The sequence below is a fragment of the Xylocopa sonorina genome, chromosome 11, assembly GCF_050948175.1.
Source record: "Xylocopa sonorina isolate GNS202 chromosome 11, iyXylSono1_principal, whole genome shotgun sequence".
NCBI lineage: Eukaryota > Metazoa > Arthropoda > Insecta > Hymenoptera > Apidae > Xylocopa > Xylocopa sonorina.
This window is the reverse complement of record NC_135203.1, coordinates 7,949,266-8,089,776: the sequence shown is the minus strand read 5'-3', so window position 1 is coordinate 8,089,776 and position 140,511 is coordinate 7,949,266. Positions and strand designations below refer to the sequence as shown.

Sequence of the window (140,511 nt, the reverse complement as noted above, 5' to 3'; positions counted from 1 at the left end):
GGCTGTTATCATTGATCACAGATCTGTTGGCTCTGATACAGAGCACCAGTCAAACGTTGCTCATTAAAGTAAGACCGTGATTATCTCGTCGAGGAGAAATTATCCCGTTGAACGTTCCGTCTTAAATGATTATTTCTAGATCGCCTGGGGTAGACGTTGCTCTAGGAACGATAAACCCGGCAAAGAGTTAATCACGTTCCTGATAGTGGTCAACATCGCCCTATGGACGGTGAACACTCTGGAGAAATCCCGCGCAGGTGTTCGACCCGACCACTTACGATTCTTTGGGGTATGGGCATGGACGATCATCACGCACGTGTCCATGCCATTGGCCATATTCTACCGGTTCCACTCTGCCATCTGTTTGTTCGAGATATGGAAGACGTGTTACAAGAGCAGATCCAACAGTGCCGTACAAACCCCCTACTGACTCGTCCTTTTTGCCGCAGCGATTTTCATACGATGATTATAAGAAAACTGTTATACTAAATAAAAAAAAAAATAAAAAAAAAGGCGAAAATAAAACACAAAGTCGCCAGGGTTACCCTCCGACCTATCTTTAATTACCATTTAACTTGAGCAAACAAAGAGAAGGATGGCAAAGAAAGAATGGAAAGAAAGCAAGCGATCCTTTGCAAATAACTACGTTACAAGGCAAAGAAGGCAAAGTTGTCCACAGCATCTGCTGGGCTGCACGGTAACTTCTAACCTGGCTGCGGAGACAAAGGGTGGAAAAGGGCCGTTTCAAAGCTCCTTCGTGGCCCGACGGCGGCCAGGACGAGGACGCGATCCCACCATGGCTGACGCGAATCGATAGAGGTGCGTACTTTTATCGATGTACCCCACAGAAAAGATAGACCGTAACGGCGGCGACGGCGGCGACGGCGGCGGCGATGGTGGACGGCCGACAGTTTGATACGGTTTACGGTAAACACATTTCGGTAGCAATCACATCACGAGGCAACCAAGCCTCGCTGCAGTGAGAAGTAGGTGATGCTTCGGTGGTTGGAGAAAGCGAGCGAGTGGACGGTGAAGAGCTCTTAGCCAACCCTTTGTTGCCCCTGCCACCGCTATTGCAAACCACCCTCCTCCTATCTCCGCCACCCTACCCAAGCACCCCGTCTAACTCCTACCCTAAACGGAGTGGAGGCGGTACTCTTGACCAAAGGCCTCTGATTTACTTAGCCTATCGAGTGCTCTCGGACTCGTCCACCAAGAATACCTTGTACGCGGACCCGTCGTGTCCCGAAATTTCGAACTTAATGCTCCACTTACTGTCCGTCCGCCTTCCGCGTCGAGATTTCGGAGCCCTGATTGCGACTCGTCCTGCAAATAACTTTCCCGTCAGGGAAATTGGAACACGATGAAACACGGCTACCATCAAAGTGGTTCGCGCCTCTATCTTATTTGTCGTCGTCGCCGTCGTCGTCGTTGTTATTATCGAAGAGGGTAAACAGTTGACGCAACGATAATTGTCCCGACGAATTTTGTAAAAAGCGCATGAATCTTCGACGATGGGAGGAAGAACGTAGGGTGTTAGGAACAGCCGTCACCACCGTCCTGCGACGCTCGCCCGTAGGTTGTGTTTTATTTGCGGATTTAACGAGGATTTACCGTCTCTACGACTGTCTGCCTAGGCAACCCACCGACCCCGAGGGTCGAATGCAATCTGCAAAACTCGCGTGGCGAACGCTCGACATTGAAATGGACGAAAAATCTTAGACTCGCTGGTTTGCATATCAATGAGGCACGCGAGGTGTCGTCTCTGGCTATAGATTTCAAGAATTTATTCGAAACGATTGCTACGGGAGACACCCGTACGAACGAGACTCACGTATCAATCCATTGCCGTCGCTCGCATTCCATTTACTTAATTTAATTTGCCGTCGAATTTAAAGCTGCCCCGTAAGCTGCGACCGTAATGATCATATAACGAGTTATCTATTAACGGTAATAGTTATTATCGGGCTGAATCGGCCACGCAACAAGAATATCGATTATTATTAACGACGAGATTATTTATAGAGGGGACACCTTGAAAGCGTGGTAATCAAGGACTGCGTGAATTTCTGTTTAACGTTCCATCGAATACGGAACGTTTCGCGCGAGTTCACGCGAGCTCTCGCGTGGAATACGCGAGGACTCGGCGACGCTTCTTCGCCGACTGGTCACGGAGAAATCTTGCAATTTATCGGGTTTACCGATCCGCCCTCGTAACCCCCGTCGATTCGAAACTCCGCGTTGTTAGGTGAAACGGAACGAGAGAAAGGGAGAAGCCGAGAAAGGAGGGAAACGCGTCGCGACAGCGACGGGATGAGGAAACGTTGATATATCCGCCAAACACAAGGCGCTAGAACACCTTGGCGGATTTATCGAAGCCACGGATAATGGATGGTCTTCCAGGTCGGGAAACTTTTTTAAATAATATAACGTACAACTAGCTACAACGCCTCGATTCCACGGAGATTCGAAATACGCTTTCCACCGAGGAAACTCTTTCGTCTCTCTCTCTGCCCTTCTTTTTTCTTTTCCTTTTTTTCTACTGGAAGTACCACGGGTGAAATAATCGTTTCGTCGAAAGAAGCGGCGATAGTTGGTTTCTTCTGGTCGGCTACGACCGCAACGAAAACGTATCGATACGTGAAATCGCCGACCGTTCGAAACAAAATTATCTCGGCGAGAGCGGAGCGTAAAGGAGCCACGGCGGAGGGTCAGCGGCGGTTCTCTTTCTCGACCCAATTACACGGAGCTTTAATGAATTTTCGATATGCTCGCTGCACGCTACGCGGTGGCGTGCTGATAAAAAGAAGCGGTAAAAACAGGTAAATTATGCGATGGCTGGCCGTTCGCGGCCGCGAAACGGGGGTTGAAGAAAGGCAGGGGTGCTGGCGAAAAGAAATGACAGTGGTGTTGGGAGTACGGCCGTCAGACAAAAACCACCGTCGGAGGTCGTCGATTGGACGATCCTCGGGAATGTATTTAATTCGATTGGACTCTGCCGCCATCTGAACGAGACAAGGAGCGAGCGAAGGGAGGAGAGGGTGACTCGCAGCAAGGGTGAGGGAACCTCTGTTTCCGGCGGAAATGAGGCCTTCGCGACTCGTACTCCCATCCTCTGGCCTACCCCTTTTGCCTCCTCCCTAACGCCCTCTCGAGCCTCCTCGACTCGCCTGTGGTCGTCCCCCTAACCGAACCTTCCATCGCCCTCTATCTCGAGGGCCACCACGCAAATCGTATTTATATTTCATTTTCCGCGGACAAGTAAATATTTTAAGGTGGCCACCGCGTTTGCCAATGTATCGCGCGAAACTTGTTTCCTGGAAATCATCGATATCCACTTGTCGGATTATACGTGTTTCCTCTACACCTACCGCTCCATCCCCATCCCGTTTTTTCCCCGTTTCTCTTTATCTCCTGCCGGCTCAAATATTTGAATTATAAATATTTACTGATGTCCCGAAACTCTGGCTCTGGTTGAACGCACGATTGAAAATAACCGTGGAAATTCGGCAATGATGTATTATCCGTCATCGTCGTTCGTTCGTTTATTGCGATTTATTGAAACGCATGCCCCCGTGCCGGGAAATTAAAGTTTAAACGAATATCCCATTTCTACAGTGCCGGATCCCCTGTTGTGGGGAAGACTACGCGAGGTGGAAGCGGTAAGCTTGGTAGGAAGAAAAAAAGAAGTTCGAAGAAGGGAAAGAAGAAGAAAAAGGAAAGCGAGAGAAGGAAAAATCAGGAGCGGAAAGGCTTACTAATGCTCCCTGGCAGCTCTGGTGAATGTCGCTTGGTCTCCGAGGATGTAATTTTCGCTGTATGCCCGGATTAGAAGCCAGCTCGTCGGCGCTCCACGTTCTACCGCCTGGTAAGTATTGCCCCATACCTCTTGAATACACTAGAACTGGAAAAGGGATTCGAGATGATCTCGAAGCGATCGATTGGCCTCGACGTGACGTCATGGGTCACGGCAATAGGCGGCTGTTGTGTCTCGTTAAGAATCCGTGTACCGTAATAGCACGGATTAATGATAAGAGCGTAAGGGTAGGACAGCCGTGCAGCCTGTTGGAACATAAAAGCTATTATTACAAACCTGTCGTTGCTACTTCAACGAGATTGATTTTACTTAACACCTTGGGGAAAAAAAAACTTCATCGGCCTTCCCGAAGACCCAGATCTTAAGAAACCAAATCAAGGCACGCGCACGATTATATGTAATTAACTCAAATGCAATTAACGTACATGTATGCGAGTTAGGATAATGTATTTAATTTAAAAACATTGAAAACAACGTTACTTAATATTTTATTACGTGTCTCAAGGAAATCGATATCTATTTGAAGTACAAAAACTGCTGATCAAAAGGGTGGATTACTGGAGTTCACCGTTCTTGCGAACGGGAAGGACAAAACTTTTACTAGACGGAATTTCTTAAAATCGGGTAAGCGGATCATTGGAAGATTCGGTAAAAAAAAATCTAGCAGAGAAATGCACCGACGTAGTATACTATTTCCCTATCCTTGCTTTTAACCCTGAGTTAAATCTTAAAAATAAACACTAATATTCTTAACAGATACATTAAAAGCTACTGTAAAAATATATACTTTAATATATACTTATTATTCAGTAGAAAATTATGTCATTTTACTTATCTCATATTTCTTTATTTGAATCCCTAAGATTAAGTTACATTGCCATATAATGAGTAACCGACAGAATAAGAAAATTTCAATACCTTATAGCTTTAGTATCTGCTCTTCCAACTCAATACATGTAGCATTAAGAACTTGATAATGCTGGTGCAATAACATACTAATCTCGTTGTGTTTTTTTAGTTTATTTTCCATGTCAGAAGACCTGCCACGATGCTCGTAGATATGTCGCTGCATTTTTTTTTTTTGTAATGATACAACCACAGATTATTTACTTTGTCTTTTATTCACACATGTAATTAAACTTGCGCCGGCTTTGGCTTTCTTGAGGGTTCCGATATTTGCGGTAGTTGAACGCATTCAGTTAATGACCGTATCTAAAACAAAGATAGCAAAACCGTTGCATGTGAAAGCTGTTGTACATGTGAAAGAAATTATATGAGACACGTGAAAAATCACTTGTACTGTTCCTATAGACACAGAAAAAATTCCCGAAAGCTTTAAAAAGCCAAGTTGTGTATTGTTGTATGTTGTATATTGTACTCACTTCTGGAACTCCCACTCTCGATTGTCAAGTGGGCAAACTTGTCGAGTCTTCAACCAACGTGAGATGCAATGGAAATGGAATGCATGCTATGCAAAAAATAAAAATGTATCCAAAAATTAAAAGAAAAAGTCAAAGTATTTTAACTTTTGCAATCGATACCAAATGTGTTTCGTAACAAAAATGCTATCGTAATAGAATGCGTACATTGCATACACCCCAGGCTACGGTACATTCTTCGCTAGTGGCCGATGCTTGATTCGCTTGACATTCGATACATAAATCCATTATATGATTACGGCAGATCGCGCAGTTATCTACTACGATATCTGTAAAACACAATGCAATTGTATAATTAACAACGAATATTACGAGCGAAAAGTGTTCGAGTAGATGTATCAAACTTGATTGAAAATCCTAAATCGAATCAAGTTTCCGAATACGTACCCCATGCCCAAAGAGCAACAGCATTCCACTGCAATAGAAAATTTCAGTTTGGTCAAATACTGCGTGCAAATGTAATAAAAATGACAACGCACAAATAAGGTTAGAAATCGTGAATTAACATGTTATAAATAAAAAAACCGTGTATACGTTTCACAGAATTCCCCTTTTACATCCTTGCCTCACCTTTTTCACTTCGAACCGTTTCTTCTCCCCTTTACTGCTACTCGAGGTTGGTAAATCACTCTCTTCATCATCAATTTCCATTGCCGACGCCATATTTAAATTTTGATGTCTGAAGCCAACTGACACCTTGTGCAAAAGGTCGGAAGTATCGCGAGCGATCTACGTATAAAACGTTAAGTTTCCTACATTATTAAACAAATCGTGCGTGCCATGAACTGTTCTATCGTATCAGAATTAACAACTTGATATCGAGTCGTGATCACCTCCGGAAATCATAATACGCGGTAGTAAAAGAATACGGTATTACGTTTGATGTACGGATGTTAGGTTATATCATCAGAATCGAAACCGATAAACGACGAAACATGAGAGTTACATCAATCATTTGAAAGCATCTCGCGTCTGAATTTTGTGTCGCTGCTCTTGATCGTACGTTTTTTAATTTGCGATACACGTTGCGGAACACGCCGCGCGATGAGACGTAAGGCAGGCGTCGGTGCGATCCACAAACAAAAATTGGAACAAGAAAAGTACAGGGACAAAGGTACCGAGATCCAAGAAAACCAGTTCGAACAGATGACGAAGCAGATGGAGACGTTCCGCATGAATCTCGAGGAATTCGCTACGAAGCATAAAAGCGAGATCAAGAAGAATGCACGTTTCCGACGACAATTCACCGAGATGTGTGCATCGATAGGTGTAGATCCGTTAGCTTCTGGGAAAGGATTCTGGTCGGTCCTTGGCATAGGAGACTTTTATTACGAGCTGGCTGTTCAAATCGTTGAAGTTTGCATGGCTACGAATTATAAGAACGGTGGTTTGATATCATTGGATGAACTGAGAACAAGATTGGTTCAAGCCAGAGGTCGTAGAAAAGAGCATCAAGAGATCACAAACGAAGACTTACTAGCCGCTGCCAAGAAGCTAAAGATCTTTGGAAGCGGATTTTCCATTGTTCCCATCGGCAGAGGAAAACATTTAGTACAATCTGTTCCTGGTGAATTAAGCATGGACCATAGTGCTGTATTACAACAAGCTAGCTTGTCCGGAAATGCATTCGTTTCAAAGTCTCTGCTATGCAAAGAGTTAAAATGGGAACCTGACCGAGCGCAGAAAGCTCTAAATCACATGGTAAAAGAAGGATTGGCATGGTTAGACGAACAGGGTGAAGAGGAACCGTTGTATTGGTTTCCAAGCTTATTTACAGCCTGCATTGTATCCAAAGAGTAAGCACGGTATTAACTTTACTGCAATAAATAGAAATAGATTTCATTTAAAAACAAAAAAAAAGAAAACATATATCTGTAGTATATAAAATGTATTTCTAATGTGAATAAATTTACATACTCTTGTAATATTTACACAATTAGATATCCGTTGGAAAGCTCTCTTGTGCTTAAAAAGTATTGTCACCTGAATTCACTTGGTTCATTAAATCTAAAATGAAATGTTTCCCATCAGTTTAAAGTGTATTATTATTGCAGAGATGTAATAGACACACACCTTTGTATATCTTGCATCGCATCTTGTGCTAATTGTTGCTTGCAAATTAACAATTCTTTATTTAATTCATTATTCTCTTTTTGCAATGAATTTATTTTGCCTCTTAGCTCCTTAGATTTCCCTTGAAATTTAACTGTCAAAGATTTTGCTTCATCTCTCCATCTGAAGTATAAAGCCAATTATAAAGTAATCAATGATTTCTTAGTCGCACATATATAAAAAGTTTTCATACTTTTTACTTAATTTTTGATGAACTTGAACATGATTGATCAACTCTTTCGTTTTCCTGTCAAATTTCTCTTGTAATTTATTCATATGATCTGATAATACCGATTGACAGCAATGACATTTATTTTGCACCCTGTAATGGAACTCCATTATGTATAATATAATATTAAATAACACATGAATTACATTTACTTACGTTATATCAAAACTAGGCTTATTTTTAACATCATATGGATTTACTTCATTAGTAACACCATCCCTTAATTTATTTTCCCTTACACATGTTGCCTTGTGAAGATTGATTTCTAGTTCTTGAATTTTATTTTCAAGAGACTTCCTTTCATTGTCCCTCTTTTGTATCTCATATTCGAAATCACTTTTCATTGATTTTAATTGTAAAACAAGATTCTCTTTATCACCTAACGTTTTAGCTAATTGATTTTCTATATCAGAATATTGTTTCATTATATCTCTATTCTCGCGTTCAGATCTTTTAGCCTGATCTTGCATATTACTGGCTTGTTGTTGTTCTAGCTTTTGTAATATATCATTCGATGTACCCAGTTTACTTTCAAGAAGCACAATTTTTTCTTTCAATTGCTTAATTTCCACATCATATTTATTCTTAGCTATTGTCTCATCATACATTTGTAACTGAAGTTCCATTCGCTTATTTTTCTGTTCACACTCTAATAATTTGACATCAGAATCCCTACGCATTCTGCCTAATTCTTCTTCGGTAAATTTCAGTTCTCTTTGAACTTTCTCTGCCACAATTGTTTTCTCTTTCAGCTCTGCCTTAAGCTCATTGATCTCTGTCAGATATTTTTTCATATTTAATTCAATTTCATCTCTAGTTTTCTTATTCAATTCTTGTATCTTTGTGTCATATTCATTAGCTATTACATTTAATCTATGCTCTAATCTGACTTTCTCTTCCAACACAAGAGCTTCACGATGAAGTACTATATCTTTTTCTCTAACCGCAGATTCTATCAATTCAATAGCTTCTGCCATTTTACTCTTTGTTTCTCTATCTCTTTCTAGTACAGTCTCAGTATACGCTTTGACTTCCGTCAATTTCTTCTCCAATTCCAACTTTGCTTGTACTATTTTATTGGTCTCTGCCTTAGCATAAGCTAATTCTCTTTTCAGTGTTTCTATTGTCACCTGATTATTCCTGTCTTTTAAAACATAAAAATTATATCCCTACTCGTTATAGTAGATTGTAAGTATGTGATACTGACCTTTATCTTGAGCATCCACCTGAAGACTTCTGTACTTTTCTGAAAGTTCATTTTTCTCCTTAGTCAAAGCATCAACTTTCTCTTTAGTAGATTGATACAGAGCTTGATGCTTTAGGAAATTCTCCTTAGCCTGTGCAAGCTTCTCCTCCAGCATTTTGATAGCTTCTGAATAGCTCTCCTTAATAACATTTGCTTGTTCCTGATAAAACTTTGTTCCTCTTCCATCCGTGCGAAATCTTTTTAACTCCTCCTCCAAAGCGCTTATAGTATTCAGGGAGATATGCCATAATTGCAAAGCTGAATCTTTCTCCCTTTCCAGTAGCAAAATACGCTCTTGTAAATTCGCTATCTCTTTCTTATGTACACCTTGATCCTCGTATTCCTCGCCATGAATACGATTAAAGGATTCTTTAATATCATTAATCTTTCCATTCTCATTTCTAAGAGCTTCCAATTCAGCTCGTATATTACGTTGTTCTACCTATAAATGATAAGATTATTAAGTGCACTAAACGATACGCGATCAATTTGAAAAAATACCTTGCAAACATGCAAATCTTGTTTGAGATTCTCCACAATTTCTTGTTGTTCTTCAAGAATCTTATCTCCTTCGTTGCTGCTGGTAAATAAAGTTTATCAGACGCGTTCAGTGTAAGTAAAACAAAAATTACGTATAACCTCAGGACTAACCTTTCATTGCGAGCATTATTATGTTCTACATCGAGCATTTTATCGCTACGGTAATTTATGGTTTGCAATGTTATGTGATAATAAACATTATGATAACCATATCGTAATTTAATTTATACTTGCAATATTTATCGGTACGTCTCACGCCGTTCAAATACGCTCTGCAAACATAAACAATTTAATTGCAAAACTTCATTTCTCGCACGTGGCGCTATCTCTTCGAAAAGTGCTCAAACTGGTCGCACATCGTTATCGATGGCGAAGTGAACTACTTAAGAACTACTAGTGCCATCTCTGGGGAAAGTACTGAAACTAATGACCGGCTAGTCTCAACGCTTCTCCAAGAGATGGCGTTAGTAGTTTTTAGTAGTTCACTTCGCCATCGATAACGCTGTGCGACCAGTTTGAGCACTTTTCGCAGAGATGGCGCCACGAGTAATAAAATTAATATTTATAATAAAAAACGATTTATTTATTACTAAAACGAGATAATATAACTTGAAACAGAGGCTAATTAACAAATTAACGTCTGGGGAGTCTAAGTTACATCGAATTCGAAGATAAAACAAGGACGTAACTCAGCGTCGGTAACACTGTGATCGAGCATAGAGCTAAGTAAACCGCGCAAGTTCTCGCAAACATAATTACCGTTTTCGCTGATTACCCCTGCACTCGCTAATGCTTTCGTGATAGTCCAAAGAATTTAATCAACCACCAGCAGGCGAGTTTAGTTAAAATCGATATTTAATTACGCGTGAGAGAAAAAAAAGTACGACGTAACGGCTATAAATAAATTGCCCGTATATACGTACGTTAGTAAAGTACTTTATTCGCATCAGTGTACGTGAAAAGGCTTGCATTTCAACGAGCATCCCTGTTAAATTGTTCGAAGAACTCCGCGGTCGGTTTGTTCTTGTAAATCACCCGATTGAGGTACTCCTGCTCGGACTTGTGCCGTTGCGCGAGCTCCAAGTTCTCCCCCGCGATCTTCCTCAACGCCTCCCTGCAACGCATCGATCGATTCGATCCTGATTTAAAAGCGCTCGACCGCAAAATTCTTACGCTCTCTTTCGGTCGATCTCACGCTGATACGAGCTCGCCAGCACCGCCTGGGTGTTCATCAAACGGTCCCACTCCTCGTCCCTTCGTCTCTCCTCTAATTTCATTCCCTAGAAAAGGAAAGGTTCCTGGGTGAGGCGAGCCAAACTGTTCGCCGCTCTGGCAACCGTTTGGCACCGTTTCAACGTAGAACGCGTTCGATGCGCGACAGGCTTTTACCTCGATCTCTTTCAGCTGGCGTGCCTGCGCCTCCCTGAAGGCCCTCAGCTCGTCCGCGGTCATCCCCTTGTAACGCGAGGCCAACGGTTTCCGCGGGCCACGAGTGCTCTCCGCCTGTTCCTTAGCTTCCGTCAGGAAGTCCCCGGTCACGTGATTGTAGATGTCCGCTCTCTTGTCCTCCTCCTCTTGAACGGCTTCGCAACGGCGACGATACTCCTGCTCCTCCGCCTGTAAACGATGAACGGACCCGTTGAATTCGAGGATGAAACGAGCACGGAGAGCGGCGTGCTCGCGGCTTCTCCGTGGGGAAGGGAAAAAGAGAAAGAGTCAAGGACGGGGAACGATTCTCGTGTACTATACGGTGGTGACGTCATTGGATTCGCTCATCGACCATAGCGATCCCGTCGTCAGCTGTGACGCGGGCCTCACCTTCGACGAAGGCTTAGGTTAACCGCGCGGCCCTTGCAGGCGGTCGACGATGATTCGCGCGCTTCAATCGGATGACACAGGGGGTATTTATAAACGGGCGGGAGGCTAGCTCTCGTTGAATTATAGTCGTTCAACTTTGACATTTCGCGGTTCAAGTTTGCGGCTCGTTTACGATCGGGACAGGGGCTCGGAATTAATTAATACGATCACGAGCCATCGCGACGGTTAATTATCTGAAAATTCTCAGTTTCTGTCCCCGCGCGAGCGGTACGCTCGAGAGGATCGTCGAATAACGAGATCGTTATCCGTTTCTTTGCACGGTGGGTTTCGTTTTGCTCGCGCACGGCTCGTCGAAGGACCCGTGGAACAGGGGCGAGAGGGCTTACCAGCGCCCGATTGAACCGCGCGGTCGCCTCGTTCAACCTTCGACGGCAATCCCGTTCCATCTGGTCCAACGCCCGTGCACGCTTGTCCCTGGAGATGACGGCTGCTTGGTACGCTCTCTCCGCTTCCTGGCGTTCCCTCTCCGCCTGCAATCGCTCGCCTCTCTGCTTCTCGATGCACCATCGCAGCTCCTCCTTTCGCGCCTTCGCGCGCTCCTTCGAGTTATCATCCTCCGCTGGGAATCTGCATAGTTGGACGATCAAATATTTACGCAGCCACGCCATCAGCTTTTTCGCAGCCTGGACCATCGTGTGGCAACCATATTGACTGCGACGATACTTACATCTGGCCAAAGTGGAGATCGTCCTCGGTGCTCCTCGAACCACCACGCGAGTCGCGATGCTCGGCTCGTTGGTACTGCTGTCTGAAACGCTCGATCTCTTTGCTGATCTGTCGCCTCGTCTGGAAGATCGATAAAGGACAGGTGTAATACCAGTTCCGTTTTAACAGCATCGCAGAGGGGACGCAAGAACGAGGGGAACCAAAGAACGGGAGCGAATCGAGAGGAATTCGAAGCGATCGCACCGCGAGAGAGGCGATTAATCATCAGGCAGCACGTTTTCTTTCACGATCCAAGGGTAATTGACAGTTTACCTCTTCTTGTCGTTTCTCCAGCAACAGCGCGAGCTCGCTGCCGCGAATCAAATTCTCGTCGAGCTCTGATTCCCGGGCCTGTTCCAACTCGCGTTGCTGCTTCTTCTCCGCGACCTGTTTGTCCAGGAATTCCTTGTCTATCTGCGGTGGTGGTCACGGTTCAAAAATCGTTATTATCAGTCGTACGATCGCAGGTTAAAGGGTTCGATTCTAAAATGACGCGCGCTCACCCCTATTTTTCTGTACCGCGGATTGAAGATCCGCAGCTTCCTCTCCGCGTCCGTTTGACGGCGTCGTTGGATGGACGCGGCCAATTTCAGCTCCTCCTTGGTCGCGGTTTGAAACTTCAGCATCGTGACGACGATACAATTCGATCGACGCGTGTGAACGAACGACGATGGGTGTCCGTGAGCTTAGCAGCGAAAGCCACAGGGTTCGCCATTGGAATTCGTTGCCATGGAGCGTTTGGACGATAAACGCGACCCGGTTGCGTTACCCGGCCAATTATTAGACGCTATCTCTCGCGTCGTACGCGCACACGTACGTAAATATACGTGTTCTTGCTCTGGGAATCCCCAGTGTTATCTGTCGAAAAGAAAATTTGGTGAGTCGACGCGTTCCACGTACATAGAAATAGTTGGGTAACTACGATCCGTATAGTTTGCCATGAGATCGCAATGTTTCGACGAAATCGGTTCGTGCACTGGTTCGAACGATGACAGAATCGTATTCCAGGAACTATTTACTCGTTCAAGCTCTCGTAGGTGGTAATCGAGAGTCTTTCGTGCGAACGGTTATGTTTTTCGGTAATGGTAAACGAAGTTTGGCGAAAAGTTAATTGGCGAAACGGATAAGGATATTTGCATGAAAGCGCCACGTGAAGAACAACTGTTCGGAGCGGTAAACATGTGTCGACGCTATCTGTTGATTTGGCGAAAGTCATTACCGTACGACTCGTGACTTCGAGTTCACGTATTATCAACGCCTCCATGAACGTCTGTATCGATCGCGTACGGTTCGTGAGCTTTGCCAGCGATGGCGTGTGGTTCTGGTTAACCGGTCGCTGGGTTACAGACGAGAACGAAGAACGAATGTAGCTGTCTGCCTCGATTCCTTCGCGCGGACGTTCATCTCGCGTGTGACATCGTTGGCTCACGAACGGACGCTTCCTTTTCCCCTCGTTTCGTCCTCTTTTCCTGTGTCTAGGAACCGTGATAGCCACGATGAGTCGCTTGTTGGTTGACATATTCAAAGCTGCAATTTTACACAAATCGCGAGACGTTCGAACGAGTCGTCGTGAAAGCCTCTTTACGACTTCCAACTGGACGCGATGAAAAGAATATCATTGATTTTGAGGAAGCATTCGCCACGCTTCCTCGTCTATCGATCCCATCGGGGAAACTCACCTCGCTTACTTTGCTAAACGCCACTGCTACAGTGGTCGTTAATACTCGTAGAAAGTGTAAAAAGAAAGGTGATAAACCAGAGAGATTTCACTGATCCTTAATTACAAGGGGACGTAGCTGGGAACGGCGAAGCGTTTATCGCCGTTTGATAGTCTCGTTTCCTGTTAATCATTTCTTAACAACGACGATTACCTCGTAGAGAGGTTTCAATGATTCGCGTGTCGGGAGAGCCGCGTTCAACTCTCGAACGATTAGTACGTATTCCTTCGTGCGTCATCGGGTGACGCTGAATATCCAGCGGCAGTTTTCAAAGGATGCGAGCAAATCTTGCTATCATCTCGACTCTTCTCTTTTTTGCATCTATCGGTCGACGTGGCTCGATACAATCGATGCGCTAAACTCGCGGTTACCGAACGATTCTGACTGTTCTCCAATTAATATGAAGACGCACGTGCCTATGGGTGACCTATATTCATCGTATCTGGCCATATGCTCGACGATTACCAGCACGGATCACCAAAAAAGCGGATACACGAACAACCGTTCGCTTTTGATGCGGAGAAAAACCGCGGAGATAAAACCGAGCAAACTAATCGTGGAGTTCGTGTTTGTATTTACAATACGAGGCGCAGATACTCGATTAAATCGATACGGCTCGAAACATCTGGGGGAGGCTTGGGCAATTACTTTTGCGTAATTGCCACTGAATCGCTGGGAGAAAATAGATTTTTACTTGTGCCCCCTTCGAGTACGTAGAACTCTAAAATTGACGTATCGCTATTCGCATGCTTCACGTAGAGGCGAGGCGAGCATAAATTGGCAATGCTTCATAAATAAGTCGCTTCTCCGAAGCACGAGATATCTATTTAAATCTTTCTCCACTTAGCGAGTCAAAAGTTTAACGCGCCGCTCTTTTTTCCGCGCAGCTACGGTCCGATGGATTTGCAAACAGTTTCTCGGAGAGAATCGTTGCGCGTAGCTTCGAGCGAACCTCGGCTTTATCTTTGAAAAACCGCTTCGCCTTGTCCGTGGTACTCTGTTCGATGAAGGAAAAGGAAAAAGGTATCGCGAAAAAATTCGAGACACGCTTAGAACGCGTCCGTCGTTGCCTCGAGCTCGTAATCAATTTTCCAACGAATCGCACGAGACGTGGTGCGTTCGCGAGTACCGCGTACCGCGCGCGTCGCAGAAAGGAGCAGGAGGATAGGCGATTGCGAAATTTTGCGCGCGATTTAAGAGGAATCCGCGAAGGGAAAAAAGAAGAGGGACGCGCGTTCTAGGTTTTCGCTGTAACAATAAGTATATACGCGTATCCCGCGCGGCCGACCCAGAGAAGAGAAGATGCCCCGAGGCGAAGCGAGACTCAACGGCGCCTGCGTGGCCATGTGACGTCATTGGCGAACCGGGCAACTCGTCCGCTAGACACTCAGTCTCGCCTCAGCATCGAACGAGGTTGTACGTGTTTGCGGTGCGCACGTCGTTCGATAAAGTATCACGGAAGTAATCGCAAGCCCGAGTCGATCCGACGCACGTCGCGCTTAACCCGTTCGCGCGACTGTATAAACAAAACAAGAGGAACGGAGAACGAAGAGGAGGAGGAGGAGACACCGCAAGACAGAAGAAGCTGAGCGTAAGACAGACCCGTTCCCGCTTGTCTCCCGCTTGTCTACCATTGGAAGATCGATCCAAGGGTCCTCGTCGAAAGCACGAAAGGTGTGCACGTATCGCGTCCAAATAAACAGCGATCTAAAAGAGAGAAGACGATCCGCGGAACTCGTTTCCTCGGCCCGTAGGCCGACATCTCTTTCTCTCTCTCTCTCTCTCTCTCTCTCTCTCGTTTCTTCGATCGTTTCCACGTCCGCGGAATCGTCGGAGGACGACGGAGAATCCTCGCGGTACCCTCCTTGTACCGTTCCAATTAACGCAGCAGTGATAAACACGTGTCGTCGGGAGTGCAACGCGGGGCGACACGAGCAGAAAATCAGAGGGGCAAAAGGGAGAGGCGAATTTGTCCGTTCACGTCCAGACGATGCTACCGTCGTCCGGCAAGTGACGAGCACCGACCTACCAAGGGAAGCCTTAACGCGTCTCACGAGTAAGACGGTGTAATTCGCGCGTTGGTGTCAGGTGCGCGGTTCGTCCCCGTCCGTGTCGCGCGTCTCGCAGAGTACATGCGAGGTACGGGTGCGTTGCAGCGTGCGTCGACCCGTGGTTACCCTTACTATGCACACTGAGCGGTACCCGACTAATATGAGAGAATGAGCTGCTCCGTGAAGATCTCGTGTGGCAAGAGTTGGAGCGGATCGCAGCGGAGGATCAACTCCCTCGCGGAGGAAACGACGTGCCCCCCGGCTGTTACTGGTAGCTGCGCCGGCCAGCAGGCCGCCGCGGCCACCGCGACGACGTCGACGACGTCCACACCGATCGTAGCCACCGGCAACGCGGTCAACCCGAGCACGGTGACCACCACCGGCAGCCAAAGGCCGGCCCCGCCGCGTCCTGTCAAGTCGATCACCGCTAAAAAAGGGGAGGATACCACGAAACTGTTCAAGTACATCGACGATAACGTCATCGGCAAGAACGGCACGTTCTTCGGACCATTCGGCCGCAGGAAAGGTCAGTGATCAATATAGTCTTTACCCCTACCGCCACCTCACGGCCCTGCCGCCCCTGCCGCCCCCTTATCCCCTACCACCCTCATCGTCACATCGAAACCCTCTCTCTCTCTCTCTCTTTCTCTTTCTCTCGTTCCGTTCCCCCTTTGACACGACTGTTCTCTCTTTCGCTCTCTATTCCGCACCGTCTGCCTCCCATGGCCGACGCAGCGGCACGCATCGCTCGCGACACAAAGGAACGCGTCTAGCTCGGTCCACGAGCCCTCGTCGAGTTAAGGTCGTCAACATCGTTCGATCAACGCGGCCCGTTACGAATTATATATATATTTGCGTCCTATCAATAAAATCGAAGCCTCTCGAAGCTTCGACTCTTCTGGTCCGCTCCGGATAGGTGTCGCTGTGCTTCTCGGCGCCGAATGAGGAGCTAAAGTTCATCCCTTTCTGCCCCTCTGTGTCTCGTTCGCTCCCTTTCTCTCTCTCTCTCTCTCTCTCTCTCTCTCTCTCTCTCTCTCTCTTTCCTCTACATCTCATCAACCCTAGACCGTCCCACCTAAACGCGCGTATACACGTATACACGCGTATAGGTCACGTACGGACGGACCAGTTTTTCTGGAGCCGGTGTCGAGACCCGCGGTTTCAGACGCTTCTGCTCGAACTCTGTTTCGCTATGCGCCGAAGACTGCCCCGGGCATGCCTTACAAGTGCGCTCGTCGTATACCTTTCGTAACGCGATACTTTGGGGTGCACCGCGTGGAAACCTCTCGCGTCACCGTCGCGAGCATCTTCCAATTAGGAGCGCAGGGAACGATGGCTCGCCGTTCGCGACCATGGTCGATCGATATCGCTCGGCGGGATCCGCGTATTGTTATTGTTAACACGGTCGCGCGCGTGACTTACGAGAGGATCCTGTCGATGGAGACGACGCCGCCACGAAGAGAGCGATGGGCGCTTCCATTGGTCGCTACGTTCCTCGCGGATCAACCAACGAGCGAACCGGGCTCGCTCGCGTACGACGCTTGCATAATTAATCCGCTGGGAGTATTTTGCTTTCGCGCCGCGGGCCCAGGCGGGATCGCGAGCCACGGCTCGCGATACAAGCGTTCCCTCGTCAACGTAAACACCGGTGAGGTACCGCGACGGGAACTCGTATGTCAACTCTGCTAAATATTCAGCGGCACGAGTGTGTTTGCGCCTCGTATTATTTCGGTGTCGTTGGCCTGCGGCTCCGTCGAAGGTCGCCCATTTTTCTGGCCTCCGCCAAAACGAGCTACCATCGAGATTAATCCTGCGGAGCCGCGGCTCGATTTCGCTGTGATTTACGGAAACGCCGCAGGAACTCTCGAGGGGCAAGCCAGTCCAGTCTGGACGGAAGTCGACCACTGATTCTTCCGGGCGTGTACGTAACAAGCATGGCGACCGAGCTGCTAGTATCTATGCTCGCGCTTCGCTCGATGTTGAAAGTCGACGGATATCGCTTCGATCATTTTTATCCGATTCTCAACCCTTGCGCGGATACGCGACATTTTTTTTAAGCTATCCATCTATATCTCTGGCGTTCTTGAATAAATGCAACAGATATTCCGTTATCGGTCTTGCTGTCGCTCTATGTATTATTTTTATTATTGCTTCGATAACACACGCCCGACCTCTACTCTAACCTTCCAAGTGAGCGATATCGTTTGTTTTTAATGTATTATTTGGAACGTGTCGCGGAGAAAAATAAATACACGCGCGCGACTAAGTAAATAATGGGTGTAATTACGCGTCGGGTTGATTTTAGCGGAAAGTTCGCGCTTGTATTATCGATATCGATAACGCGGGATCGTGGGAGGTAATTTGGGTGTGACCGTCGTCGAGGATGCTCCTGGATCTCGTGTGCACGCGCACACTTCCTGACCGGCGGCCACGGAGGGTGGCGGGGCCACGTGCGATGCAAATAAATTGCCACCGCCGTCCATTTTAAACGGCTCGCCATTAGAGTGTGCCTCGCGTTCCGGTTACGCGCCGGTTGTGCCCGATCTAATTTCCCCTCGCGAAGCATCCAGAGGCGAGGCCTCTCTATAATAACCGTTCCTCAGGTGCCTGCCGACCGATTTGTGTAAATAGCAGATAAACGACGGTGTCGCAATTGCGTAGGAAATTGCCCGACGCGTTCGAGATTTTTCTTCTCGAACGGCCAGCCTCGTTAACCGCGTCCTTTTTCCACCCATCCCCCTCTCCCCCCCCCCCCCCCCCCCCGCCCTCTCGTTGAATAATGGATACGTTCCAAGGGAGGGATCCGTTGTTGTTGAGTAATTATGAAGTTTCATCCGGTTTTCATGTAAATAAGTAGCGTGGAAGAATGCCGTTTCTCGTTCGCCACTGTGCGCGAGGTCTCGAAACGATCCTTTTAAACGTCGCTAATTGTCACAGCCGTCCTCGTAGTTGTAACAGCGGTGGACGTAAAAAGCTGCGATATTAAGAACTTTGTTAGCTCCATCTGGTTTTTTCCTTCCTTTTTTTTTCCTCCGCGTCCATTTGTCATTTCGATCACGAATGGAAGTCTGGAAGAGCCTCGCGGGACACGTGTACGAACGACTCGTTGTTCTTGTTTGAAAACCAAATTAGGAACTCGCGAAACCCAAGAAAATCCACGGTTACGCTCGTGCCCCTCCGCCGACGCATGCGAAATTGCTATTCTCGTGATCAGGTACGGAAATACATCGTCCACTAATAGATCGCGTAATCTGGCAAGCAATTATCGTCGTCACCCACACGTTCGCGTGCGTCGTATCTCGCGTGACTTGTACGCGGATATCGCTCCGAATCGATACGTACGCCGAGTTTGAACCCGTTCGACGGCACCACCGAGGACGCTATTAGCGCTAATAACCCGGAGCGTGAACGAGACGCGTGATTCATTGAGCGGACGAAAAAACACGTCGGACCAACGGTCGAAAAACAAGTTTCTCGACGGACGGGCCAGATGTGTGCCGGTCGTTCGATCCGGCGATGCGCCGACATCCGTTCGAGGAACGTCGATGCGCAAGGTCGCCGATGCACCGGCTCCTCGTTCCGCGATCGGATCGGAACCGCTCGCGAAGCCGTTGCCGGCGTGCAACGCGCAGCGAAATATAAACGGTGAAACTGTACGCGGAAGGAAGCGTGGAAACGGTGCACTTTGCAGCGGACGAGGATGCCACGGGAGCCGCGATGGCGAACCCTCGTAATGACTCACCTTGTACGAGCCGCGAACGATAGCCACGAGTGCAAGAACGCGATAACAGTCAGCGGGTTTCTACTACGCGAGCACGCGTTATCGAGGCGGGCACAGTCAAGGACACGGGCGCGACCATCGCCACGAAAAAGAAGACGAAAACGAAAGTCCCTCCTTAGCTTGTTGGGGCCGCGTCGACATCATCGGTGTCGTCATCGCCGCAGATATAGCCACGTGGATAGTTTCGTCAAGTGCAAGGTCAACCGGCGAGACGTATCTCGAACATCTTCTGTGCCGATGCCATATTTCCCGAGCCGAGTGATTTACGAGCGAGGGAAGGGTTGGAGGAGCGAGACGACGAGAGGGATACGTTTCGAACAGCATTCGCGATAGTCCCTGGCATTTTCTAACTATTTAACGGTATCCGCTTAAGATTTCAAGAACACATTGGCAACATCGAAAAGCAGACGCGATATCGATTCGCGATATCGCGATGGCGGCTCGCATGCACGGGTATTGCGAATGTCTGTTTATATTTTCTTATACTGGCGGCCGCGATAAGATTATCGTCCCGAGCAAATTCCGATTCTGCTCGCTTTCGCGAGTCCACGCCTAAAATTCTCGCCGATCTCTTATCGGACGCGCGAGGCGTTCGATTATACCGCGTACATCGTACTCTCTCGAGTAAAACGGTACACGAACGGAATCCGATCGATCGTCCGGCTCGTGGAAGCACCCATAAACGCGTGACCCAGTTCGTTGCGCGTACCGACACCTCGTTGACCTAATTCTAGCTGCTCGGACGGTGTAATAGCGGAGCAACGCCCACGAGCTGCCCGCCTCGAGTCCCCCGTGCAACTTTCCACGGGATCGTCGTTGGCATACGTCGGCTTTTCCCCCGGTTTCGTACGGAACGACTGTTCGAAACGCCGGAACGATCGTAAACGCCGCATGATTTGCGGCGCAGCCCCGCGCGGACGCAATAAAACCCGGCGACATAACGACGAGCATTGTGCGAGGAAACAACGAGTCCTGTTCAACGTAATTTAGCTTGCGAGCGGATTCGCGTTCCCTCCGCTTCCTCTCTCTCTCTCTCTCTCTCTCTCTAGTTTCCCGTGCTCTTTCCATTCACGTGGCAGCGCTTGAAATTCCGGCTAGATCGCCGATAGTAGCCTTCGATGAATAACAATCCTGTTGAGTGATTCCGCGGCGATTGCTCGAGCAGCTTGACGATGGACAAATTCGCGTGTCCGTCTGCTTTCGTCACGGTGTTTCGTTCGTTACGGTGAAAGCACGCGGTTCAAATCTGATAAAGGAAGGAAAGAAAGGAAGGAAGGGAAAAAAGGAAGCCATCGTTCAGATGGTATCGCGGTGGCCGGGCCAAAATGGTCGCGGCCTCCCTGTCTGGCCGTGTCGTTAATCGCCACGGGCTTATTCTACTGCGGGACGCGGGCCACGGTCTCACAGGCGCGCCGCGACGACACGTCACACACCGACGCGATGACTGGCTACTATCCGCGGAGTTAATCACGCGGAGCTGAAAGTCCAACACGTCGATGTCGTTGAAAAGTCATCGGATCCGTGGTAGTGGTATCTCGTTCACGTGTCGTCGCGATGCCCGTGTACACGTCCCGAATTCGACCGCGGCTCTCGGACGTACGAGCGGAGAAATCGCGCGATCCCAGATATCGCTCGATGCTGTCACCGCCGCCTTTTTTTCTTTATTCACGAAATCGCGGGAACGCCTCGCGTTTTCCCCGCGGCCCCCCTGCCTTCCCCTCTCGTCGTCCCGTTCCGCTCGCGAGCTCTCTCGACTCCTCGAAAGTCGACGCGACCTCGATCCGAGAAATCGAATTTCGGATAACGCGCCGCGGGCGCGGAATTCTAAGGAGCCGCGAATCGAATTTCGCCAAGCCGCGTTCCCGCGGGTCGCGCGTCGTCCCCGAACGAACCGGAGGTGAAAGAGATTCGCGTTACATCAGAGTTTGCGAGCCTCGCGAAACGAAGCCGAGCCGATGCTATCGTCCCGCGCATATTCCGCGCGAGTCGTCTTCTCACGGTCTCTTGAATGGCACCTTGACGGTCCACGTATCTCCCGCGTCGACTACTGTTACGAGCCGTGCCCCGCTTACGTTGTCGAAGCAAAAAGCGAATGGAAAAAAGGAGCTCGCGCTGGCTAATTGTCCGGTGACGCACCAGTCGGATACGTACGCGTATCTAATTGTCCACGCGCGCAATAGTCGATACGATAAGTAATATAACAGCAGCGATGGAAACCCGTGGATGTGGCGGACGCCTCGATAATTATCGTCGCGGCTCGTCTTCTTCGTAGTCGTACTCGAATAAGACACACGAGATAACAATAATGTTTATGTACACCGAATAGCCGAGCAATGCAATCTCAGGTTCCATTACAGCGGATGTCCGATATTAGATATCTGGCGCTACTGAAAATAGATATGATGTCACCCGGCGGATGGTAGGACGCCGGGTACAATCCTGACTCGCGCATGGCGAGGATTCGTCTCGAAATTCGGCGGACAGGTAGAGAGAGGTCCCTTCTCGGAAACGGACCCTTTCGAGTCGACCTGCGTCCTCGTAAAAAGCCGGACGATCGATCAAACGTACGTACGTCTCCCTAGAAATCGCGTTCGCCACACCCATTCGCCTGGCTTGGCGATAATAATTCGTTCGCCGCGGGAAAGTGACCGCGCGACGCATTGTCGCCGCTGTTTGCGCGTAACGTCCTTTCTCGCGGAGGTGCGCGGGAGCGTGTCCGCGAGTCCTCCTCGCGGCGCGCAAGGACGGAATTATGCTCGCCCGACCCGTCGAGAAAGAGAGATCTACTTTCACAAAAAAGGTAAATCGCGAGCAACAGAGGCACGGTTGCCTGAATTTACGCGTTTGCACGCGTCCTCGAGTTTCACCGGTTTTCGCGGCGATAGCTTCATCTGCTAGCCGGACACGGCCAGCCCATCCGGTTTCGACGCTCCTCGAGGGTCGGGACAGCAGCCGATAGTCACGCTTCGCGGACGGACGGCCGCGATAATCGACATTTTTCGGCTGCCGCGCGCGGTACCTTGATCGAGGCTGACGGAATTAATTCGGTACCAGGCTGCGGTGCAATCGGGTCGCGGCGCATGCCGCGAAACGGTTCAACGAGCACGAAGATGGGGAACAGGAACGGAAAACGATCGCGATCTATGCGCGTTGCGCGCGTATGTAGGTGATGGATGCGGCGTGTCGCTTCGCGGTTGCCTCCGTGTCCGGTAACGGGATAAGATGAAATCCGCCGGGTCAGTCGTCGCGTCGTCCTACGACGTCCCGATTTCCTCATAAGGATCGCGTCGAAGGAACTCGTGCTCTTTGCCCAGAGGAACGCGCTTATATTCGCGGCCGTGACTCAACCGTGCAGGAAATAATAGCTTTCCGATCGTGTACGTCCCGCGAGAGGAGTAAGGTAATCGTCCGGTTTAATTACCTACGAAGACTGGTATTCGCGTGCAACAGGCATCGCGAGATGGACAATGGGTAGTTTGTCAGGATACCAACGTCATCTCGCCGAGCGGGTCCGATCATCTCGTGAAAGCATTCCACCGAGGCAGGGTGATGGAGTGCGTTTGGAATCGCGATTATACGTGCCGGCTCGCGGGTGAAAACTTTTTACCGATCGAAAGTACGCGTCGGGAAAAAGGTTTCTAGTAAATGTATGCGACGGATCCGGTTTTAGAAACGTTTCGCGTTTGCCGTGATACGTAACTGTTGTTTTTAACGTCATCCGGGCGTTATGTAATATTATTTAATACGCGTCACGATTCTGACTGTTCATTGTTCTTGTCGCGATCGCTTTGGATGTTTGCCTGTGATGCCATTTCGCGTATTATTGTGCCGAAGTCCTGTTTCAGGATGTCGGAGCTGAACGATGCGCGGACGGGCAGGATGCGCGTACGCACAAAGCGATGGGGCGAAAGAAGTAAGAGTCGTTGAATTTGAAACGAGCGTGGACGCGAGTGTATCTGCGCAACGATTACGCGCTATCTACTTTTTGCCCGTAGATACGGAGGAACATTTTTTACTTTCTACAACACGTATTAACCAGTCCGCGTCTGCGGTGCTCGTTCGCAATTTATTACATTAGAGCATTTTATACGGCACAGCTGGTCGGCGTGTAGAGTCGGTGCTTATCGGGACAACGTACGAGAATTATACGGGCGCTGATCCTCCTGACCCGTCGATTATTCAGAAAATTGCGCAAATACTTTTTCGACGGAATAATTAAACGTCGTTTACCCGGTTAATCAACGCTGCCCCGTTCGATTAACCGTGTATCGTTAATGTCGCGCGACCAGCAGAAACTTTCTGCGGATTAATTTCGCCCGATAAAAGCGCAAACCCAACGGTCATCGTCTAATTTTAGAACACACTTTAGTAAACCTCGCGAGGGAGAGAAAGACAGGCGGAGAAAGAGGGCGCGAGAGAAAGAGAGAGGGAGAGATTGGGGTTGGCGAAGAAAATGAACAAAAACCAACGGCAATCTAGATCCCCGACCAAGATGGATCGAACGATACGTCATACGCTTCCAACAGATGCCAGTTCGCGTTCAAGACTTAAATGTTCCCGGCGCACGTAAGCCCGTATATGTCGAGGACGCGTACACGTATCACGGTAGCAAACGGTAGTCCACGTGCGAGTAATCCTCGCGACTCGAGCCTAGCACGTTTCTTTCGAGGCTGGCTCGCGTGACCGTTCGATCGCGGTGATTCTTACGCGATCGGACGGTGGTAGCTGGCTCGTTAAAATGTGTAATTGTATTTGACGAGCCTCGAAACAATCCCGACCTTTGGCCAGCAACGTCCGTCTCGGTCGACGGACGGGCGCGCGGCCTCGCGGAGGAAGCAGGAAAAGAAAGGAAGGCGGCATGGCGGAACGGGCGGCAAGAAACGTAGCTCGCGTGAAATGCGGTTTTCTTTAAAGGCCGCGCAGCCGACGAAAGAAACGGCAGTGGATAGGTCGGAACACCGGCTCGTAAGAAGAACCTGACGAACGTACGTGCACGCTACCGTGGAAACGGAACGGTAGAGTTGCACCGCGAATACGTAACGTTATATTGTCACGCTCGCGGGGCAAAATTCGTTCGACGCGTCGAAGAATGAAAAGAGCCGATCGTACGTGCGCGTCCGCGGAAAATGGGACGAAGTTCTTGGACTGCGTCGCGAATACGTGACGCGATATCGGGGTAATATTCCGTGGCGGAGCGTTCCGCGCGTTCCCCAGCGCTCGTTTCGCGATCGAGGACGCGGAGGGTTTGGCGCGTGGTTTCGAACGCGACGGCACTCGCGTGGGCGTGTGTTGATAAATAAAAAGACGCGCGAATGGGAAATAAAACTGAAAAAGATCGGAGCGTTACGTAAAGCTAGAAGGGGAGTCGGAACGGGATGTAGATACGGGATGTAGGGTAATGTTTAAAAAGAGGAAAGGAAAGAAAAAGAGGAGGAAAAAGCCGATAGCCGCGGATCAGCAATGGCGCGGACGAGATGGCAAATCGGTCGATTCGTGGCATTCGAGCAAAACCGAACGCCTACGAGCGTTGCCGAACGTTCACCCGCGCGGCGACCGTGCGTAGATCCGATAGATCGTTACGCTCTGCTCGGTCTGCTTCTCGTGCGTTACGTAACGCCTTTACGCACCACGTAAGAGCGGTGCAACCGGAAGAGAAGCGTCGTTATCGAAATTCCGCGGCCACCGCAAGGGGAAGTGAATGATATCGCGACGCGACACTGCGATACCGATCGCCTCGCATGCGGCTGGCTCGAAAAGAAAGTTTCACTTCTGGTTGTTTTCACCGCCTTTTGTTGGCCTCCGAATTGAAATACTTGGCTGTCGGAGTAGTTAAGATGGCGGGCCGCGATCTCTTTCTCTCTTCGCCAATTATATCGATGATTCATTGCGGTTCGTTTATGTAAACTCGTTCGCGTCTGGTTAGGTTAGCCTCGCGATAGAACAGTTCCCCGGTTCAGTTTCGAACCGAGATTTCTCTGTCGCCTTTCGATCCTGCTGTCACTTTTTATGAATACCGAAATTAATCGGTAAATTAATTAATGGCGCGTGCACGAAGTATCCGTATCGCGGACGAAACTCAAATCTTGTCTGTACGTGGAATGCTTTTCGAAACTGGGACAATCACGATTCCTCCTCGGTTAGACAGGAGGAGCGGATTGATTGGATTTACCGTAGACTGTTCTTCTGTAACGTGATTATTCCTCACGTGAAACGGTGCGAGTCATCGCTTAGTAATAAAGCCGTCGTTCACGAGAGGTGTTATATCGTAAGAAAAATAATCTTTCCTGAGATGTTTACCATTTTTGCTCGATCAGCGTGTTCCTACGTCTTCTAGAAACAAGCTTCAATCACTCGTGCACATTTTCATATTATTATTACACCTTCGATACTCGTAACTTATGCTAATGGTTGATCGTCGTTGCGGAGCGTTCGGTTCGCACTTGCACACGTTTACCCGATTCGAGGCTGTGTTCGAAAACATTCCAGCTGCGTCGCGGGAAGGTTTGCACCGAGGTACGAAAAAGCAGCTCGGTTTCGAGCCGATACGTACGAACCGTGAACGAGCAGACACTCGCGATGCCACACAATAGCGTGCACCGGATGTACGCTGAAGTTTCCCCGTTTCGATGAGAACTCGAGGTTATGCACATCGGACGTTGGTGGATGCTCTCGCCCATTGTTAACGAAAAATCATAAAGGGGAAATGTGAAGAGAGAGAGAGAGAGAGCAAAAGGCAGCCATCCATTTCGAGTAGAAATTGGGCTTGGCATGATTTTTATTGCTTTTTTTTGTCCTGCTGAAACAAGAGTAACAAAGGGTCAGACTCTCGACCAATCCTTCGGGGACTGGGATAGGTGTAAAAATACATCCGGACGGAGAGGGAGATGGTTCGAAGCGTGTTCGACACCGCTCCCGGATGAATAGTCGCGGATCGATGCGATCTGAGATCACGAGGCTACGGGCGCACCAGGGAAAATTGCCGGGCCGCCACGGATGACACGCCTTTCTCTGGTGCTCGTTTCCCGGATTCCGTCGCTGACGTCACCGTGTATCCAAAATGGCCGTGCGATCGGTGGAAGCGTGTATTATCGCGGGCGTGGGTATATACGCAAATAGCAGCTGTGTCGACTAAAAGAAAAATATATATACGCACACAGATACATCCGTATATATATATTTGTCGATCGTACCATAAAAGTACGGTCTCGGAACGAAAATTCGCAGCCACGGCATCGTACGATCATTCGTCCGCCTTTTGTTTCCTCCTTCGCGACGACTCTCTCTCTCTCCTTTTTACTCTTTCTGCTTCTGAGCCGCTCGCCCAAAACGTTCTCGACCCAGAGAATTCGCGTGTACGTCCGCGTGGCTCGTCCTCTCTTCCCAACGGTAATTCTCCTTTATGAAAACCGGAGGTTGCTCGGGCGTACCGAGGCGGCGACGAGTCTCAAGGTCGGTGCTATCGATCCGCCACCCCTTGCTGGTCCCTTGCCACTCTCTCGTCCTCTCTCTCTCTCTCTCTCTCTCTCTCTCTCTCTCCCTCTCTCTGTTCGAGTCACTTTGCTCCCGTTGCATATCTTCTCGACCGACCGATGCTAGCGCGACTCTTTTTTTCTCTCCCTTTTGTCCAGCCACAGCAACCCTTCCTCCCCTCCCTTGTAACGTGTCGCGTCGCGCGGGCACGGACGCCATGGAACGGGACGAAACTGGTTCCGTTGTGGGCGACATTTACGGGTTAAGATCGTCCGTTGACTTCACGGTTGGGAGAGAGCGGGCAGGTATATGGAGGAACGGACCTGGTTTGATGCATAGTTCCCAGGGAAGGCCGTTCGCCGGTAATCAGATCGGATTGCCTCGCGTTACGCCCTCGATAAGAGGCAGCGATTCGCCGTTCGCGCGCACGCGCTACCGCCCTCGTTCATCCTTCGTACCCGTTTCATCGTCCGATGGCCCCCTCTCGATAGAACCGAAAGACGGCGCTGGGGATATTCGGCGAGCAATGGCAGAACCGTAGACCGTGGTCGTAAAATGTTTTATTTTTACGTTGGAGATCGCGAGGTCTATCCAGATTGCACGCGCGAGGAGGAGACTAACTGGGTTCGGTGTATCTAAAAATTTAGAGACCGCTTGCGAAGAAACGTCGCGAGATATAAACGCTGTTGACGTGGAATCTGTATTTTTACGAGCGTCGAGCGCAGGATGCAACGAAAGTAATCTCGTCGGCGTGCTGCACCGTCGCCGCGGGAACTTTCCATCGTCTCGCTGCCGATCGAACACTTATCTAGTTATCTGTGACAAAACTAACACCTATCTTTCGATTCGCGCGATTTCTACCTACTGTGTGTACCCAGGCTCAACGATGCACGCGTGTTATCGTTGCTTCTCGGAAGATTCGCGACGCCTGGCCGTGTGCTCGATCTCGTCTACGAAAACCTGGGCGAAACGTGCACGTCGCGCGGCAACCGACGGGATCGTTCCGCGAATTACCCGCTCCGGTTAATCGGGACGCCCGCGAATTATATGGTACGGAGGCAAGGTAACCCGTGCACCGGCGGCTCCGTTTCGCGGCAGGGGTAAAAAACTCTCTTGGAACGCGGTTCGAGTTTAACGTCTGGTTTCTAAATTATTACGTTACATGCAAGATCCAGAAGAGTTGGATCTGACGCGGGTCCGGGTGAAAGTGCTCCACGAATCAACGTGCCGCATGACCGAGCATGGTTCCCTCGTCTATTCGCAATATCGATCGGCCGATTTCCCTGTTCCTACGACCAATGGGAGCTCGAGAGGGCGATAAAAAAATATTAATCGAAGCCAGTTGGCGACGAATTTTCTAGTCGAGCCTCGCGAAGGTGGCTGGCTGGACGAAAAAGGCTCGACGAGCTGCCCATTTCGCGACGGGCACCGGCACCGCTGATCTCATCTGCCGCTCGTTTCTTTCAGTCACTTTCCCTTCCTCTATACAAATATTACGAAAGCCCGCGAGCTGCCAAACCGGTGATACGTCCGGAAGAGACGAAGTTCTGCATGCGAATAGCCAGGCCATCGTTGCGCGAGAGCTTAATGTATGCTCGTGTACGTACGTTCGAATTGTACCTGCAATTTCGCACAATACGCGATGAAGAGAGAGACAGAGAGAGAGAGAGAGAAAGAGAGAGAGTCAAGGAGTTTCTATGGAAATATGTGCAAATGATGTAGCGACACTGGATAGCACGAGTGCCTCTCTCGACTCTCGATAGCGAGTTAATTTTACTTCTTAAATTGCTACAGCTGATCCCTGATTTGCATGCCTAAGCTCTCTTGGCCTCGTCGACGTGGACAGGGAAGAGATGAAAAAAAAAAATATTACCATCTCGAGTGTCTTTGAAGTCACGGAACTGATTGTAAGAAAATTCCTCTCCAACTTTCGATTCGGTTATTACATATGTACAGCACATTCGATTATTTGAAGTAACGTTTGAGGCAATAATTTCCACCGGACCAGCCACAGCGCGTACATAGGAGATGCGACCAGAAATAAGCCCGTGAAACACGATTTACATACCTCGCGATGAAGTGGATCGGAATGCGAGCGCAAAATGGTGCACTCGTAGGACGTTGCGATTCGTCACCTGCGACGGTGAAAAGTCGCCAGATTAATATTACACTGTAATTCGCTTTAATTTTACTTTGCTCCCGGCACTGGCAGCGCGCGCTAGCACTCGCTGGCTCATCAATCAGACGCGTATTTTTAAAAGCGAGCGTAGGCTCGCGAAGCCAGGATACTCGGGAAAACAAAAGGATCGATACTCGCGTTTTGTTTTGGAGAACGTTTCCTGCTTGGTTTATCAACGATAACGATACCCCGTAGCCGCTGCGCGCCGAGATGGCGTTCAGATTTCCACGTGCAAACATTTCAACGTGTACAAGACTATCGATAAATCCATTATCCTCACCTATTTCTAAAACGCGTAAATAAATGAAGCGCAGCTTATAGCACGGACCCTGTTCCTCGAGTCGAACAGTTCCTCGAGAAAGCATAGTTTCGCAAGAAAAAAACTACCGCGTTCCGCATCCTATTCTTAGCGTTCGATTATCCCCCGAGGGCAGGTGAAGGTAACGGTTGTTTTCCAAAAAAACTTTTACGGCCGCTGTCGACACGGCCTCCGCATTGACGTTTAAAAGAGGCGTCCCTGGAGTGAATCGATCGCGTGTTCCGCGAAAGAATCACGCGGAGCAGTCGACCGATGAGACACCGCGAGGGTGGCTCGGGTGGTAAACATTTGCCCAGTCATCGAGCGGCGATCGTTGGCGACGAAAACAGCCCCGTTGCGGGAGGCGCTGTGGCCCTCCGCGCGCACCTTGCTCCGATTACGCTTTCTATTTCGATCGGGCGTCGCGTCGCGCGATCGCAGCCACTTCGCGGTGGCTGTTCGCGTGCGTCAGTTCGCAAATATTTCTGGACGAGGCGAGGAACGAAGCGGGACCCAGGATGGCGCGCGAGCCAAGAGAGGCCTCTCCGCGTACCGGTACGGTCACTCGTTTTCTCGAAGAAACGAGGCGGCGAGCGTGTCCGCCGATTGGCCGCCGGTTGCCCGGCCGGTAGCTAACGGTAACGCACGCTCGCGCGAACACGCGACCGGTTCGGCGAACGCACCGAAAATATTCCCGCGTTACGTACGCCCGTGACCCAAAACCGTCCGTCAATTCCCGATCCTGGGGATCAGGCCTCTCTGACTAACGAGCTGCCGGTGACGCGAGCGCTCTCGCGACGCCGCCCGGCGTGTCGATTAAATTAGACGAGAAGCCAATTAGAATCTGCTACCACTTAAGCCTCTCGACGAGGCTGGATCGCGATCCAGCCTCTGCCGATGCGTTCAGCGTTGCGCGCGATTCGCTTACGCGGCTCACAATTAGATACGTATGCACGTAATCGGTTATATCGCGAGCGAGCTAGGGGTCAGATGGATTTCGTTCCGTCTGTCGCCGGTGAAATATTCGCGATTTCGCCTCACCGTGGTACTCGCGATACGAAGTTGCGGTTCAAACGGGGTCAGCTAAGAGCGAGCGGAAACGACGATTAGAATTACAAAGCAGACACCGTTAGTCGGCGTGTCATCGCGTTTGGCGCCCCCTGACGAAGGGCGCCATCCGCGCTGCGCTTTTCATTACTCCATTTCCTTTCAATTGGAACTCGTTAAAAAGATCAGCCGTCTCGGTGACAGTCGTCGGTCCCCGCGTCTTCTTCCCTGACGTCAAACGACCACGCCGAGCCGCGTGCCCCGCGGCGGAAATGGCGGCTGTGAAACCGCGGAGATCGTCGTTTGACAAATTGTGGTTACCTCGGATGATTCTACAGTGGATGGGGCGAGACGTATAGATCGAGAGAAGAACGTTTCCTAATGGCAACGTTCGCGATAGAGGAGGCCTTGAGTAACGCGATTCTCTATTTATGCGCTCCCACGAGCGAGGTCCGAAAAGTAGGACGGTGCAGCGGCTACGAGTTCGTTAGGATGATCCGTCGGGGCTGTAACTTATGCACACAACCCGATCGAAACGATCCGTGAACCGCGAACGCAAACAGAGAACGTCGTCGCTCGATTCGAAACGCCCACGGACGTTACACGCGAGGACAACTTCCAATCCTCGCAGCCGGCGTCCCAGTTTTCGCGTAACTGCCTTTCAACGACTCCTTTGTTTTTCCATTTCCATCCGCTCCGACGTCCAATTACTTTCGAAAAACAGGAGGGATTCGAGAGGCTCGTTCGAACTCGGTAATTAGGCGCGGCGGGGGACAACCTTTCGAGTCGTCCGATCAATTCTCAGGCTCCTCCACTGTCGGCCGTTTGAGCAACGCCGCGCGCGTCGCGCCGCGCATTCCGATCCCTCCGATGAAATTGGTGAACGGCCGCGCGAGTGATTTCGCAGTCGCGTGAAAACCTCGCGCGGCGTGCAACAGCCGCGAACGAGTACACCGCGTAACATAATCCGCGTGGCCGATTTTGCAATCGGGAACGAAAGTACGCGAGCCACCGGATTGACTCGTTATCGGGCTGGTAATGGTGAAATTGATTGGACCGCGTCATACGTTACTGCGTGTCCGCGGGAACCGGAGTCTCGTAAACTACGCCAATATTCATAAAATACATTACTGCCCGCGCCTAATTGCCAGCTCACTCGGACTTGTTTGCGTACACGATGCTCGCCCGCTTCGTAATTCCTCGAGTCCACCTATCGTGTCGCCGTTCCGTTTATGGAACTTTTATCGCTCGAATTAGCGCGGGGCTCGCGTGAAAGCGTGTCTTCGTTGTTGCCTTATCGGATTAACCTTTTACGCGTCCTTTTATTCCCTCGTAAAGGATGAAATTTCTAGTTCCGTGCTGATCGCGCGATTAATTACGGTGCCGCGGTAAAACTGTTCGCCGGCAGTTTAACCAAACAACCCGCTGCAATCGGAACGTTCATCTCGCCTATTTTCTCTCTCGTTCCCCGTGGTAGATATTCGTCGATTACTATCATTCCGCCATCCCTTTCCCCCAGCCGATCGCGGAAGTAAAAATGATTGACAAACTGCCGACCGGTTGTAACCTCTTAGCAGCTCGTTAAACCGTAATTTCGGCCGATCCGAGCGGATGTACTCGAACGCTGCTTCTACGAATATCAATGTCCGCTGAGAATGTCGAAACGAGAAATAATTGGTACAGACAGTTGCAGGAGGGACAATGAACCTTTATTATCTGCAACACAAGCCCTCTTGTCCCCTAAACGGTCCGATAACCGACGCGGCGTCGGCTTCGCGACCGCATGCGCACGCCGCGCAGTGGAATAAGCCACGCACCGCCATTACGCTCAGACAACGAGCGGCTATGTACTTTCACGTAGCGCCAGGCTCGCGCAGGGTGGACGCTCGTTACGTTTCAGCCAGCGAAGCGGATGCCTGGCACGATGCCTGTGAATCAAAATTGCGAATCTCGTGTTTAGCTTTCACGGCGTCGCGGGAGTCGAATACGTTTCCCCCCCTCCCTTCCCGACCAGTGGTACTCTTCTTTTCGGGGTTGTCGAACCGTCCTCGCGACTCGGCTCGTGGAAGATTTTCCTCGACCGACGAACTTTTCCACTGACGTTGCTTCTGCTCGCGAAACGCTGGTACACCGATGACACGCGTCGTTACGAAGGGAGAAACGGATGATAAAGATTTGCAGTCGCGACAGTTTTTTTTCGCAGCTGGATCGTCGACAGTTACCCACGGGTTGACCGAGGTCGCGGGTACCAGACGATAGCACGCCGTCGACGACGGTCGTCTCACGTGCGTCGAAACGCGACGGTTCGCGCGCGTTGCGTAACCATCCTGACGGACGAAAAATCCTCTCCGTGGCGAACGACCCGCGAGCTCGGCCTCCGCGTTGCGTTCTCGCAATAAACCGCCGCCGGTTGCATCGACCGGGTGTGTTGCGCTCGTGTCTATCGTTATTCCCTTTGAGTCACCGAGAAGTCCGGCACGGGAGCAGCCGTGCACCGATTCCGTTTATATTTATACCACGATCTAAAAGCGACCAAGAAAAAACTATCTCCCTCTCGTCCGAGCGTTGACCCATCGCTCGTTCCTGATCCGTTCCAGGTCGTCGCATTCATAGGCCGTGCTGTTTTCCTTTCTTGCACGGGCCGCGAGCCTCTTCATCCGGGGCACGGGAGACCACCCTTCCCACCCGGTGTGTCGCATCAGCCCTCGGGGTTACTCGTCATCGTAAAAAGACAATGCCCTGGAGATGAGCCAAGCCGAGCCTATAGACCGCTCGCCAGTTCGAGCACGGCTACCTATCGCGTACCAGACACCTATCCCTCCGCCTTCGACGTCCCCGGTTCCTCCAACACACGCGTCTCTTCTTCTTCTTCTTCTTCTTCTTCTTCTTCTTCTTCTTCTTCCTCTTCTTCTACTTCTTTTTCTTCTTCTTCTGCCGCCTTTCTTTCCTTTTTGCTAGCCGTCGAGCGGCTCGAGTGGAGTAGCCGCGATTCTATCGAGTTCGTGACGGTCGACGATCCGTCGTACTTACAAAAGCCTCAGACCATCCACTGGTGAGACGCACGTGTGCCAAGTCGAGCGTATCACGGCGAAGCTGTCCACTGCTTTCCCTCGCCTCGCTTCGATCAAAAAGCGACGTCCTCCTCGATGTCGTCCGGCATCGCCATTTCCTCTTAATCTCATTTTCTGCCCTTCCACGACGCGACACGAGCCGATTTTCCTTCCCTCTTCCTCTCATACTCGAGCTCCGTCGTCCACGAACATCTTCTCCCTTTCGTTATCGTCTCCTGTTAAGGTCTCGCGACGAGAGCCGGAAACGCTTCATCACTTTCTACGCGCGACGTCCTCTACTGAGTCTTTTTCGTGTCCACTGATTCTGACGATCGAAAACTGGGTTGCGCGAGGGACAGTCGATAGGTGAGATCGTTGAAGTCATTATCGAGGAAAGTGCGGAGGCGTGCGAAGAAAAAAGACTATAGCGCAGGATGGAGTAGATAAAATCGAGCATTTTTGTTCGCCGTCGATTTTTCATAGCGTTCGAGAGACGCGTTTGACCGTGAACACGGGCACTCGCTTTCATTGATTTGATGCGCGCACGCTGAGACAGCGGACTTTCTATCGACGGTAATGCTCGCGTTATTTTCATCGCCTGCTCTCTCGATCGATCGAGGTAGCCGAGGGTGTTCTGGAAACCTGGAACCCGATTCTCATCCGCACTTGCCAGCGCATCCTGTTTTTTGTTTATCCGGTTGTTTGCCCAACGGCAAAACAGCTCGCTATTGGATTAAAACGTTGCTGCACGCGGCACGAGAACTGGGTCAAGGGTGCTCCTATTCGATCCCGCGGGAGACGCTGCGGGAAAGAAACTTCCTGGGACGGTTCTTTCCCTTCCGGGGTGGAAGCGGGCGCCGTACCGTTTCGCCTTGTCGAGCGCGAGGGAGAAGATATTAACACGGTTATCTTCTCCTCGGGCTCGTTCGAGTTGATGAAATTTCGCTACGAGTTTCGTTTACGAGCCTCCTCCGCGACAACTTTGCGCGAGGCTCGATAATCGACTTCGCATCGGGAGAGAGAGAGTAATATCCGAGTAGAAATTGCCGGAAGAGTTAGATGTAAATTGGATAAGTGCACCAATCGTACACGCTCGTTTAGAACTGTTATTATTAAATTAGAACTTGGGAACATCGATATAATTAAGATGAAAAGAACGATACGTTTGTCTATTAAAGTCTTTTTATATTCCATGCTTAATAAAGAGAGAGGGCGAGGAAAAGAGAGGGAGAGAGAACATGCGATGTAAAAAACAGAACATGTTATCGGCACGTGAAGGCGAGATACAGCCTCAGGCTGTTATGACTTAACTCGTATACATATATTAAATTGCAATATACAAAACGTCCGCTTCTTCAGCTTGAAATAACCGCACTTTCGTTTCTGTAATAATTAATATATCTGCGTGATCGTCCGCGAAATTATCCGGCTCTTCGAATCGAGACATTTTTACCAGCGATTTCGTTATTCCGATATAAAGATACGCGAATCGCTTGTAAAACATTATACGTGTAGGCTTGCGATATGTTTTTAAGCAGATACAATAAATGCAGCGTTCAGGCGGCCGTTTCATATTTTACGATCCAATAAAACCGGCGATGGGAGAAGGAAAACAAAACGCGTATCGTTCACCTTACGTCTGTTGTGCCGATTATACGTAAACTCTCGATTAATGCGACGTGGAAACACTGGAAAGGAAGTGAGCGGGTGAAATTCCGCAGCGGCATTATCCAATTTCGCTGACAATCGTCAGCGACGGCGTTAAATGGCCGCGTTTCTAATAGCGCTGCGACCGATTTCCTGCCGCCACGGCACGTCCCCGTCGCCGCCGCGCTCCTCTCCGTTTCCTCGATCGTCACGCATATATCATTTTCCAACGCGGAAGCCTGCACTCCGCCGTTTCTTTCGCGTTAAATTGCGCATTGTCCACTGGACGACCTCCGTCGCGTTTTCCGCTGGCTTAACCCAGCCATCCGGCAAACCTGAACGATCGTTGCCACTTCACCTTTGACGAGTGGCAGGCAATCCGCGTGCTCATTGTTTTCGTCCACGGGAATTCTAATCGCGTGGGAGACAAAAGAAAAAGGAGGAAGGAGTAGAAGGGGCGAGAAAGCTGTTAAAAACGGCACGGCTATGCCTCCGCTGTATGCAAATAACGATCCTCCTTGAGCGAAAACGTCGACAGCCCTGAATTACCGCTTTTATTGCGCTAACCACGCTCCCAGTGGCCGCCTTTATCGATTCGTCGACCATCAAAATTTCCAGCCCGAGCTTTATGCGCCGTTCCGAAGCGAAACTTCACCGGGGCTACTTCGAATCGCGCGTCTCGTCGTCGGTTTTATATCGTTTCTGGAATAAATCCTTCGCGTCGTTCCATCGCGTCGATCTCACGTACTCGCGCACACATCGAGCCGGGGAACGTTTAAAGGACGCTCGTAGCCAGGCTCGCCGAGCCTTGCAATCTATTTCGCCTTGCCTCCGCGCTGTATCGTTCGCGGGTAATGAGATTTCATTTGTAATCACGAAGGAATGTAATGGAGCGGACGGCCGCTCTATTCAATGTTACAACAAGCCAAGTAGGACGTCTGGTCCCTTTCTTGTTGACATTTCGGTGGACAGACCGCCATAAATAATCTAGAATCCTCCCCCTGTCAAAATTAATTGGCCGCTCGTACCGACCTCTTCATCGGCTATGAATGGCATGCTAAATTACTTCTTTCGCAATTCAGATAGGTGCTGCTAGTCGACCGCCGCTTGCGATGCATACTAGGTAACGTATGCTTCTCGCTCAAAGTCATAAATATATGATCTTCGCTAGGAGAGATACGCGAGAGTGGGATCGGGGGAAGAACAAGGTCGCAACGACCTCGAGCGATCGACTAGCTCCAAATTCAAAGTATCGACTGGCGGCGACAAAGCAGCGAAGTCGCGAGGCAGCGAGGAATCGCGGACGTCGAAAGTCGAGAACGGCTGCCAGACGGCGAATTCCCGAGCCGGGTATCCTTGATCCTGGCGCGGGCATGGAACGCGATCAGAAACGCGCGGCAGGGAACGAGGCCAGCGAAAGGATCGTACAGACGAGCCCGTGGTGTACGAACGTGCCACGTTTTCTCATTGGTCGCTGGCCATCGGCCGACTCTGGCAGACCCGGTGTCGCCCGCGGTTTACGTTACCCGATTACATCATCGGAACGCTCCGTTCCCCCCTCTCGTCTAGTGATAAAGTGTACGAGAAATCGCGTTCACCAGCGGAACCGTTCACGGTTACGCGTTCGATTCGGACCGCGCGAGATCGCCACAGGCCTGCACACAATGCCACCTCTGTGTACCAGCGAAAATACGTTTCCTCCAACCGGGCGGACCTTGAACACTGACTAGCTCCGCGTATCGCGTCGATCGAAGCGTTGCCCCGTTTTCTCGCGAGGCTTGTTTCACGTTTCACGCCTTCTCCAAGTGATTCGAATCGCGGTAGGGTAATTGCTTCGGTCGGTTCTTTCGTTGAAATTCCATAACTCGATACGATAAGTGGTTTGGTAGCTCACACTTGACACGTGACCGTTTTATCAGAATTTGTTCGTCTTGTAATTTTGCGTACGATTTTCGATCCGATCGATACAGTTTGCATCGAAAGTGGATCGTTACCGCGTTATTACCAACCGTTGCGTGCCTTATCGGAATACCTCGAAAGTAACTCGAAACACGTGAAATAATTAACAGCGTTAATTGCAGGTGGAACGGAAGACAGGATTTTCGAAATGTCACGCATACTTTGGCGTGTACGCAATGGGAAAAGTGGAGAACGCGAGGAACCTTCGCGAGGTGACTCGCAGTAGATCATACCCGTCAGTGTCAGACGTCGACTATGGCGAGACTCTCGCTCGACGTCCGAGAAAAAGAGCGCGAACGACTCTTACATCGTTTCTACGGCTTGTCACTTTCCATCTTATCCGAGCGAGCTGATCAGCAGCCTATTTAGAACGCGGCTACGTAAACCGGAACACGTCGGCTATTATTTTCGAAGGTGATAACGGCGCCACGCTTCGATGACGCGATCCGCGTATCACTCGCGCTTTCCTGCCTCGATCCACGGAAATTCACGGCTCTTATCTCACGGTATACGTAAGAAACTCAGCGAGACATTCGAATGGCGCGTCGAAGCCTGGGTGACGTTCGTGCATTATTCATTCACGCGCATACAAATCGACTGATTTCCCTGGAAACAGTCTCATTTCGACGAGGGAACAAACACGGTCCGTCCGCAGGGGCTTTTATTAGGTCAAACGAAATCACCGGATTCGCCTTTTGCCGTGGTCTTTTTTTACAAGTGACAATCGGTCCAGTCTCCAAACGCGACCGGTCTGCGGTCGTCCTAGAAATAAAAAGGCTCGGTCTCGAATTCGGGCCCCGCGAACCCGATCCGTTGATTCTTTTGCTCTCGCGAAGCGCGTTGCGACACGCGAAACGAAATCACGCTCGATAGGAGAGGGCCGTGGTGTGGTAACAGCCTTTGGAATGACCACGCGGATTCTGCCTCGCTTCTAAATAAGGGAGCCTTGTTTCGGCGAACGCCATGAGTTTTGCAACGCTAACACTCCGCACGAATATCTTTTTTGTCCGCGCTTAAAATGAGAACTTTGATAGAAAGCCAACTATAGTCACTCGTTAAATCATATTTCAGTCGACGCGGAGAATTTGCAACGCACGAACATTCGTCCAGTTTCTAAACGCAATTTCCACGCTCTGACCCCTTTCTCATCGGTGGACTCCAATGTATTCGACCCGAGAGTCCGAAGGTTAGCTCTATTTCGCAACTGTTCGGATCGAACAACTGCGAACTGTTGTCCGATCGAGGGCCTCATTGTCGCTCGAGATCGATGAGACGCTCTCGTCGATGCGGGACTCGACGCTGCAAAGTTCGAGGGCCACTGGGCGGAACGAAGGGTTGAACGGACGACACCTCCTTCGTTTCCCGTCGCGATTTAACGCGTTCCTCGGTTCACACGTCCCAACATCCGTTCGCTGTTTACCTTGCGACGACGCGTTCTATTTGCGTCCCGTTCGTGATATAGACGGTGGTAAAAGCGGAGCATCGGTTTTTACACCGCCGGAGGGGCGGTGTACTTAGCCTTTTTGCGCTCGGTGTCGCGTCGTGCTTCAGCGAGCGGATTGCAACGGGGTGTGAAAGCAAAAGCAGCAGGCGAGTCGCAAAACAGCCGCCGCGTTGTTTTTGAATCCGCGCGGTCCATGCGCGGGATTAAGGAACGAGGGCAATCGGTAAAAGTTTCACGGATCTTGGCAAAAATCCTGCAACTCTTTTTTCTTCTCTCTTTTCTTTCTCTGTTCGCCTAGCGAACACGTAATTGGATCGGTTTCCCAGCCGCGACGCGAGATTCTCCGTGGCTCGCGGCCGTTTTCGCGCTGCGAGTGAAATCGCGAAGAATTATCCGGGACCGATTTATCGGTCGGCCTTGCGCCAACTGGACCGAGGTATCAACACGCCAGTGAAAATCACGTCGCGACGCCGCATCGACGGCACGTTCCCGCTATCGTCCGTCCTATGGAAATGTAGAAATAGCTGTTTAAGAAATCAAGCCACCTCGTAACTCGTTCCGGCTGTTTGTGTACGCGAATCGAAGCGAAGGCTCTATCCGCGGAGCGTATTGACGCGAATTTTTGGCACCGGACACCGGACAAACACCGCGTTCAGGTATTTCTCGAATTTCTCTGGCTCGATTGCGACACGCTCTGGACACGCGTTCAACCGCCTATATTCGACGCAACGTTTCGCGCAGCGTTCCAAGTGAATCATTTATCAAGTAGATTTCCATTCAGCAAACGAACCTCGGCTCCGAATTCGCGAAACTCCGTTATGACATTGCCAGGGAATCGAACGAGCATCGATACGCGTCCGCGGTTTCGTATCGCGATCAAATTTGCAAAGGCGAGCACACGGGTCGTTATCGCGGTGCGGTTGATAACGTTTCTATGCTGGTTCCGTGCATACTGCCGATTCACAGCCACGGTTGCCCGACGTGTCACGCCATGAGCGCGAGGCGAACGTTAGCGTGGCATTGGCGAACGACACGATCGACCACTGCGACTATCGTTTTCGACGAAATCGCGGTCCGATCGGCGTAATTAGCGGTAATGGCCGCGCATCCGCCGGCTCGTTTGTTTCTCGCTGACCGTTACGTCATCGGTGCACTTGGCGTCGGGCTCGCAGCGGGCATTTTCCTCGCTCGTCTAGAAAATGGCCTCGGGAATCAAGCGGCCAGTCATGCACAGGAGTTTCCACGTACACGGGACCGTATTGTTCCACACGCGTGGAGACGTCTCTTACGTAACGCCTCTTGCGTTCCGTTGGAAATAGTCTCTGTTTTTGTCGCGATCACCAACGGAATCCTCCAATTTTTCCTCTTTTGCGAATCCGAGTATCTCGAGATATTCTTTTACCCGATCAGCAAAGATAAAATATTTTAAAAGTTCGTTCAAACAGTTAATTACTTTCCAAATGGTTTTATTAGTTTATAGCGTTGCTATTAAGCTCAAGGTAGATACGGATGATCCGAAGAAATTGACAGTCGCGATCATGGGTTTAAAAAGAAATCGACGGGTGAACAGCTTGCTCTGTCTTCGATATCTACGATTAGACGGCGCTGCGATGTAGCTTAGAAGCTAAAGCGGCGTTAGAAATTTCCGATACTGTTGTTATCAGAGCTCGGGGAAATGATACGTAAAGTGTTGTGACTCTGTTTACAAATAGCCAGGGAGAACGTGCAGAAGATAGCGTTCATGGCAAATGTTTGCACAGAGTCGGTTACGTTAACTCCACGCTCTACGAGGCCAGAATCTTTGGATCGCTAAAAACAGAAACAAGGTCGGGCCAACGCGATCCTATCCATGCGGACTCCGTTATTGTTCCATCGTCCATGGAGTTCGCTCTCGAATCGATCGCGTCGTTTCGGCTGAAACGCAAATTCCCTGTTTCCGGTAAATAATCTCCGGCTGACGATGCAATCGGCATAATATTCCATCGTCGACGCGGTCGAAACAGGTTCGCGTCGTTTCGCGACATAAAATGTCGACGAGCAGTCGGAAGTGACCGCGAGCGCGAGATACCAGCAATGATCGGTTTAATTGAGGCTGCTCCGTTGGACGTGCAATCTGTTCGATACGCAGGACGAGTTCCCGCGATAAAGGACACGCCACGTAACTCGCGATTCACGCTGAAACCGAGAGTGACTTGCAAACGACGAGCCGTTCATCCCGCGTGACATGCACGAGCAGCATCGAAATCGTACGAGGATCGCGTAATCTCCGGTGATTCGAGGCGTTTCTAAAAATAGAGCTCATCGCGCGATGGCCAGAAAACCGTGGCTACGGCTTATCGTGACCGCTGATTAATCCTAGATTTATCGACGACCTTAATCTGTCGGCGTTAAGCATGCCCGCGGAACGTGTCGGCCTGGTATCCGATGTTTCCTTCGCGATCGGTTCCACTCGTTGCGAGACGATTTTACTTTACGTAACCGTAAGCATGCGACGGCTGGATGCAACTGCGTGCATGCGCGACTCGTAATTCGAGATCGCGAAGCTTATCGCTTTATTAGCCGTTCTTTATTGCGAGGACGACCCCGATGGCCGCCTCCGGAGGCGATGACAGTCCGTGGAGAGTCTGCCCGCGAATTTCTCTCTCGAAACCGATCTCTCGACACTTTCGCGGGTTTTACCGTGTATAATAATATTCTGCTAGATTCTGCGAAAAATTTCGTAATTAAAGGTATTAGTAATCTCGGTTTCGACCAACGCCAAGGAACGTTAGGTTATAAGCTGTTACTCATCCTGGAGTTAGATTAGTTTGGGAGATGATTAAGAGCCCGGAAGAACCGTGAAAGATTGGTTTGTTGGCTACTATTTATTACATCGCGAGCGCGCATAGTAACAGCAGGAAAAGCGATGCCAAATCGCGAATGCCTTCGTAATTGGATATTCATAAGCGCTACAAGTGCGCGAGGCATTTGAATCTTTCAATACGCTCGATGAGAGACCGTGGCGAAGTAGCCGAAGTGGAGTGCGGTCGTGGGGCATTTATAGAATTAAGAAGTGGACTCTCGCCACGTTCGAAATAAACGATACGCAGTCCGTGTAATGGTTGGACGATTTATTTGCGATCGCGAATAGATTTTCAGCGATTGACAAACCGTGTTAACTAAAGGAGCACGGCTCCCCCTTCGGGGTAGACTAGGCTTCGCTCGCACCTATCACGTTCTTCGCGTAGTTTATTGCGTCACCGTGCTCGATTATAGAGGCCAGGCGGGTAGATAGGGCTAAGGATAGCTCAATTGGCCGATGCGATCGTCTAACAAGCGAAAGATCCGGTTCTACTTCCAGTTTAATCCGATCTATCGGTTTTTTTTTATCCCGCCAGCCGATATGTAACGTGCAATTAAGTCCGCGCTGGCTGGAAAAATGTCGAGGATAACCGATGGGAACTCGAGCGAAATTAATTAACATTCCAGTCGTCCGCCTGTAAACGATCGTCGAACGGTTTGAAAAAATCAGTTTGCCGTCGGAGATAAAAGAGCTTGCAAATATAAGAACCGATGAGAAGACTCATCGTGGCAACAGTCAGGGATACCATTTCGGGTTAAACGGGTCGCGCGACTATGCGCGTTCTTTTATTGTCTTTAAGTGGCGAATCCGTCTCTGAAGTGGGTTTCTCCCAGTAGAGAAGCACTATATGCGAGCCGCCGCGTCAATACGAGACGCTTCTGCGAATCTATACGCAAGCCTGAGAGGTAATTCTACTAAGTAGAGCACGCTATGGCTCGTTTCCAAATAAGTATAGCGACTTTCCGCGTCGAAATTATTACGGCACACGCGGTACCAGCGAATCCCCGTTCCCTGCCACGTTGATTCATTACAAGAATAAAGGTGACGGACGAACGACACGTATTCAGCGTTGCGAGACCGCCATTAGTGGAAGAGATGGACGATCCTCGTGCGGCGACGCGACGGTGTTATTCGTGACAGCCTTGGGTGGTAGTTAGTCCGCATAGGGAACGAGAAGGCGATCGAAAAAGCTGCGATTCGTCACGGAAACGGAATCGATAGGCGTCTCGCGAATTCGAGGAACGGTCGCGGGCACGTGTCGGTTTGGGAGCGGAAATTGCCAGCCGCGAGGATTCTTCGACGGAACGGTGAAATCAGCATCGAACGCGGCCAATGTCCGGCGCGACGCGTGATTCCGCGGTGTTTTGACGGATCGTGGGTGACGAGGTGTGTCGTTCCGGTTCCGAAATAGCTTCCTGGTCGAATGGTTACCGCGACGTCGAAAATACATCCGGGGCCACGAGAATAGACACCGTCGAAGATCCCGCGCGATTTATTTATACGATTAGCGGGCGGCACTCGACTTTCGCGCGCGATACGCTCGAGGAAATATACCAGGGGCGTAAACAGCAGCTATAGCGAGCGGCTTCTGACGATAATTGGTCGGACGATCGACGACACCGCTGGCCAGATATCGAAGATTCCTCGCGCGAACACGAACACTCCTCGCGGTCGTGTGGCTACATACGAATCGCTCGAAAATTTGCAACGTCGCGGTCGAATGGTAATCGCGGCTCGACCTGTTTTCCCTGTCGCGAATTTATAATTTTCCGCACGCAACGCCGCGGCGAACAACAACAGGCCGGACGTTTTGCGGCGTAATTGCTCACACGATGAATAACACAGCCGGCGAAACAGATGTATTGCCCCAGCGGAGCGTTAATTGTTAGATAACGGTGGCACGAGCAGACGCCGCGGCACCGAGACGAAAAAAACAAAATTCTTATCGCGGCTGCCTTCTGCTCTGGAACGCGCTTATCGTCCGCGAAAATCTTTCGAACATTTTATCAGCCGAGCTTGGAACGGAATTAATTGTCCAAGTTCGGTGACAACAGCTTCGGATCGAGCTTACTTTTCGAGTCGTGTTCGTTGTGCCGCGTGCCGCATAAATTTCCAAACGCGCTTTAACGTTGATAACGCGGTCCGGTTACCTTGTCGCGGCATTGCTCGTTAACGAGCTCGTTGGCTTATGTAATTCTTCACGTTTCCTCTCTCTTTTTTTTTTTTTCTTTTTTCATTGTTTTCTTTCCTGTCTTCGACGGTTGTTAACGGTCTCCGTGGCGGAAAAGCAAATAAGATTACGCCGCGGGACGAGCGACTATGATCGAGGTAAAGCAGCTCGCGAGCCGAGCACTCGTCGCGTTGATTGCGCGGAAACGAGGAGGACACGCGTCGGTTCGATTAAAATGAAACACCGCACGAGCGCGATGAAAGAAGCCAGGCCACGATTAACTCACGTGAGACAGCTGTGAATCGGCTGATATTACATCAACGGTCAGATACAATGCCGCGCCTCTATACACGCGATCCACGAGTATTGACACATCGACGACGGGTACACGCTTAGACGCGCGTCCATCGAACAGGAAGTCGTCGTTTTTTGTCTGCGAGACGAGACGCGGAGATTAAATACAAATCGATTCGAGGATCGCGGTGAATCGAGGAGGAGCGGCTACGAACGGCCTACATTTTTTCCGAGAATTCCTCGAACAGCAGTTCGAATGCTTTTCTCCTCTTTATCTCGATCCGTGCGAGGTAATACTTCCATCATCGTTGAATCTTTCATTAGGTTCCCGCGTTCTTTCCACTTGGCGCGAACCAACGGTGTGCTTGAGCGAAACCTTTCTACTGTAAGTAGAATAGGAACGCGGAGCGCTGTCCGATCAGCCGCTCGGCTCGCGGCAGTGGTTTCGCCTGGAATATTCAGGGCCTGAATCGTACGGGCGATCGCCGGTGCTCGATGCCTAGGCCTATCCGAGAAAGGAAGACGGCCACGATCAAAGGTCAAAGGTGCACGCAAGCCGTACGTTTGCGGGTTTGACGTAAACAATTAGGAATGTTTTCCAGGGTACGGAGAACGGTTTTCTGACGCGGCCGGCTTGGCGTAACAAATAATCTCGGTTGGACAGTAGTCGAGCTTCCCCATTCACGCGCTTCCGCGAAGAGGAACGGGTCGAAAGTGGAGCAGCGCGCTTCAGGGTACGCGTGTACGCGTCGTCACCGGGAATAACGAATCGATTCGCAACGGCCGCGACCAGTAGACCCATCGCGAGCATCTTCGAAGCCAAACAAAAAGCGTGCCGTTCTATCGGAAAGCTCTGTCGTTGCCAAATATCTTTTTGCGCAAGATCCGGGGTCTTTCGGGATTTGGCGAAGGTCTAAGAAGCCGCGCGTCATCGTGTTTTCGACCGAGAACGGGGCTGCGCTCCGCCCACGCTGTGGAAACCGCGTTATCACGCGTAACCATCAGCTTCCATCGTGCGGAGTAGCACCGCAAAGGGGGATGAGAGTACGGGTCGAGGGTCAGAGCGACGCTGGGAGCCGCGCGGAAACACGTTGCAAACTGTGGCCTTGACATTGCCCTCGGTTACCTCGCGCTTACGTAATCGAATGCAGCCAACGGACCAACCACGTGTTAATGCAGCACACGTCTAATGTGGTTACCTCGCGTGGCCAGTCGCTATCTAAGCGGTTGGTTCGGTGTGCGTGCGTGTCGTCTACGTGCTCGTGCCTTACCGCACGCGTGCACGAGGACGCGTCGCGCTAACCACCCCAACGCATTCGCCCTCTTCGATCGCGTGGAACGCGCGACCAATCGGAGCCGGTGAACCGTCCGCGAGGAGAGGAGTCTCGGAAGACTTATCGAACGAGGCTCGATTGATTGGACGTTGGACTATTCGAACGAAAGGTTTCTGCTTCGCTTCACCCCGAACGGAAACCTTTGATTTGACTCGTCTCGAAATCCTGACGCGAAACTGTTTAAACACCGGGCTCGTTAAGAACGCAGTTAGGCGATGTTCGATGCTCGGTTATCACGGAACGAATATCGCGGCGCATCGCAACGGCACGAGGGAATTATCGGTATGGATGCACGGCCGGAGGCGGAGCGCATCGCTCGATCACTTCCGTTCGCTCGTCGGGATTACAGAGAGGGCCCGGGTGTCTGTGCATAAAATAAACCGCGCCCAGCGTGGCGAGAGCGAGGTTTAATCGAGTTCGCCGCGGTAATTGCGCTTGGCCAGGGAGTGCGCTCTGCCACTCGTGCCTCGATCGGCTGTTTACGCGGATACATTGCCGCGCGATTACCACCGCTATTACCGACGCCATTACTTTCCCTATCGAGGTGCCTTCCATCCCTGATTTCGGATCGTGACACCTCCGCCTCTGTTCCTCTGGTCCGTCGAAATCGGAGCGCGGTAGGCGGTCGCGTGAGGATTTTGGCTAACGCGGAGTTAACCGGTCCGTGCGATAAAATCTGACGCGTTTCGGGAAAGACGTTTACGAGCGAGCGTGTAGGCGGTCGGTGCCAGTTGGAAATGAAATAACAATAACAGAATCGGATCATACATAAAACATGATATACCGACAGCTCTTATGACACTCCACCGCGCTGGATAGAACGTAATCGATGCGCCTGCCCACTATTCCCGCATCTGTTACGATCACGGTTTGTTGAATCAGTGGTTAGTTAATGTTCATTGCATAACCGCCGCGTTAAATGCCACGTATCCGACTATCGGTTCATTCAAATAGATTGCCTTTTCCAGTCTAATTGTGAACCACTCCAAGCTACGCGCGGGGCTATTAGATCATCTCGCAACGATAAGATCCAGCGAGAGATCCAGGAAGGAACGGGGCACGTGTGCCCGTACGTGCTCTCGCGGTATTACGCCTGTTCCCTCTCGAAACTGTTACTCTACCGTAACAAATTAGTAATTAGCGATGAGAACGATGCCAATTAAAATCGTATTCAAATCAACCTCTTTCGCTCGCCCTCGCTTACGTAAACGAACGATAACGCGGTCCGTATCGAAAGGAAATTTATTATCCGTCGACCACGGTCGTCCGCAGTTATCGAAATGGCAACAGCTGACGCATCAGAGTCGTTTCGCTTCGATATTTCTCGTCTCTTTTTCCTTTTTTTCTCTTTTTTCTTTCGCGACGATTCCATCATCGACGAGAGAGGAGCGTAGCTGGCGAAAACAACAAGCCGTGTTACATCGGAACGGAACTGAACGATCCCAGTGTCCAGCGCGTTTAACCGGTTTCGCCGTCCGTCCGTAAATCATAATCCGTGTCCCCAAGTTCAGCATCGGGGACCGGGTCGTCTTCATTCATGCGTCATTGCTCCAGGGTTAAACGGTCCAAGGAAGTGTGGCGCGGTGATTTAATCACTTTCGGTTTTTATAACTCCCCGCCACCTTGCCAGCCGCGCAACGGTAGTTAGATCCAGTTACGATCCACGCGGACTCGTCGCGTTCCACGTGGCCTTGCCTCGAGTCGCCATAGATCGTCGTTCGCCGCCCTAACGGTGATCAATCGCGGCCTCTGTGCAGCGGATCCAGCGATCGCCAGACCACTTATTCAGACCAGATAAAACGGATAAAAGTTAGCCGCCATTATCTCAACGACGGAGGCGCGCAAGGTGACCTACTATTCGCGATAATGGCCCGCTCCGTTTCTCTCTCTCTCTCTCTCTCTCTCTCTCTCTTGGTTCACGCCGCAAAAAATCGATTAACGAGGAACGACTGCGAAGAATTGTTCCATTTCCATTTCCACCCCCGACCGCGGAAAGTGGTTGCCACCACTCTCGAATCGAACGGGAAACAAGGAAGCGTGTCGTTTCCACGGCCAAACTAACCGACTCCTCCTCGCCCTCCATCGCCCACCCTTCCGTTGAATCGATCGCGGGACCACACGCGGGGCGACCTATTCTTCGCGTTCGACGAGCGAGCACCCGAGGAACTCGCGAATCACGTATCTCTCGAGCAGCGACTGTTACAAAGCGAAAGTGACTATTTCGGTCCGTTCCATGGAAGCGACCCCGCCAGGACGGGGGCGAACACGCTCATTCCCTCCGTGGTCCCTTCGTATTTAGGTCGCAAGCACACGACGCTCACGCGGACGCCCTCCGCCGAACCGTGCGACGTTGGATATGAGCCTTGTTCCAAATTTAGTGCCGGGCACCGTCTCGAAAGGCTTCCACCCTCTCTTCGCCGTGTCCCCTCGCGGCCCGGTTCCGCGGCTCTGCCCGCGCGACTGCGAAGGTTTTTGGCGCTCGTAAAAGATTCCAAGAACGTTCGCCGCGCTGTGTGCAGCCGCGAAACGCGTACGTGACACCGGCAGACAGCTCGTCAACCACGCTTCCTCTGACGCATGGTCCACGGAAAGAGTTGCCGTAACACACCTACGACCGAGGGACGCTATTTATAGCGTTAATTGTCACGCGATAGGGATGATCTTGGCCCAAGGTGTTGCTAACCGGACGATCTTTCGTTAACAGGACGCGTTCGCGTCAGTTCCGGGTGCGCAGGCTGGTGGTTAGGTCGGTGTAATTACTCGACGCTCGCTGTTCTTCGCCGCCACCTTGGATGCTGACCTTAATCTTGGCGACCGTAATAAACACTCGAACGTGGAAACGTGGTACCGCCGCTCGCACGGATTAACACCGTTTGAAAAAAAGAGTCGCGGATCACGGATGACGTCACGCGTGATAAAGAAATCGATTCGCCGCAGCTGCGCCGTCTCTTATCAGATACCATTTCTTTCAGCCATTCACAATCCTGCTGAGAGCTACCAAAGTTTATCAGCCGTGCGTCCCACGACACAGTACCTGGCATTGAAGAAGAATCGCTCGCGCGAAAGATTACGCGAATCTGGCGGATACGGTGAACGCCTAGCAGATCGGGCGTCCCGGTTGACTAATCCGAAATTTATTGTTCCCTCGAAGGTCGAGCGTGTGGGAACGAAAGTGGGCAGTACGACTGCGACACCCACGCGACGGCCCACGCTGCTGGTCTCGCTCTGGGGACCGCGCGATTGGAATCGCGGCGAAGGGCATCGATGTATCGAAGCATTCCGCTCCAAATTACTCGCGAGTCTTAGCTAGCTTTAAAGAGAACGAGCGCCCGTTATCTGAGCGTGGATCTGCCTATTGCAACCAGCTCGATCGATTCGCTTATCTTTGCGATTAACCGACAATCTAAATAGCCTATCTGCCGCACGAAAGGCTGATCGATGATGTCCTTTTTCCAATGGCTCGCGTTCGAAAACATCTTTCGATCCGTTTCGAATGGAACGAAGAGGGACGTCGATTACGGAACCTCCGCGAGAGTGGATAAACGACTGGTCGTGGCTGTAAGTTGGTCATACCGATCGGAATAAACGCGAATAACCGTCCGCATGGCGGAGTGGTCACAGAAACTTGTCGCTTAGGTCGATCGTACTCGAGTCAAGGAGTTCGAAGAACACGGATAGGCTATCGTCGCGGGTGCACTGGTGGGGTTAATCGAACTCGAAACTGGGTCGCGTTCGGCTCGATCGGTAGACGGACGAGGCCTTTATCCGTGTCTCGTAGATCGGTGCTTCTTTTTCCTATTTTTCCCCGCGCTTCTTATCCGCCGTCTGGTCAAGGAGCGGCCTGTTTATCCGCAGTTTCCCCGCGATCGTGACGCGCGATTGCCGGATAAAGGGATTATCGTTTGGTGAATAGGATATCGTTTGTTGACTCTCGCTTTAAGTAGTAATTATAACGTTGGAATCGGAGCATTATCGGCGTTGATGGGACGCGAATTGATTCTTGCGTCGTTTCAACCAATCTGATATGAACGGAACGTCAATAAAGTGCGGTAGTGCAGCGATAAGGAAATAAAGTAACGCGAAAGACATATGAATACCGGCACGTGTGTGTAACTTGTAACAATAAGCCACCAGTCGAAGTACAAATGAAATTGATAAGCTCGATATGGTTGATATGAAATTCCTTTCTTATTAGCACTCGTGAAGATGACTACAGGCGTGCGTTAAAAAGTTCTTGGAAACTTCTTGTCATGTTCGAAAATGTGCTGTATTTCCTCGCAGCGTGCCATGCATATTCCACGAATCTTTGACTACATTCGGAGAGAATTTTGAAAACAAACGAGTGGAATTGAAGACTACGGAAACGCAACAGGCGTGCCAACAGGATTCGTTTCGAAGAATCGACTTCGCGAGCTTTCGCGATGGACGCGCATGCACGATTCGAGGGAGCGACGCGTTCAATTACGGGGCGGAATGGCCTGGCCGACCTCGGGCACAATTTCCCGGATTGCCGTGTAACTGGGAACAAAGTGAATGGCGGCCGGAACGATCCGCGACGGAACACGAGCGGCGCGTAATCCAGTTAGCGAAGTCGGCCGACACGCAGAAACGCTCGTTCTCGAGCCAGCTGCCGGCGATAATTGTAAGCGTTAATTTCGTTCCATTCCCCGGCATCGAAGGAGCGTCAAAGGCCGTCGCGCAAGAGTCGACCGTCGAGGTACGATCGATCGCCGGTACACTCGAGCCGCGGACCTTTTCCCTTAGCAACGGGGGTGTTCCAGCCTCGAAAACGGATCCTCTCGCTCTGAGGACCGTTCCACGGGGGTTGGTGAGACGTTTCGCTGGTTGGCGTTCAATGTATTCAGGTTAGGGAGGATTTCCAAGAACTGCACGCGACGAGACGAAATCGGAGGATACGCGGCATATCCTGTCGCGTTATTTTGAATAATGGCGTGGAGATACGTCGAGTTAACCAGCGTTTCGAATAACAAAGCGCAGCGCATACTTATTTACTGGGTCTGCCTGCGAATCATCATCTGCTCGTGCATTTTGATTGCTGCGATTTAAATATATTACGTTGGTTGTGCAACATTTATTTTCAGCCGAGAGAGACACGCGGAGTTAACTATTATATTATTCTTAACTCGAGGGAATTTTATTTCCTTTTTATTTCATATTGAAGATGATGGATGGTATCTAATGTTTCTTGAGCAACGCAGCCATGTTTGCCAGAGGCCAAATGAAACACACATCATTCAAACAAATCACCGCCATCTTGGGCGGACGTTACGTAAATATTTAATTGTGCAAAGATAGAATAGCTTGCGAAGTAAACGGCTGCATATCTCTCGAACGGTTATTTGCCAGATCTCGCTGAAAGCGAGTCCCATGTATCCGGTAAATCTGATAAAACCAACAGTTTATTAACATTCCGCGCACCCACGACTATCCTCGAGTACCTCGAGTACTCTTAAGTGACTCGATTTCCCTTTAATCCGCTATCGATTCGTCCAGCGCCGTTCCTCTTAACCCTACGTACACGATCCACGAATTTCTGGTAAATCCAACCCCCTAATAACAAATATCATTCCATGAATCACATTTCCAAGCGACTCAATTTGTCTTCGGTCTTCCACCGCGATTCAGCCAACATCTCTTGTATCACCTTTACCTACACGATCCACGCTTTTTCATTCTGCCAGCCAAATTAATCAATTCACGCGGCGAACTTTTAGATAAACTCAACGGTTGATCAACATTCCAACGGACTATTTTCGATCCCGCGTACTCGCGCTCAACGAGTTCAATTTGTCTTCAGTCTTTCATCAGCTCAGCCAAGGTCTTTCCTATTAAACTTACACGCGTTATCCGCGCTTTTTCTTCCTGCCAATCGAATTAATCAATTCGCCGGACAAACTTTTCCCGGAATTAATTGCGACGCTCGAGGAGGAGCCTAACCTGTCGTTTAGCAGTTAGCTTGTCGGTGGACGCGTGCCGCCGTCGACCGGCCGGTCCGGCTGTAATTGAAGGCTAATTGGAAAGCGGAGTACTGGTAATTTACCGTTCATCCGAGACGGCTATCCGGAGTTGGAGCACGCGAACGTCCTCTCCATCCGTCTATTTTCTCGCCGCGCGCGTTTCGTTCGCCGCGACACTCGCGTGTTCTAGTTCGGAGCCGGCTGAAGAGGGCTAAGGTGCGCTAGCAGTCGCGAATAGTTCCCGTGTCGGGGTCGAACGGTCGTTCGGGCAATCGTATCGCAGTTGCCTTCGAGGATTCAGGTCAAACTACGCCCAGAAGCGAATCCACTGCGGTTCGTTACAGTTCCTGCGGTGCCTTGAACCCGTCGTGCCGCGGAACGATTCGCTCCTACGTGGAGTCGTCCGCTCGCTGGTCGCTTCGTCGTTCACCTTTCGTGACGCGATTAACCAACGGTCCTCCGTCTCCTCCTCCTCTTCTTCTTCTTCTTCTTTTTCTCTTTTTTTTTCAAACGAACGAGAGCTGGCTTCGTGCCTGCGAGCTAGAGAAAGCGACCAGTATGCAAAGACTCCAACGTGGTCTGCAACGAGGTTACGGGTCTGCGTTTCGATTGCGCCGCTGGCCAGTCGGCGCAGAAAACCCAGCTAGCGACCACGATCGAAATCAATTACGAGAAGTTCGTTCTGACGGGCGTCCAGTTGTCGGGTCTCGGCTCGAGGTAGACTCGCCGGTAATCTCGCGATCCTGTTCGTAATTTTGCCGATCGACGACGAGATTTGCTATCGGCTCGACGAGTATGGGCGACGAGGCTCGCCCGCGGAGGCGTATACTTGACATTAAAGGCTGACTGCCCCATCGAGGCGCATTCGAATTATTCCCAACGGAGTCGTCGAAACGGTTTCGAATCCGCAATCGTCGATGGAGGCGAACTGTTACTCGACTCGCGCGGTATCTACCGCGTTGATTAAGCAAACACTCAATTAAGGTCTCCAGACAGGAGGGGGAGGTTAGAATTCCCTTTTCGCCGTCTGCCACGCGCTGTTTTGGAGCGCGTTAATTCCTGGCATGCTTGTTGAAAAAATTCAAATTGCCAACGAGCAAATAACGAGGCCTGATAATGGTACGAAAATAAGGCATTGTAATCAGAGCGGGGGGGAGTAGATAAGATACACTGAAAATGAATTAGATGTCAAGCGGGGCTTTGTTCGAGCACCCGTGTTTCTTGGCTCCTGTACAATTTCAAGATCCATCGACATCGGCGCTTTCCTCCGGTTCATTACACTTCCACGTTGCATCGGTCCCCACCCGGCAAATCACAGTTATTAACCAACGCTGAAGTTCAGCAGGGGAAAAGTTAGAGACGGCCGTAAGAAAGCGGCCGCGACTTCCACGCACAATGCCGCGGAGGAAAAGTAAAAGCGGAAGACCGTTTCCCTATCTGATAATCGTTTCTGCACACCGCGAAATAATGCCTCTGTTTGAGTACACTCGAAACGCTTTACGTAACCGGCGTTGGACAGTTACGAAACGTCCATTAAGTTTCACTTATCGTTAACTCGTCGACGCGTTCCTGCCCGACGGAACCAACAACGCGATTTGTCCGTCGCGCGTCGAATAGTTCGGGAGCCGCCTAAACCGGGCCGTGATTCCGGCTAAGGGTGCCGCGCGGGACCGGTTGGGCGCTTTGGCTCTTGGCTACGTTTCGTAAGGCACACCTGCGAGTCATTATATCCATCGCCTACCTTGGCTTTCCCTGCCAATAAACCGATTCGATTTGCCCCCGCTGAACAGCCCGGGCACAACCGCCATCGCTCCTCGTCGAGCGTTCCACGGTAGAACGGTAGATCGTTTCTAGACGCCGCGCCTGATCCAAATATTTCGCAACCGCCGATCGAAGCCTGTTCGCGAACTAGTTGCTCGTTGGAACAGGTGGAATTCGTTGGGAACCTTGTTCCAAGTTTCTCTCCCTCTGATCCTCTCGAGTCGAGGGGATTTTTTCCCTCTCGAGGCACTTCTACGCGGAGTAAACCTGTCTGAGTGCTGCGCGAACGTACAGTACGTAGCAAAAGTGTCCGCAGCCGGATTACCAAAGTGTTCCGTCTTCACGACGATACGCGTTTTCGAGCAATTAGTAGCGTTCCGTTTTGTTCGGAGGAAACGCAGCATTTAATTCCAGTTAGGAGAGAAATAATCAACTCCATTAACTGTTCGCTTGTTACTCGTTCATGAGCGCGAACGTTCATTTGCACGTATCTGCCGTAACGGTACATAAAGTAATGCAATGTATCTGGCAAAAAAAATAAAACAAAAAAGTGGCGTGCGAACTGATGACGGAACAAGTTAATTATTTAGTTCCTGTTAAAGTTAAGCGCTAATTACACGCTCGAGCGCAAACATCGAGAAGTTGAAAAAGAAAACAGAGTTATTCAGCGTGGCTTTTTTTTTTCACCGTGTTCGTTATTAATTATCCTTTCCTTTTTACGATTTCGTCGCAACGACTGATTAAGCGCAAGTTAAAGATAATCCGGGAACTTTTGTTGCACACTGTATAGACCGTATGTAAACCTTTGTTGGCAAGCGATCTAGAGAAGGATCCAGAGAAACCGGGCGCACCCGTTCGCTTCTGAATAAACATTTTCCATTTTCTGGTAAACTCGGTCTGGCTGGCTGCGCTGGAAATAGCAGCGGAAGCAACGGCCGCAACACAGCCGACAACGGTCCGACGCGCGTGTACAGGGTGGTACCCGCGAAAAAGGGCGGCGGCGGCGGCGAATTCGGGACGCGGCGGACCGTTCGATAAAAAAAGCTCGAGAGCGCGCGCGACCTTGCTCCACCGAGTCGTTTTCCATAATTCATCGGATAAATCTAGCGTGGCGCCGTTCGAGAGGATGCTCGGGATTTTTCGCGCCACGACCTTCGCAATCGTGCCGTTTCTTCCGAGTCGTTTAGATCTCGTGTATCGCGGTCTTTTTTCGCGCGAGAGCGCCGAAACGAGCACCACGACGCGGATCTAACGGGGACGCTCGTTTGCATGCAACGAGCTCTGCACCGTTCCCCTTATAAATAGATGCATCATCGGGAAACCGAGCATATAGGTCGAACGCGAGCTTGGAATGTAGACGAAATCGTGTCGTAGCCGAGGTCGCGTTAAAGGTCGCTCGACGCATCGTGACCTCCGACTTTTTTTCCCGCTCTTGACCTTGGATTCGATACGTGTCTATCATTGGATCGGTCCTGTTTCGACGGTACGACGATCTCGGAATGGCCTCGAGGCCCCATCCTCGACCCACCTAATTTTTTTCTACCAGCTATAATTTCACGCCGAATTCGCGTTCTTTGACAGCAATCGCCGCGTTCGAACGACTTCTGCGATCGTTTCGTTTGTTGGTCTTCCATCGCGAACGGGGCTTCGCGTTCTCGTTCGGCCGTTAAGCGCCACACCCTACATAACGCACCCGAATAAACGTTCGACTGTCGCTGGCGCCGGAGCTTTCGCGAAGCCCGAATAATAGCTGGCAGTTTCACCGTTCGTTTAAATCGCCTATCGCGAGCTTGCGTAAAACATCACGTTCGAGGCCCGTCAAACGGAACGAACGGACGAGACGGATAACAAAACGAGAATGCAAAATGGGGGCGAGGGAAAAGCGTGGAAAGGTTGGATTCGTCGAGCTGGCCACGTGTGGATGCGCGCGATGCGGACGCCTTTGAATTTTCGAAAACGCTTGGCAACGCGCGCATGAATAAAACACGCGGGCGCGTTATCGCCATCGGACGATCGATTTCCCGTACGCGAGCCTCGGCAAAGTCGACCATCAGTGCCACGCATCCTCCACCTCTGCCTCGTTCTCTTCCGTCTTCCCTTTTGCGTTAAATTGAAAGTCGTACGGTGTGCCTATCTCACAATGCCCGATGCTTTATTGTTACAGTGGTCTACTGCGACTACACCGCGTCCGGGAGGTCGTTGCAATTTCTCGAGGAGTACGTCGGCAAGGAGGTGCTGCCATATTTGGGCGACACCCGAGCGTCCACGTCCATCTGTAGCCTCCAATCCTCTCTGTTCAGGTGAGTCCATTCGAGAGACGCCCTCTCTCCGCTGCTCGTTTTCTTTTTTTTTTTTTGCCAGTCTCCCCACCAAAAAATGTTTCCCTCTGTTCTTTTTTCTCGCGGCCGGCGAGGGGGAGCTACCGAAAAAGCTGTACCATCGCGATAACGATCGAGGCCGCGACGAGGAACACGTTGAAGCGCGTGCATTCGTACACGGTCGTCGAGCCCGCGACACATCCGCGTCCACCAGCTGCCGCTTCCCAGAACCGACTCCACTTAACGCCCGGCCGGCCTATTAATCGCGGAATTGAAGCTATTCGCGGTGTACTCGCGACGCGGGTCCTCCTCCCTTCACGGCTCGACGGTCGTCGTCCTTTTTACGATCGGTGCGTGAGCACGCCTGTTGCGAGTCGTTAGAAAGTACGCGAACGTGCGCTATGAATTCCTAATCGCCGATTTCCTACGCCGATATTAGAATACCGCGCGGCGCGCGCAATCTACGATTCCGGTCGACGTGCCGTTTCCGCGGTAAACGAGACTCGTTTTCTGCGCCGCTCGACCGTTCACGCCGCCTTTCTATTTCGCCGCGAGATTTTCCGCCGATTCCGCCGCGGCGTTCCCTCGTTCCGCCCCGATCGAACGCCCAGGGGTTGCCTCGCGCGCCTGGCGACCCCGTTATCCCGAAATCTTACGCGGTTACACGTACCGCGAGGGGGTGGTTCCGCTGGGCGTCCCGTTCCCTGGCGCTGATGTCCCAGATCAATATCCACCGAGTCGAGCCCCGACCATTTACCGGCTGGTCGACCGCACACCATCGGCACAACAACCCCACGCCCCGTTTAGGATACGAAGCTGGGTTCCTCGCGTGATTCCCGCATTTATTTCGCACGCCAGCCACGCACAGAATTCAAAATAATCCTTCGAAGAACGCAGAGTTATTTCGTTTAGCTATTTCAAATGCTAGTCGTTCGTATATCAACAGTTTCGCGAAGAGAGAAACGCGAAGGATTCGATCGAACGCCTTACCATTGACATACGATGCGTACGGCGGTCATAAATTTATGGTAACGTCGATAGGAAACATCGTAAGGACAGATCGATGCGTTCTAATGGCCATAGACTTCCGCCTGTTCGCGTTTCTCGACTCGGCCGACAAAGAAACAAAGCGATCGGGGGAAGCGTTTTCGAGGGACGCGTTTGGAAGTTGTCCAGATCGAGTTTACGATCGTTAATGATCGCGGAAGGACGAATCGATATATCCTGACGGTGAGGTACCTTGCAGACACGAAGCCAGAGACATTGTTCGGCATGCAGTGGGGGCTGGCGAGCAGGATGCGGTGCTGTTCACGGGTCAAGGCACCGCAGCTGCCCTTCGCACGCTTCTACGACACCTCGATCTCTCCAAGTCCACGGTGATCTTCGTGGGACCGTTCGAGCACCATGCGAATCTGCGCCCTTGGCGGGAGCACGGTGTCAGGGTAAGAAAATCAATTATCTCTTTTTTCCTCTCTTTTTTTTTCATCGCCGTAGGATAAACCAAAGATAATCTCGCATTGGTAGAAACGTAGGATGCGTTCAATGACGCTGCTCCCGATGACGTTCGAATGTCGTGGAAGACATTGAACGTTCCATGGAGAATAATTTTACGTCACCGTCGTGGAATCCTTCCTGTTCTCCGAAAGATCCTTCGATCGGATGTTATTGAGTCGTTCGGAATGAATTACGGTTAACCTTTTAACGACGTGATTCGGAATAATTTATTTATCCGCTTCGACATGTAAATAAATACACGTATCCGGGTCGTGATGGATATTAAACGGTTGCTACACAATGGACGTTTCTGAAATGGGGGCTCGTAGGCTGTTCTTTGATGAAAAATTCTGGAACACGTTTAACGCGATGCTGGAGAAATTGTTTGAAACATTCCTGCGCGTGGAAATTTCTGAGAAACTCCTCAGCGCCTTCGACACTTCGCAGAATGTGGCTGCGTGGCACACTTTGCCCCGGAAGGAAGCCATTTTCAACTCTTTCCTTTGAAACGGCCCCGACTCGCCAGGGGTTCGTACGAAACTCCTCCGCTTCAAAACAAAGCGAGACTTCTGGCTCTCGTTGACGAGAGAAATTTTGCTTCGAGTGAAAGTAGCAATTGGCAAACGTTTATTGCTCCGACGACCTTTACGTCACCGTTTCGAAAAGTTTCGGATGAAAACCAGAAGCACCGATATCCGAGAAATATGGTTGATGACTAAGAAACCTCCCAGCTGAGCTGCTTTATTTTTCTTTTGTCATTGAAGACACGTGTGCCCAGCCATTGTCGTACCGTAAGATGACTCCGTTCCTACTGGCCTTCATTTTATGTAGCACATTTTATATAGCATACGCCAGCCAGAATAAAGTGAAATAGTTTTGTCAGTCGCCCGGTAGCCGCCTTTAGTAGCTTTATATCTGGCGATCTTATGCATCAGGAAGCGGGCAGAACTTTCTCCAGTAGTCCTAATAGATTCCAGATAATCCAGGAAGAACATTTACGATAGTATCAAATTGTTAACTATTTCAGAAACGTTCTATGTAACGACCGCCAAGGAAAAGATATGCGAAACGTGAAAAGCAAGAAAAAAGAAAAGAAAAAAAGATACGATTAGGAACAAGATAATCGCCGCGCAGTTATTTAACGTTGTAACGACTAACGCAGATAGTACGAGTGGCCGAGACCCGGGAAGGTTTCTTGGACCTGAACGATCTCGAGCGGAGCCTGATCAAAATGCGGAGCGAGGGTGTTACGCAAATGATCGGATGCTTCAGCGCTGCCAGTTGCATAACCGGAGTTTTGGCAGATGACGTCGCCACGACCCTCTTACTGCACCAGTATGGGGCACTTAGCGTCTGGGATTACACCACAGCAGGTAACGATCAGCCCGTGGGAGCCGATATACGGGTCGAAACAGAGGCGAGACATCGTCCTGACGCAATGTCTCCCTCTCTCTTTCTCTCTCTGTCTGTCCCCTTTTGCGACAAAAATACATTATCGTGTCCGGTAATTCAGTCACGATCGATCAATTATAGACGGGTCTTATCGCTCGCGTGGTACGTTACGTACGATACGACACGCGTGCGACCCACGTATCGGGTAGTTTCTTTTACCCTCTCCGCCTGTTATCAAAAATAAAACCTCGCCTCTCCTTTTTCAGCCCCGTACGTGCAGATCGACATGAACCCGCATCTGCCCAGCGTTAGCGAGACAACCGTGCACAAAGACGCGATTATTTTCGCTGGGCACAAGTTTATCGGCGGTGTGCAGTCCCCCGGCGTGCTCGTGACCAAACGGTCCCTGTTGAAAGATAAAATAGCCGCGGAGGACATGAGGGACTCCCATCACTATCACAGGGACCCGGAGCTGCGCGAGGAGAGCGGCACCGCCGGTGTCGTCGAGACCATCAGATGCGGACTCGCGGTCCAATTGAAGGAGAACGTGACGCCACGAGCGATCGTCGCTCGGCAAGATAAGATTGCCAGGTATACACGGGTTTCTTCTCTCCGGACACCGGTTCGAAAAATATCGCTATCGACCGGAGCGAATCGTTGTTGTTTGTCCAAAATCGATCGGCCGATTCGCTCGCCAATAAATCGTTATCGCGTCGTAAACGATGATGTCATCCCTTTCGATCGACGCGCGCCACGGTTGTTTGTTTCGAGAGTGAAACCGCGACACGTGTTATCCTCGTGACGGAGAGACACCGACGCGATACCCTAGGAATATTCACGGCGAGCAATGGTGGACGTCCCGAATACCAGACCTCCCGTAGTCGCGGTTCGATCGCGATCGATTGACAGCTTGAGGCTACGTCCACGGTTACGTATCGTGGCAAACGCGTGTAGCTATTGTATTCGACTTGTCCTCTTTTGAGAATTCTCAGCTGTGCAGCGAGATTAGCAACGGCCTTGATTGATTTCGGACAAAGGACGACGATCGCGCATAAAATTACGACGGATCCGCTGGATCGATCGATGTACAGTCGTTAGTGTTCGAGACGTGACCGATGCTTCCTGTCTCACTAGGCAAGTGCTGGCACACGTACGCACGATTCCGGAACTGATTCTGCTCGGCAGCGGCTCGCAGAATGTTAAGAGGCTGCCGATCTTCTCGTTCATGGTTCGCCATCCGCGAGGCACGTTCCTTCACCACAACTTCGTTTGCGCCGTGCTGAACGACGTGTTCGGTATACAGGCGCGCGGCGGTTGCGCTTGCGCCGGCCGCTACGCTCACGACCTGATGGGAATCGACCAGGAACTCGCCAAGGAATACCAGAAGGCGCTCGTAGAGGGGTAAGAAATTCGAAATTCCCGGCATCGACAGCGCGTACAGCCGCGGAATCGTAAACCGTTAACGGCCGTTTAACCGTGTCACCTGATCCTTTTTCCAGGGAACGCGGCGTCGTCAGCGACGAGACGAACGCGGAGGGTTTGAGGCCAGGCTTCGCGAAACTCTCCTTCCCTTACTTCATGTCCGAGGCTGAAGTCGCGTTCGTGCTCGAGGCGTTGAAAATGGTCGCGACCGAGGGCTGGAAGCTGCTACCGCAATACGTGCTGAATCCGGATACGGGCGAATGGCGTCACCACACGAACAGCGTGTTCAAAGAGCGAAAGTGGCTCAGCTCGATCAGATACACGGACGGGAAGATGAACGCTTCCGAGAGACGCGTGTCCGGTTCCGGCGTGCTACCGCAGAACTACGGCGATTGCTTGCAAATGGCGCGGAACATCTTCAACCGCGCCCGGAAAATGGCGCAGAGGTACCCGCTGCAGATCGATCGCAGCTACAATTTCGTGTCGAAACGTTTGGAGTCCCTGCGATGGTTCATGCTGCCCAGCGAGGCGCAGGACCTCCTGCTGGGCAACTCGCAGAACGTGAAGCAAGACGTGCCTTTCAACCCGATGCTAGCGTGGAACAAGCACGGCCATCACACGCCGACCACCACGCACGACAGCCTGGTGAACTGTCTGGCCCTTGCTAACAGCATCCGTCGACTGAACAGCGACATTCCGCGGACTGGTAACGTCCCGATCTCATCGACCTCGCCCAGACACCGAAGCCTACCTGTCCTGAGCACCGTCAGAAAGACCCTGTTGAACGCGGCCGAGTTTCAAGTCTCGTCTAGTCCGGGCAGCGGGAACGAGGAGGAACAACCACCGGTTTCTATTGGTACGGATCGAAGCAACGACGCGAGCACGACCGGCCAAAGGTCGCCAGCTACTTGCCCAAGTTCGCCAATGCCCGTCAGATTCGCGGTTGGCGAGGCGGTCACGCCGTCGGCCATCGGCACGATGTCACACGCGGGCAACAGGCCAATTAAAGAGCAGAGGGATCTGATAGACGCTGCTAACGCGGGTCGTGCCAGGTGCAACTCTCTAGGCAGCACCACTGGCGGTGGTAACGATTCAGGGAACCGGAACGTCGCGTCCTCTTCGTCGTCGCCGATACCGCTCAGCCCGCAAACCTTGACCAGCCTCGGTTTAAGCGGAAACAACGTCGGTTCCTCGAAGCACAGACGATTCCATTGCAGCTGCAGCAGCCAGACGGAATTGAACTCTCTCGATCTCGACAACGGCAGTCCGAGTCACTCGATTCTGTCCCTCAACTGTCACACCGCGACCTCGCCGCCGTCCTCTTACTCGTCTGTCAGCGATTACACGGAAAAGTTCGTGGGCGGAGGTAGATCGTCGCCAATATCTACGAACGGTGGACAAAGATCCGAAGACGATCTGAGAGCGTACGTGAAGGAGGTGACCAAGGAGCTGGCGACTGAGATCAAGTCGGAGATCCGCGAGGTGATCTCCAAAGTAGACGACGCGTTGTCCGAGTCGAACACCTCCGAGAACACACCCCAGCATCACTCGCGCAACCTGAGCGCGATTAGCCAGCTCTCCGTGGAGGATAAACAGACGAGACACGACTCGTTCACTGCTAGCGACATCGCGGAGTACTTGATGGAATTCTCGAAGGAAATGGCAAGCGAGGTGAAGTCTGAGATCAGATGCATGGTGAACGCGGTGGACGGACTGCACAGACACTCCCCGGACGCTTCAGCTTCCGACGTGTCATCTAATGGATGCGGTTCTCCGGACAGAGGGAGAATTCTCCCGTCGACGTCGCCCAGAACGTCGAGCACAAGACGAAGCGGACCAATAGAGATCTCTGGAAAGGTTGGTGAACTGACGCAACAGGAGAGCAAGATGTCCAGCGAGTGCTCCTCCGATGAAACGGTGATATACGTGATGAAGCCGTCGGAGAGCGAACAGATGGTTCGCAATCAATCGAAAACCGACGACGAAGAGGTGGTGCACGACCTGGACGATGATTTGAACGACGACGATACCCAGGAACGCGGAGGTTTGGAGATCGGAGACGCACGGAAGATCCTTCCGAAGATCTACTCGGCGGTGAACTCGGTTAGTTCGCAGGACAGCGGTATCAATCTGTCCTTCCACGAGAGCGACAAGTCGCTGGACTCGGTAGACTTGAAGCGCAGCAGCAGCGCGGAATCCAACTCCACGAATAGCTACGGTCGCAAACCGAGGGCAACCTCGATGACCGCTCTATCGAATAAATCCAGTTGCAAGCAACAAGTCCGGCAGAACGATGACTTCTCGGAAGACGAGGAGTGCTCGAGCGACCTCAAAGAAGAAGAGGACGGAGACCAAGGAGCGAACTTCGAATCGAAAGACGGAAACAGCGAAGCGTCGCGAACCCAATGGCATTGCCCGCCGAAGAACATCTGGAAACCAGCATTGGAAGCCATGCAGGAGTTCGACATGATCCGAGACAACGACAGAGTACTCGTCTGCCTCTCGACCACTGGCAAGGACTCTCTGTCTCTGTTGCACACGTTGCATCAGTATCGATTCTACGTCAGATCGAAAGGCATAGACTTCGAGATCGGCGCTGCGACGGTGGACGTGAACAGGTTCGACCCTCTGGAGCTGATGAGCTATCTGAAGGCCCTGGACATCCCCTATTTCTACGAGGAACAAAACAACGAGACCAAATGCAACCCAGGCGAGAACCAGCCCGAGGACACCACGGACGCGAACGGAGCGTGCAGCTTCTGCGATCGAACGACCAGGGCGCAGCTATACGCGATCGCCAAACGACACAATTACAACGTGCTGGCGTTGGGCCAGCATCTCGACGACCTGACCGAGGGCTTCCTCGTCTCCGTGTTCCACGGTGGTAAATTGAAAACCATGAAGGCCCACTATTACATACGCCGCCAAGATCTCAGGGTCATCCGGCCGTACGTCTACGTACGAGAGAAGGCGTTGAGGCAGTTCGCCGAGAGCAAGAAGCTGTTAGCGTCGCGGGAAACCAGGTCAAGTGATCTTCCGGAGGTGAGCCCCTCGCCCGTTTATTTATACCTCTAATTGCCGTACCTCCTGCCTACCCTCCTCACCCTCTACGCCCCGCTTTAATTAAACGCAATCGATAATTCTCACGCATTTCCCTCGATGGCATCGCACTTGACCCGCTTACCAACTACTCGAATACCTACTCGAGCCGTCCGTACATCGTTCCGATTCCGTTTCAGAAGCTGAAGCAAAGCAAAGAGCTGATACTACACCAGGAACGCGCTTATCCGCGATTCTACTGGTCCCTCAGGACCGCGTTGAGACCCTTGATCGACGCCAACGGACAACGAGAGGACCCGGACCTGGTACCCGGTACCGTGAACAACGCGGGCAATAGTCCTGCTAGCTCCAGCTGCAGTTTGACCAGCACCAGCACCAGCAGCGGTAACACCGGCTCCAACAATCATCAGAAGAGACAACGACGAGTGAAAGCGAGCGCTGCGTCGTCCGCGGTGGTTCAGTGCCAGTCGCAGGGGCACGATGACAACGACGAAACCGACGAGGAGCCAGTCCTTTGAGGGAGACCCGTCGCGAGATGGGATTACAATCGTGCTTCAGTCTCATCCTCGCATCACCGTCGAAAGTTACCGTTATCGGCGTTCTCCGTGGTCAGAAGGCGGCGGTTGCGATTCGCCGCCACGAAGGCCCCGAATCCTGACGGAGAAGGCTAGAAGATGAGATCGACGCTCTATGCACCGTTGGCCCGATCGATCGTGCGGAACGAGAGATCGCGGCGGACGACGACGACGAGTTACGCGCGCGACAGTTCGCCGAAGGCTATTATTAGTCTTCCGGACTAATTTTGCCATGCTACTCTCCTGCCAGTAGCGATTGTTCGATCGGTTTTTCTCTCTTTAGACGGTCGATGCTTAGCGGAGGATTTCACGAGGTTTGTTCGATCACCCTCCGTTTCCGCGGGATCTCGCGTTCACGGTCCTCCTGTTCGGTACGAAGATGTCGCTAGAACGGACGTTCCCGATCGCGCGTCACGAACAATTCGATTTAACGCGTCGATTGGTAACGTCGCAAGGTAATCGATGCGCGAGGGTAGGATATTCGTTTTCGAGCAACGGGCGCGACGACGGATCCGGGATGTCTCGTGTATTCGCGAGTCGAACGTCGGTCTCGAGAGGGATCGACGGAGGAGGCCGTCGTCGCGGCTCGTCCAGTATATCTTAACGATATAAAATGCTTCACAAGCTACTTAAAGGAAACGTTGTGCGCGGTTAAATGTTACTTACCTAAGGACACTTAGCGTTTAATAACCACCAACATGCATGTTGAGACTTCGGTTGTACTTTACGAGAGTTCAGAGCACGCGTAAGCCACGGGAGGAGTCATCGATGGCCTCCAGAGTCTTCTCTGTTGTTGTTGTTGTTGAATCGTGGACTGTAATTTGCGATTTCGAGGAAACGTTTCGAGAGTCGTCGTCGGACGTGGGTGTTAATGGATCTGGACAAAGAAGAGACAATGGAACTGATGTTAGAGGTAGAACGTGAACGGAAGAAAGGTTTCGATGGTTAAGATTTCGATGGACAGTTAAACCGTGAAACAAGAAGTATTGGACTCGAATATAAGTGTAACGATTCATATACATAATCGGGAGGTATGAAGTGACTTGAGAAGCGCCAAAACCTCGACTGCTCAAGGGACCGCAGCGCAGTGTACGAAGGACACTTAATTTTTTATATAATTGTGGTTCGATGAACCAACGAGCCTTGTGTCTCGCATCGGTGACGATTAGGGTTAATTGTTTAAGAAACGAAAACTTTTGTAAACCGTGCCCGCGATCACGTTAATCGTCGAGACGAGCCTCTTTTTTCGAGCATTTTTTTGATGATCGAACGCGATGTCTTTCAGTGGGAGAGAATGGACGGAATCGAAGAGAATTGACGAGATTTTCTTAGCGTTTCGAATCCATAGGACGCTCATTTTTTTGCGGTCAAGAAAAATGTCGTCCTTGGCGATTCTAGAACGCGTATTATACACACATTGACAAACCAAAAGGAATAAAAGACCGGAGGTAAAAGAAGGGGAGGGGGGAAACACGCTGGTTCGATCTAAAAGTGTAAAGAAGACCAATCGACGATGTATTTATTATAAAAATCGATCCGTTTTTCTGTCCACGCGAACGCGCGCGAACTTTCCATTTCTGCACCAGGCTAAAGTCAGATGTACGGGGAGTATTTGAGGGGTGAAGGTTTTGACTAATTCTCAGCCGTATATTGCATGTACTTCGATAGCACGCACACAATACATGCGCCTAGACGCGCGTACCCGTAACTATACACGTGTACATATACTGCTTCTCTGACGAGTAAACCGAAGAAATATGGTATATACACATATATATATATACATATATACGTATACGTATATACACATACGAATCATTAAACGAAAGCTTTTTCCCTCTTAACTGGTAAAATATACATACATCTATACACATATATCATGTATGTCGCCTTGTTCGAGGTCATTGGCGGATCATATTTTTCGACTACTGTATAGCCCTTTCTTCGTCGATGAACAGGACTAAGAAAAAGAAAATGAAACAAAGTGACGTCGAAGCATCCGCGGTAATTAAGAGATTGAGCGGACGCAACGAACTCGCGGAAGTTGCGTTCGCCAAGCGTTCGCCAGGCGTTCGCCAGGCGTTCGACCGGAATGGACTGGTGTTCGTCTAACAAGAATGTTCCAGCCATAATAGATTTACAATTGGGCCACGCGGAAACCAGCGAACGGTCAAAGCTGGATAACGTAGAGGAACCGAACGCCCGTGAACCTCGATCGCGTCGCGAACGTCGAGGGCGTCGTCGGTGTGACGGTCGATGATCGAACAAATTCTTCGGCTCGATACTTAACGAACTCGTCTTACGTTTTCGTTTTCTTTCTTTTACCCTTTCCTCGTTTTTTCTTTCTGTTTTTTTTTTCTTCTTTTTTATGTTCGACAGTTGTATATGCTCGCTATCATTAGGATTTATTAAAGGAAGCGTAAGGCTCCGTACGTACATACATACATACGTAGGCCACATATAAGACACACACGCAACGTAGATTCCTTCTGTACGCCGCCTGTACCGATCTTTTTTCGTTTGTCCGAGCGACCCGTGCCTGTTCGTTTACGGGGCGAAAGGTATGGAGAACGGAATGCGTCGTGTCGGGTATGGAACACCACGGAGAGGGACAATATTATCGGGAAGAATACATATGAGACAGAAGGAACGGAAGTCTTGATCTATATCGATTTTTGCGGATAGATATTATCATATTTTCCGAGAGTTACGAGAGGACATTGTTACTGTAAAGATATGTAAGTTTATTTATCGCTAATAAAAATGAACGTTTATGAAAAATAACTGTTGGTTATCGTGATGTCGTTTTGTGGGATCTGTTCTCAACTTTTTACCGCCTTATTCGCTTACGAAATAGAATTAGCAGAAGCTGATGCTTATTTTTATCCAACGAATTAATCCAGCACTCCGCGGAGCTTATTTATTCGCGGAGCTATTTCAAGCGAGCCGCAATGCGAATTACATTAGAATGGATTATATCCAATTAGGAGAAACCGGCTAATCGCCGTATCTCTATCCGCTCCTATTTTCCATAATCTGTTCGTGCCGGCTATTGTCGCCTTCGAGTGGATGGGGTCGGTAAAAACACACGTACCAGGAAACCATTTTGTTTATTGGATTTATTAGACCCTTTAAAATATTTGAAACAGCGTGCGGCTCTTGTTATTTGGCGTAACAGTGAGATATCGTTAATAAGGTACACAGTACGAAGCTCAAGGTGAGCGAAGCGATCAAGATTCATTTAAAATTCGCGACTCAACCACCGCGCGATCTCGATCGAGATTCGCGGCATTTCGAGTTTTCAGATGGTGCAAGCGCCAGTTTCCGTCGTCCATGCGTCCCGTCTGCGTTCCCATGGAATTTTCGGGAACGCGATCCGATAACAGTCGCGATCGATCGTCCTCGATCGATCCTCCATCCGGTGACTTTGCAATGCAATCGATACTGTTTGCTGCAGTGCTGATTGTTCTTAATTTACATTACTTTAGATGGAGCACAAAGTGTGTGACTTAGATTAGACGAGAGAGAGAGAGAGAGAGAGAGAGAGGGAGAAAGAGAGAGGGAAGTAAAATCGAAAAATCCACATATCTTACGAGAAGAAATCGATAACGAACCGGTCGCTATTTTACATTGACACAGGCGACCGAGACACGAAAATAGTCGACGAGTGCATTTAAAGCGAGGTAATCAGCGTTTGCTTCGGAAGAGGAGCACGATCGCGTGAAATGTTTTATTAATTATAGTTATATTTATAGAATTCCCAAACGCGTTTCTCTGTGCGTTCTTCAATCTAGAGGGATCGCCTTACCAACGATCGTCTCCCCGTCTTCTCAAGCCGATCTTCTCGCTCGTCGCGCGACGCTAGTCGCTGAGCATAATTCACGAAGATTTATTGTGGATACTCTTCTCAGCACAGTTAACGAAGGGAATTAGACGACGCGTCGCTTGCTGGGACTTTATGTTACACGAAACGCGAGCCGCCTTTTTCGTCTTCGCGTTACACGCCAGAAAAATGCTAGCGCTAAATGACATACTAGACTGACAAACTCGTTCACTTTTATAACGGTTATAATTAATCGTATCGTTCGAAACTTAAATGATATTGGAGGTAGAAGAAATTCAAAGTAGACGTTGTGCGCTTCAGTTCGGTAAGTTCAATTGAGGTGCCGTTCGTATTTGGCGGCACGCGCCAGTAATAGGCAGAAGGGAGGAAAGCAACTGATCGACGGATAGCTGGATGCGTCTCAACTTGGGTAACATAAAATCACACCAGGCGTTTTATCTATAAATGTTACGGTAGGTGCGATTAGGGCTTGTCGAAACGGTCCTCCGACTTTGATCGAACATAACGAGCCCCGCGATTAGGCCGATTTATCGGGTTGAAAGTGGCGCCGCGAGCTCGTCCCTCGATCGGACAGTGGCACACCCTACTGACTCGAAACGCAACCATCTTCCGCGTCGGCGCGAATTTCAATGTTCACCTCGTCTTTCCTTTCGTTACTTTCTCTTTCGTTTCTTTCCACGTTCGACGCTTCTACTCTCTCTTGATATATATATCTTTAAATTCATTTCTCGTTTTGTTCGATGTGTGCAACGAACGAAAGAATCAGAAGACTAGGACGTTTCGAAGGAATCGTTTCGGCGAACGGCGAGTGAAATTTCAATCGTCGACGTCTTTTTTTTTCTTTTTTCTTTTACATGCAACGAAGTGAATGTCAGAGGAGGAAAAGATGTTTTGACGAACAGGTTTATCCGTCGACGGTTGATTCGTCGTTAATTCGTTCTATCTAACACAGACACGAGAATAGGTAAAATCCTAGTAGCCCGGGGACAGCACCTCCTCTTCCTCGTCCTCTTCGTCGTCGTCGATCCCTGGCTCGCCGAGCGCGTGTGCGAATTCTGGAACAAAAACGAATATTGGTCCCCCTTCTCGAAGTTAGATAACCAAGTGTCCTTAACGGTGCCATAAACATAAATAGGCCCGCCTATCAGATACCCGTGTCGATTCCCCGCAGAGGATCCGCCGTACACCGTATCCACCCCTCTATTACAAACGCAAAACTCCAGGCTCTCCTTGGCATAGAATTAGATACGATTTCTGAAACTTTCCCCCCAGCTAGAATCGAATCACTTCAGAGACATATTGGCCGTTCCAACATATTTTGTATGCAACTCGTGGCCCCCGAAGAAAATAAATTCACCGAATTGCGGTATAAATTCTCGCGATCCCGCGGCACGAGTACGGAAGCTACACCATGGATGAGGTGTTCCCTCGAATCCCGTGTCGTTCAAAAAAAATTGATCGCAGGTACACTGGAATATGTACCTACCCTTCGTCCCTAAGGGTGAGGAGGATAATCGCGATCGAAATATTTCGTTTTATCGTTGATAATTCAACCCGACAATGCCCATTCGAGGAACATCGAATACACGATATACGAGGAGAAGGTGAAGAGCTAAATGGGAATTTAAAAGAGAGGAAAATCGAGGGGACCACCCCCAATGGTTCCGATTTTAGTCTGATCACCGAGAAACTCTAGTCACGAAACCTTCTTGGCCCACGAGAACTAATTTCTCTGCTACTGACCCTTCTCTCGCGAGTATCCACGTTTTTCCACCCCTTGGTAGCTACGAAATTCCCTTGACCTTGGTCCGCGACACGCATCGATCAATCGTAGCCTTCGAACACGCGGAAGAAGACGCACACGCGAGCTGAGGATCGAGAAGGCCAGGTACGAAGGGATTCCCACCCCTGTTACGAGCACTCGTATTTTTCTCCGATTATTAGAGAGTCTTATGGAGGGTTGGACTTACCGTAGAAATCGATCCGACCGTCTCCGTCCACGTCCACTTCCTTGATCATATCCTCGACTGGAACACACAAGAGAAGCGGCTTACATGTTGCATCTGGCGCGCTTCAAACGGAATCTGTGAGGTAAGTCTTCGGGCAAGCAGGGTGGCAAAGGATTGCGTTCACGATTTGTGTCCTGTATTCTCTCTACTTTATCTTGCTGTTACTTTATCGTACATACTGATCGGCGCGTAGCTTGTTTGTTATTTAGAAGTCGAAAGCTTTACGATTCGTAAAGATCGATCCTCGAAGGGGACGCATAAAATGATTACTAATAGTTCGTTTTGCGCGACACTTGCTTTAAGTAATGAAATACGATGTAACGAGCGCGATATATCTTGTTCACATAATACAATAACCAATTGAATTGTAAATGTACAAAGCGGGACAGTTTATGATTAAATGTTATTTCATTTGTCCTCCGCTTAATTTATATTAAAATATATTACGGCTATATTGCAACGTGAATTTAAACGGATGTAAAATTGTCGAACGAGGAGAATTCTTGAAAAATGTCTACCGCGTACACGGAACGTGTTACAATTCGGTTGGATTGATTACAAAATTGCCAGGCAGAGTGACGGGAAGTTGAAATTTAATATCACCGGCATTAGCGGTGTGTCCGCCGTAGGCATTCAGTGACACGGCAAATATTGCATTTGGCCTGATTAAAATCATCCATGGACGATCGTATGTTAATTGACGTGGCCGGCAGCGCGCGGCAATTTAATTTTTCCCTCTCGCGTTTTTCTCGCGCGAACCTCCCGGAGTGTTCGCGCGCGAAATATCGCGACGCGCGATTAATATTCCGGCTGGCGTTTTTCGCGCGTGAAAAACGCCTCGATAATGCGGCCGTTTTCCACCGCGACACGTGTACCTCGTGTGTAACCCCGTGTACCGTGTCGGGGGTAAAGTGAAAAACGAGCGTCGGTGGTCAGACGCGACGCGGCCGAGCCAGCGTCGCGGATTTTCCATTTTAATTCTATTTTCATAACTCGATAAACTCATGCAAATGCCGCTCCCGTGAATTTTCACATTAACGGCCCTTTTCATTCCCTGGCCGGGGTTTATGCATTTTCCAGTAAGTATTTTTGCATACAGGACTCGGGCTCTGTAATTTATCGGTCGTTTGCCGTTTAATTTTAATCCTCCTAATTGCGAGCTTTTATGCAAGATGGTAAATAACTTTCTATTCGGAATGGTAGCGAGCGTAACAATTCCCGCAACCCCTACGACCGATTAGCGGCAAATCGTTGCAGCGTTCCCCCGTCAATATCAATCAGGATTATCTCAGGTCCGTCAAAGCAACCCCTCGGTACAAGCCTTCACCAACGAACGTCGATTTCTATTAGAACTTATCGCCACTAAAAGCGCCGAGTACGTAGCCGTGCGGGACTGAATGCCGTTAATATATAACGTCGATCTCTGCGTATCGATTCCAGGAGAGCCGGGCATCGCCTTTCCCTCGACCCTTGTTTTTCTCGAAAACCTCACCGTTCTACGACTACCCTCGAATTGTGTCGCGCAATTGGCTAAATTTCTCGAAGAGCGTTATTACCCATTACCGTAATCAGTTTCGTAGTCCTGCGGCAATTATTAATACGTACACAGAAATACGTGTGCAGCACAAATTGATTCCGGTCAATTAGTAACCTCATCCCACCGATCGGACGGATTATTACGTAGCCGGCTATAGATGGAGCTGAATGGAGATGAAGCACGCGAGTAATTTGCTCGTCTCACAGGATTGCGCGCGCTATTAACGGAAGCCCGGGACAAATTTGCGCGAGACGCTACTTGATTGTTCGCATCGTGAAACTTTTACGAGGTAAACGGGCCGAGGGGTGCCGCCGGGGGTGAGAGTGGATAGTTTCATTGTTTTTGCACGGGCCGCGGTTATTTCACCGGCCTGTTCGAGCGAGTTAACTTTGTTACCCGCTTCATCCGGCTCGGTTGATTGTCGTAACGATAAAGGGGAGAGAAAAACCACCTTGCCCGTAAACACTCGAACTGATACGGAACGTCGAGCGATAAACAGAGAGACAAACAACAACAATTAATTCTGCTTTAATATTACGCGATAAGGCAACGGTCAGATCTTTTTAATAAATCTGAGAAACAAACCCCGTTCATTTTCGTCCGATTTTTCATCAGATATCGGGAAATTTTCAAGGATAGCTCCGATTGCGAGCATCGTTCCACGCAACAGCGCAATTCCTCGACGACGCCTCGTCGTCTCAGATTCTATTGGCGAAAAATTCAAGCAGATCGATCGGAACAACGACGAGGACAAACGACGCGACGTTCACTCTGCAAAGAGGTCCGCGAGATTGCCGCGTGACAGTGGGATAACGAGAGAGCCTCGGTCATGTTACCACGTCTGTTTATACGCGCGTCTCGTTCTTCACGGTAAAACGGAGTTCTCGCGCGCCAGAGATCAGACGTTCTCCGCTTCCTTTCACGGGGTTGAAAGTCACCGCGTCGAACTCGAGGTAACTGGTAACGACGCGTCAAATAGAATTAGAGAGCACGCCGCGAGGGTTAATCCCGTGGGAAAACAGCAGGGAACGCGAACAAAGGGGACGGATGTTTTCTCGAACCTTACCAGAATCTTATTCCGCTTCGGGATACTAATAAACATACCACCGCCCTCGTTTTATTTTCTTGGATTGGGCAACCTTCGAGATAATATTGGAGTTTTGCCACATCAGTTTTCGAAGGGGAGATCTCCCGGTTTTTCCACAGGGAAATACCGCGAAATTTTTGGTTGCGTCAGTGGGTGGCGCAAGTTGGATTTTGGAAAATTTCCGCGCGGAAGTTTTTCCCGAATAACTCGAGGGATTTCGGTGTGCGCGCGAACGTTGCAGCGATCTCGAGGTTACATCCCGCGGAAGTTTTCACCGGAAATTTGTCACGACAGATGGACCGTATCTCGATTCACGTTCGCGCGTTTTAAAGAAGGCGTCAACGAGGCGAGATTGGATTCGATTTGTCGCGGGAACGTAGGACAAGCGCGGAATTGCTGTCGAAGTGAAAACTTCCCACGAGCTCCTCGCCTCGTTTTCGTTCCGCGAGACGGCACCCTCTTTTAACGGTGCCTCTCCACCCTTGTTGCTCGCGCGTTTACAAACATCCAATCAATATATCCGACTCGCTTAAACTCGGAATCCATCAGGCGCAATTAACGCTGAAGCGTGGACGATTGTTTGCGATCGTTTCGAATAAAATAACAGAACCACTGAATTACGATCGCTGCGAATAATTTTGGAAATTCGACTTATTACTCGCTTTCGTGGTAAAATATCAAACATCAGAAACGTTATTTTCAGCGGAGAGACTCGTAGTAGTTACGAGACGCGTTGTCTGAGTAGCAACAGGGGACAAGCCACTTCTACTTCAGCGCCAGGCTCGAACGTACCTAAATAAGAGCCAAATGTCCCAAAACACTTGAGGGGATTAGGACCTGCAACTTTCCACGATATCTTTATGATTCTTGCGGCTTCCCTAATCCGCAGAATACCAATTTCTGTTGTCTTCAAGCTAATACGCTCGTACAACAATTATCGCTTTCACTTTCCCCTCTATTTCCAGAAGAAACATTCCCCGTCATGTGTCAGGCGATACCGTTATAACTCACTTACGTACGCTCGTCATTATTCGACGTGTACCTGTATTTGCCGTTTGCATTTATTCGCTTACGTTTCCGGCTTGTTTGTTGACCGATCGCAGGACGAAAATTAAAAGTAACGCTAAACAATCGGAACGCGCGCGCGTACGACTCGACGCGCGCCACTAGTTGCGCGTAACAAGGCTTTCAAGCTAACGTAAACAGGATAAAAATAAGCGTACGTACTCTCTTCCTCGGAGAGATCCTCGCCCAGGCACTGCAGCACGGCCCTCAGGTCGGACGCGGTGATGTATCCACGGTTGTGCTTATCGAACACCTGGAAAGAGACAATGGAGGAGGCTATAGAAGAGAGAACGATGAAATCAAGGAACAAAGAGGGTACGGGCTGGGCCGCACAAATCACCCGCCGAAATAGATTCTTTTATTTCGAGATAAATGGAATACCCGCGCGAAACGAGATGGCGGACGGCCGTTCCGTTGGTGGGTAGGGCGGCTATCTTTCGAGGGGCGTCGATGGCCGCGCGAGAAAATGCCACCGCGGGAATAATAACGACGCGCACGTCTATCATTTATCGTCTCGCGTCGCGTCGCAGACGCAGCCACGGAACCATCGAGCTTTTCGTGGGAATAGAATTGGGATTGATGCCGCTCCTGGGAACGTTCTCTCCGTACACAGGCGTTCCGCGCTCCTCCGCTCGACCTTGATGCAGCCACCCTTCTCCGATGTCCGCTTCGTTACCGGTAAATTAATGGGTTTGCCTTGGCGAGGGAAACACGGGGACGTTCCAAGAGTCGCGCGTTCGACCATCACTAAACCGTGATGTCCATTTCGGACAAGCGGCTGATGGTATTCGTGATCGATCGTGAGGGACGTAAGAAATGTGGACCGTGTGTTGCACTTGTTTAATGCGAACAATTGACGATCGTTACATTCACGAGACCACGTAAATCGTGGACGTCGTTGGACAAATCGCATTCAGCTATGATGGAGATAATTCGTGATATCCCATGATCGAACGTTTCCGCGGGTTTCGAGGAATAATTTAATTACAAATGACTCTTGTTTTGCCATATGGTTCGCAAATATTCTGCACGGCGCGTTGTTGCGCCGGAATATTGCTCGGATATTTACTAAATTCGTCTCTGGTAAATACGCGTCGATGTTCGACGGTTGGTAAACGTTTCTGCTTTTAATACCCAGACGCTCGCGCGTTTGTTTAACGGATATTTCGACTCGTTTAACTATCGCGTTTTCTTGTATTTTTAACTCCGACGGATCGCGAAGTTTGCGATGCGAAATATCGACACGGTTTGCACAAATTTGAAATCCGTTTTAAGCTTTTTTAGCTCGATGGAAATTATGTATGACGTGTTTCAGAACGCGCAGGATTATTTCTGCACTTTAATTTTCCGTAATGCAATTGACGCGATGCAATTAATGCAATTGATACAAGCAGCTATAAAAGGGAGCGAGGGCGGCACAGCGTCGCGTGGCTCTTTACCAAATGAAGCTGGGCGGAATTAGAAGGAAAAATTGAGTGGCTTAAAATATATAGAATCCCCTAAGCGAGTGCAATATGCAGTCGCTCTCTGTTCAAACGCAGCCACGCATCGATTCTTCTTACAAGGCATCCCTCGCTGCTCCACCGTTCGAAGCCTACTTTGCGACACGCGCAGCACACCTCGTGGAAGATTATTGACAGAATACTATGAAGTTCCAGCGTTATTCAGCGAACAAGTAGAACGTCGAAGTAACTAAACATTTAACAGAAGCACGGCAACCATTACTCTTTGAACTTGCGAACAATACCAGCGAGGATCGTCGCACGACGACTCTGCTATCCATTTCGATCCTCGAAATCTTCTTCCATGCGCACAAAAGAAGGCGTACCGTTCTATCTTCTCCTTTCTCGCCCTTATCTCGAGGTAAAAGGGCAAGAGCGTCGTAGGTAGACGGTGATTGCGAATCGAACGGCTTCCAGGTTCGCGGAAGTCAGCGATTCTCCCATTACAGTTTAACGATTACACACTTTTCTGTTTCTCCGATGGCTGGAAATCGTTGGCCCGGCTCCGTTTCCGGCCACGGTGGAAGGAAATGGGAAAGGGCAAGCGTAAAAACTGCCGGCGCAAAGAGATCCCGCGTTTCGGTGCGCGCGTTCGTCCTGGCTGCTTCGCCCAAGGCACTTGCGAACGGGTCATTAGAATAATTGCTAGATCATTTGGCTCCCTAACTATTCCATTGTTTGCCCGCGTCGATAGTTTTGCCGCGTAAACGTCGAGCCGACGAGTGGACGCGTGCTAATTAACAGTATTGTCGTTCGCATAATCGAGGCGCAAACGCACGCCGGAACCGTGATGTCGCGCGATGATGGCGGCAATTTTTCCGCGGCAATATCGCCAATGAGCTATCCGCCGTACTGATTGATCGATCGATCGAATAGACTTTATCCGGCCACGATTCGAATCCACCGCTCTCGAATCAAAGTGATCGCTTTAATTGATTAACTTACGCGGCACGTTGACGAATCGTTTTTCCGTGGATCGACCAGATGCGAAACTGAATATTGCAAACGGGACGATCTCTATCCCGAAACGAAGGGGGAGGCTGTGCATTTGAGGCAAGTATCGATATCTGATGTATGGGTCAACGGTAATTCCCGTGCGAACCGTGCGCAGATGACGAATAATTCGTATAATAGCGTTAAGTCGTAAAGGTTGTAAGGGTTAAACGCGATTAATCGCGTACAAGCTCCGCTACAGGTATCGCGCGTTGACCATATTCTACTATCAACCCTTTGAAACTGCGTCATAACTGCACGAGGTTTCCAACGAGGGAAATCTATCGCTAATTAAATCTCCTGCTAATTCTGCGCCTCTCAACGAAACCCCTGGTCCGGCGATATCAAATATTTAGCGTTAAAAATGGAAACGGCGGAAATAATCCAATGAAGGGGTACACAATATATATGCAAATGCACGAGACGAAGATTAATATCCCAGAATCTCTCGACTACAATTCATTCTCTCCTCCTATGATCTCTCGAGCAAGATCGCGTTACCTTCCTCTCCTATGCATACCCTCATTCGTCTCGCGGTGAGACGCTTGCTGCGAGTCACCGAATAAATCATGCCCTTTGCCCCGCGGCAGGTTTGCCAGTCAGATAACGCGCGAACGAGCCAAAAGAGAAGTTCGCCAGTTTTATCGCGGCGCGTGCTCTTCATCCGGGACAAATCGTCGAATTCTCGCGTGACCCGCGGGACTACCGTCGAGGGTGAAATCGAAAAAAGGATTAGTCGGAGGGTGGCGGCGTTCGCGGTCGCGATAAGACGATAATCGGTCGCGTTAGAACAATGGGACGTGACGAACGTAATCAAGACTGTAAGAACGGGGGAGTTTCTCAAGTGTCGGTCCACTCGCATCCGGAATATTAAGATCCGCTCCAATTCTTCGCGACGCCCCCTGTTCCGTGGGTGGAACAGTCCACCCACGTCTTAATCGACGGGTCGATCCTGCGGATTGGTTTTTTTTTTTTAAATACCACACGAGCCACGATATTAAAAGAGTGGCCCGCTCAAAAAACGTGCGAGGGACAAAAGCTCGTTCTGCACTTGCTAGGTGAACCTGTTGAAAGGTCACTTCTGTCGATCAAGGGGCGATAGATTACCCGGTGGAAAAAGCTTTCCCGCGGTCCGCGAAAATGTCTGTCCACGATTGATGTTTACTGCGCGAGGTTACATACCGCGTTCCCTCGTCGATTTACATCGGTTTCTCTGTTCCTTTCATCCGCGCAAAGGCCTGCCCGTGCACAGCATATTTGCCTATCAATACTCCTGGGGTATGATCTGAATTTTTTACTTTCCTCTTTTACCGTGTCCCGTTCCCTTTGCGACACGCCAGGCTATTCCATTTTCCCGTCCGTTTACGTGCACTTGCGGCTATAACTTATAGCGTCGCTCGATGCAACGATTTACATATACTCCACGGATTCGACGCGAGTGCAAAGCATTACAGATGTGATTCCAATATTTTATGCGCCCTGTGTGTCTTCTATAACCGAGGCGTGATTATTAATTAGCGGGGCGACCACTTCGAATCTACCAAATCGTTAACCAATCAAATTAAAGCCTCCGATGTAACCAGCCGGCATACAAGTCATTTATTTTCAAACTCAATTTTCCACGCGGGCGGGCAAAGCTGATCGCGAAACGACCGTATGTCCAACCGATACTACGCATCAAGGGAATCCATATTTAATTACCTCTGAATGAACCCCCTAACGATTGCCAGCGACGTAATTTAATTTAGCGAGCGACACAAAGGAGCGGGGGCTACCTTTTCCGAATGCAAAACGCAGAATAATGGCACCGGGCGAGATACTCGTCTTTGTTTTCCTTTTTTCTTTTTTTTTTTGTCAGCTATTCCCCCGCTAATATTCAACGTTTCGCGTCACCCTGCCACCCTCTCGAACGCAATAAATCTTACTAGCCATTCCGCTATACTACTTGGTCGCTTTTATCCCGTTCCCACGAAGCTGTTTCTCGCTCTGCTCCACGCTTTCCGCTCTTTTTTCCGCGTTCCGCTCCCAACCCCGTTCCCTTTTCCTCTTCACCCTTTTTATTCCTGGTCCCTGGCTACAATCCGGCTGCCGGCGCGCTCGCCAGGCCACGGAGATTAAAATATCGACTCGGGACACTGCGATACGTCGCGTCTGACCCCAATGCCGGCTCGCTAAACTCTTTAAGCGCGCGCGTTAGACGATTTAAAAGGATCGGAGGCGAAAAGCTTTCGACGCGGACGTACGGCTGAATCGTTCGTTCCGCCCTTGGGAAACGAACGCGCCCCCGGGGCCGGATCGCTTTGTTGCTCGCTGTAATAAGCGAAAGAGCATCGATAATGAAGCGTAGCTTTGTTTTTTATTCATACGTTCGAACGCAGCCAGTCGCGTTTGTCGCGTGTCATTATGTCGACGTTCGATTGCTGCTCTCTCTTGGAGGCGTTAATCGATTCCTCGTACCGTTTCAGGTACGAACCGAGCGAAGGTGACTCGTAACAAAGTTTCATAAAGTTCCACGCTTATGTAAGCAATCGGTTTATTCTCTTCCCCACGGTCGTTCTCTAATTGATTCCCGGCGGTATTGCGAAATGCGGGATACTCGATACGAAAATCGTGTTGGCCTTCGGCAAACATGATCTTCGATGGACGGTGTGGAGTTTAAAAAAAAAAAAGAAAAGGTGGAAGCGCGAAGTGAATCGGACATCGCCTTGAATATTTCGAACGGCTCGATTACCACGGAACCCCTCCATCGTCTGAAACCAATTAATTCTCGGATCGAGCGAAGCAACCACCATGGACAATCGCTCGCTTCTGGCCCTGTGCTACGAAAACTGAATGGACCAATTAAAACTCCGTTAATTTTTCGAGCCGTCGGAAGTGGTTGCCGCCCGCGTTTCAGCTTGCGCGCGGGATAATTGCGCGAGAATTATCCTCGAAATTCACAGGCAGACTTCGCGCGAGTAAATGGCGCGGCAAGAACGAGCAGCGTGGTCCACGACGCGTGTCCGCGCGTAGACGCGCGTAATGGCTTCGAGAATAGGCCACGGTGAACGAAGAGGAGGAACGGGTCGTTAATGGAAAGACGGCATTGTTTCTTACCTCGCGTCGGGTCGCGAGACAAGTGGTCGCCTCTGCGTGTACACTTGAAAACGACGGATTAAATATCAATTGATTCGCTATTTCATTTCGCGTGTGTTTAATACAGAGACGATATCGGATTTAATAAATGATATTAAAGAAATAATATTCCCAAGGAGCGCGGTATTTAACGTCGAATAATGAATCGAATAATATCGTCGATTCGGATTCAGCCGACTGACAAATTGACTCCTGGCCAGGATGGTAATGCGAGACTCGTTAACGGACGAGAGGAGCGAATATTCTCCCTGGGACGATATCGTTCGAATTATTATGCAAGAACTCTTTAAGGGGACGAAAGTTGGATCGCGACAGCGATACGATGGTTTATCGTGTTTCGTCTCCGTGCCCAATCCATGCATGCAAGATCGCGAACGGAGAGGAAGAGTGGCCAGCAAGATTTTGTATCTCTGATAATCGAGAAACTGGCTCGAGGAAATGGAGTAAACGCGGTCTGAACGAGGAAAGGGAACGAGTGGACCGGCTGGCGAGAGAAAAAAAGAAAAAGGGAGGAAAGGGTGGAGCCAACTCCGGGAGGGTGGAACGGGCGGGAAAGCGCGGGTAGACGACACGACGGAAGAAGAATAGAACGCGAAAACGACGGGAGGGTGAAAGTCCTTGTGGCCCGGCTGCGAAGCTACAGTCATTAGAATGTATTGTGGCGGAACGGTTTGACACGCTTCCTTTTGCGACGCCCGGGCGCCGCCGCAACCCCCGCCTCGACCGCGAGAAGATCCGTCGCAACCCTTTTCCCTCGCACGCATTCGCGAGTGCACGGAGGCGTGTGCGACGCGCATATAAAGCGGGCTACCAGTTCTAATACACTGTATAATGGCTGGCAGGACGACACTTTTTCGGGGACACGAGCACCCTTTTACCCATACCCGGCAGAGTGAATTCTTCTGGCAGCCGCTAATACGAACAGAGTGCTCGGAAAAAAAGATTAGCATACTTGTTACGAATATCTGCTAAAAACTGTTGTATTTCCCTAAATGTCTAACATATTCATATACATCTTTTCTTGTACCCGTTCAAGTATTTCTATTCTAACGCTTCATCAAGTGCGCCGAGGCGAACCGAGAATCTGTGCAGACGATTCATCGATTTGTTGATTATTACATCCAGTTTCAATTGATTACCATCAGCAAAGTTCATGAAAATGCAAATCATCCGTCTGTTTGCGACCGTCGAACGTCAACTCGAAGAAGCACTTCTATTAGCAAAGGTGTACAGGAAACTGCGCGCTTCTACTTCCGCTGGCACCTCGGAAAATTAAATCAACGTTGGCGCACACTGTTTAGGTAGCGTAATCAACGAAGCGGTAATCACGCCGGTTCGCTAAATTCGCTTGCTCGAGCTAACAACCTACCAAGAGTCGAGTTCATCTGGTGCGTGATAACGTGCGATCTTTTGTCGTCGCTGGCACCGCACCACGGTGCTTGCTACCAGAACACGGTTACCGGTTGTGGTGACCTTTATCCTTAACGTAATACCTTGCGGAATAAGAGCTGGTAAATAATAAACGGGGGCGAGAAATGATTTGGAGAGGCCACATTACGTAGGATCCGGCCGTCTTCGTGCAGTCCGCGTGTAAACGGGAAATAAAACCGACTCTTTGTCTCCACGGAGGATCCGAAGCTTTCTGCGTGACCCTTCTACGAATTCCCGTGTACTTTCTCGGCAATTTTTCATCCCCTTCGTTTGCGCCATTGTGCCCGAAAATTACAAACGTTTGCGGCTCCTCGTCCCCTTAAATTGAACAAAAGAACGGCCCTCTTTACCGCCTCGCGATGGCCGGCGCACGATTTTCTCATTCCGAGCAAAACGGCCGCGACGAGAGGCAAACATTTTCAGCCCCCATTTTTCAATGGGACACTCGTGCAATCGAGTTAAGCGGACGTTTCCGCGTTGCGTGCTCCTCGCGAGGAAACACCCAGTCGATTACAGTGTTTTCGCACGGGAACCGGAGTTCTCCGCGAGCTTCCGCGCGAAAGAAACGGCCTTTTATAGCGACGGCCAGCACGGATAAGACGAAGTTCGCTTCGGGTATCGAGGTGGCTAAGCTCGTTCGACCAACTAATATGTATGTACGATAACTGCGCGTGGGTGGTATATTATCGTTGCGCTGGAAATGAGGACGAATAGGTACGATCGCGTGTCCAAAGCACATTATCGACTTTCGGAACTCGAGCGCACGCCGAGCCAGGCCACGGAGAAAAAAGGAAGCCAAGCGAGGCGGTCGACTCCGCGTTGCGGGAATGTTTGCTTCAACGAGCACCCCGGTTGGCCCCCGATATGTGTACGCGTTTTCAAGGATAACGCGAATCTCGATGGAAATTATTACTCGTCTCTCTCTCTCCCTCTCTCTTTCTCTCTCTGGTGGAAATCGATGAAACGATCGTTGAGTATTGTCGCGGCGGAAGTTACGACTGGCACGGCTACAAATTGTTATGTGTTCCAACTTATTATGATTATTACCCCGTCTGTACGGATGGTAGAGAGTCGACCGTATACAAATGAAATTTAAATAACAACACAGTTCTGAAGTTGTTTATGTGAAATATTGTAATTGATAAAGTTTGGCGAATTGAATATCAACAGAAAACTCGTTCTCTCTCCAAAGAATCGAACAGTTTCCCATAACACCGCGAGATTTCACGGGTATTATTTCGTTACGTGGTACGAAGAAGAACCAACTCGCTCGACGTGGAACAACATCGAGGTTTGCACTTGGCGCGATCCAATTTGCTTCCCCCAATTGCACCCTTTTTGTTTCACGACCGAATTCACTGGAAATTCGACTGGCTGCTTACCAGACGGCTCGCTTGGTAAATTGGCCCGTGAATCCCGTGAGGTATACTCGATGGATTCGAGTCTTACGAAGGAATCGAACAGAAGAGTGGCCAAGGAATTGAATCGCGTTACGGTGGTCGTGAGGCTGCGTCCACCGAGGGAACTAATGGACACGCTCTTCTATACGTAAGGCCAGCAGCAGTCTCTACCTGCTGTTTCGTACGTGTACCCTTTCGCAGCTTGAAAGCCACCTTTTAGCCGTCTGCTAGACAAAAGATCCACGGTAACTGGAGTATCCGATGGTCCCCTTCCAGTCTGGACGTTGCTTAATTACGGATATATCGCGGCACTTTCGCTACCCGGTTTATTTCACGCGTCGAGCGTGGAATCCGTCGACGCTTTAAATATTCATCGAGACGGTCAGTACTATTTGCAGCCTCGATATTGAACGGGAATCTTGATACGGAAATCGATCGCGGGCGGCTCCATTAGCGTCATGCTTCGCGCGTTTCTGGCCCCCAAAGGTGACTGACTGTTCCCGCTCGTCCTGGCCTTATCAATTTCCACGTTGAATGCTGACGAAACGTCGCGGATGAGTTAATCAGCGGAAAAGTTGATCAGCAGAAAAGTTTCGTCGAATTCGAAAGTCGCTCTTGAAAGGGTTACTCCTTGAACGTGGCGAGTGGAGTGCCAGGAGGTGTTGGAAAGGTTAATCAATTCTTGTCTTAAATTTCAATTTTGAATATACCTCGACGGGCCGCTGCAGTATTTCTCGCGTTCTCCTCAGCGCGCTCACCGTATCGCTTAATATTAGCACTCGAACAAAATGGAACAGCAGTGGAACACGCTATTTCACGTTCAGTACGAAGGCATTACACCGAAAGTGCTCTAAAAGTACATTAGATGCTGTATAGACCCGCGAGTCAAACAGTACTTAGTTAGTTACAGTGGCCAGCTATTACGTTTGCTGCAATACAGGTTTCAATTAGGAAACGGCTTCGTTCTCCGCTTAATATTCGTTGAATTTCACGCGCAATGGGAGCAGGCCATTATATTACGCAGCGTTCTCGCCCATTGTCCCTCAAGATAAGCTCAGACCCGTTCCAAGAGTCGAGACGTTAAGCGCGCGACTGGAGAACCGGTGAAATCTTCTTCCTGCGATCTCGCAGATTACCCGAGCGAATTTTCGCCCCCGTTCCAACGCGTCTTGGTCAGGAATGGAACCAAGAACCGGATGAGAGAATTTATACGCACCAGTTTTAGATCGCGCTCGTCAAAAACGGGGCCAGGTGAAACTCGCGACCACGATCGTCTACCAGTGTGCGATACCCGGATAACAGGGAGGCTTTGCGAAGTTTCGCGAACGATAAAATCGGTACACGGGAACTTGTTGCTTTTATATACCGGGGCAAAGTTCAACAACAAGCTGGGGATCGAGTATACCGAAATTCCTCAAGAAGTTTCAACTACAAAAACGTGTCTGGTTGAGTTGAGCAAATTTGTTCGCGAAATGCGAGATCAGGCAGGTAAAACCGCGAGCCACCGCCAGAAATATATCACGATGCATCGAGAAATAAACGATCGCGTTTAATTGATCGTGGAGAAACTGTTTCATCGTGATCGGGATAAAAGGAATAATCCTTTCTGGACAGAGATAAAATCGATAATAGCGGCGGTGGATAATCGGGACCACCGAAATGTGGAACACGCTTCCTTAATCAAGATAGCGACAAGTGAAGCGGCAGCGCGATGGAGTACGTTAAACGGGGATTTGCGAGGGCCAACGTAATCCCATCGGTTCGATACGGCTTTGATTGCGTCACGCGCGTAGGCGTTCGGTACTTTCTTCGTTTTCCGTTGCCGTCTCCCGATTTGCCGGATACGCGGCCAAGTTTACCGCCGGAAGGGAGGGCCGACGGCGTCGAGTCTCACGACGAGCATCGTCCTCCTCGAATTCGAGACTCGTCGCGTTCTTGCCCGAAACTTTCCATCGTTCACGGTGCCTCGTCTTTGATCCTGGCTGCCTTCGAACATTGTCCAGTTCGCCAAACTATTCGCCTGTCCAGCGTAGGAATTATTATAAAGCGCTCGCGGAACGGGGACAAAGAAGCAACGACGGTTCGTCTCGCGAGAAACAGCCCCTTGTTCGTGATCGAATCCAGTTCGAAGACGACTAGGGTCGCGTTGCCAAATCGAAGAGGGGTCACGGTTGGAGAGCACAGTTCATCGAGGTTTTGTGACACAAATGAGAAAACTTAGATTCCAGGGAATTTTAAATTACTCGCAGCCGGACGCTTTGAGGGGGTTGGGGGGGTCCGTGTTGCACAATAGCCGAGAGGCTTCGTCGCGGGGCGAACTCGTTAAGACTTCAATTTATCAATTAGAACTTTGAAATGGACCCCGATCGAGCGTTCGTTCTCTTATTAACGCCATCCCAGGGAAACGTTCGTCCCTTACCGTCGATACGTACTCGGCCGTCCGTTTAAAACGCAGACGTTGAACGAGGATGAATGCTCATTCCGGCACCCGGCGAAGAGTTCAGCCAACTTTCGCCAGATACGAACGTATTTCATACAAATCGTCGTGGGCCATTGTGGGGTGGGGTGGAAACGGGAAGATAGCAGATAAACCGAAAGCTCGTTAGAGGACGCTGGTGAATCGTTACAACTTCTCGTCGGCGGACAAATGCGCCACGCTTCCTCGTATCTCCCGCGTTGTCGCTTTATTCAACGTTTTATCCAATTTTCATACGTTTTACCCGCCGCGGCGGTTACGAACGATAATATCCCAGCTAGCTTATGATCAATTAATTCCAGCACACGGTCCTACCGTTTCGTTTATATTCAGCGCAACAGCGATGAATCTCCGTCCGAGGCGAAAGTTCGCCAGTCGGAGAGAGGTGAAAAAGAAAACGAGGACCGTTTTAAAAAAAGCTACCCCGGAAAGGGGCAAGCGTTCCCGGGGTAATAAAGTGGCGCGGTTTCGCGTCGAGGGAGTCGCGCACGAGTTCGAACGGACCTAGTTTCCACCGTCGAATGAAAGGCTTCCACTTAACGCGCTTCGCTGCATAGCAGCTTAAAATCGCCGACACGTCGCGACGCTTTTCAAAGGATACAAGACGCCAAGGCAAGTGTCGTGTTCGCCGCGCGAAAGGCACACCCGGACGACATTCAGTATCGCGTACTTCAGATGCCCTTTGCGATCGGGCACGAGCGCTGGGTGGGAATGTTTCGTTTGTCGGGACGAATCGCCCGAACGTCTCAGCTATTCGAGGAATCGACAGGTTCTTTAGCTCGAATGCCCCGGAAGCGATTACTATTTTGTATTACACTGGCGCAAAGCGGTAGCTGATATTCTACGAAGTGTTGCCGGCCCGTTTTATAATCGGATTCGTCCCGCGATCGATGGGCTGCCCGTCTTCGATTCTCTCGAACAGATTTCCTCGTTTTTTCATGACCGCGACTATCCACTCGGCTCGTGCCGTTTCAGAGCAGAGCGGTCCGTTGCACGTTCGTCGGACAAATTCGTTGGAATCGGTCAGACGTGGCTCCTTTGTAACAACTCCGTAGACGCCGCGCGCAAAGCTTTGTGCCGTCGAACGAAATCTGTCGTTCGTTACTCGTTATCTGACAATTATTAGAAACGTTTGTATTCGCGTCTAGATAGGACGCGCACGAGCCGCGTCGTCGTTCCACTGGAACAAAGAGCCGCGTCCTCGATCACGCGATCGACTTAACCATTTTAACCATCGCGTTTCTTACGTTCCTTTCAATGTTACGCAAATGCGGTTCAATCTGCACACGTGGAACAGGAAAACGTTCGATGCTAACGAGGCGGCTATTTTTTACTTTCCTCTCGACGCGTCGTTGCAAATTCTTGGAATGGTGCTAGCGTGTTTAATCGTCAATGGCGAAGATTACCAATTAACGAAACCGAGTGAGAAACTGGCTACGAGTGACGTAAGTCGTCGAGGAAATAACGATAACGTTGATGTCCGTAGCTTGCGTGATTTCGAATGTAAAGCTTCCCTCGCGACTCCGTTCTCGCGGAGATTTGTTTTCCTTAACGGACCGCTATTTCTCACGTACAGGCACTGTGTTATATATGCGCATAGGAATGCAGGCTAGCAACATCGCGGCTTTATGTTTCGTCCTGGCGAACGTGTGCCGAAAATTTCAACGCGAATTACGCAACCCCAACCTACACGTACTCCTTCCTTTCAACGTACAACGCGGGGATGCTCGGCTAAAAAAGTGGGACAAGTTCTTAATCCTTGCGATATTGATAGGTCAATAACCAGAGGCTCGTTCGCCACTAATTTTCATCGTAATTTCAATAGTTACCACCTGTCTAATCGTCCACGATCAGCAACGCCTCGCGCCTTCATCCCCGTCCAATAAATCCATCTCTTCAACCTTTCGCATCGCTAATCTGTACCCCCACGAACACTCGGATTAACCGATCGATTTCCGTCATCGTTCGTCAAGTGGCACGATGCCTAGTAGCTCGAATAAAAAGTCGCGCCATCATCAATTCGAAATTATCCGGCCGGAGAACGCGACCGACACATCCGAGCGATTATCGAGTCGCTAAACGAACAAGGCATTCCGTTTAACGAATTCATATCTGCGCGAGTTTTCCATGCTGGCGATTTCGTTCAAACAGTCGAGGATTCGAGAGAAAAATGAGACAAAAAAAAGGGAACGATGAAAGGTAAAACGTACCCGAAACGCATCCCTCAGCTCCTGTTCCTCTTGATCCTGGTCCGTCGGTGCGGTTTCGCTCGCGCCTATGTTGCTCACGATTTCCACGAACTCTTCGAAGCTGACATTTCCATCTCCTGGAATCACAGAAACACATAGAGGAAAAAAATGAACGCATCATTTACGCCAACGTCGCGTTTTCATTTCGTTTTTAGGCGTATGTTTCCGCCTTTTTTTCAATTTTCCCCGCAGCAAGGTGGCCGCCATTTATCTGCAAATGTCACACCGTGAAAGGATTCCCTCCCTTTTTTTCTTCGTCCTTATCCTTCTTTTCCAAGCCGCACTTTATCGCGAGCACGCTATTCGTTCTGTCCCGATAAAATCTTTCCCACGCGCTTTCGCTGTTTCTCCTGTTTTACTATTTTCAACAATTTCGATTCACCCTCTTTCTCCTCGCGCGGTAGAATCCACTCGTTCGATCAACGGAAGAGGAGACAAGCCGAGAGACGAAAGCACGGGAACCGCGGGATTAACGAACTTCCCGACACGAATGTGTGCAAGCCCGACGTTCTTAAACGAAAGCAGCTTTCCCGTCTGTTCGCAATTTCATCGGAAAAATCACATTTTCCGTTATATGCATTTCCAACGCCTCGTTTGTTCCCTCTCGCGTTCGCCACGCGTAGAACGTGGGAAGGGAGACAAAATATTAGCCGGAATCGGAGGAAGATTTCTCTGGTCGAGACACTGCGCGAATTCTTTCGCCGATAATGCTCGTGGGAACGAGGTACCGGCAAGTACCAGCTAAAATGCACGAAAATCCATCAGCAGGTTCCAACGGAGGAACGGCTACAATTTTCCACGGCGAAGAATCATCGAAAGCTATCGTTCTGATCGTATCGCGGCTTCCATAACTTCCTTGGAACTGCCCTTTAAATAAATAACCAGCTCCCCGCGGTGGAGGAATCCTCTCGAACGATCACGCCCGAGCGAGCACTCGAGGCGTTCTGTGTACAGACTGCATGCTGGCTGTTGTCTCGACCTTCTGTTATTGACAATGCCTCCGAAGGATGGAAAAGCGTTTGGGAATTTTTCGCGCGCTTAAACGGCACGTCCCTCGTTCGCTGCCGGAATTTTCTGCGGCCGGGGAACGTCTCCCGTGCATGTTGGCGATGTAGCTAAAGTTTCGAGGGTTAAATAGAGTTTCCGTGGGAGGAGGAGGGAAGTTTTTCGCGGATTACCGTAAGCCAGAAATTGTACGGACTTCGAAATAAAAGTTCATGGCGATCTTGGTGATTTACGAGCAGGCGTGGGAGATGGTTTGTCACCCAACGGTGTATGCTCGTAACGACTTTTGTCTAACGACTTCGCGTCGGGAAAAAGCGTCGATCGGTCGCACTCGGACACGCGGGAACGTGCCGTCGCGCGGCTCGAAAGCAACGGCGAAACGTGATCCATCAAACGCGAACGTGTGTCTTCGATGATCTAGGCTGTCGTGTCTTGGATGCCGTCGCTTAGACGTTTCCGGGTTTTTCCTCGTCTCTGGCGGCTTAAACGTTATTCCGCGCAAACGTCGAGACTTAAACGCGATTACACCCGTCCGCGGCGCAGGATTTGCGACGTGTCTATACATAAAGCGTGCATAATCGCGTGTTTAACTTCCCAGGCACCGTGTCCACGTGAACTTATGCAGGCGTAGGTATCGCGTACGCGCGCGGAAAGATAAGCGGCGTTCGTTTGTCCAGCGATTAAACGTGCGGGCGTGAAAAGTCACCCAGGCACGATTGTTCTTCCTTTTTGTCGACTAGAAATTGGATCGACGAACCGAGATCCAAGCGGAAACACGCGGATCCTTTGTTCCGCGAGGCACGCGCTTTTCGAAGTCGACCGTTCCGAGCGCTTATCACTTCGCGGGCGATCGATTCTGGCTGAAAAAATTCCCGCTGATAATATCTGCCTGATAAACTGTTATGGAACGCACAAAGGAGAGAGTACCGTGGAAAGTTTTCTGATAGTCGAGCGCGGAACGTGAAATTGCATAGCCACGTTCGAATTGCGTCTGAAATATCCTGCGAGCGCCCCGACCTAACGAGAAGGAACGAGCTCGACACGCGAAATCGTTACTGTAAATGATCGCGTTATTTAAGCTGACAGGCAAGTTTTAATTGGTGTACTGTTACGACGAATTAACACGGTCTCGCCTTGGAACCGGGACACTGCGTGAAACAACGGCAAGCACGCGATACAGCTTGTCTGACGGACGCAGTAATAGTCTGGCAGCCGAGAGAACCCTTTGGTTACCTCTGCACACGCATACCTAGACGCAGAACGCGTCTCACTCCGCTTTTCTCGTTTCCGTTTCCTCGAGTTTTCCGCGTACTTACACCCCCCGCGTAGGGTGAGCGTGCACGAAGACAAGCGCCACCCCTGTCCGTGTATCCGCATTTCGAGTGATAGTTGCATAAATTCCAAGAGAATACGCGATCAACGTAATCGAAGTAACCGTGACGCGAAGCAACCACGAAGCGATCATCGTCGTAACTTGGTGAATCCATCGACAAAGAGCGCGCAGAGCGGAGCGGAAAACGAGCCACCCCTTTGGTATGGGTCGTAGCGTGCGATCGCTGTCCAAGGAAAATGTAATCTCCTTCGAAGCGATATCTCACTGGGTTTTGAAAAAATACAAACGTTGCTCGTTTGTTCTGCCAGGTGTGAGCGAAAAAGCTTCCGATCGCGCTCTGTCCACGGATTTTCACGATTCGCAAACGGCGCTGAACTTATGAATAATTGCGCGCGAATAAAAGTGTCAAACGGAGCGAGAAAGGGGGATGATAAACAGAACGGGTTTGTCGAGACGCTGTGGCAACAGCGGGGATCCCTCGTTACCGATGCGGAGACGGCGAATTCAAATTCGCCGCGGGTTTGATCGACGCGGTGGCAAACCGGTGTAGGCATAAACGGCAACGAAACGGGTCGGGGCTAAATAAACCGCAATTTGTTCAACAACGCTCCGGCTCGAACCGTAAGAAAAACGTAAAACAAGGGCGGCTGGTACGGATAGAAGCATCCGCCCTCCACAGAGCTGTCCTCTCCTTGTCTATCCAATTTCTTTTAACATGGTTTCGTCAAGAATATCCACCGTATCGATTCCCATACGTCTGAAATCGAGTTTCCGGCTACGATTTTCGTCGTCCCCGTTTCCGTGTCCCAACCACATTTCATGATTATGAAGCAATTTCTTATTTCGCATTCGCGACGCACAAAGCCACGTGTAAAGATCGACGTCAATTTCGTTGAATATGGAAACGCGTCTATTCGACAGACGTCAAAGCAATCAACCGCAACCACTCATCGCAGTAGCAAAATCGAAAACAGGTGTACCTTCCACAACATTAAATTGGTATACGTGTGGTAATGATAATATCATTTTAAAGCGTGGAAAATTATTTTAAACAACCATGAAATTTTCTCAATTTTCCGGAGGTAGCTTCGTGGAAGGCCGGAGGAGAATCATTTGCAGGGATAAGCAATAATCTCTGCTCTAACTACTCTACGTACCATTTATATCCTCGTTTAATGCTCATTCTGTGCTCAATCAGAGCAACTGCTCAAGTAAATACGCATCCTGATGCATTCCTTCCTTCTCTCGCTTGATTCCTCATAGCACGCGTTGCTTTGAAACGCGCACGGCACAGCCGTTTGAAGCGGAACGTTTACGCGAAGGCATCGTTATTTATTCAACGGTGTAACATCGATCTGTTCCCAAACCACGTGAATAGGATCGCTGTGGTTCCCGCTAATTCCCTTGTTTTCGAAATCGCGTGCCGGGACCAACACTTCCGTTTGATACGCGATGCTCCTTTCATCAGCGTCGAAATCGAAATGAAACGGCGAGCGAGCCACTTTGCATAAAATCGTTCTATCATTTCGTATGATAGTGGTTTTCATTTCGTAAGTGAAATGTTTCATTGTACTAACAGGTGATTTCCGCGGACGTGAAATATTTCGCGACACTGGTTGGCAAATATCGTCGTTAAACAAACACTGTTCGAGCAACGTCGATGCCGGAAAACATCGATGTAGCCGATAAAAGTAATGAAAATTGTAAACATCGGACACAAACACATCTGCGGCGATGAAGGAACCGTTTTTAATCGTGAATCTGTTTCTGGCACACGTTTTCAAGCACCACCGGGGGAAACAATAATATGGTACATGTATATTTAAAAGCACGGGCGCGAGGTATGCCCAGAAATAGGAGCAGAAAATTCCCAAGCATTGTTGTTCGACGCGCCACCCCTTTCCACGTGCATGGTCACAATAGTGCTTTATTCATCGATACCCGCCAAAATGTGGCTTCATCTTGCATCGCCGTTCCACGTTTCGAACTCCCGAACGACACGTTAAAAACACTCCGCACAATGAAATTCGTTCAAAAGAGTGTTCGTTATTGATCCCGCTCGATCGCGGTTGTATTTTGGTCGTGAAAATATATTCGAAATACCGTGGAGAAAAGCGCGGGGGTTGGACGCGAGGTTCGTTCCGTTCGTTCGATCAGCCAGGCGTGTATCTCAAATTTCAGCTGGAATTGCGCGCAGCTTGTTCTTCGAATGAACGGTGCGCGCCCCGGAGCGTCTACAAAATCAACTCGAAGGAACTTCCGACGTTACGTTCTCCAACTGCACCCCCATCGCAATCGGGCGTCTACGCTCGCCAATTTCCTAGCTGCGTCGCGCCAGTTTTCCAACGACCAGTTTCGAACGCACTCGAACTTTCGTTTCGATTAAGCGCAATGTATTATACCTCGAAACCTTCCATTCGCCACGATGATATCCGCGACGATATAACAGACATAATGCAGCCGAAACGCTTCGCGAGCATCGTCAACGGAGAACTTCGTCGAGCTGAACATTTTTGTTTTCAATTTCTCGAGGCTTCGTCCCGCGGAGCCAACCGTGGAGCAGTCAGCCAATTTCTCACGTCCACTAATTCCCACGAAAGCCAGAAACACGGCGGGCGACGCGATAACTGACTCCGCGAGGTCGCGAAAATCAATTCGCGCCCCCGATTCGAGAAACTCGCCCGTTCCCGAACCGTTCCCGCCGATGAATAAACGATTCAAGTTATAGAAACGCGGAGAGAGGCTCGCCATTGCCGATCGACCGACCGGAACTTCCGTCCGCGCCGCTAAATACCACAACGTAACGCCCGTTCGATTGACGTTCGACATGCAGCTACGCGGCGAGAACGAGGGGCCTATACACGCGTGGTACATGCCGCCTGGTACATACCAATGGTCTACTTGCCACCACCGACAGAAACATCCAACCGACGCGCACAGAATTTGATCAAACTTTCCGCGGCGCCGCGACGAACATTGGAACTCGACGACGCAACGCAGCTGCTCGAAGGACTCGACGTTAATTAACTAATAACGCGAAATAGATATAATCTCTGGTATTCTAAATGCCTCGAACGTGCGATAAAAATCAAAGGTTACACACATTTCCCACGAGTCACGCGGGCCAATGCCGCTCGTTCGCGGAGTGGTTGCCATTCGAATGACGCGATGGATGTCATCGCGTAGGGACGTTTTCATATTCGCCTTCCCATCGGCGGCTCTCTATCTCTCGCGATATTTTTTCCCTTTTGCTTCTTCTTCCTGTTTTGTCCCGGCATGAATGTATCCGCGCAGATATATTTCCCTCCCTCTTTTATTCGATAGTGTGGTGTGTGACGCGCGCACCCACACCAGGACGGGCGTATTCATCGAGACGGGGTGCATCCACGGTGAAACGGATCTCGATTACATAGGCGCGGTGGTCTCGTTCCGCGGCTCCGCTAAGCCTCGTCGTAGCTACTTCTAATTATTCGTGCACCGTCGACGAGGTTTTGGTATCGAAATCCGAAGCGGTCCCGCGGAGTCCAGGCACGAGGCCAGGGAAGTAGACGTCGGATCGACGACGGCCGTTTTCGATCACGACGTACTCCGTCCGCCCTGGTATTCGACGGGACAATTAAACGAACCGGTCGATTAGGGAGGAGCGACGCTGTGGAATACTGATGACGGACGATCGTTATAGGATTGACGGCGAAACGAGCGGACGCGACGTGGAACGTGCAAATAACACCTGCGCTGTACTTTGCCAGTGAAAAGTGCAAGTATTTGAGAGCAGCGAACGGTTTACCAATCAAGCTTTCTTAACTTCTACCGTGCGCGTTGTAGGGGTGAGTTAAAGAGCTCCAGCTTGTAATCAAGGTCTGAAGTTAGCAGATGGAACCGGCTAAAAAGTCGCCGAGCAAACGAACAGCAGGAGGACAAGTTAAGGAGCGCGTTATTGGTCGCAGATGGAAGGTACACGAAATTCAATTACCGGGAATCAGAGTTTGGAGTGAAAAGAGCGAACCGGATACGTGTATCGTCGAAGTTTCGGCCGAAATTTTGGTGCCTCGCTAACAGGAATACGTTGGCACGTTTCGCGAGTTCTCCTACGCGCCACTATTGTTTCCGATTGAACGCGAAGCCTGCTCGCCTACACAAAGCGTTTCATGATTTCCAGCGGATCGTGAAATAAATAAAAATTCTGTCAGCGCGATCAGGCCTTTCACGAGCAACTCGTTCGCCGCCATACGAGCGACGCCGCGCGGCGACAGACATAGAGAGGGGAAATTTTACGCGCCGTAAACACGGCTCGCAATTGACGACGACAGCTTTCGGATTCGTACTAGCGAATGGGCTAGCGTGACGGTTGTTGGGACGTGCGAGTAATCCCGCGAAACGATTCTCGCTCGAATGGTCCATATTCACGCGGAACCACCCCCGCGTTTAGGTGCCTGGAATTCTCAGCCTGTCGCGTCTCGCAGGGTAGCACTTTTAAATTCCGCGCTGCACGCCGTGTTAAAGCAGAATTAACGAAATCGTAAAGCGAAGGGCCGACGATACTCTCGCGATTGCGATAAAAGTGGTGGCTTTCTTCCCGGCGGAGGAATCAGCAACAGGTACACCGATACCTTTACATGCACCCTCCGTGTAACGCCGCCAAGTCGAGCGCAACAAGACGTATCCGCGTCACGCGAGCCAACTACTTTCTTTCAGCCTGATCTCGAGCTGGTCCGCTCAACCGGTCGAAACAACGGTACGGTTTAATTTTCACGAGAATTCAACCCTTCTCCGTTCGAACCACACCCTCCTATTTCCCCTATGGATCCGTGCGACGAGAAAGTTATCCAAGAAGATCGCAGACAAGATACACGACTCCTGATTCGGTCGCGAACTCCCAGCGAATCTCGTAATTGGCCATCGAAACAATGGAAAGCAGAGGATTCCGAGTAAACCCGCTCGGAGCGTGAACGGGCGAACGTAACGACCGTTCCGTCGTTTCGCAGGGGTATAGCGTCGAGCGAAAAGGGGCGAAGAGTGTACGGTCGAAAGGGTCGCGGGAGGGTGAGTGGATCTGACTTAATAAAGAGGCACCGCTCGCGGAACGTCCTCCCTATTGTCTGGCGGGCGAACACTTCGCGAAAATTACCCGCAATTAAGCCGATGCCGTCGGGCAGAAAGGTTGCAAGTGGGCCAACGTGGTTACGCGGATGAATGGTGAACTTCGAGGATCTCCAGGCAGCTCGATTGCCAGCTTGTTCCCATGGATCTTCCCGGCACGTGTTACGGGCCGCGTTGCTAATGTAACGGAACGATTTACGCCCGTGCCTGCACTTTATTCGAACTAGCGGGGCTAATGAATTTAGTGACGCGGTCGAGGACGGCGTCCCATGAATTTTAACGAACTGACCGGCTTCGATTCCGCGTGGGATCCCCGGGCATTAATAGGAAATTTTCGATTAACGCCGCGTCCCATCCTGGCATTTGGGTCACTTTGGCTGTTTTGATGCATGCTAGCTATTTGTTCTACCCCCGCGTTGACGTTGGTTTTAATATCGAAGAATTATTTCGGTACGCTCAGCTTACCATCGATGTCGATCTCTTGGAGCATAGTGCGCAGCTCCTCAGCCCTCGCGAACTGTCCCAGCGAACGCATCACCCTGCCCAGTTCCTCCTTCGTGATGCTTCCGTCCCCGTCCTTGTCGAACAGCCTGAAAGCCTCTCGGAACTCTGCAATAACGAAATTTCATACGATTAACAACCCACCATCGCCTCGATTCTTTAATCGTCATTTAAATTCCAATGGTCGCGTTTAGAGTGTCGTTGTTACGATATATTTTCAAAGAGTAACGAGCAGACGGCGATCTATTTTAAGAGTAGAAAAGGAAAAGCGGTCGAGGGTGGTCCCGTGGGTAATTACGTGGCCAGCATCGAAATCAAAGAGCCCCGAGGTAATGAACCGCGAGTCACGAAGATGAGTCGAAGGAACCGTGAAACACGCGCCGGGTCTGCAGCAGGTTTTTTTTCGTGGCGAAGGGTTAGAGTGGAATGGGTCGTTCGAGCTGATTAAACGGTCCGGTCGATAACATTCCGCGATGTTTGATGCCTGCGGCGGGCACGATGAGGAAGCCCAGCCCTGGTTGGACTTGGATCGTCGGTGCTTGACTCGACCGTTTAATAGCCTCGTTTCACGGCCCATTGATTTTGTACGTACCGCCGGCTATGGTTTTCCTACAAGTACATTCTGCGGCGTATCCACCCGCTATTGTGCCTGCACCACCGATAGACAGAGCCGAAGACAGAGCGTGAGAGAAGTAGATAGGGACGCTGGACGGACGCTCGCGATTTCGCGCTAACGTGCGAAAGAAATGGCGAGGAAAAGCTTCGCGCGGGATGCCACATCGGCGAATTGATTCTGCTTAACCCGGTTACGCGTTCACGGTTTCGCGATGTTATTCGCTCGGTTCTTTCACGAACAACGAGAAACGGGGCATCAAGATGGTTGGAAGACGCTCGCGAGTCGCGGGATAAGAGGCGCGATTAAGCGAGAATAGGGTGGAAGATGGGAAGACTACTTCCGAATTAGGCTGCATCTCGTGAGACTGTTTTTCAGATTCCGCCTTTCGAAGGCTTCTAGAGTGGATATAAATAGTATGAATAACGACGCAGTTATGTCGAGGATTAAACCATTAGTCTCCATGAAACGCGGTAATTTTCTCGTTCCGTTGAAGCGCGGTTCGTCCATAAACCTCCGTCGTTCGTCTCCTGAAAAGTGTAGCGAGTGGTAATTCCTCTTTGAGGAGAACGTACGCAGGGTGCTTTCCACGGAACGTCCATTAATCAATGATATCCCATAGAAGATAACCCGATTTTTATCGGCTGGATGGGCTGCCGTTTTCAACCTGTAACTCCGCGGCGATATAAAACAGCCTTTCAAAAAAGGTACGGGGCTTAAGTCAACGTAGACGCGCGTATTTCTTTGCATTAAAAAGGGGGAAAAAAGGTCTGGCATATTCGAGAGCCTCGTTTCCACGTAGCCGGGATTTCTTTGATTCGAATTCCGTTTGCGACTGCGTTCCGCCTTCAACTTCGTCATTGGACGAATCGCCGTCCAGCAATTTAACTTAGACTTCATAGGTGGACATATTCCTGCAGTCGTAAAAACTCGTTTCGCTAACTTCGTGCTTTTTATAGATACAGTTCCCCGTTTGGTATTAAAAATTTCCGTAGAAATCGGAAAGAGCCGGGCTTAAATACTGCCGACATTTCCATCAAACACGCGCGAACTGGCGGAAACGTGACGCCAGTCTGATTTCGAAATGAGAGTTGAAAAAAAGAGGGAAAGAACGTTACGAGAAACTGTACGCCAGGTTGCGAGTGACGTGGAATGTGAAAAGCAGCGATTGCCATGAGATCTCGCGTTAATTAGAAAAACCCGCCATATCCCTGTACGGTCTAATCGTTAACGTACGCCAGGGTCGAGGGAACAACTCGTTGCGCCACTCTCCTCGTATTCACCGGTTTATTCGTTGTTTTGACGGCGCTAACGAAGTGACGGGCTGTAACCGTGGCTAAATCCGAACGTCCGATCCTCTCCAATTTACGCGAAATCATAAGCTGCGTAACAAAGTTACTTGACGTTCCTTTCGGTTGTGCCGAATCATCGAAGCTAACGAATCGTCGCGCTGGATGTATCGGCGAGCGCATTAGAAACGATACGCCGATTTTTCTAATATCAATATTGACGCGCGACTGCGAGACACGGTCAACCGAACGCGATACAAATAAAATCGTTATTTGACTGGTTGCGGCGAACCATTAAAAACTAGATACCGTCCAAAATGAAAAACATTTAATATCCCCATGAATTCGCGCCGGACTCTTCCGGCACGATTATTAAAGTAATAAATTCTGTCACGCGATAGAAACATCCCCCCCCAGGCCGAGTGATTTATATTTATTTCGTGTTTTATATTATGCTCGCAAAAAGTAATCCCGTAAAGGACGCCCGATACATCCGTTACAACCCCATGGATTGAATAAGAACAAAGTTGAGGGGCGGACATCGTCGAGGTGCGCCGCATTAAATTCGAGCGAGAAACGTTGCTCGGTGGTGTCATCATATATTACAGTGGAAACTCGAGGCGAAAGAGCCCTTCATTGTTTGTTCGTTTTCAACCATTCATTGGGATATAAAGTTCTTTGGAGATAATTCGCCGGATCCTAGGTCGAATGACGATAACATTACCTTTGTTCGAAAGTTACGGTTATCTCCACGAGTATTGTACATAGATCTCGGTAAATAATATACATTCACTGTCGTCAACGCAATAATTTTTCTTCGTTCGTTTATTTATTAAAATTCCACTCACCCTTCATTTGAGACTTGGATATAGCAGGCGTTTTACTGGACGAGACAGGGGCTGATCTCCTGGGCGAGGCGGGCAAGGAGAAGAGGACGTTCGCCGGCAACTTGCTGGCCTCAGCGGAGGACGAGGCCGGCAAATACCCGGTGGAGGACGTGGCTGTGATCGGGCAAGTCGTCGCATAGAACTGAGACTGTTGCCATTGCCACTGACATTCCTGCTCCGTCGTGGCCGACGATATCGATGCTTCTGATTCCGCGGGTACGAATGGCAACGCCATCGACGCGACTGTCATCGTAGACGCCGGCGTTGTCGGCGTGGTCGTCATCGTCATCGTTATCGTTGTGGCCGTCGACGTCCTCTGGGAACAGCTGCCCGTCGTCCCTTCTTGTTCCTCGCTGTTCCCGACCGTCCCGCTGCTCTGCCTCGTCTGCGAACATATTTTTCACATTTTTCAAATCGTTCTCAAGTAAATTCATGTATTCTCCTGCATCGTGACCTACCCGCCTCCTCGTAGACTCGTAAAGGAATTTCATTCCTCGCGAGCGACGGAGGTCTTGGTATTTGAGATGCGAAAAAAGAAGGAAGGCTTCCTTTTGCAGTTTAAACAAAAAAAAAAAAAAATGGGAGTTTTATGGGACGCGATTTAACGTTCTCTGTTCCGTGGAGGATCGAGCCGACCGAGTAGCCACAGGTGGCTCGACGCGCGTAACGATAGACAGTTCGCCGCGGCACAGAAGGGACAGTAGAGTGGAATTGGTAAAAAGTTGGAAAGAAGACACTTTGGGTTATCTCCTCCAGCTAAACCAAGGCAACGATCCTACTGCACCGCGTGCTGTAATTATTCGAGTATTCTGTCTTTTACCTCGGTTATCTTAGAGCGCGTTATTATCCGCGGTTGGACGATAAAACGACCGACGTGAAGTTTAAGAAAGTTCGCAACACGGGAACGACAGTCAACTAGCTGGAAGCAGACGGAAAAATGTGGCTGGATCTGGTAACGATCACGAAGTGGCGGGCGTTCCCAGGTTCGCAGCTGTAAACTTGAGAACACGTCCCGCAGGCATATCAAGGAACGAAGTTTATCGGTCGCGCGGTTTAGAAGCCAACCACGAACGTGTTTTCCAGCTGTTCACGGTAATCGCGTCTCGTCGCGGTGACGAGAATCGATTGAACGCCTCGACGCTCGACTTGGCGTTCGACTTCCTCTGTGCGGGATGTATCGTTGACAATATCAATACCGAGTAATTAATGCCAGCAATTGATACGCTGTATGACTGGACTTCGACGGTAAAATAATCCTCGAAACTGCGCGGAATCCAGTTCAGTGAATTAATATAGGATTTGTATCTCTTCGTCGGATGGTATATAACCAGATGCGATTTTAAACGACGAAGATTACACGGCGAGGGAAATCATTAACGGACGTCGCGGCAGCGTGGATTTAATAACCACGCGGACGGCCGTGTAAGAGTTTGTATTTCAGTCGACTTGATTTATGAAAAGAAAAGCAAACATAGCTCGAGGGTGTTTCAAGCGGCAGAAAGGAAGTTATGACTCGGCTAACTCTGTTTAGAGACCCCTCGATGCTCGGTACTACTCCGCGACAATAAAAGCGGGTACCTTCGGTGATATTTCCGGACACAACGTAACACGTTGCGACGATAAACCTCGGGGATAGACAGCTCGCTAAATTGCTGCATATTTCTGTAGGGACGAACAGAAAGAATCCCGCGAGGTCCGCTTTAATCATCCGCTGAAATCGAGCTCACGTAACGCGAGGGCCTATAAATCTTGTTTCTTCCCAGGCGAAAATTCACGGCCACCTGTATTATCGTAATTTACCAGCTGCGAAAATAATTCCCCCATTTTCGTCGCGCAACGACGGGGAGGAAAGAAATTAGGTAAATGAAATTCATTGACGCGTGCACGTCTCCCTGAGTCGCGCGAAAAACCAAAATGACTCCGATAGGGCGGCGGGAGAAAGACCTTCGATTTATTGAATTCCGCGCGAACCCTCTCGACGCTGACATCGATGGCTGACCCAGAACGAGAAATACTCGGGACCATCCTGCGCGGGCGGGACCTGCGAATTTTAAAGTCAACCGGCACAGAAAGTTACGCGAAATTTAATAACAAAAGACCGATGGGACGAGTTTCCCGGCTGGGATTCTCTTCTTTTTTCGTTCGTTTATTCCCGACTCATTCAACCCCGACCGCTAACGCGGACGCACACTGACAAAATCGAATTCTCGTTAACTCGTCACGCGTCTAACGATCGCTCCTGACACTTTTATCCTCGGTTTCGACGACTCCTCGGGTCGTGCGCCAATTTAAATTACATTTCATCGCTACCACCTAACGTGGACAAAGCGACCGGTATTCTTATTTGACCCGTACCAGGAGTTCGAGATTCCGTTCGTGATCCCTACCCCTTTTTTTGCTGCTCCCCGCTAAACCTGCAAATGGACGCGCCTCCGATACTTAATTACAAAAACGATCTAATTCCTTTCTTAAGCGACTGTTAACGACCCAAGGCTTTTTCCTATTAACCGTTATCGAACGTTGCCTGTAATTGGCTGCGAAATTAAAATTCCCTTCCTGTCTTCAGATGAAAGCAAAGAGTGCTAGGAAGAACGCATTAGAAAATAATGTTGTCGCTCTTCTACCGTATAGAAGATCTATTGAGGTTCTTCCTCGAAACAAACCGCCAGCGAGACTTTGAAAGCAAAGTGGACGCGCGACCGAAATAAGGTGCACCAGCGCATCGCATTCAACGATCTACCGTGCAGATAATTCAATTACCACGATGCCCCAAAGCCATGGAGAATCCATACGCCAGTTGGCTAATGAAATAACTCGGGGCAAGGCGACACACGTAATCGTCTGTCCAGGGGACCTCTAACTGGAAATTCCATTGTTAGCGATCCTCCGAAACGTCGTTTTCACTCTCTGAAACCCCTGGAAAGTAAACTCCGAGAGGCCATCCTGCAGAAATTTACTTGCAACCGTACAGTGCGCGTATCTCACGCTAGAAGTCCGCAGGCGAGATTGGCTATTCCATTTAAGACTGCGATCATTTAGTAAATTGACACACATCGTACCGTATAGGGTATTCCTAACCGAGGACGCGCACTCAATTCCGTTTTGAATATTTTCCCGTCGATGAGGAAACTTCATTAGCGGCAACGACTAGACTAACTACCATACTGGTCACTCGTCAACCGGTAGAACAGGTGGAAGCGCGGAAAAAGGCTTGGCCTCGCGGAGCCGCGGCTATTATCGTTCACACCGACCGTATCACCCTCGTTCGCGGAAAAGACTCGCGAAATTTGTTCGTCGAACGAACCTCGACTCGACCGTAGCCGTTCTAACTCGATTAAACGCCGTAATGAACGTGCCGCTTAATTAACCCGTCTTGAAGGAGCGAGCGTCTGGTCGAACGGCCCTCGCTGAGGCGACGAACACTTGAGGAAGGTCTTAACAGTTTACGTCGTTAACAGACTCATAATTAGAGGGCGAAGCGTATGGTACGCAAAGATCTCGTGATCGTGGATCCGTGGGATAACAATTAAGGATCGAACGACGCAGGATCATCGTAAATGTATTTCGATATAGCCAAATATGCGCGTCTTGGTTAAACGAGTTGGGCGATCTTAGAAGAACGCTTTCTTTGCATAGCAATGAAATGGTGTCTCGCGAAATGGAATGTCCGTCGATATCGCTGGACGGAATAATTTCCCGGACCCGGATGGCTTAAGACGTTTAATTAAAAGCGTGCGATCAGAGGTTGACGGGACGTCGTGCGAAAATCATGCGAATTTCGCGAACTCGAATCGGAATTCCCGTCAAAGCGAACACGCGTGTCACGGAAAAAGCAGGTGGCAGCCTGAACAGTAATTATTCGTCGCGATTATTCGCTTGCTTTTGAAAACGCGTCAATTAACGGCGAAACGCGGTCATAAAGGGCGGGCGAATCGAAACGTTTGCGGAGGGTCGGAGAGGGTGTGTACACGTGTCGTAAATCAACGGTGCGAGCCGGGAGAGAAACACGCTCCCGGCGATTGTAACGCAACTGGGACCAGAAACGTACATCCAGGAATCGCGCGGCGTGGAAACAACGTCGAACGAAAAGGGGCAGCGGAGGAAAAAGAGAGTTTACGAGAGGGTCGGGTGGAGGGACGATAAGACGCGACGCTCGATCACGCTGTCTTGCATTTTGATTGAACGAGAAACGAGAAAACTTCGGCCGGCTTGCACGCGCGTTCGACGATTTGCATGCGGCCGCGTCCGCGTAGCCTGCATACGGAAGATAGGCTGTTTATGCTGTCATTAAACGTTTAATTCTTTCTCTCGAGAAAAGCTGCCCCTGAGGAAGTAGGGTCCGATGTAACATTTGTAGAATGGACGAAATTAGAATAGAAAAGTAACGTGTCTCGTTTGGTCTTGGTGGTCCCGGTGGTACCTTTAACTTTTGGAGAACATGGTAATCCCATCGGTCCACAACTTTAGAGTCTCGTAGGCTTGACTGAGACACGGGAAGCTTCGTAGATTCCATCTCGGACTAGCGCAATTTGTAGACAACGTGCAGTTACCACTGTCCCTCCCCATTGTAGCATCAGAGTGATTTGATCGAGCAAACAGTCACGACAAGCCTGCATCTTGTAAGCACGTAAGCAACTGCCTGCTCGACACTATTTAATCAACGAGTGGCTAGCGTTGCCCGGAGAATCCCGCAGGCCCTCGTGTCTCAAAATCTTTCTAATATTCGAGAGCGTTTCTCAAGATAACCAGATAAGACACAGCCCACTATATCAGCGACGATGTACGGCGGGTTAAAATATAACACCCCGGCGTCCTCTCAGCGCCTTTTACATCCCCGTCTCCCTCCCGATTTTCAATCAACCCGCGAGTACTCGAGTAGTTACTGCGAGCTATAAATCAAAACACGTTGTGTCCTCAACTTTCACCGTAAACGCCTGTGCATGACTGCGCCGAACTGGTCCTGGAAACTGTAAACTCCGCGAAATTCACAACTGGAAACGTCGCGCAGTTTGATCGCGCGGACGACGAAACGCGCCCGCCGAGTGTTAATTGGGAACGCACGAAATCACCAAGAATTAACCGATTAATCGGCTGGCTGGAAAGGGAGAGAAACGCGTTGAGGGCGAACTCGTTAGCGCTGCGGTTGACCGCCCGTTTACGACCGATTTCACGCGACGCGCCGTTCCCCGCTGTAATTCACCATATGAGAAAGGAAATGATCGCGCGGCGGCAAAAACTGTCGATAGTTTATGCGCTTCCCATTGTCCGCATTGTTTTCATTCTCTCGATTCGAGGTTTCGAGGGAAAACGGGCTAGCCGTAATTTGCCCTTCATACTGTCGCGTTGTATCATCAAACGAAAAGAAAGCTTCTGCCTCCCAACGAGCGGAACGGTAGAATTTTACGCGTGCAGTTTTCTTCCCAGAGTGGAGTAAACGTTTATACTTCAACGATACATCCCTCGAAGACGATCGAATGAAAACGCGGGGACTATTCATCGGTGCGCGACATCAGCTGCGTGAATTTTCATCCGGTTTTTGTTGAAACCGTTATTCTTTAACAAGGACCCTCGAGTGACGTTTCAGAAAGCACTGGTAAAATTGTAACAATACCAGCATTCTCCAGCTGTAGTTAGTTTCCAGACCGATGCACAGGGTGTATGTTCACTGTTAACGCACAGCTCGTCGCTGTTATCCCCTTAATATTCTATCGCGTACATTAGCGAGTTAGACCATAGCAGCGTTAGGCTCCACCCTCGCCTTTATGCGATAATGTCGCGTCTGTCTAATTTGTACGGCTCTTTAAACACCTGACGGCGACGTTAATAGATCCCGTGCAAGCCGTAACAATAAAGGAGATCGTCTCGATTGACTAATAGCGCCAATTTCCGTGACGCGACTGTTCACGGCGGATCAAAGACACCAATTCTCAGCCACGTCCATTAAATCCTTTGTCCCGTTCAGCCCGGTCGAAAAACGCATTAATCGATTCGATCCTCGCCGCGCGTATCTCACCAGCCACGGAGACGGATCGAGACAGGAATATATGATCCGACTTCGAAACTGGCGATAAAAGCGTTATCCCGGGAGGGCGGGATGGAGCATTTTTCGCAAATCCCCCGAATCACGCCGCCTAAGTGGAGACACGGGCTTTACGTGTCTACTGCGACAACATACTCGGAGGAATTTAGCATCGTTTCCGGCCATTTCGTTTCCATAGGAGCCGCGGACGAGTTTCATAGCTATATCCCGGCCGGTGGTAGGTTTATCACGGTATTCTCTCTTCGGGTGCTTTCACCCTGGCAGAAGTACGTGTTTCCGTTCGCGACGTGCTTCGAGCTTTTTCAAAAGCCTTCTAATGCCCGGCTACATTTTACCGGGAAACTCCCGGAACGCTCGGATCAACGTGTACAAAGCGAACAGCGAGGGTGAGGGTGAGCGCGTAAGGGTGGCCGAGGTTGCGGCCGCGGAGGTAGCGGCGGTTTCGTAACGGATGAAACCGCCCCAAGAACCCTTAAGTTCCCGCGTTTAATCGCTCCTATGGTACTCCATACATCTTCGGGATGTCGGGTCTCAAATTTGGTAGAATTAATGCGAAGCAAACGAGCGGCTCGTGCACAGCGAGAGGAGAACGCGTCTACCTGGTAGATAGAAAGTTTTCGGTTGTCATAAATCGAGGTAATAAAAGTCGATCGTCGGAAAAATGTAGCAAGGTAATGGGAACAATGAGTAAATCCTTTTTTTTTTGCAACGCTGCAAACCAGGTCACGCTCTAGACGTGATGCACGAACTAGCGTCTTTATTACATCTATCAGTTCGGCTCCATCCCTCATCGTGAAATATAGATAGACACGTACGAATTTATGTGAGGAGGCGAGCATAACGATGCTAAAAAGTGCGCGATGTGAGACGATAAAATTTAAAATTTCATATCGAGGACCTTTGGCGAGCCCGCGCGTCGAAACAGGATGCATCCGATTTTCCAGACGACGGACAACATCACGCATATCGCGTTTTGTCATGCAAAATGCAAGATGTTGGCTATGCAAAGCGGAAGAAATAACTGACGGATTTCCAGCCGGTTTTGCGGTTTCCGATCGGGGCGCTTTATGTAGCGCCGTATAAAGGGAAACGAATTCGATGTTTCTACGTTCGCCGCATCGGAGACAGAGAGACGATGGGGGAACGGAAGGAGACGAAGATTCGAAAATGTCGCTACGTCAGCGACGTTTCGCATTACTGAAGCTCGACTTTCGCGTCGTAGTCGGTGAAAACTCGTTAGCTCCGGCGAATTGTCCCGGAGGAGCTCGCGAAAATGGAGGACAATGCGATTCGACGTGGAACTGAGAAAAGAGATGGGCTGGGCTGCTTATCGGTTAATTACAGCGGACGCAGTTGCTCCTCCGTTAATTGTTTAAAAAGTGCTACGATTACCAAGGAGATTCTTAATTGTCTGAAGCCCTGTCTCGAGCAGAGCTCGCGCTGGACTTCAGGATTACCCAGGAACAAGCGATTTTAAAAATGCCGTGAATATTTTAATCGCGTCCGCGTTTAGTCGAGTTCCGGAGGAAAATGTAAGAAAAATGCGATTCGTCGCATTGTTTCTTCAAGCAGGATTACATCTAGGATCCAGATTTGCCGACTAAATTATAAGGAATTCAGGAACAAATATTCTTAAATACTGCACGAGTCATGTATACGTCGAGCAGAAAACTACGATCACGAACTCGTTGTGAGATATGAAAATGTGATGTAGAGTAAAATTCATACGTCAAAAAGTGAGCGTACAGTGTTTGTGTTGTACGCCATCGGTACGGTCTACAAAATATAGACGCTCCTTTATGACCGTGCCATCGGTATAAGCTTCGGGCAGATTTACCTATTCGATATTCATACTTTCGGTAAACCAGACACGCCCCTTCGTTCTCTCTTCCCTATTCTTTTACGATTCCGTTTCGGCTGAAAATTTTATAGGCTTAATGGTCGCCGTTCCGTCGTTCCACTCCTGATGGCCCCGTTATTCCCTCGACGTTGCTCGAAATAAAGCTTAACTATCATTTCCCCGCGAAAGTGGCGTCTGTTACCGTTGGGGAAACAGTCGAAAAAAACCGAAGGACCTGTAAGTGGTGTTGCCCGATACACGAAACGTTTGCATATTCAATCGATGAATATGCAGATGAAGCGCGTCACGCCGATTGCGATCGAACGGCGAATGGCGGAGAGATAAAGAGAGGGGAAGGGCGAGAGAAAGGGAGACAGATAAAGGGGTGGATTGGGTTAAGTTTCGTATACCCTGGGCTGAAAAATGTCCGCTCGACGCGGCTTGTAACGTGACGAAAATCGATCGTGGCGATTTAATTTCACGCTATTGGAGGAGGGCTTTAAAAAAGTCCTAACCAACGTTGCGTCTCTCTCTCGAAAAAAATTGGATGGATTGTCGGCCAACTCACGCTGTTGTTCCACCGCACCCTGCGAGGATGCTCGCAGGAGCATCGCGTCGGGGGCTCGATTATGAAACTCGCTCCGCTACTTATCGGCGGAACGAGATCGATGCATGTCGTGTCTTAATTTTAAAACGCCGCTGGCTCCACCGACTTTATCGCGATGCCCTTCGCGTTAATTACCGCCGATTTATCTCGTCGCGTTGGCCCGCCGTAACAGCGGCTGACGTGTACGAATGAACCCAGGCGTCGGTCAGGCAAACGCCAACGGGGGATACAAGCCAGTTGCCTAACGTTTGGCGTTTACCTCCAGCTAGTGGTCTAAAATTTCGAAGCGCAGCCCCCGTCGCAAATAAATGCCCTGTGTAATCCCGTGAAACCCATCGCCCGTAGATACCGTATCTCCGAATATTAAACCTGCGCGAGCCAGTGTGGATCTGATAAAGTGGACAGTACGTCGAACCGCGCTATTTGCTCGACGACAAAAAGACATTCGCCGCTTTTTGTCGCACGAGTCGCAGCGTTCCGGTTAGACAATAGCTACTGGCGGTGGTGCATAGATACCAGCGGCCACCGACTGTATGACGGAATAAAATATGATTATGCGGGAGGGCTACGACGATTATATTCGTGCATGCATCGTTCCTCATAAAGATAACACAAATTTTATATGTTTTCTCTAGAGTTTTATTACGGAGGTACAAGGGGAGTAAGAGTAAATTACGAAATCGATGTATGTATTTCTCTCTCTATATATATATGTATGTTTTTTTTTTAACGATCATTGCAAGCGTGGTGCTCGTATATTTTACTATCAATGATAATAAATCGCGCAGCGTTATGATGAACGACGATTTCACGATTTTATCGGTGTTTGTCTTTGCGCAAAAATTCGCTGCCTTCTCGAGAACGGTGTATTTACGAGGAGCATCCGATAAACGAGCCCGATCGCGTCTTCAATTTATCGCGAGCCCCTCGAAATTCTCGCGGGTAATATATAAATAAAGGTGAACGCCATAAATATAAATTATATTAGAGCCCTAATCTTGTTCCTTAAATCCACTCGCTCCAGTTTCGATTAACTTCGAACAGATTACCGCGGATACAAATTCGAATAACTTCGACGAAACAAACTACGATACATATCGTTCCGCCAGCCAAGAACTTTTCATTTTTCCCTGAATAATATTTGTACGATGTTCTTGCTCGTCTTTTGTTCAATTTTACACGAAAGAAATCCCATTGATGTACAAAGAGTATAATTTGTATTCAAACATGCATTGCGATTGAAACGAGATCGATTGTCATGTCATACGATGCGGTTATAAAAGCATTTAAGAGTTTTCTGAAAATTGTCTCTTTCTGTATTTAAGGCCATAAATCAAGCAACATTTAAAAAGATAACATTTCTTCTGTACACTGATATCTGCGCGCACTCCTGAGAGGCAGAAAATCCCCCGTTTTGCCCTTCCGACAGTGCTCTAAATATAACTTAATTTCGACCTTTCGTCGAATAATTCCTACTATTCGTTTCAGGTGAAGCTTTCCTTACTCGAAACGCGATATCTCCCGCTGCTTAATTTTCCCAGCCATCTTGCATATTCTTCGGTAATCCGTGGTTTATCCTCCGCGATATACTTCCCGTCGGTAGCGCGGATTTTTTAACCGCCCTCGCCCCTCTCGCATTTACGTTCGTCCGCGAAACCGAAACGCATGTAGAAGCCGACGATGGAGAAGTTCGCGAAGAAAGTTAGGACAATGAATAGAGTTATCACGCGAACTTACCATGAAACGTCTTTCCGGTAGTCCGCGAGCGATACCGTGGATGACGAGACTGCTTTAAATACGAGCTCGTTTGCCTAATATATTCAGAGGATCGTGGAGAGAGACGGAGAGGCATTTATACGATCAATGGCGTCAGAAAGAAATACCTTGATACTGTTGAAATCTACCATTCCTCTTGGAGAACGTCGTCCGTCGCGTTTCCATGACGCAAACGAAGCGATACGGAGAGTTATCTTTCCAGCTTCACGATGGTGGATATTAATGACATCGCGTTGCTAATTATCTGGACAAATGCGAGGGCACGACGCGGTCAATTAAGATTCAAGATGCTCAAATAGCTTGGCTAAAAGCGCGGATAATGGGAGCTTTATAGCGTGCGTAAGTGTAAAATAATTTATAACGAATGGCGAACGTTGACGAGCTGCGGTCCCTCGTTGGCTGGCTAACCAGCTGAGATAAATTCGTACGCTTCTGATTCGTTACAGTCCGGTTTAATGCACTCATCGAATTCTTTCCACGCGCGTATTCCGAGCGTGATTAATGTTCGCGTTTAATTAGAACCTCGCGTGTTTTATCATCCGCGAAATGTTACTCGGTGGGATGAAAAAACTGATCGATAATGAGAAAGAACGAAAGAGAAGGGAGGGAGGAAAAGAGAGGAACGGGAAACCCGAGTTATTCGCTGACATATGAAATAGTTTATGTGTATCCGGTTGTGGGGAACTATCGGATGAAATATTTTTGCGCCAGAACGCAGCGACGGTGCCGGAGAATTTTCATTTCGAAGAGGAAGAAGAAACCACTTTCGGGAACGTTTTCCATTTCGGCGAAACGGTGGCCCGCGTTAAACCCGGAGCCGCGATTCGAAACGCGCGGCCAAGAAGTCGCATTGTGCGCGCGAACAATCGGAATACTTCGAAGAAAGCACGCCCCGTTCGAGTTTCTAGCGCGATAGGGATCGATGAATACCGGTACTCGAATCCGTGGCATCCGCCGCACGCTCGATCCACGGATTTCCGGCGCGCTCCTCGAGACACTGCCGGACAAATCCGAACTGTTCGCCTGAGATAATAATATTAATAATAACAACGATGATGAACCGTTTTCTCTTATCGTGAATTGCAAACATCGTAGGCTCATAAATCGTTGTATAAACGCCGCCAGGGAGATTTCGCGGCTCTAAATAAGCCGAAATGATAAAGTAACGTTTTATCGCGCGATGCTTCGTTTCGGCGGAAAAGTAATTTCGTATGTTAATCGGGCGGGCAACCGCTCGAAACGTAACGGGGCATCCTGCGTTGGATTGAATCGCGTATAACGATTCAATTTGTGGCAATAGTATCGAGAAGTACCTACCCGGGAAGGAAATAGCGTGGGTAGTTATGTAAGACTTTTGCGCAGTACTGCAAATTCGTTCAATTACCGTGAACCAGCGGACGAGAAAACAGTAACCAGGGGAAAGAAAGAGAAATGATATTTAGTGGTGTTCGCCAACAACAGTTTCTCCAAGTTCCGCAAACGGGAATGGGTATCGCGAAGGGATACGCGAACCGATGAAATTTATGGGACGATATCAATTAAACGCTTTGTCCTCGTAAAACGTTACGTCGCTCGGCTCTTTCCCCGTTTTACGGGCCGGGAGAAAATAAATATGTTGCGATCATTTTTTTTTTCTGCCGCCAACTTGTTGGAATAAAATTTTTTACGACGTTCAGCGTCGTACGCGTCGCTTCTAATCGGGACGCGCACCGTGTCAGGTACACCTGATTCTCGATAAGAACCAACGCAACGAAGGGAGATAGCGAAGAATGCTTGGTTCTGATTAAAGAATTCACGACGTGCGGTGTCTAACGTTGATATGAAGATAGACGAGGGAAAAGTATCGAAGGTTATAGGCCGTTCTACGACTCTCTCGTGCATTCCGTCGCGATCGTTTTTTCTTGGCTTCGAGTGGCTCGTTATGGCAGCTGGTGCTGGAAGACGGAATGCATCTCGGCTATGCGTTTCTTGGTTTACGTAAGGTGAACGCGAATGGATAAGCTCCGTCGTAAATTTTCCATAAAGCCTATTGTTGTCTGCTGCAACACGCCACTGAAAAAGATTTCGCCTGGCAATAACGTTCGGGAATTATGTTATCACCGTTAACGCGTACCTAGAACGAAATTAACCGGCACTCGAACGGGTTACGCGCGTTATTCAGCGAAACGTTCGCCCGCGCGGTCCCGTTTTTTTCATTTAATCGAAATCGAGCGTTACATGGGGAGCGTTACGAACTAAATAGAATCAAGTGGCCGGCGCTACTACGAACTGGCATAGAATTCCTTCCTCCGCCTTGGAAACGAACTTAGAAGAGGCTCCGCGCGAATTAAAATAACGGAACGTTCACCTATCTCTCACAAATTACCGCGGAAAATGGGATAGCCTAATTAGATTTCAGCCTTCCGCTGCATCCCACTGTTTCTCCCTATCCTCCTTCGACGCGAGTCCCTCTTCCCATTCCGTGGAACGGAATGAAAAAAAAAACCTGTTAAAACGTTGTAAAACACGCAGGGGAATGAAAGAAAAAACGGTCAGGCGGGCTATCAAAAGGGAAAAGAAAGGCGAACTATATTCAGCGAGTTACGATGTGATAACCGCGAGATAGAAGCGCGAGACGCATATTTTCCGTGTATCGTGAACGCGAAATACGTTCCGTCGTTCCCGCGGAACACGCTTGATGAAAAATCCTTCGAATATAACGAATATATTAGTTCCCGGCGTCGACTCTCTGCTTGGAGGCTGCCATTCACGTAGTTTGCTCCTTAGACTTAGCTGATGAACCACGGGTAACGTTAATAACTGCCCTCTCCTTTGGCGATTCAAAGACTACAGCTACATAATTGCCCGGACTAACGGCTCACTCGTTCCTGGCTCATTAACATTTTCAAAGTGATCCTGTACGCTTTGCAGCGGGTACGAAACGAGTTCCATTGCCGAAACCCGGCTGGCCAGTCCGGTTTTTATCAAGGTTTCGGGACTAAATTGCTACCGTCAACACGCCCCTTTAATCTACGTTTAACGACGTGCAATTACACGTGGACGTGGCACGCGAGCCGTTTGAAACTGCACCGGGGCACAGCTTCGTCGATTAAAACTGGAGAAAACCGAATAGGTCCGCGGAGTTTGTTTGAAACATTCAAACCTACTCGATGCTATTAGGCGGGGATAATTATTTTTCCAACGGTCGGAGTAAACATCTCGTTAATGAAGAAAGTAACTGCAAACCGCCCCGGATGACATTTCGTTGAGAGCCTGTTAAAACGTAACGCGACCGACCCGAATCGACGCGATCCTAATTCGCGGATCGGTTCACCGAATAATTGATGGAAGCTGATTCGATAGCCGTGGCTCACGGTATACTGGAACGTCCAGGGATTTCAACGCCCGGCAAAATCCTGCTGAGATTTTCGATGGATATTTGGACAGATGCTCGACAAAAATTTCATTTCCCCTGGAATATGATTCCCGTGGAACGCGCAGCGAATGATCGTCGACAAATTGAGCCTATCGCGTGTCGCACGGCAGGATGCGGTCTCGAAATGAACGACATTATAGACCAAAGGTCGTTTAAAAGCGAGAAGCGTCGATAGATAGATATTTCATTAATGGTACACTCGACGGGCTTTAGTTTAAGGTGGATAGTCTTCCAGTTATCTCTGATACTTCTCTTTGTGGAAGTTGTTGGATCTCTAAGTAGATGGTAATCTACAAAAGGTAGGTCAGGGAAGTGAGTCGATTGAAGACGAAGTTCGTAACCCAATTGTTGCAGTTTCCGGAGATACCGGAACACGTGAAACGAACTACCATCGAGGGGAGACGCTTCGTGCACTTTTTAAACTAAATCAAACACAGTCTTCTCGTTATTTTCCTTCCAATAAATCCTGGCTAGTTTCAAGAAAAAGATCGGCCTCGCTCGCACTACTGGGGACACGTATCAAAATTTAAATAACGGTCGGAATAAATCGAAAGAGGAACAAAATATAAGAGAACTTAGAAGTCGAGCGAATAAAATCGCAACGACGTTCAAAGTGAACGAAGAACAATGCTAATCTCGTTCGGGAAGTTAATAGGCTGACTCGTACTACTGCGTCGGGTCGAGTAAACTGATAAAATGGCACACTTGCGGATGGATGAATGGCGACGTACTCTCGCGCGACTACACCCTTGCTATTCAAAGTGTCCACTCGTACTCGGGCAAGGCAGAAGTTGCCCAGTCGCTTATTCTTTCAATAACCACCTCGTATCTGGCTGCGATCTGATCGTTTGTCTCCGGCGCGTACTCCACCGTGCGCGGCTGGAATTTCGAGTTCTCGTTGGCGGCGAACACTCGCCGATGATAATGGCACGCGGAGAATGGCGGAGAACAGCCGGGACCACCTACGAGGACTGGTCCCGTTCCGGCAGAGGACAATGCCGCTGAAACGTTCTGAACGGGCCAAACAGCCTCGTCGAGAGGCTGCTGCTTGCAAAAAAAGAACAGGTACCCGCGTGCACGAACATGTTCGCATAAAAGACTATACGTGAAACATTCGGTAGGATCGCTGGTACGAAGTAAAGTTTGATGCGGCGTGGGTTAAACCCTTTTGAGATCGATGAAGCGCACAGTACATCTGTATCCGCTGCGTCTGCATATTTGTTCCCTTTAGCAACCAGGAATCCTAATTGTTCCTTCGTAACAATCGGTAACGGAGATGCCAGTTTCTTGGATAAATTGAATCGAACGCCAAGCGGTTTATACCGTATCGAACTCCGAACGTAAATTCGCGAAACCAACGGTTCTTGCGTCATTGATAGGAGGGTAACTATGATCGGCTTCCCTTTGATCATTCCAGTCGCAGTTATTGTTACATACCACCGACGGATTCTATAGGATTTATCAGCGACGGGAATACGGTATTTACATCAAACCGACAATAATCGGTGAGGAGGATGCGGTATCAGAAAGGGACGGGCATGCAACAAGTTAGAACGAGGGAAATGGAGTGTGTTTCGATTGCTTCATCTGGCAAGCAGCTGGCACGTATGGCCTTGCAATTTGGAGCAATATCAAGGAATGCAGGTATAAGGACTCTCGTGGATATGAGCGTCATCGATTTGCATTACCGTCAGACCAATGGTTTCACTCTATTCCGGAACGTGGAACGTGAAATTACGTGTCTGGCAAAACACCAAATTCCCCGCTGTTCGAATCACTGTATCTCGACGATCAAGCCTCGTATTATGTTGGAGGATCGTTTCTTTTTTTTTTTCTCTATCCGACCTTTCGCGAAAGATATATATGCATCGGATATAACGAATCGTTCGCTGGAACCTAGCACTCTAATTCTTTAATGCACACCTTTTTATGGTAGGCGAGCCCATCGAAGCATAACTGGAGAGCCGCGGGAACGTTCGGAGGAGGAAGGCACCGTGCTGAATGGGTTCGTGGTAGAAAAAGATGTAATGGCGTGCAGACAGGCGTGGAGTTAGATAATTGTGTGCAATTAAAGGCGCCACCCAGGCGGTATTCAAGGCCTGGAAAAACGAGGGGAAAGTCTCCACAGGCCATTTCGTTGGCACGAAATTCCCACTTCGTCGTGGGAGTAAACCAGAAGACCTACTCTCGAAAAGAACCTACTACCTACGTTTTCACGAACCAGAAAATGGCTGCATAGTAAAAACTGCACAGCTTAGGGTTTGCATTTCAAACATATTACTGCTACTCTAATGTCATTCGAATTATCCCGGTTTCACGAACTTCCGCTTATTTCTTGCTACAAAACGTAACGATGTCCTAAAAGAAGAGCACAACGGATACTCCGCTACCAAAAAATTCAGAAGAATTCCACCCTCGACGTTTCCTCTTACGTTTCCTCTTTTGTTTCCCCATCTGATGCGTTCCGTATTCTTTCACCCAACCAAACTGTCCGCATAACCTCAGTATTATACGTTCTATCGACAACACACTTCTTACTTTAAGGTGATGTTACAGGGACAAAGTGACAACCCTCTCGACCGATTGAAGACGCGCGCGACGATCTTTCATGTAGGTAGTTTGCGTGACACGGGGACCAACAGCTATTCTTGCAATCAGTAAAGTTTAAAGGGAGCTACTGTGCCAATGGAGAAGAAGGTCAAAGGTACAGGGAGAGCGAGTGAGAGAGAAAAACTTACCATCAATAATTTAACTCTGTTAACCAAAGGGGATGTCGTAAGGAACTTGTTGACGGCCGTCAATATTTTCCCTTCCAACGTGGCAGCGTTTCCGGCGTCTCGTCCTTGCGAACATCCGGGCCCGATGTCCGCTTCCCCGGGGCTGGGCAACAACCCCCGGCAGTCTCGCGGGAAATCCCTCTTCTTCAGTCTCCTCGCGGGCCCTCGTGGCTCCTCTTCCCTTCCAGCTGTCGCTCCCTCAACGATCACGCTTCGCGCGCCTTTCTCCTAACCGCATCAGCCGCGATTACCTAATTTCTACTCCGGTAACCCCTTAAGACGTCCGTTACCAACGGGATTGCTTATGGTGCACAGGCTTTTCGTTAGAGCGGCAAATAAATTCGAGCGGAAGAACGGCACGACTTCGTCGTCCACGAACGTAGGTGGATCTCGACGCTTTGGTAGCAAACTTGTGTCAAGCTTTATCGAATGATCGTCGAGATCACTCTGGGCTTTCCGATAGCATAAGGTCCCCGACGATCGACGGAAGGAGACTGAGATCTTTCGGTACCATCAATGGACACCAACTGGTCGATCGAACGGGATCAGCTGCTTGCCAACAGAAGAATCGCGGTCTCTAATGGTCTGTTTTGCGGAAAATTCGGTGGACAGAACGACGAGTCAGTTGGGTGCGTGGCTGCGGGTTTCGAACGAACAGCTTCGCCTCGATACCGCTATCACGCAATGTCTAAGGATTCGTGAGTGTCGAAGGGTCCTTAGGGTCCCGGCGGTGCCGCGTTCTCGACATGGACTGAAGTCCGGAGCGGGCCGATGGATGCTGCGAGTTGCTCCAGAGGCAGAAGAACGCGCGCGCCAGAGAGAAAGCCGCGCGTGTCGAAGGGGGAAAGAGATAGACCCCGGGAAGAGGGGGACGGTGAACGTGCGAGGGTGAGAGAAGCGTTCGGGAGGGAGTCGGGTTGATACGCGGAGATCGAGAGGGGGGCTGTGTCTATTCAGGGAGGGAGTGAATGGAAGGGAAAGAGGGGCTGCTCCACTGAGGGTTGGAGCGTCAGCAAACGCCACTAGTTGCTGGTAACCCTTGCATGTTTACGCGGCTGACGTTCCAAACCAGTGGCCGATTGTCCTTGTCGATGGCTTAATGCATTCTTTATCACTCAGAGTTTCCGCCCAGAGAATCGCAGAGTCAATTTTCACCCCCCTCGAATTAGAATCAGAAGGGCTTCTCCAGCTTTATACTCAGTGAGCGTATAAAGAGAACAATAACTTACTGAGGAGATGTATTATCTACGAGTTCGATCGAATATCACGGTGGAAGGAGTTCGTGTTCTATGAAATTTATATGAATAGCCTATGACTGACGGTTTATATTTAAATGCGTGGGTTAAAATACTAGGTGCACGCATCGGCTTCGATATGAAAGCACTGTTTTCATACATATTTCGGTAAACGAGCGGCTCTGTTTAGTTCGATTAAATTGAAATTCAATTTATTTGGTACGTTTTATTAAAGTGATTCAACTGAAAATTTCGATTGAAATTGCTTTATACCCATGAGGGGTAATTAGGATTACGTACCGCGATTGGAAAAGCGGCGATTGTGGATACCGCGAAGTTTTTTACGTTATGGAATTTTTAATCGATATTCGCCGCAGCGTGCCCACGAAAATAACGAAATCATGTTTTTTTTTATTTTTTTTTTTTTTTGCACTCTTTGTATCCCCGCTGACGAAAACTAGAACAGGACGTCGTCAATTTGAATTCCGGATGATTCTCATTAACCGTTATAATTAGACGTCCTGCGTGAATGCCGTTTTATGATATCCTATAACGGAACGTCGCCCAGCCGAGGATGCGAGTGCAGATAATTAAATCCAGTTTGCACCCTGTAAAAATAACGCGACAAGCGTGATGACATCCGGACAAGTAGATACGCACGTTCCGTCTACATTCGCTGGCATCGCGTTGCTCTTATCCGTCTCAGATTAGCAACGAGTATTCCAATAAAAAGATCAAACAGTAGCTCGACGTTAAGCCCGACTTAAGGCAATCGCTTTAGCACTCGACTCGTTCTTACGTATACAAGTACACATCCCTCTCCAGTTGACGATTATGAGCAGTCGACTGCGTGAAATCAGGCCCCTTAAGATCCGGTCAGATTTTATGTCGATCCCGAGTGTCCGCCTCGATATCTCCTCGTTGTATCAAAATGTAAATGATGGTACGGCCATTAATGAATACTTAATTCCTCGATGGCGCGCTAATTCTTCGCCATGATAATTCATTTCGTACGATGACTAAGCAATGAATTAAATACCCTTCGCAATAGTTTGGTGGTAGTTTTATTTGACATTCTTAATAATCTATTCATTCGCACGGTATTAAAATAGCAGGTTGCGACGATCGGTGGATATCGCTACAAGTACAATATTTAAGTCTGGAACTTAAGTGGATGTCTTTTGATAGAACAATTCGCGGTTTAATTAAATACCTAAATAGCTGAATTAAGTACTATCGATTGTATCGAATGCGGGAGGCGGAAAGTTCGAATGCGGTATCGGTGCTGCCACCTGTCCACACATCCCAAAACAAATTTGAATCCGAATTCCGTATCGACGAAAAGTAACGTTACCCGGTGTACTATTTTTGCATTTTTATTAATTCTAATCTGTTGAGAAACATTTACATATACACGGTGCCGGTGTTGCATAAACATCGACGGTATATATCACTGGAATTTACTTCGAGTTACGAAAATACATATATATCATCATTGTCCTATTACGTGCGGGGAACAACTACATCACCTTTCCCAAGGTAATGGTCTGTCCGCTCCTGCACGCGTGTCAAATGTAGTTTTCCTCGCGTAATATCACAGACATAGATACACGAAGTGCAATTAGATAAACCGTAATTGTTCCATGAAGCCTTACGTTCGAAACGTCCTCAAACATTATCGTGGTTTTCTTTCTATTTACGATTCCAATCCGCTATCTACGATGTTATCGGGAATTATCAGCACGAAGGCAAACAAAGTGCATTCCAAGTGTGTCGTTCTTCTACGAATGTCCGGAACGAGAGAAAAAAAAAGACTTTTATCCGTAATGCTCAATCAGTGAAGATATCGTCCGCCTTTCTTGCGCAATATTATTTCCTAACACGAGCGAAAGTAAAGAAATCGATTCGTTTTTTTTTTTCGCGTGGACGAGCACACTTATGTACGTATCGTGGTCTACGGTAGTTTCGTTTCACCGGTTCGTTCGATCGCGTTTGCGTCGAAATGATCATTGCTTACTGTCCGGGGAACGGAGCGCCATCGCCAAGATTTGCTGTATCTGTATCCGGACGTCGAGCTTCTTCTCTTCCGGTACTTGTCGCAAGATCGGCACCAACGAGAGCAGAAACATTTTGTCGTAGTCGTCCTCGTCGTAAGCAACCCGCTGGCTGCTGTTCGACGACAGGATATCGTGGATTTCATTATCGAAAGAAGCGAGCGACGTCTCGCAAAGCTGCTTCGGGTAACGGGGGCACATTTTATAGGACGCGCCCGTCGTCGTAATGGAGGGAGCGGCGTGGGTCAATGGCACGTCGTATTCCTCGATCACAGGATTATCAGGTTCACCCTCGCTCTCCTCCGATTTGCAATTACCTGACGTGTTGCCGGCGTTTCTGTAACGTACACGAGTAGGGGCACAGAGCTATCGTAACTGGGTATCGCGAGCGTTTATACATATTACCAACGATCCCCAGGCACGGACTAACGGAAGATACCAACCGTTTATTCTCCACCGTTGGCATCAGGAACAACAGCTGATCGAAATACATGTATTTCTTTCGTTTTCGACCAGCTGGCCCTAGCTTCTGCGACTTCTGAAGCTTCAGCTCTTTCATAAAATAGTCCCTGATATTCCTCCATTTGCCGCGCAAACTTTTCTCTGAAAATGATTACGGGTCTACGTTTTAGAGCAGAGGACGAATACGCGACGTCAGCTTGTTGACTAATAATAAAGTTAGTCTTTCGGTGTCGATATTCAAGGAGAGTTGGGGAACAATGAGTAATCGATGTCTCCGGGATAAGAGGGGATAAGAAGTGTTGTTGGTTTCGTTTGCTACTCGGAGTTCTGGTTAGCGAAGAGAATATTCGGTTCCGTAAGAAACGAAACCGGGGCGAAGTGTTTGGATGAATTTGAAACGGCTGCAGGTACGGTCACGAGGAGTTGTGCCAGGGTCGAGTAAGTGCAAGTGGAGGAATCCGGATCGATCGATCGCAAGAGGCTGTAGTATACCTTCCACGTTTCTCTCCTCGTCCGTCAAGCCCGCCCAATTCGGTACCATCACCTGGCAGACCTCGTCCCACGCGGTCGTCTTGGCGTTACGGTCGTTGTACTCGCTGCGATTCACATCGTAAATCGCCGGTCGTTTCTCGATTTCCTCGATAAACTTTTCCGTATCGAACATATCGGCGCGACAGAGTGAAACGGAGCCTACCAACCCCTGGTAGAGTTCACCCCTTTCCGTGTCTTTTCCCTGCCGTTCGGTAGCTCCAAAAATGTTGGAGTACTAAATGGCAAAGAAGAGCCGCGTGGCGTTACGGAGCGAAATCAACCGCTGGTTAAACGATATCGATCGCGAAAAATGAGTGTTGCACGACACGATCGAACGGGCCAACGCGAAAGATACGGGTGTATCGATTCGGATTAAGCCGAGCGTGTGTGCACACGGCCGCACCAGCTGGCCAATATTCCCGGTCAATGAATACGAGATTCGTATCGCGCGTGGAGGCCAAAAAGGAACGAGGCCCGTCGAGTGAATAATTGCAGAAAGAATTTTGGACGGAACGTTATAATCCCGCAAGCGTGTCCAGCTTGTGCGTCGCTACGCCGTCGCCGACAGCTTGCGCGTCACTGCGGAGAAACCGTTGCACGGCCAGCTTGCCGTGGCATCATGGCGCTAGGCTGGTCTGCGGTTGCGGTTGCGGAGCGGAATCTATGCCGCTGCCATACTGCAACGTTGCCAAATCTCTTCAGCGCGGCCAGCCGTGGCTGAAAAGAGCGGCGGAACCCGTGTTCCTTTCCTCGCTTCGTGGACGTGTAAGCGCGAACGCGCTCCTCTTCGTTGCCCGATCCCTCGTCGTCGCATTTACAATGCGGCAATGCCACCGACGCGACAGCCGCACCGTCAAATCTGACGATCAGCTGGCACCGGTTGCTGCTCTTACGTTCAATCCCCAAACCACTGATCCGACACTTTGGTTTCGAAAATTTGCAATTTTACTTCTTACCAAGAAGTATGAAGAATTTACTCTAGCTGGTGGAGTTACAGGAAAAAAGTTTGACCCTCTCTAAAAAAAAAGTAGCGGAGGGTCTAGAATTCTTCAGGTAAGAGGGTTGGTGGCGGCGGTGGTGGTGGTGGAAACACTGGTTCTGTTTCAAGGTCTAGGGTCCTCGACGCGTTTTAAAAGCTGGGTCCCCAACAGGTATTCGGATATCCGTATGCGAAGAAACGCATCATCCGTTGCTATAAATAGCTTGCCCTATCGAGGAATCGAGGAAATTCGTGGTGGAATTACGTAATGCGGCGAAAAATGAGCCAGTTATCGAACGATAACCACGAAGGTGACCGCGATTTTCGGTCGTTCTAAAGCTTGATAGCAGCCGAGCCTTGCGAAATGAGGATGCATCGGTGTTCCGTGGCTCGTAAGCTACAGCGGTCGATTCGAACCGTTCGCGATGGAACGCGGTGGATAAGGATGAGTTGCGTTCTCACCGTCGTCGATGCGGAATTCGCGCAAGTTTCGACGTTGCCAGACGTACCGTGTTATACGCAGAGTACGCTTTGCTACACGATCGTGGACACCGTGCTCAGCGGGAATGGACGCGGACACGCCGCGGCCACGTCGTCGCGTTTCCACCGCGCCGTTATCGACCATGCCTGACCATTTGGCAAACGCAGCGAAATCGACGCTGGCTGCTCGCTCCGAATGAAATGCTACACTCCCTTATCGAGCATGCGATCTGGTATACCTACTTTTCGCAACGTTTTCGATACATGAATAAGCCGAGAGAAGGAATTAATTATGATAATGCGAACTGAATTAATCGTTCTTTTATAGATCAATTAGATTTCATAGAATTACGGAGCAATGGGAAGACCGAAGACTTTGATTTCGATAAATATGAAATTCGAACAGCTAAATGTGATCAAAAAACTTGTCATAATTTATTCAAAGTCATTTGATATCGGGAATTCTTGGAGAATCATATAAATTATGTAGCTGCATTAAAGCCAATCGATCCCGTGCGACCAACTGGTATCATAAATCGTAATTAAGTTTGTAGTTTTAACTATAACGTGCTGTAATTGGTCAGGGCCGCGCGCGTAGTCGCTCGTTGACCAATGAACGTGGATCTTTAGTTTGGTCAGGTGAATACTTGCGCATGATCAAGACATCGTATTCGACCACGATTAAATAATTAGAGTGTTAAAGTAGTTAATAGATGAAGTTCATTTAATAAATGAATTCAGCATATTAATTTAAATTAAAATTTAGAAACTGCAAATGAGTACGCGATAAAAATTGACCATCCATAGAAGACATCATTGAAGCTTAAAATCGATGCTTATAGTTTTATCGCAGGAGATTTATCCGTTGCACATTAGACGCGATGAGCAAAACTGATAATGAGTTCGGTAATCATTGAATCATCCTTCGACCTCTACCTGCAATTATGCTCTTATTTGCGTTCTTAATGAATGCGTTGTACGATAACCATGCACACGAAAACGTTTTAAATGGGACAAGAAGACGCAGAGATAAAAATGGAAATTAAAAGAGAAACCGCTTGACAACAGCGTAGTATAATGAAAGGCAAAAGAGGAAGAAATTTTGTGCGAGAACAAGGAAAGACCGTCTCTGCGTAGCAGCTGCGAATATTCCGGGAGGGGACCGCCAAACACGACTGTGAAACAACGGAAGAGAGACGGGAGATTTTCAAATAAAAGACGAAAGGAGGGAGAGGAAAGTCGAACGAGAAACAGAGATCGATCGAGAGTAGGGCGAAAAGGGGGTGAATGAAAAGGAGCGAGAGAGGACGAATGGAGTATAAAAGAGAAACGGAGAAAGAGGGAGGCACAGGGAGAGAGCGAGAGAGAGAAAGAGAGTGTACAGCGAATTCAGACGGAGCATAGGTACCTTTAACGCTCTTCGTCCTCTCGGATCCTAGTCAGTCTAAAGCCGGCAACAAGACAGTGAACGTCGGTTCATAGGTCTCGTATATCTGATCCGACCACAGATCATCATCTCAGACCTGTATTATTTGGTCACGTGTTCGAGTCCAGGCAGATTTGATCGATCGCCATGCCGGAGTTCCTTGGAAAGAAGTACAAGCTGTCCAGCAGCGAGAATTTCGACGACTTCATGAAGGCGCTCGGTACGTACCCGTATAGATTAATGGCATGCCGCTCTGATCGCTTTCCAACGCGGAAGGACATTCCCCCGTGAGCCAGAATTAAACGTAGGCGACGCTACGGCGAATTCCATTTCACGACAGGCGTTGCGTATTGTTGCTACAATTTCGTCCAAAACAGATTGTGTCGGTATCGAGCGTTATCGTCGTTGCTGTGTGGCGTGGTAAATATAGCACGAATGGCCCAGTGGGAGTGGTGGTACGTTTGTTAGATTGTATTCCATGCATACAATATTATCGAGCAACAACTTCTGTAAGACGCCAGGCCAGACAGATCGGCTTGGTTATCGAATATTAAAATTCTAAAGGTAGCATATAAGACGGATAACGAGGAATCCTCCTCATCGACACGTGTAACGAGTGCTCGTGAAAATCCAATCGTTGATACACGCACCGTGTAACTATCTATTAGCCTTGGACGATTGAAGTAAAATAGGAATAATAGGATATTTTAAAGCAGATCCAGACGAATCTCAGGGATGTGGCTGTGCATGGTTACGAAACGCATAGCCGGTTCTAACACCGGGAAATTTAATCTGACCACAGACGAACGATCTCATTTATAATATTAGGGCTGGTAACGTATTGTAATGATAAATAAGATAATCAATTTTAATATGTTGAACTATGCTCCCGTAGCTTCGCAGCGACCCGACCTCACGCTTAATTCCCGCCATGTGCTATAGACGGAGTACTCCGATTGTACTCCAATTTAGTACTTGAATTAATATACCGGGAAGATTAATAAATCGCAATTGTCAGTCGAATCGTACTGATGGCATGGTAATTACGGAGTGTTGACTCGTTAAGGAATACACTGACCGTGTTCATCGATAGCTGACGGTAGTCTTCGACAAAAAACAAGGACAAGGGGACATTGGAAAAACGTTCTATGCGATTCACACAAGTCGCATTGTAAACGATAACAGTTCTATGAGCGCGTCCTCGCATTCCTATCATGTTGCAACCAGTTACTTCATACGGTTACCGGAAATTAAATAAAAGTACAAGCTCGTTCTGATCGGCGTCGCCCACGCGTTAAAGCACCGGCTAATACGAGGACAAGGAATATAAATTATTCCATCCTCGAATCGAGGGAGGCTGAAGGAAGAAAAAGAAGGAACAAATTGTATCGATGATCGCCGTGCGCAAGCATTCAGATATCCTTCGCAGATTCGCGATGATATTTCAGATCTCGCGTTTACAATCACTTTTCAATAGCCGCGTCTTACAGTACCGATACCGGTTACGTAATATTCTGCCTAGAAGGTTGTCTGACATGTTAAGATTCCAGCAAAATATTGTGCTCGAGACAGGCTTCGAATAAGTTGAAAGCAAATATCATGGAAATCGTATATACCCGTTGTAACGCGATGCAAACAAACAAGATTAAAGTGACGTTCCAAAACTTCATTTTAAATGATACGCGCCAAGAATATCAGGTTGAAAAGTCTAAACTTTAAACTTTGCACTGTGCGTCGCTTAGTAACGGACAAGGTTTTCTGTATAATTGATAGCTGATATACACCGCGCAGTTGTTGGCAATATGAAAAACACAATAGGAGCATAATCGTTCAGTTTCACTCTCAGTCTCATTAGCTACACGTCGTGTTTTAGTTGTTCAAAATGCTTGCCGCTTTGTACGGAAAACGTTACAAGCTTCAATCGAGTGAGAATTTTGATGACTACTTGAAAAGCTTGGGTAAATATTGATTTTAAATACAATTTATCTAGACATTGCGGAGTGTAAAGTTCATTAAAACAGACACCCAACGCGTTCCTTCTATGTACAAGTGATACGTGGATACAGAAGTATTGTTTCGTAAATTCGAACAGGTTGTGCTTTTAGAGCCGTACATGCATATTCATATTTTTAAGTTGCGATTTCCTTTATTCTAGGTGTAGGCCTGCTGACACGTAAAATGGGCAGCAGCGTGAGTCCCGTGGTTGAATTAACAGAGAACAGTGGTGTCTACACGTTGAAAACGACTAGTCCATTCAAGAACTCCGAAATAAAATTTAAGCTCGGCGAAGAGTTCGAGGAAGAAACTCCGGACGGAAGAAAAGTGAAGACGGTGTGCACTCTAGAGGGAAATAAACTCATGCAAATCCAAAAAGGAGAGAAGCAGACGACCATTGAAAGAGAATTCACGCCGACAGAAATGAAAGCGGTACGTATGAGATACAAAAAACAAAAAATCATAGTAGATATATATAACAAAGGTACGAAGATCATATTTATCTTGTTGCTACGTCAATCGTCAACAACTAATGATGACCGACAAAAACTAATGCTGAATTAAGTAATTTCGATCATTAAGGAATTACAACTTTTAGTCTTTCAATTGAATTACATTTCATGCAATGGAACTTCTGCAAGGTTGGACGACACAACGAAAGATAAAAGGGCGAACGGTCTGACGATAATAATAATGTCTCTGTCATTGGTCAAAAGGTCCGCCAATTACGGCGTACTCCTCACGCGTGTATTCGTGACTCGAACAATTTAATAAGAAATTCAATAATGGAGTTAATAGTAATTGTTTCGAAGTCTTGAAGTAAAAAACTGACAGTAAAAAAGTTACTGAAGTTTAGCTTAAATATTGGGTACACTCTATATGTGTACAATTTGTCATAGAAATATGTAAATAGATGTTTTTTGTTATGTTACAGATTATGAAAGTCGATGACATAGTATGTACGAGAATATACAAAGCCCAGGACGAATAGAATACGAAAATATATGAAAACATTCCTTTTGTTACCCTATATTTGAGGAAAAAACATTCCTCAACGCTAGACTATGTCGAAAGATATTCTCGCTAATTGACGAGCAATTTGTTTTGATAAATGTAAAAAATAGAATAAAAATATGAACGTTTTTTACACGCACAATAATACGTATGAACGTATGAACGTTAAACTTAGCTGGTATTATTTTAGAGCAAAATTTTGAGAATTTACAATATGATACAACGTACGAATATATTGTTTTATATTCATTTGTATACATAAACGATTAGTATGCACAGTCTCGAAAGTGTTGAAAATTTATATATTTTTTATGTATCTTTAAATATCATTCACATGCTTCTATGCTAATATGTTAAACCCATATTTTGACGTGTCAGTTTCACGGTAAATAAAAAAATAATTTTAACATATTTGTATGAAAATCATTTATATAAGAATACAATAAAGATACAGTAACAACGAATATGCGACTAACTGGAAACTTATTTAAGTGATAAAAAAAATTATAATATCAAAGAGTAATACTAGAAACTTTCCTGATAATCTTATCTTCTTATCATTAACAACAAAATTACTCATCAGGATCTATCACTGGTGAAATCTGAAAAATTATCGTATTTATTTATATATCATTTCGAAATATTGCGTATATCACATCATATCAAAGCAAACAATTCTTACATAATACTCTATATAACAAGTATGTGTTTCATCAGTTTTAACCATATATTGAAAACACAACAATCCACATGTGTCTGTTCTTAAGGACACTTTATTAGCATACGACAATGCTTTCATAGCTGGTTTAATATGTGCAAGTTTGTAACTGGATGTGGCTGTTGAAGTACATTGAAAATTATCAATTAAATCGCCGTCGTGCGGTAATTCGATATGACAGATTCCACCTAAACCAGCTGTACTGATTCGAAAATAAGGAGGAGAAGGTGACAAAAGAATCTACAATGTTACTAGAATGTAATACTCCGAAATTGCAATTTGATAAAACTAACTAAGATTGTATTATTCTACCTCAATTAAATCACTAGTTGGATCAAGATCGGATAAGATGTCCTTTAACAACTCGGTTTGAACAACTACCTTGTTTAGAACACTTTCTGAATCAAGGTGAAAATCTAGTAACTCATCAGGATCCTGGGTTTTTAAAGAGCAATCTATTATAACACCATCTTCCTCTATAAGAATTGTTACAGGATGTCCGGTGCCCTAATGGAAACTTCTATCCATTAATAGAAAATTACCAATAAAGTTTATAAACTATAATCTCTTTATATATTATATTTATATACTTTATAGAAAAGTTGTAGAGACACTGAACTTCCTTGACAATTTATATTGGTCCAAAACATACAAAGGCACTCAACAAGTATATTTAAGTTTATTCTAAAAATAACATCTTCCTTTAAATTGAATACTTGAAACACCTGAACTGGAATATAAGCGCTGGCTTGCACACATTTTGCATCTTCTACTGTTACTTTCAATCCATTTTCAGTTCCACAACAAGTGGCACTCTTAAAAGATATAAGCAACAAGATTTACGAGTGAAACATGACTGATTTTTGTTAAAAATTTAGAAAAGGACACTTCTTGATATTGCTGTACCTCTTTGAAATTAATTGCTTTCAATAAATGAACAAAAGTTTTAAGGTTTCCTAATTTTGCGACCAAATTGTAAGTATCTAGTTCAGGATACATATTTATTGGAAATCTGATATAATAGCAAGCTTTGGAATTGTTTTTCAGCTAGATATTGGTAGGATAGCTTTTCTTTTGTAACTTCAGCTAACCAAGCTGCCAAAACGTGTTTACAAGTAAACAAAGATCTATCGCTTAATACTTGGTATCTGTAAATGCACTATTTAATAATTTTTTTGTTAAAATAATGTATAATGCAGATGAGTGTCTCAATACATTATTTCTCTACGTACCTAAAGGAAGCACAAGTACAATAATTGATATCAGGGAAAAGTATATATATTGCTCCTGATAGACCCTTAATCTGTACTAAATATCTGACCTTATTTTTGTCAGTATGGGGTGCAACACCAACTGTTTCAGAGGGAAAAATATGAGTCACGCGTCCCTGTTCGTACAATTCTAATGCCCTCTCAAATACACAACCAAAAATACTGTACATACTTAAAAGAACAGTCTCTGAAACTAAAATCATCAATTGCTGCTTAAACAGTTATTATTAATAATAATTGCAAAATATTAAAATACATATACATACAGTTCTGTTCTTTTTCAAAGCTGTCAGCTGTTTCTTTCAATACTTTATTTGCAATTTCTGCATATTTTATATCAAATGTGATAATGGAAGAAACATTCGATGCTAATTGTTCGTTTGCACTCATGAAGGTTATTATGTTTAACTCAAAAGTGCTATAATATATTCTGTATATAGATACAGTACACTTGTATTAAAAGAAGTAAGCAAAAGAAGCCTATGTAATATTAATAATGTCTCAATGTTGTTTTATATAATTCTACCTAAATAACTTTGTATGAGAGGAAACAGTAAACAAACATGGTTATATTTTCAATCTATAGCCGCTTATATTCCCCATTTTTGCCAACATAACGTATAAATAATTTTCTATGGGAACTACAGGAATACATTGGCATCACTGATAATTTAAAGGGATTTACACCAGCAATATCTTAACGGACGCCGTACAGTATTGTTTGGATGCAAATAAGCAAACATTTATTATTTATTTACCATAGCTGATATTTTTTGATAGTGGTGAAACATGAGTCAACATCGAAGACGTGCCGATGATTTTACAGATTCACTGAATAGTTTCCGTAAGTACAAAAGGAGTAGTACAGGTGTTTTTCAAGAAACGTACTAGATTACTTTCAATAAGCCAAACAACTTCTGTTTTAGAATATTCTGAACTCGACACTGATACACACTGTTCTCTGTCAGAGGACAGCCTGAATGAAATTCGATCTGCACCAGATCTAAACAAACGTATAGATTCAGATCAAGTTGCTCCCAACAGACAATTTCTTGATTCCCATAATGAATTACAACTTAATACAATGGATGAAGATTCAAAGAGAGATTCTAATTACAATATTAATGGCAATAAATCCAGTGGACTTGCAGTCACAGAACTAAGCATACCCAATGTATTACAGGAAGCTTCTCCATCAAATTGTACAAATAAAAAGGAACATATCTGTGATATAAGTTGTGAGGATGAACATGTAAATACTAAAGCAAAAATGTTTGAAGCTGTCCTGTGCTCGTTAGATAATCAATTGAATCAAATCAAAGAAGTTTCAAAGACACAACCAATATTGAAACGTTTATCTGAAAAATTTACACATGCACCGAAAGATTTCACTGACAAACTCTTGACTATTATTGAGGAATCTGTTATAAATAATGATGATGGTACAGCTAATACATCTGCTGTAGATTTAAGTAGATTAACAACAGAATTCAGAAAGATGTGTAAATTTATAGAAGATGAATCTCCCCCTAAATGGGTATCTCCAGAATCCATATCTCAATGTTCATTTCTTACAAGCTCAATGTGTCATTTGAAAAGTTATAACAGTGGAAAATTACATTCTGCTACTAATACATCTACACCTGTTAAACCTACTTCTGGTACAGATATAATTAGAAAGCGGTTCTTTGACAAAATTTCAAAAAATATTTGGGGTGGAAGTGGTGATAGTAATATTAATGCGTCCAGTAACATATCATTTGAATTACTAGAGGCTCAATGTAAGAGATTATTTCCAGAAGACAAAGAATCCCCAAAACCTTTGCAAAGAAGCTTATCAATGCCCTCGTTATTGAGTATGAGTCAAATTAATGCTGTATGTGAACAACAAATGGCGTCATTAGAGGTTTCTAGTATCACAGAAAATCATAATGATAATTCAAAAAATTTATTAGATAAGTGTTTTGTTAAAAATTCCTCCTTAAACAAATTGCAATTGGAGAAGTCAATATCAAAAGACTTAAGCAAATCAACAGATATTCAGTGTGAAAATGTATCATATTCAATGAAAAAATTCAGAAAAATGAGTGAGAAAAATGAGCTTGAAAATGAGAGGTCCGACACATCTGAAAACTATATAACTGTAGATCCAGATGAATTAGGGAAGATGCTTTTAGAAGATATAGCAGCAAAAAGAAAAAGATGTCTTGATACAGCAAGACTTATTACAGAAATTAATGCAGATGCAGAAGTAATAGAAGCACAAAAAACATTAAGAATGTCACCTATGTTTGCTAATCTCAATGAATCAAATTCATTGAACAATGATGAGACTAAATTTTTGAATACTTTGATATCTTGTAAAGATTATCAAACTTATTTGCAAAAACAAAAACCCTTCTTTAAGTTACTCCAAAATTCAAATCCTAGCACACCTGAAACTAGTTGCAAAGAAATTCCAAAATCTGGCTCGAAACATGAAGGTATTAAAGATTTAGAGAAAAAACTTTTCAATACTGATGAAACAAAGAAACAAAGAAAAAGAACACAAAAGGAAGAGAAAACTCTAAAGCCAAAATATTTCACCACACCAGGAAAATCTCCTTCAAATAAAAGTTGTAAAAACAAAAAAATATATTTCCCTGCAATGTTAAGTCCTACAAAAAATACAGCAAAAGGTACCATTCTAAAAAGTCCACATTTGGAAGGCTTGTATAGATCTGATTATAATACAGTGGTATCACCAGTGGGTATGTACATAAGAGGGACAAATATGCCACTTATAAAAAATGTACGTCCTAAAACAAATCGTTTATTTTCTACACCTGTGAAACATAGTATTAAGAGGTCACCAAGTGGAAACTTAAAACAAAAGACTCCAGTGAAGAATGTAATTAAAGCCGACAAAAAGGCACCACTTCAGCTTAATTTGTCTCCTAAAATAAATACACCCACAGTGGAGGTAATTAAAGATATATCTAAACTTATTTTTTTGAATTGGTAGAAGCTTGCAATATATGTTTTTTTTTTAAGATACTTGCAATAAAAACACCGGAGGATGGTAGTACACCTAAGAATCATTTTATACTTCCTAAAGTTTCATATAAGCTTCCCTTAAAAGTTAAAACGGTATATACTTTTGTATATATACATATAGCTTTTTTTTTTAAATTTGAAGGTGTGTTCATTATTTGTATTTCTAGATAAAAGAAAATAAATCACCCAAGTATGGAACTCGCATGAAGAAATTGCTTGAAGCAGCAGAAAGTAAAGTTGTTATCCGACACGAAGGTACTACTACATTAAATCATATCAAACTATAATTATTTACTTTAGAACTGAAGAACCTACATTTGAAAAATAATTCCAGGCCGGATAAACTCAGTAAAAAGAGGGAAAATAACTGGAAGCAATGAAGTGTATGATATCAATTACGAATCAGAAGATGAGTCTATACACATAGAACAGGCAGCTAATAAAACGAATTTTCTTCACAATCGGAGAGGTTTTTAAGTTCAAACTTATATGTTTACAATAAAGTTAATGTTTCATATTTTTATTATAAGTAGTCTCAAAAAAATTTCAAAGAAAGCAATATTTTTTAATAAAATGATATGTTAATTTCATCTTATGTTATTTATACTCCAAAAAGATCTATAATGAAATAAGTTCATGTTTAGAGAGTCAGAGAGAGAGAGAGAGAGAGAGAGAGAGAGAGAGGGAGTATGAAGCAATAATGGCATAGACAAGTGCTTTCTAACTAACTACGTAGAAATGTATAGAGTAACGCCGCTACTCATTACTCCAGTTATAACATGAGTCACTGAACTATTTCTTTGCATAAAATTTCTAGAATGGACTCGACTTGATTCGTTGGAATCAAGTGCCTACGTTCTTATCTCGTACTGTCGTGCAGCGTGGAACGTTTCCTATTGGGTTCGTGCTGTATTTCTACAGGGATGTACATTGTATCTTTGCTCCCTACGATTAATTTTACCCAATAGCATTTAGACTTAAATGCAACGTGTACAAAATTCCGTTGTTTCGTAACAACGAAATTATTGTTACATTAGTTGAATAGAATAACTGAGAAATTTTGTTATTCACCGACTGACTGAATTGTAAAATCTATATTGATGTAACGATACAAATGAGGAATAACTTTTGAAGGATTCTAACAGGTGTATGCTAAATATCGGAAAAGCTATGAAGCATGTGTTATAAAATGTTCGGAATTTTAAAATTCGAAATTTTAAAATTTGCGCCTAACATTGTAAGTTATTTAGATTTGTACACTCCTGATTTGCGCATGGCACGATCTTCGTTGCACACGCCGCCCGGATACTTGGTGGACAGTGGTAGGGGGTGATCGATAAATTCGAACAAGCACGGCCCGACTGACAAGTGATCATTCCTCCTCCAAAGAATTCGAAGCTTTGAGCGTGTAGTACCAGCTTGCAAGTGAAAATGCCGGGACCAGGTTGCGACAAGTGCTCCGGTAAGTTACTTTTAACTTTGAATCTTACTTTGGTATCCTAACATGATGCAACTTCCATTGCAATTCGTTACATTATGGTGAAACTATTCGTAATGCCGTTTACGTTCATCTACGTTTTAATATTTTCAGGATATTGCTTTCCAATATGCATTAATTTCCCGTGTAACTTTTTACATTCATATTACTGTTATAGTTTTTATTCGAGTCTCTTTTCTATGCAGTGATACCTAGTTTTACTTCTTCAGTCTTAATTGTTTGTATAAATCATGAAGATCGCGTTCAAAATATTTCCATAAGAACGTTTTATGTAAATGAATGTGTAATTTAATAATCAGAAATTCTTGGAAGACGTAGAATTTTCTTGGAATTTATGCGATATGCGTTTGGCGTTGGTGGTCCATGCAGGAAGTAATGGAATAATTTACTAATCAAACGCTATTACGGGCAACGCGCAATTGATGAGTTTGAGCAATTTATCTATAGTTAACAGGCCGAATTTCCTCAATAAAACTGTTTAGGATTTTTACAGCAATCTCTTATTTCACTTATTACTTAAAACGTTTGTCTTATTTTAGATAAATGCCAAGAATGCCAATGTGGCGAGAAATGCCAGTGCGGCGACTCCGGATGCGGAGGTAAACATATTTAATTTCAATTATTTTCGATTTCAATTATTAAGTAAAAGCTGCATATTCGTTAACAAGATTTGTATCGGATATATTTGTTCTCTAACAAAGTCACGAAGGCTGCTCTGAAGGAATGTAGTCACGGGTTTTTGTTCCAACTGTACCCTTTTTTTTTCGTAAGCTCGGGCAACGACCGTTTAACCGTGACTGTTGCTTACTGTACAGTACGGTGAAGTTTCTGATCGGAGAAAATGAATGGGTTCTATTGTTCTCAAGTGTTATTTCTCCCAGAAACCTTTGCCACGAATGAAGAATATTGCAATAACCTTCCCCAAATATTTTAAATCTGTAGTTTTACTAGAAACAAATGACCGTTCTACTTTTCCTAAATTCGTGTTTTTGTTTTCTTTTACAGATAAATGCGCTTGCAAATCTGGCGAGCAATGCAGTTGCAAACCCTGCAAGTGCTAAACTTCTGCCAGGTTACTAATCAACATCGAGAAGAAATGTCGTCTTTGGGCGTCATTATCTACTTAGATCCTTTATTATCATTCTCGAGTAACGACCAATGTAATTCACATTTAACTACTATGTAGCCACCATGAAATTTCATTCTAAATGAGCTATGGTATTAGATGAGAATATTCAATATATTATTTAATAAAAAACGTTAAAAATTCTCTATTAATGTTTACGATATCTTCTAACTGTACGTATATATCCTGTATGAACAATGTTTTTTTATGAAATTATTGCATTTCACGTAGCGAAATGCAATACATATTTAATAGAATATCATATCTTTTACTTTTAAAATTTCATTTGCAACATTTGAAAATGAAATATCAATTTCATCGGCGCCGAAAGTCCACCATGTTGATTTTATATGGCCGCAATGTTTTACTGACGATCAGTTGACGCGAAGTACGAAAATTAATGATAAACGCTGATAGTTACATCGACAAATACGTAATTATATTCTAATTTGTAATGCGAGTAGAGTAACCAATAATTGTAGTATTTGTTATTTGTCGACTTACCTCTCATTGATAAGGAAATGTGAGCGGCGCCAAGTGTGGAGTGGAAATCTTCCCGAATGAGTCATTTATCTCTGCCCTCACTTGAAACAGTCACTTCAGTTTTTCACTCCACTTTATACGACGAAAAGTTTAATGCGCACAACTGATAATAACACTTATAATATCGATAACGATCACTAGCCGCCGTTAATTCAAAGTAAAAAATCGATCCGCCCGTGTCAAACGCAGTGAACCCGCCGCGCCGAACAATTCAAACTGATTGCTACATGAATGAACTATAAAATATTAGATTGGCGATGCGCTATTAGTGGAATTGGAGTTCTTTTATTCGCTGACTTTGTTTAACCAATGATAGGCCAGTATTATTTACCATGTAACTGTTCGATCTGTTAACTCTGCTGCTGGTTCACAGAGCGCAGCACTAGCGCTAGACAAAATATCTACGTAATTTAAACCAGTGATACAAATAGTATATTCGAAATGTGAAATGAAAGTTAGTGCATTGTTTAAGTGACTTATTATCGGGTTGATAAGAAAGTATTGTTTTAAAACATCCGTCGGTGATGATTTTTTCATTTCACACTTGATGTCGGTCATATTTCGGTTCGGTTCCAAGTTCCGCGTTACTTTGTATGCAGCTATTAGTTTGAGGTTGTTTCTTTACCAGTGAAATCATCGATGCAACGAGGTAATATTTGTACATTAAAGTAATTTGTATTAAATACGTATCGATAGTTATTATATTGTACTATCTGCAGGCTTCGCATTCTTCACTCGAAGATCCCTCAGCACAGTGGCTGTACATGGTGAGTTAAACGCATTCAAATAGAATTATTTTTTACAGAATACGAAGTCAATCATTTTTTCTTACAACTTTCTCGCCATTTTGCAATGTATTACGTCCAGTTCCTTTGTATTGTAATATTCCTCGGATCTGTATCATCGTTCAGAAATATATGAACAGCTACTTGACAAAACAGCTGAGTAATACGATTCCCTTGGCGCTAATCGAAAATGCACCCGAAGGATTTGGCATTCGCATTAAATATCAAGCAAAGTGCACTCGGTCCCCTGTATTTACACAGACCGTGTTAGTCCTTGCCGTATCGTAGAACAGAGAGAATGATTGAGTTCGCTGGTTTCAGAGTTTACATGTCTCCGCGCATTTCCGCCAATGAGAATTCGGTTGGATCGATCGTACGTCGATGGTCGAGGGTACTTTTATCCAGAATGTAAATGGCACGTGAATTTCATTTGAAAAACAACATGGCAATAATCCTACCAGTTGAAAGGATAGATGTATAAGATTTTCTTGCAAAATTCACGAAAGTCACGTTCCTGAACATTGTGTACGTAAATATTCGAAGGCAGAACAGACGTTCGCGTTTTAGTTCGGTCCACTTCCCTCGACCGGAACACGTAAAGGTCTGCCGGGCTCGATAGATCGAAATAGCGGCAGGATTACGAGCGCAATTTAAATAAGTCCTCGCGTACAGTATTGTCGGTCGATCGTTAAACGAAAAATTGGATCTGGGTCGATGCGATTTCGATCAGAAGCGAAAACCGAAGGACACGCGTTTCCGTTTTCGGTGGCCTGATCGAATATCGACGCGCAACAGCGATTCGACGGTTGTACATAGTGGTCACGAATCGGCGGCGCTCCTTTAATTGATAACCCGATTAATTATGCATTCGGACTTTGAGCGCAACACCAGTTCGCCAGTTCAAACAAGGGTGGCAAGTCGTCCGGAATGCGGCATGCAAAGTGCCGCTTGCGTGCGAAACGGCTGTGAGCTAACGTGGCTTTTGTTAAAAGCGCTTAAATTTATAATGACCGCCGTTATCGGTCGTCGCGATCGAAAGAGACGACGGCCAAAAAGGATATACGAACGGAAATGCTGGTCGCAATTACGTTCGTCGAACGTGAGAACGATAATTCTGTTCATAACATCAGGGTAGCCCGAGGATTGAGGAATTAATCGTCGTTAAATAAATCGCTCCCCCGGTCGCATTATCAACCGTAAAATAGCGCGAGCCAGCGCGAAATTAAACGTTACTTTTCGAGAGTTACTTCGGCACGCTTTATAACACCCGACTCGTATAACTTGCAAAGTATGCGAATGGGAACACGTTTTCTTTCTCTCGTATCAAGAAAGTATACGAAAGAAAAAGGAATTATAGCTCGAGAAGGCCTATAAACGCGAGACGTAAGAAAAGCGACGAGAGCCGAGGGGGCAGCAACTTTTAGCTCGCGAACGAGAAAGGTTCAGGCTGTTAACGACACCCTGCGCGGCTTTAAAAACTAATATTTCCATCATTGTTAGCTTTTATGACGTACCGGGTAACAGAGTCTCATATCGTTCGTTTAACCAAGGAATTTCGACGCAACGTCGAGTGGTTATTAGTTTATCACCCCAACAATTTCGCTAAACGGATACTCACGATAATTTTAGCATCCCCTATGACAAAAAAAAACTTACGATACCGCCCTACTTTTCTTCTATACTGATATTTATCACAGACAGCGGTTTATTTAAATATTTGTCGATATTTCGCCGCTGTTTCGCGCTTCCTCTATCCCGCAGCAATTAAAACAATCTCCAGAGAGACAACGACGCAAGAAGCTTGAAGCTTGAAGCTTGGAGGTGAGATCGTTAGCGCGAAGAGTGTGACTTCGCATTGTGTCTTGGAGTATGTCTTAAGTGTTAGTTTATTGTTACCCGCTACCCGGTGGGCAGGCGGCTCTTACATATTTTAAGCTGGTCCATTAGTGCCTAGTCGCGTTTATGTTTCGAAATGCTGTAAAACGGTCGTGAAACCTTACACGGTTCGCATGCAGTCGATAGTTCATCTCTGCGCGAGGATTTATAGCGGACGTGCGTTTAACAAGAAACGAATTGTGGACTTAAATTTCGTCATTTATAATTCGTTGTGAAATGTGATATAATGAAATAGGAGATCGGAGGAAACGTTGGTAGAATTCGATTCGAAGGATGCGTAACCCCGTCCGAAATCGAGGATCTTTAAGAGGAGGAAAAGGTAATTTTACCGACCGAGAACGCGTGGTAGGCGGGCTCATTAAACTTTTCGTCGTTTCATCCTTCGGAGGAATCGTGTCGAGAGCAACGGCTCCCGCGGGAACACCGTTGCGGCGCGATTATACCGACCGCCAAGAGAGACCCACCGCAGGGAAGGATTATACAGGGTAAAGAAGAAGGGTTAAAATAGTCCTCTGTTCCCGTCGTGGAACGAAGATTCGAATGGTTTTCGAGGGTCTCCGTCGGCGTAACGAGCCGAACGGGAAGAGACACTTTTATCCTCGTCGCGTTTCTCCCTTTCTCGTTTAATGGTACGTCTGCGCCGGGCCCAATCGGATGAAATTAATGTCTCCTCGTTATTAGCAGAAGTTAGCCGAGCTCGTGAGTCGAGGAACTTCTGTAACGTCACACCACGGGTACGGCTACCGTCGTGGATACTATATAGCGGTAGGAAGCAAAAATAGCAAGTTCGCAGCAGGGTGAAGTTATACGCTTCCGACTTTGTCCGGCTCTTCTTGCTCGCTTGTCACCCCGTGTTTCTTCGTTAATGTAATTGACTGCCGGTGAAAGCGCCGATCTGGCAAGTAGATGATACATGAGACCAGTATGCTCGGTTTCCTACGAGACTACTCGGTTTCTCGTCGCGTCCAACACGCTCGTCCGATTTATCGAATCGACGGTAAGGTGATACGATGCACGGATCGAATTATACGGTACAAGAACAGGCTCTAGCCTGAGATGCATTGAGTTCCAACCGCAGGTCTTGAATCGCTTATTCTCTGATTACTCGTCCCTCAAAGTGGTATGGCTGCAGTCATTTTTTCCTCTTCGATCCCTCGTCTCCTTCGTTTTGCGTCCCGAATTAAATACCATTTCCCGTGCGCGCAGTCACGTCAAATCTAGTTCCCGTTTCATAAAGATAAATATTCAAGCCAGTACCAGGTATGCGTGGTAATTAAAATGTCTCTCGAAAACGTTTCCTCGGTTCTTCCGCGGCGGGGAATAAACCGAAGAGTCGCCCGTTACCATAAATTCTTAATCCGAATCGGCGGTAAAACTGAAAGTTAACCAAGTTCGGTAACATTAGCCGTAACAATGCTCGCAGTAAGTTCTTACGGTAACGATGCTGTAACGACGGTTTCCGGACCGTGGCAATTTCTCGCGATAAAGTCACCGATGGGACCCGCAAGAATTAAACTTGCTCTAGGGCTGGGTTTCGCCGATGGTGCACCAACCAACGCGTACGGTTTAAAATTTAACGACGATCGTCGCGTTCTCCATTCCGTTATGTCTAGTTCTCGCGGAAAAGAGAGGAAGGTCTCGTGGAATCGGAAACGTATCGTTTTGTTTGAACGTAAATCAGCTCGAATGTTGAATCAATAATGGTTATCCGTCGCAGCGAGCCGTAAACTAATCAGGAATGCAGATATCGCATAGACAATTTTACCGGATTCCTATGTAACGTGCTATTACGGTTGGCGAAATTCGAATTGAAGCAGATTACCTGGCGGAAATTAGTCAAAACTAACAAAAGCCCCCGCCGACCCTGTGGCATTCAGCGGTCGCAATCGCGGCTGGATCGCGATCCGCAATTCCGCAAATGGGGCGGTTCGAGCCTTCGAACAAAAGATGTAATAATTCTGCCCCTGTTTTCCAGCACCCCCTTTTCACTTTCCGCCCCTCCTTCTTTCATCCCCTTGCTCCTTCACGCTTCCCTTTCGTCCTTCTTCCACCCACTCTGTCCGTCTCCCTCTCTCTACTCGAAGTCTCTCCAACCCTTACGAGAAACCCTTTGTTTGCAAAACAAACAAGAATCGTTTGCTCACAAGAGTCAGGGAGTTTGGTAGCGGAGGCACGGGGCTCGTGCAAAGCTTGTAGGCGGAGGTCCTGGAATTTTAATTACACGAATATTATCGAGATGCGTCACGATTGCATTATTGGATTTGGGAATGGCGATAAACGCGTGGTATGATTCGTTGAAGCTGATTCCCCGATGATTATTCCCTCCGTAGCCGACGTCCTTTCGTTGCAGAGAGTTGCACGATGGACACCGATCCAGTCATGATGAATGAATCCGTAGCTTTTTAATATATCGGCGTCACAAAATGTCGCCGGTAATCTGGATGGGCGACATTGTAAACATTTTAATTAAAACCTGCAGAGGATATTTAATTTCGAATAATTAATGGTCGCTCGCTGAAAATTCATGCATCCGGGACAAAAGCCATCGCCCTCGCGATTACTCTTGATTTCATTACACGAATCAACAATCGCGTCTCTGACGGCTATTAAGCACCCCTTTTTTCAACCACCCACACCGCCGTCCCTCCTCGCCCCTCTGGCCCAGCCTTCTCTTGTTTGCCAGCAACGATTTTGTTCGCTGAAACATTCGAAACGGCCCATCGACATGCACTCGAAAGTTATTGGAAAATATTTGCGTATCTTTCGCCGAGTGCCAGGCCCACGGTTTATCGTTTCCACCGAACGTACGCGCGGAAATAATGGAAGAATAAATAAAGGCGATCCGTCTTCGCGTGTTGACACTTTCCCCGGGATTTCCGTTTGATTCTTGATATGTAAACGCTCTTTCGCATTCCCCCTCGGACGCGTTCCCCGTGGTTCGACGTAACCCTCGCGGCACAGATTTCTTCCCGGATCGAATATTTCCTCCACCGCGCTCTAGCGAAACGTAGTCCAGGCACGAACGCCGTTTTCTTACATATTTATGCATCCGTGGAAACGAGACAATGCCGGGTAATACAGAACGAAATGGAGCCTTCCCAGACGCGATTCGATACGCGAGAGGAAACGACGTAGTTCCGTATTTACGGGAATCCCAGGCACCGCACGAAAATATCAGCGACGTCTCTGAGGCGTGGAACGCGCACCACGAGCCACGCAAATGCATTTAAGCGTCGGTCTAATACACACAGCGGCGGGCATCCTTCTATTCTTCGCGGGCCGTTTTACCGGATAACGATTTTATGGTTTTACGGAGACTGGGCAAAAAAGCAAAAAGAAATGAAAAGGCAGAAAAATGAAAATACTAGACACACCGTAGCACAATGACAGCCAGAGTAGCGTAGTGTACCTTTTGACCGTACTTACACGGCCGTGAAACTCGATTTCATCGGGCCGCAGAGGGAAAGCCCGCGCTGAAAGACGGATATATCCGCGTATTTCGAACTACGCGCCAATTTTCTTTGAACAACGGCCGCGTCTCGCTCGCGCGCAGACAATGCACAGCGGATTCAATAAAACCGCAACAATAAGGGTGAAAACGGCTGGGTCTGGGTAGGGTACGCGAGCGAGATGAACGGGGGTTGGATGGTTATAGAGGGACGCGGGGTAGAGGAGCGGAGAGGTTGTAGCGGCGCGAGAATGGGAAAGCGGAGGGTAATTTGAATGAAGAGACAAGAGACAATGCGTGGGCGAAGCCCAGAACAGAGGAGAGGAGGCGGCGAAGGTGGGTGAAAACAACCGCGGAATCAAATTAGAGACGGTGGGATGGGCCAGGTGGAAGTACCCGACGGTTCCGGGGGTGTAGGTGGGGCTGGAGGACGACCGAGAGGAGCCTGGGGTAATTATATTTACAAGTGGCAGATCTCGAAAACAAAGGACCTCAAGATTGCTCGATTCATTCGAGAACTCCCCGAAGAATCGTCCTTTTTCCGCTTTGCCTTTTCGGGAAAAATCGTAGCCGATTAGTACCCAGCGACGGTCCTCCCCCGATTTAATGCGATAAGGTCTATTTATCAGTCGCTCGTGGCTAACGTGAAAAAGAGTCCCTCTTTTCTTTTCCTTTTTTTTTCGTATTTGCAAGAAGACAGGAACGATTATAGGAATCCATTGAAACTGGAGACTCGATGCACGAGTTGTCATCGAGACAATGGTACTTATCGAAAGTTCCGAAATATTTGGTCCCACGATACGATATCGCAGACGGTTCCTTACAATTTTTCCGCAAATTGCGTAACTTGATTAAACGAACGTGGTTCTGGCGGAGGGGACGCAACGAGGTGTTTCAAGCTGCGATTTTTCACGGGTTTCAACCACCTTACGTCGAAACCTCTCAATGTCCTCGACGAAGTTCCCCAGGTATACTTTAATTTATTTCTTCGAAGGAAAGGTAAAAGGCTGCTGGGTTTATTTTAAACGAAATATTGGCCCCAGTCACTGCCTAACTTTATTCCCTCTCGTTTCTTATTTCCGTTCGAATGGAATTAACAACGACTGGCGAAAAAGGCGTATCCCTGTTACTATGTTTCACCCTTGGTATTATCGACCCCTCTCGTACATTTTCATATATGCTCTCCTACCGGACAAAGTATTATGAGAACATAGTTCGCATACCTTGACTGCCATTTACATACGTGCTATTACAGGTGTACTATTGTCGTAGAATCTTATTCTTCTCGAGCCCTTTCACGAACGTATTCCTCGGAAATATTCCAACAATTGAAACGCGGATACTGGTGTGTTATAAATCGTAATACTTATTTCAAATATTCCTGTACGGTGTGGTGATCGAATACGGGGAAGGATACGTATATAATCTATAAAAGGAGCATAGGAATAAATATCATATTTGGCGACTGAAATGCTAAATGAAATCGCTGGGATAATCGTTATCGGCGGTGCAACGAAAAAGAGGTGCGAAAGAATGAAAAGGTTTTACCGTCCGGCAGAAGTGGAAAGCGGCGAATGTGCAGGGACATTTGACGCAGCCCTCCACCCACAGCGTTATGGAATTTTTGCGGAACGGCTTTTTTTAATTGATGCAATTCAAACCAGCCAGCCAGGACGGCTGTGGCGCTCGTAAAACTTTTCGTCGCCTTTCGTGCCGCTTGAATTCGAAGTTCCCAGAGTTGCCTTCTGCATCCTTTGTTTCTCTCTCTCTTTTTTTATCGCAAACGATCCCTTTGGGAAATATTCTCCCCCTTAAGCTAGCAAAACGAGTAAAAACTGAAACAAAATAGAAACTTGTTTTCTGCAAAAAGATTGAAAAACCCGAGTTGTTCGGAGAGTCCAGAGGCGTTTAAAGAATCTCGCCGGATAATTCGTGTACTCGAAAGTAAAGGTTGAGCGTTACCGTCCGGTATCGGGGATAGAAAAGAGGAGAAGAGGAACAGCGTCTTCTCCACGTGCTCGTTTCAGCATAACGAAAAGCTTAGACAGTTGGTTTAACTTGGTTCAGGATTAAGTTTACCTCGATCCAAGGGTGCCGGGGCAACGTGGAATTTCTACTTCTTATTTTTCCGCCTCCTCGCCCCTACGTTAGAAAAGAACGCGCTTTAGGTATTTCTTAATTAGCAGCAAGTATCTCGTTCCGTGCGGAAGTTGCTTTATTAATTAATATTACAAAAGGGAGTCCAGCTGTCGCGAGAAGGGGTGAACTTCGTAATAATTGTAGGTACATTGTGTTAGCTGTGATTTTCGATTTTATGGCTCGAGCAGATTCTCACAGGGATAGTGTTTACGCGATTTCAATTCGCGTCGTTTGTCGCTTTGTACTTCGGGCTTACGTTTGCAGCTCGTCGCAACTATTGTATTCTTTCTGCTCGCGACTCGCCTCGAGATTATCATTTAGAAGGGTTGAAAAAGATGCTCGTTGCACGGGGCGGAGGGAGAGAAACTTCTTCCAGGCGTAGTAAAACAGTGCCCCGAAGGTGGTCTCGGAGGGTGAGAAAGAAACGGAACCGGGAAGGAGAGAACGGTTATTTGAGCAGCTAGCCTTATACTTCGACAAAGAGTAGCGAAAGAATGGGCACCAGCCGTGGAGGGGTAGAAACGGGGGTGTATACAGTGTAGCATTGAAGTGGCACGGTTTCAAGCGAGAAGAAAAATATGTAATATCGCCCGGGGTGTTTTAATAAACCGAGTTGGCCAATCAAAGCGGGAGTTAAGGAGCTTTCTTGCCTTTTAACGGCCACTTTTACGCGCGTTTAAATCACACTTCGCGCCACTCCTAGTCGTCCAGAAT

At 48.1% G+C, this 140,511-nt stretch overlaps 11 protein-coding genes and 1 long non-coding RNA gene across 18 annotated transcripts in view; 6 read left to right on the top strand and 6 right to left on the bottom strand.

Moving 5' to 3' along the window:
* LOC143429109 (proton channel OtopLc) overlaps nt 1–512 on the top strand; it is a 26,393-nt gene extending 25,881 nt beyond the window's left edge. For both annotated transcript variants that reach the window (XM_076904556.1, XM_076904558.1), the window contains 2 exons: nt 1–68; nt 140–512. The exon at nt 1–68 is cut by the window's left edge and continues 165 nt beyond it. In XM_076904556.1, the coding sequence (XP_076760671.1) occupies nt 1–68; nt 140–430 (359 nt within the window). In that variant the 3' untranslated portion in view covers nt 431–512. The remainder of the gene's footprint in view (nt 69–139) is intronic.
* A 4,130-nt stretch (nt 513–4,642) lies between these two features.
* Nucleotides 4,643–5,968, bottom strand: Roc1a (Regulator of cullins 1a). Its single transcript, XM_076904598.1, has 5 exons — nt 5,827–5,968; nt 5,644–5,671; nt 5,404–5,525; nt 5,200–5,285; nt 4,643–5,029 (listed from the first exon to the last, which is right to left on the bottom strand). The coding sequence occupies exons 1-5, from the start codon at nt 5,917–5,919 to the stop codon at nt 5,017–5,019; spliced, it is 342 nt and encodes a 113-aa protein (XP_076760713.1). The 5' UTR covers nt 5,920–5,968; the 3' UTR covers nt 4,643–5,016.
* A 317-nt stretch (nt 5,969–6,285) lies between these two features.
* On the top strand, nt 6,286–7,195 carry Lsn (vacuolar-sorting protein SNF8). Its single transcript, XM_076904586.1, has one exon. It carries the CDS (start codon nt 6,301–6,303, stop codon nt 7,054–7,056), a length of 756 nt encoding a protein of 251 aa, XP_076760701.1. The 5' UTR covers nt 6,286–6,300; the 3' UTR covers nt 7,057–7,195.
* On the bottom strand, nt 7,108–9,562 carry LOC143429110 (uncharacterized). The gene is made up of 7 exons (XM_076904559.1): nt 9,495–9,562; nt 9,345–9,420; nt 8,805–9,285; nt 7,754–8,741; nt 7,562–7,690; nt 7,330–7,491; nt 7,108–7,263 (listed from the first exon to the last, which is right to left on the bottom strand). Exons 1-7 carry the CDS (start codon nt 9,530–9,532, stop codon nt 7,236–7,238), a joined length of 1,902 nt encoding a protein of 633 aa, XP_076760674.1. The 5' UTR covers nt 9,533–9,562; the 3' UTR covers nt 7,108–7,235.
* Nucleotides 9,563–10,355: 793 nt separating this feature from the next.
* LOC143429031 (RIB43A-like with coiled-coils protein 2) lies at nt 10,356–12,640 on the bottom strand. The gene is made up of 7 exons (XM_076904396.1): nt 12,470–12,640; nt 12,240–12,380; nt 11,929–12,047; nt 11,588–11,828; nt 10,773–11,000; nt 10,557–10,663; nt 10,356–10,497 (listed from the first exon to the last, which is right to left on the bottom strand). Exons 1-7 carry the CDS (start codon nt 12,590–12,592, stop codon nt 10,356–10,358), a joined length of 1,101 nt encoding a protein of 366 aa, XP_076760511.1. The 5' UTR covers nt 12,593–12,640.
* A 2,882-nt stretch (nt 12,641–15,522) lies between these two features.
* Nucleotides 15,523–63,646, top strand: LOC143429100 (uncharacterized). Its single transcript, XM_076904521.1, has 8 exons — nt 15,523–16,261; nt 55,154–55,289; nt 56,554–56,749; nt 57,964–58,174; nt 58,460–58,784; nt 59,328–59,594; nt 59,693–62,657; nt 62,855–63,646. The coding sequence occupies exons 1-8, from the start codon at nt 15,904–15,906 to the stop codon at nt 63,191–63,193; spliced, it is 4,797 nt and encodes a 1,598-aa protein (XP_076760636.1). The 5' UTR covers nt 15,523–15,903; the 3' UTR covers nt 63,194–63,646.
* Nucleotides 63,647–67,923: 4,277 nt separating this feature from the next.
* Nucleotides 67,924–131,708, bottom strand: LOC143429126 (uncharacterized). 3 transcript variants are annotated; one of them, XM_076904581.1, is made up of 7 exons: nt 131,491–131,708; nt 96,668–97,091; nt 93,882–94,025; nt 85,940–86,055; nt 72,955–73,045; nt 69,065–69,121; nt 67,924–68,149 (listed from the first exon to the last, which is right to left on the bottom strand). In XM_076904581.1, the coding sequence occupies exons 2-7, from the start codon at nt 96,993–96,995 to the stop codon at nt 68,067–68,069; spliced, it is 819 nt and encodes a 272-aa protein (XP_076760696.1). In that variant the 5' UTR covers nt 96,996–97,091; nt 131,491–131,708; the 3' UTR covers nt 67,924–68,066. The 3 variants fall into 3 exon arrangements, with proteins under 3 accessions (XP_076760696.1, XP_076760694.1, XP_076760695.1); XM_076904579.1 differs by lacking the exon at nt 131,491–131,708 and adding an exon at nt 116,414–116,731; XM_076904580.1 differs by lacking the exon at nt 131,491–131,708 and adding an exon at nt 113,123–113,493.
* LOC143429307 (uncharacterized) lies at nt 116,764–117,607 on the bottom strand. Its single transcript, XM_076904842.1, has 2 exons — nt 117,405–117,607; nt 116,764–117,053 (listed from the first exon to the last, which is right to left on the bottom strand). Exons 1-2 carry the CDS (start codon nt 117,574–117,576, stop codon nt 116,764–116,766), a joined length of 462 nt encoding a protein of 153 aa, XP_076760957.1. The 5' UTR covers nt 117,577–117,607.
* Nucleotides 120,331–123,801, top strand: Fabp (fatty acid binding protein). Of its 2 annotated transcripts, none has more exons than XM_076904597.1 (3): nt 120,331–120,548; nt 122,484–122,755; nt 123,258–123,801. In XM_076904597.1, the coding sequence occupies exons 1-3, from the start codon at nt 120,476–120,478 to the stop codon at nt 123,312–123,314; spliced, it is 402 nt and encodes a 133-aa protein (XP_076760712.1). In that variant the 5' UTR covers nt 120,331–120,475; the 3' UTR covers nt 123,315–123,801. The 2 variants fall into 2 exon arrangements, with proteins under 2 accessions (XP_076760712.1, XP_076760711.1); XM_076904596.1 differs by lacking the exon at nt 120,331–120,548 and adding an exon at nt 122,139–122,286.
* LOC143429128 (cell cycle checkpoint protein RAD1) lies at nt 123,862–125,601 on the bottom strand. Of its 3 annotated transcripts, none has more exons than XM_076904583.1 (6): nt 125,288–125,601; nt 124,962–125,214; nt 124,646–124,870; nt 124,368–124,562; nt 124,020–124,295; nt 123,862–123,939 (listed from the first exon to the last, which is right to left on the bottom strand). In XM_076904583.1, exons 2-6 carry the CDS (start codon nt 125,052–125,054, stop codon nt 123,910–123,912), a joined length of 819 nt encoding a protein of 272 aa, XP_076760698.1. In that variant the 5' UTR covers nt 125,055–125,214; nt 125,288–125,601; the 3' UTR covers nt 123,862–123,909. The 3 variants fall into 3 exon arrangements, with proteins under 3 accessions (XP_076760698.1, XP_076760699.1, XP_076760700.1); XM_076904585.1 differs by having other exon boundaries at nt 123,899–123,929; XM_076904584.1 differs by lacking the exon at nt 125,288–125,601 and having other exon boundaries at nt 124,962–125,256.
* On the top strand, nt 125,513–128,967 carry LOC143429107 (uncharacterized). Its single transcript, XM_076904554.1, has 5 exons — nt 125,513–126,170; nt 126,253–128,288; nt 128,360–128,455; nt 128,530–128,617; nt 128,697–128,967. The coding sequence occupies exons 1-5, from the start codon at nt 126,116–126,118 to the stop codon at nt 128,837–128,839; spliced, it is 2,418 nt and encodes an 805-aa protein (XP_076760669.1). The 5' UTR covers nt 125,513–126,115; the 3' UTR covers nt 128,840–128,967.
* LOC143428800 (uncharacterized) lies at nt 129,690–131,134 on the top strand. The gene is made up of 3 exons (XR_013102474.1): nt 129,690–129,824; nt 130,400–130,459; nt 130,866–131,134. It is a non-coding gene; the product is annotated as an uncharacterized LOC143428800 (long non-coding RNA).
* Nucleotides 131,709–140,511: the final 8,803 nt, after the last annotated feature.

Bases quoted from the DNA above. Each gene is read 5' to 3' on its own strand.
- Roc1a (XM_076904598.1), bottom strand. From the start codon at position 5,919: ATGGCGTCGGCAATGGAAATTGATGATGAAGAGAGTGATTTACCAACC. The intron at 5,672-5,826 runs GTGAGGCAAGGA...TTTCTATTGCAG, and splicing joins AACGGTTCGAAGTGAAAAAG to TGGAATGCTGTTGCTCTTTG. The intron at 5,526-5,643 runs GTACGTATTCGG...TGTGTTTTACAG, and splicing joins TGTTGCTCTTTGGGCATGGG to ATATCGTAGTAGATAACTGC.
- Lsn (XM_076904586.1), top strand. From the start codon at position 6,301: ATGAGACGTAAGGCAGGCGTCGGTGCGATCCACAAACAAAAATTGGAA.
- LOC143429110 (XM_076904559.1), bottom strand. From the start codon at position 9,532: ATGCTCGATGTAGAACATAATAATGCTCGCAATGAAAG. The intron at 8,742-8,804 runs GTCAGTATCACA...ATGTTTTAAAAG, and splicing joins GGTGGATGCTCAAGATAAAG to ACAGGAATAATCAGGTGACA. The intron at 7,492-7,561 runs GTATGAAAACTT...TTTATACTTCAG, and splicing joins CATCAAAAATTAAGTAAAAA to ATGGAGAGATGAAGCAAAAT.
- LOC143429031 (XM_076904396.1), bottom strand. From the start codon at position 12,592: ATGCTGAAGTTTCAAACCGCGACCAAGGAGGAGCTGAAATTGGCCGCG. The intron at 12,048-12,239 runs GTAAACTGTCAA...TCGATCTTCCAG, and splicing joins TGGAGAAACGACAAGAAGAG to ACGAGGCGACAGATCAGCAA. The intron at 10,498-10,556 runs GTAAGAATTTTG...GATGCGTTGCAG, and splicing joins GAGATCGACCGAAAGAGAGC to GGAGGCGTTGAGGAAGATCG.
- LOC143429100 (XM_076904521.1), top strand. From the start codon at position 15,904: ATGAGCTGCTCCGTGAAGATCTCGTGTGGCAAGAGTTGGAGCGGATCG. The intron at 55,290-56,553 runs GTGAGTCCATTC...GGTACCTTGCAG, and splicing joins CTCCAATCCTCTCTGTTCAG to ACACGAAGCCAGAGACATTG. The intron at 58,175-58,459 runs GTAACGATCAGC...CTCCTTTTTCAG, and splicing joins CTGGGATTACACCACAGCAG to CCCCGTACGTGCAGATCGAC.
- LOC143429126 (XM_076904579.1), bottom strand. From the start codon at position 116,596: ATGAAATCCACGATATCCTGTCGTCGAACAGCAGCCAGCGGGTTGCTT. The intron at 94,026-96,667 runs GTGAGTGGAATT...TCGTTATTGCAG, and splicing joins ATCCAAGTCTCAAATGAAGG to AGTTCCGAGAGGCTTTCAGG. The intron at 69,122-72,954 runs GTACGTACGCTT...TGTGTGTTCCAG, and splicing joins GGATCTCTCCGAGGAAGAGA to TCGAGGATATGATCAAGGAA.
- LOC143429307 (XM_076904842.1), bottom strand. From the start codon at position 117,576: ATGTTCGATACGGAAAAGTTTATCGAGGAAATCGAGAAACGACCGGCG. The intron at 117,054-117,404 runs GTATACTACAGC...AATCATTTTCAG, and splicing joins CGAGGAGAGAAACGTGGAAG to AGAAAAGTTTGCGCGGCAAA.
- Fabp (XM_076904596.1), top strand. From the start codon at position 122,211: ATGCTTGCCGCTTTGTACGGAAAACGTTACAAGCTTCAATCGAGTGAG. The intron at 122,287-122,483 runs GTAAATATTGAT...CCTTTATTCTAG, and splicing joins TGACTACTTGAAAAGCTTGG to GTGTAGGCCTGCTGACACGT. The intron at 122,756-123,257 runs GTACGTATGAGA...GTTATGTTACAG, and splicing joins CGCCGACAGAAATGAAAGCG to ATTATGAAAGTCGATGACAT.
- LOC143429128 (XM_076904583.1), bottom strand. From the start codon at position 125,054: ATGTATCCTGAACTAGATACTTACAATTTGGTCGCAAAATTAGGAAAC. The intron at 124,871-124,961 runs GTACAGCAATAT...ATATCTTTTAAG, and splicing joins AAGCAATTAATTTCAAAGAG to AGTGCCACTTGTTGTGGAAC. The intron at 124,563-124,645 runs GTATATAAATAT...AGTTTCCATTAG, and splicing joins CTCTACAACTTTTCTATAAA to GGCACCGGACATCCTGTAAC.
- LOC143429107 (XM_076904554.1), top strand. From the start codon at position 126,116: ATGAGTCAACATCGAAGACGTGCCGATGATTTTACAGATTCACTGAAT. The intron at 128,289-128,359 runs GTAATTAAAGAT...TTTTTTTTTAAG, and splicing joins TAAATACACCCACAGTGGAG to ATACTTGCAATAAAAACACC. The intron at 128,456-128,529 runs GTATATACTTTT...TTGTATTTCTAG, and splicing joins TTCCCTTAAAAGTTAAAACG to ATAAAAGAAAATAAATCACC.